General features: G+C 32.1%; 2 protein-coding genes and 1 pseudogene across 2 annotated transcripts; 1 reads left to right on the top strand and 2 right to left on the bottom strand.

Annotated features, from left to right (window-relative positions):
- Window positions 1-2007: 2007 nt before the first annotated feature.
- LOC130446665 (endoplasmic reticulum metallopeptidase 1-like) lies at window positions 2008-34290 on the bottom strand. The gene is made up of 11 exons (XM_056783040.1): window positions 34045-34290; window positions 21973-22501; window positions 21436-21605; window positions 17934-18144; window positions 14028-14336; window positions 13744-13973; window positions 11870-12053; window positions 8903-9243; window positions 7161-7479; window positions 6883-7058; window positions 2008-5121 (listed from the first exon to the last, which is right to left on the bottom strand). Exons 1-11 carry the CDS (start codon window positions 34051-34053, stop codon window positions 4957-4959), a joined length of 2643 nt encoding a protein of 880 aa, XP_056639018.1. The 5' UTR covers window positions 34054-34290; the 3' UTR covers window positions 2008-4956.
- A 17501-nt stretch (window positions 34291-51791) lies between these two features.
- On the bottom strand, window positions 51792-121343 carry LOC130446675 (uncharacterized). Its single transcript, XM_056783055.1, has 3 exons — window positions 121161-121343; window positions 60212-60597; window positions 51792-59645 (listed from the first exon to the last, which is right to left on the bottom strand). The coding sequence occupies exons 1-3, from the start codon at window positions 121176-121178 to the stop codon at window positions 58997-58999; spliced, it is 1053 nt and encodes a 350-aa protein (XP_056639033.1). The 5' UTR covers window positions 121179-121343; the 3' UTR covers window positions 51792-58996.
- Window positions 121344-125133: 3790 nt separating this feature from the next.
- LOC130446880 (cullin-4A-like) lies at window positions 125134-134635 on the top strand (annotated as a pseudogene).
- Window positions 134636-144179: the final 9544 nt, after the last annotated feature.

The following is a 144179-nucleotide window of genomic DNA, read 5'->3' on the forward strand; positions in this document are numbered from 1 at the left end:
CATGTGAAGAGCGTCCGAAATGCTAATAATTAGTTATTTTACTATTCAGACACATATTTAATGAAGATTTGAATCATGACTTTTCTGATTTTTTTTTATAAAATTGTCATTCTGTAAAATAGCAACGTCTTGAATTTGAAGAAAATTAATGTAAATGTAACAATTGACGTGCTTAAATGGACCTGTCGAATTAATCGAGAAGTTGAATTCGTAGATTTGTCGTTATTAGAATAACAAAAAAAAATAATTTTTTTAAACCCTTATATCTTTTTCAAAAATTATACCTCTGTATAAAATACCCAACCCTTGCTACTTTACATGTGGTTTTAAAGTAAAACAATAAAATTTCTATCCGTCCTATATAAAATAATACAATATTGAAAGAAAATAAACTACCAATAATTTAAAATAAAATTTTTTTATCAATAAAAAGATTTGATAAATTTTTAATTGGATCGATTATTTTGTCGGTAAGTATGTAAAGTATTATTTTTTTTCCTACAAATGAAATCCAAAATATTTCCTTAACTAATTTCTTGAGTGGGGTAACTTTGCAAAATTGAAAAATCACAGAATAAGATGTATACAAATCTAATTGTTATACTATAGATAAATACTTATTACAATATGTTGACTCTTCATTAGTTCTAAGGCACAAATAATAAAATATATCAAAGATTAAAAATTGCGAAATAAAAAAATTAAAGGACAAAAAAAATTATTTTAAAATATCTAAGATTTCTAGAAGCGAAAGATAAAAAAGTATAGCTTGTCTTGTTGACATCTACGGTTAAAAAAGGGCATATAAATAGGGTCTAATAATAATAAATGTGTTTCAATATAGTTTCATAATTATTTAAATGAGAGAAAAATATTTATATATAAGCGTTTTCGTAGTGGGATTGTGGCAAAATTGATCACCAAAGTGTTCTAATTTTAATATATTTCCGAGCTGTCGAATATTGTACTCATTAATTAATAAGTTAAGAATTACGATGTAATGTATTTTTAAAAAAACATCACATTAATCAACATAAAAATTCAATATTCAAATTGTCGCTTGATAGAAATATTTCTATTGATATAAATAGTAATATTTCTATCATACATAAATATTCGAAAACTCGGATATACATTAAAATTAGTACACTTAGTAGTGTTTTGTTTGTCCAAATTTCCTCCATTTATTCCTATATGAGCTAGATGCTTCGCTTCTTTCCAATTTATTCCTTTTCATTCAATATTCCTGTTTTAACTTTTTCCCTCGATTTTCTTTGTATATCTCACTTTTTTTAAATTTTCGTTTTTTCAAATAAAATAAAAACAATTTAATAAATAGTTCAAATAGCATATTAACCCCTATTTTGTAAAGGTAAGGGTTGAACTGTAAATTGCCTCTTTTTGTTGTTGATTATTTCATTCAAAACCATCTTTCGAAACTTTTGGTTCTTATCATTACAAATAGTTTTTAAAAACTTTATTTATGGATTTCTAACCAATTTAAACGATCACTAAAAACGACATTAATTATTATTAGATCAAATTCCTTTAATTTTTTTTAATGTGAAAATTAAGAGTTTCAAGTTTGACTGATTTGAACAAACACTGTTTTCCTATCAAGATTGTTCTCAATAGATAAAAATACTATAGTATCATGTTTTTACCTAATCCTAATAAATACAGTGTGTCACATTTGAGATTAAAACACTATTGATTTTTAAATTTTCACACGGTCATTTTAAACTATACGAGGCAAATGAAATTTATTTTCAATTTATTCTTATTTTATATTGAATCAACTATATTCAACAAAAAAATGTATCAATAAAGAACGTATACATGCGTACGAATACTACACACAAACTGTAAATTCTGTTTATATCACCACTACACTAACATTAATAATCAAACTATCTGACACGATAACTTGTATCTGAAGATGATAATTTCGTTATCGAAACTAGTATCAGACAGTGTAGCTGTGAGTGTTGGTGTAGTGGTAGTGTGTATTCGGTATTAATATCACCGATAAGAAATCCCAGGTGACTTATACACAAAAATTGATATCCAGGAAGTGCTTCTTGAAACATGAATGGAAATAACTAACTACCGAGGTAAATTTTAAGGTGAAGGTGAAAATTTTCTTCTGGAGTTGAAACACCATGACCACTACTCCAACATTCATAATTAAACTATCTGACACGATAACTTGTCTATGAAAATAACTTGGTTATCGAAACGAGTATCGGACAGTGTAAGTGTGAGTGTTAATGCAGTGGTACTTTAAACAGTGTATTCGGTATTAATATCACCGATAAGAAATCTCAGGTAACTTATACACAAAAATTGATAACCAGGGAGAGCTTCTTGAAAACATGAAAGAAAATAACTAACTAACTACTGAGGTATATGTCAGTGTGAAGTCTTGGAAAGCTGAAAATTTTCTTCGGAATGTTGAAAAACACTCTACCAACAGAACATGATAAAAAAAGGATTAATTGATAGGTTGAGATTAGGAGCTTGAAAACATCTTCAATGCAGATGAAACAATGATAAATATCTTGGTGGAAAGCAAAGGTACGTTTAACAATTTTACTCGCTGGAAACACATGACAGGTACAGAAAAACTCTTTCACTTATCAAAGAAACCTCGCTGTTTCTCAAAAAGTAAATCGCTGACATTAAAATATGAAGCGAATAATAAAGCATGAATGACTTCTGGAAACTACCAAACTGACCCATAAGAAAGTGACTAAAGAAATATCTTATTATTCATTTATAATTGAGCATTGGGAAATATCGGACATCCTAATCTATAATCCCATGTTCGACGCTGGTATTACTGAAATTCTTAAATATATAACACTATTAAATTGTTGTTAAAAAGAAATAATTTCCTTTATATATCCAAATAACCCTATATGATTGCGTAAAAATCTCCATATTAAATGCGACACACTGTATAAACGAAATACTTGTTCCTTAATATTAGTACAATCAGTATTGAACTTTCAAGGGATGCGTACCACAAAACTCAATTACAAGCTTAATGATCAACATAAACATGCCGTAACGAAGTTAGATACATTATCCAATTGGTTAAGTTGTTATTCTTTTCCCCCTAACTTTACCAATATATTTGCGCAGGTATCGAATATCCTGAAGTATTCTATAAATGTTCTTGAATAGAATTATGGGAGTTAAACGACAAGTTCTATTATATCTTTGATTTCTGTGAGATTATTGTATGTTTTATTTTTTTATACACTTGCTGTATAATTTACTAACCGTGATAAATAAAAAAAAAGGAAAAAATTAATGTAAACTATTTTATTTAAGTGAAGATGTACTATCTTCACTTGCCTTCCAATTCTAGATATCTTTCCTGATTTTAATCAGGCTAGATTCTCACTCATATAAAGTTTTGTGTACAAAAAATTTTTTCCGGGGTATTCTAGGTCTAGGTGAGTCAAAGTTTCATACTGCTCTCCCTAGAATCCACATCTAATCCTTAACAAATGCTTCCTGAGCAGATGTAGCAGTTTCACAGTTCCAAAACAACATTTTGAGTGATCTAGAATGGAAAGGCGCCAGTACTTCTCCATTAGTTTCTTTTACATGAAAATTTTCTTAATTCATTCCTACTGCACAATCTATCGACTGAAATAAATTACAGGTAAGAAATAGAAGTTACCAGAACAAGTTCTAATCAATTACCTGGTCTGAGTTATAAAAGCTGTTGTATAATAAAGATAGAAAAATAATTAAAAGGCAATGAAAAATATATGAATAATATATAAAATTTTTTTATGAAAAAATTTAAATTTATTGAACTTTTTAGAAGCAAATAACTCGATAACCGATTGAATTACACGAATCAAAGAAGAGTAACTTTTTTTTGTAGAATTTAACGCTTTTTAATATTTTATTATTATTTTAATTGTAAGTTTAGCCCAAAAAAAGTTTACTTTCATTTAATTAACACAAACAAGTGTAGCTAGCGCCCTCTATTAGCAATGTTGAATTAGAGTGCAAATTATGATTCCTTATGCCAAAAAACGTAAAATTGCCAATTTTCAAAGAGAAATCATGAAAACAAAAAATTATTGCGAAAATCAAAATTTAAACTTTGAACACCTCGTATCTCGGAAACTAGCAATATTTGCATAAGGCATGTTGAGCAGAATCATCATATTTTGGGGTCTAGAATGTACAGTTCAGAGATTGGACATTTTTAATGAATCACCCTGTATAAGTTTTTATTATAGCAGGCAATTTATTTACATTTTTTATTTTGAATAATTTCTAGGAAGGTCTATTCATTCATTTGTTTTGTTTCTTTGTTTTTAAAATTCTTTTGGGATATATAAGGAGCTGTGTAGTGCAGTTCAGTTAGTTTATAATAAAAAGTCGTTGTGAACAGACCGAAATTGAAAGTAAACTAAGAATTTAAATTAGTTAAGTAATAGTGATAAGTGAATTATATAAGTGTAAAGTATTTACATAAATTAAGAACGTAAGAGAGTGTTTATTAATTCACCCCAGTAATAGAAATCGTATAAATAAAAAAGAAAATAAAGATAATTGTTTCTATTTAAAAAAAAATCCGTAAAAATGACAACAAACAAAAAAAATTGGCATCTGTATCAATGCTATAGATCTCCTTCGAGAGGTGGAATATTTATTGCCTTTGGATAATTATTATTCACTATACACTGGTTTGATTTATATCTGGGATGATTTTCATGGTACAATCAAAACATTCACTAAAGTGTCATGTTGTCGAACACTTTTTAACCAAAAAATACTGCAAATATGAATTAATTAATAGCGGCAGTGTTGTAATTAATTGCAATATACAGATTGATGTTGCATAATAGTCAAAACAAGATCATAGTCGAACAGAATCGATAAAATTGAGGTTCCATACTGATTGTTAATATACATAATTTATTTCTAAACTATCCACGATTCGTACGACGCCGTCCAATAATTAATTGCCGTCCACGACGGAAATTGATTAATGAGTTGTTTAAATTCCTTTGAGGCCTTACCCGGACCGAACAAGTAGTGGGAAGTTATAGCCAAATCCATTATAGGCTCTTTATGATTTTTCGGAGTCTAAAAAAGATAATAGTTTAGAATAAATCTACTCTATTAGCATTGTTAATCGTTTTATGTAAACATGTATCACACTAAAGCAGGAGATCCCAAACTTTTCTCCCTCATAAACCTCTTTCGAAATACTTATAATCAGTTTTAGTTGATACGTTTACACCACATTACTAACCCGTCAAAAAGTCAGATCTAACAAGGGGGCGCACATGAACCACATTGGGAATCACTGCACTAAAGCTATTGTAATCAAAAGATTTTGTTATGATATCAAAATTCTTGCTACTTTTATTGATACCGATGGCATAAGAAATGATATTGTTACGAACTCGTCCACGATGTGGGCCGTGAAGTCGGTCCTGTTTGATGATGGACGTATCATAATAGAATTCAGTGTAGACGAACTTTGTGGAGTAATTAATTTTAAAGATATTGATATATTGCAAGATTTGCATATTTCATGAATTTTAAATTACTATTTGCAGATCTACTTAGGATATCCAAGTTTTAAATAAGTAAGAAATATATTAAAATATCAAAGTCTATTGGGGGTTCATAAGAAAAGAAAACGTTAATTGGAAGGTTTATTATTATATAACAGTTGTCACAAATATTTATGCGCCAGGTACAAATTTCGTGCAAATGAAGGGGAAACTTTTAATATTTTCATATTGTTTTTATAGAATCAATTTCTAGGAAGGTCTTTTTATTTATTTGTTTACTTTCTTGTACCGAATTATCGAGAAATTCTTTTTGTATAAATAGTCGCTTGTTTATCAGCGGAGGAGTCAGTGTGTTTAAATATATAAATATGATAAGAATTAGATAAGTGTAATGTTAAATCTTAGTGTATAATCTTGTCAACAGTATAGTTAAGTGTACTTAGAGTAAGCATATAAATAAATTAACTAAGTAAGTAAGAAATAGTGTGTATAAGTCCACCCCATCATATAAACATCTTTTGAATAAATTATTGTTGTTTGTCGATATGATAAGTATATTAATATGAAAATTAAGGATTCTAATTTTCACCAATTTTTGTTATCATTTTCACAATACTATGACGAAAAAAGATTGATTGGTTAGTTTCACAATTTCTGGTAAGATATCCAGGTATCCTTCAACATTCTAAACAAACTTTTTGAGTGCCACAGCTGTTGGTTATATATATGGATGTACTAGAACAATTAAACAAGAAAACTTGGGTAAAACAAGTAACACAAAACGGAGGAAGGAAAGGAAAAATAATACAACAAAATAATGAAGTGGCAAAGAAGGACCGGAAAAAAAAATTTATAAAATGGAAATTGAAAACTAAAACCCCAATAACCTGACGCTAGAAAGAACACAAAGAGTTCTAGAGTCGAAGAAAAAGTCTTCAATAATTCCCATAGTACCGTTTCGTATTTTTTCATTTGAACACTCCTCGTCGTTCGATGTACAAGGCACGATTCCAAAAAGGCTCTAATTTTCGAAATTCGTTTTTTGTTATCATTTTTGGAATACTTTTCATAAAACAAAAGCATTATTTGCTTAGTTCCACAATATATTTAACAAGTATCCTTAAACAGACCAACCAACCACAGCTGGTAGTTAAGTATATTTAAAAAGGATGCACTGGAACAATAAAAATTTATTTTAATCCTTAATTTTGTTATATTTTTTCAAATATCTAGAAAAAAAACTATATTTAGTACTTTAGATCATCATTAAGTGACTGTTTCTGTTATTTTACTAATTTAATATTGTTGAAACGAATTATCTTACTTTGAAATTTATTGAAAATACCAACGGAACAGGTTCCAAACCATAGGCGTAATAAATAAAATATGTTTTCCTTCCATTCCACAATGGACCGGCTAATGGTTCGTTTGTAGGTAAACTCCAACTTTCAATTTCCACCCCGGACACCGGAGATATCATAACACCAATATGTGTAGGACCTAAATTCAAAAATGACTCTAATGTATCGTACTTTCTGGCACACATGGAAATAGAAAATGTGGTAACATGCATATCCTCAACTTTCGAATGTAATAACTTACCATCTACCTTCATGGTAATTTTCTCTCCGACGGTGGTGATCGTTCTATTCAAAATTTTCATAGAAACTGGTTTCAAAATAACTGGAGGCGGACCGGGTAGCCAATGAGTTTTCCATATCATTGTTAATACTGGTACGAGGTATGGTAACCCGCAATATAGGTAACTTTCACAATCTTTGTTAACTAATTCTGCATTTTTCATATCCGGAACGTGTCTATCAACTGAATGCGGACTATTAGGGTCCATATCCGCGAACCAATAGCCAGTTGATTCGTTCACAACTTTTCCTGATATGTCATGGAATGTTCTATGCGTGTGCTGAAAAACTATTAATTAATTTTGTGTCTAATTTCATGGAAAACTTTCGAGATATAAAAAAATGGATTTGATGCTAACACTGTAACACTTCATGGGTTAGAATTTGAGGAAATTGTCAATAGAAGTAGGAAATAAGCGAAAAAGAATACAATAGATACAGAAGAAAGGGAAAATATGAGATTCATTATATAAGAAGATAAAAAATTAGAGTAAATACACGAAAGAAGGACAGCAAAACAGTTTTTAAAACAAAAATAGAATTAAAGCACAAGTTTATAAAAAAGTAGATAGTAGATATGTCCAAGAAGAGCTTAGAGAAACGCGAGGAGTAGATGTGAATAGCTGGACGGTCAGAAGAATAACCTTGATTTAAAATGGCCACCTACTGGCCCCATATTAACCGCAGTCCACCGACCTGGAGACACAGATTCACGTAATGTTATATAAAAAAAAACTTGGATGGTTTGGGTGGGTCCATTGAAATGGAAGCAAAAAACGTGTTGGTTTTTATTGAAACTGGCGGGATTATGAACCGATTATGAACCGATACATAGAAGAAATTTTAGGGGATCACGTCGTTCCCTACGCCAGTTTCATCGTCGAAAATTACATCCTAATGCAGGACACAAACTATAGGTTTCGTATGGCAGTTTTTGCAGGCTATGGGGGGTTATGGCCAGCATAGACTTAAACCCTATTTATGGGAGGATCTTAAGATAAAAGTTTGAGCTAGAAATCCTACATCAATCACGAAATCGGACCTCAAAACGGAGCTCACCGTAAAATGGGATAGTATCAAAACAGAAAATTATTTGATCCATGAAAAAGCGATTGGAAGCTGTTATTAGAGCTAGGGGATTATTTTTCACTGTTAATCACAACCCTTTTTATTTGATATTTTTTATACCAAAACAAAAATAGCTCAATAACAACATAGACTCATCATAAAGCTAAGACTAATGGCTTTGAGATGATTAAATGAGATCTACAAATTTTTTGCTAGAGATTTTTCACCGTGAGCGTGTGAATTGAGTCGTTTTTTTTTCTCACAAATGTTTAATTATACGCGACCAGAAAGTTGCTCTAGCGTGAGGGAAATCCAATTTTCTGACTTTGAGTCATAATATGTTATTCAAAAGTAGAATTCATTTAATTAAAACCCGATTTATCACAGTAAATGTCAAAAATGAAATTTTAAGATTAATAAAAATGAAGGGGTAAAACAGGAACACAACATGAATCAGCTACGAAAAGGATGTAACTGGTAAAAAGGGCGCATGAAACGAATCTATCATTAGGGTCTTTAATCATAAACTGTATAGTGGTATTTTTGAGATAATTCAGAAATACAACCAATCAAAACATGAAAAATGAAATCAAACAAAATAAAAAAGCGTTAATTGTAAATTTAAAATATCATTACCGCTATCATAAATCTCTGTGGAGCCAACGCTCCAGTTTCTCCCGAATACGGAAATCCCAAGGGAGTCAATATTATAATAGCCAGAGATAGAAGAAACAGTCCTGTCAACAGGCTAAAAATTCTTTCGATACCTCTAACTAATATCGCCAATGGTACGACGAAAGTAAATAAATTCGCAAATATTGAAGTGACGAAAATCGAAAGGAGAAATTCGGCGTGACTACCGGATCCTGCTCGACCCATTATCGGTATGAAGAGGTAGAGGGCTCCTATGATTAAGTAGAAGCATTGCACGAAAGGCAATCCGAATACGGATATGTGAAGGAGAAGCCACTTTGAATCTGCAAAAAATAAATGATAATATAAAATTTGAATAAAAAAAATTCACAGTAAGCAGAAAAATATAACAGACAATTAAAAAAATTAAGGAAACAAAAATACTTTAAAGAAAATATTAACGAAATAGGAAAAATTAGAAATCTTATGAATAGTGGTAGGAAGAGACATTGGAGGTTGTAAATAGGAAATAGATTTGGAAAAGTTCAAAGTGGGACAGTGGAAAATCAATACTAAAAAATATAAAATTAATTTTTTCAATTTTTTTTATTATTTAGTTTCTTCATATTATCTAAAATTAAAATCAGAAACATGGAAAAAATTCAAAATACAAAGTAAAGAAAAGTAATTTCTAAGAAAAATAGAGAATAAAGCAGGAAACTACAAAAGCGAAGAAATAGTCCAGTCATCATTGGCCAAATTGAGTGAATCTCTGGAAAAATCGACATACTGAGTATATTACAACGTAAAAACTTTTTATCATGGGTCAAGTGTCACAAAAATCGATTTTCTTACATTTTTTTCTAAATATCTCGTTTTCTATAGTTTTACGCTATTTGTATGAAAAAAAAAAGTTGCAGAAGCTTAATTTAGATGGTTATGGTTACTAAATTTTTTATAACTTAAAATGTACGTTACTAACATATTATATGAGTAGGGCCCTCCAAAAGAGTTTTTGTCCTTATTCCGCACAGTTACATGTACTGAGAATTTTTCGATTCTTTCCAGCTAAAGTGAAGTGGAGAAATATCTATTAGGACTAACATCAACCAATAGGGACTTTCGATTGGCTATTAGGGAATTAACTTTTTTCAAAAATCGATTCCATTTTTTGCACTCCTATTCTCCTATCATTTCTAATTATTATTTTAGGAAACAAAAACTTTTTGGAGTCATTAAAAGCAGCCAAAAGAATATAGAACATTGCATAGACATGCAAGAACATTTTGACATTAGTCCTTTTTATTTTCTCACTTCCTCCGCCAAAATAACAGTCCATCTATGGTCTAATGTTCTACAGGCTCTTCAACAGTGGCAGACTGAATGGGGATTAGAAAAGATATTTCAAGGAGCTAAATATAACAAGATTAGGAGAGGCATAATGGATAACTTTCAAATGTTCTGACTTCGATTACCTCAGCAGTAAAACCACAAAAGTCGAGGTAAAATGACGAAGTTTCCGTTCAATACGAGTAAAAAAGCAAGAAGAGTCGACCACTGAGTAAGAAGAGGATCGATTCTTCTTCTTTTCGGAACATAATACAAACAATACAATAACTATAATATTGTTGGAAAAATCTTCACAATAAATAAATTTTAGCACTTGTAATGAATATAACTAAAAGCAGTTTAACACTGGATTTAGTACCCAGAAAATAGAGAAGGGCTAAAATCACCTTCATACCAAAAGTAGGTAAGAAAAATGTAACCAAACCCTGTTCCTCCAGACTTGACAAGTTCAGCTTTGTTCTTGCTTAGAACCATAAAAACAATAGTAAGTAAGAATCGTCCAGAGCTTTATTAATAGCAAAGAAATCGTAAGGTGTATCAACACAAAAAGTAAGGCTATTTTACAAATATTTAACAAGTACATCTCATCATTGCTTCTGTCCAATAATGAAATGATCAAGAAAATAAACATGATAAAGGTTTCCCCCATGGTGTTAAGTAGAAGAAATATTGGTAAAGGGGATCTACCACCCAAAGTTTCAAAGAAAATAACATCAAATGATATACAGATGATTAACACACCATACGAGGGGCTGTTATTACAAGATTGACATCAACTGCTACCTTTTCAAATGAAAATACTTTTCACTAAAAAATGTGTGGAAATTAACCTCAAAGAATCGTACCACTATAAAAGTTGAAATGAAAGTATTGAGATAACATGTAATCCGTTCTAACCTCATCATGAAATACAGTTGGTTACAATTCTTGGGAATCAAGGTAAACGGATCAGTAAAGCTTTTAACTATCTCAAAACCTTTATATGATATAGGAAAATACTTAAATAATCAAGAGTATAAGGTAAAACAAGATTCTGAAAAAGGATTACTCCGGCTGATTGAAAAAAAATTCATTCTTGAACTTTGATACTGCAAAATTTAATATTGAAAGTACCTGATGAGGATTAGGATTGACGAGTGCAAGTTCTATGGGGAGGAGAATGAAACTAACAGAAAATGCTTAGAATGAGAAAATTGTAGGGGTGATATTGTAACCTTGAACCCGTTGAACCTGATATTGGAATTTATTAGAACTAGGGAACTAGAAAGCGAGCTTAGATTATTCATATGAAAGAACAGTTTTTATTGGAGGTCAAATAAACCCTATTGGTGGAACTATTTTTTTAGCTCTCACTGTTTTATAGGGAATAGAGTTTATGTAGAGATTATGTTTGTTATTTCGAATAAGTTTCACTATGTAAACTACAAGTCCGTAGAAAACAATTCGTAATCAGCTTAAAAAATTATTTTTAGTCCCTGGCACTTTCGGTTAAAAAAACTTTACAGTAAATACGCCTCTCTGAATTTGCTAGTGTATATTCTTTTCTATTTTTTTGAAAATATGTATTCTCTCTTAGCTTCTCTTTTGTTTTGCAAATTTGATATTTATTGAGTTACTTACCTCTCCATTTACCGAATAATGTAGACTTTAATACATTTCCTAATGCGGCGGAGAAAACCCAAAGAAGTGGTATGAAACTTGAACGTAATCTTAAAACTACTCCTAATAATAATACTATAGTCCAAAGTAGTTGATATGCATCGTAATATAATTGAAATAATGTCCAGGGTGAAGTTTCAATATCCTGAAATAAATTAATTTCTAACAGACATTTATTTTAAAGAACAAAATATTCAGAATCTATTAATCAAACACTGGCCTGAATATATTTCACTAAAACCTTAAAAATATGCCCAAATGCTGCACTAGAAAAAATTATAAGTCTTCCACCTCTCAATAAATTATTGGAAAATATGGAGGGATAAGCCTCTCTCAGAATGTTCAAAAAGAAGTCACCAAGGATAAATCGGAACCTCTCTCAAAAAATGATCAAATCTGGTACTGAAAAAATTCAGCTTTGAGAAAAAATTAACCTCAAAACTACGTTGTAGAAATACCAAAACAGCATACGAGAAATGAAAAGAAATGGTATACAGACAACCCCCAAATAAGTTATAAAAATAGTATTTGTACAAATGTGTAAAATTTTTAATTTATCTAATCAATTAGCTGACTAATGAAATCGAGTCAAACGGATCTCTTCTCGCGATCCTGTCAAGGATTCTTATCTTAACAATCGAGCCTGGGTCTTTGCTGCATTAAATTCAATCAGATTACTTCCACCCCACTCGAGAATGTTGATTATGGTGATCTGTTGCTGCTTACGAATTTGGTTAGTAACAGATTTTATTGAGGCGGTTGATTTGAACGACGACACTAGTACAGGAGATAAAGAGTAAGAGTAATGTCGCCTCGATGGACATCTCAAGATGCTAAACTTAACAGATAATGAGACGTGTAGACTTTGTTCCTCAGAGGACGACATACATATTTCAAATATATTTATAGTGTAATTTCTATTTAAAAATATCCTTGATCATTGTATATTGAGAAGTAGGGAAAGTAACATCGTTTCTGTACTTGTCGATATTTTATTATCATTCTTCGGCTCATTGTGTATATCTAAGTTGTGTCAAAGATGTTCCAATGTTATTACGGCTTGTTCATTTCTTAATATTTCTATTGATCAGGAAGACCAACAACATTAGATATGCCAAATTCAAAAGTCAAACAATCTGCAATCGTCAAATTGGTATAATAAGAATAACAAATGTATAGATCTCACTCTCTCTCTCTCGTAGTGTGACACACTACAGATTTCCATAGCACTACACCTACATTGTGGACTGTCTAAAAGTAATGGGATTAACAGGTCAGCTGTAAACACTGGATTCCCTAGAAAGGGGGATACAATAGATCCTTTGGATCACAGTGTATATGACACCCCAATATGTACATACATAAACGTCTTCTTCACTTTATCACTCGAATCTTCTTAGTAGTCATCTCCATCTCCATATGATCATAGTATGCAGTAGGGATACAAGAAGGGTGAAACATTTTTTGACAGTCATTACATAGTAGATCATCATTTTTTATAATGTTTGAACATTTTTTACATAGATCTGTTCCGTTTTATTTATTTTTCGCATGTACTCGCTGAAAAAACTGCCCCGCTTTCTCAATTAAACAGATTTGTAAAAAAACATGTGTCCAATAACTATTTAGTGTCCAATTACCATGCAGTTTACCCCAAATTAAAAATTTTTTGTCGTAACTAAGGCTAACTGAAACAATATCGATTTTAATCAGCTGAAAACTTTCGATTTTGAAAAAAGATGATGGAAACTATATCGAAATTTGTACTATTTTTTATATATGGAGAAAAGTCAATATCGAAGCTGTCAATTATATTCAAGAGATAGCACACATACCTTGTTAAACATTTTGGCGTGCAGAAGTAAAGTTAGCATGGATATGACTAGAGTAGGTATCACATATAGAAAGAAAATCCATAAAGGTCGGGCGTACCAGCTCATAGTACGACCTAAACAAGTCAATAGTGCTGCTATACCAAGTGTCGATATAACTGATATTATCCAAGCCATAAAAACAATTATCATACAACCTACAAGCTTTCTTGAATACCGTTCGTTGTTTAAACCTAAAAATAATCGAAATTAATGATTGTTATCTAAATTGTTACATAGATTAGTACCGTCGGTAATTTTAGCACTCTTGAAGTTTCCGTACAAAGAATATAAAGAAAATATCACAGACGATAGATTAACAATGTCGGCTATTAACATAGGCCATCGGATAACGAAAGCCCCCAAGAAATCGAAAAATACCAAATGTCCCGGTTGATATTTTTCGATGTCGGAAATTTGATGACCCTGTGACATGCCTTTAGCTAAAGCTAGGATGTTATCTCCCGTTCTTTGAAGCGATCCGAGCGGTACTTGTTCCACTGAATCGAATTTAGTGTGGTATACATATCCATTCGCCGACCAAGCGAAATCTAATCCTGAAAAGACATTATAAAATAACTATGATATAAAAACCGTATGACATTGCAAGAAGCAATAAATTGTTATCAAGATTGATTCATACAAGAATTATGGTACGTATTGTGTAGACAAAATTTGAAATGAAAATGTTTGTTTTAGAAAAAATCGAGCTTTTAAAAATACGAGCTAGCTTGAAATTCTTGAAACTTGATCTATTTATGAGAGCTGACAATGTTTGTCATCGATTATTTTGGTTTTTGAGTACAGTACGAGTAGAAGAGGTCACTAGTACTGGGAATGGAACGTGTGTTATCTACTTGAAGTAAAAGTCCAAAATAATTAGAAATATCACTAATAATTCTTATAAAACAGAAAGGACACCAAAAACAGTGGAAGAAACAGACAGGAATCTTGAATATTGGAAATATATGAGCAAATTATAAATTAAAATGTCAGAATCACATAATTGATTTAAATCAAGAAGTTGTATTGAAGATCATATCTTCATGATACAAAAACTAGAAGAAAAGAGACATCTGGAAAATAAAATTAAACATCTAGATCTTGGAAAAATATTTGTTCTAGTTCATAGAAAAATAGTATGGAAAGAATTGAGAAATAAAGTAGTAAAGAATAAAACTATAAAAAATATAGAAGAATTAATCGAATAACCTGAAATCAGAAAGACTTCAAACCACTACAATATTATGAAAAGAAGGGGGTCTCACCACAATATTGATCAAGGTATATATAGACAAGAAAATAAAAAAAAAGTGAATTGATAATAAAAAGAATGTTTGTTTGACATCTGATTGTTTCAAATTGAATTTTTGGTTTTGGACTAGATGCAATAAAATGTTATGATTATAAAGAGTCTCTCACTAGCACTGGGAATGGAACATGTCTTATCTACTTAAAGTAAAATTTCAGAATAATGAAAAATGGCACTAACAATCCCTATAAAATAGGATGGAGATCAAAAACAGTGGTAAAAATCATGAAATGTGAAAATATATGAGCAAATTTTAAATTAAAATGTCAGGTGCACACAAAGAACTGGAAGATGAAGTAATTGGGGATAAAATTGAAATTATACAAAATATAGAAGAATTAATCGAATAACCAGAAATTCAAACCACCATAATATTATAAAAAAGAGGAAGTCTAAACACAACAGTGTTCAACATACATATGAACAAAAAAATCAATAAAAGTGAATAAAAAATAAAAAGATTGTTTGTTTTGGACATAAAATTGTTTCAATTTGAATTTTTTGGTTTTGGACTATATGCAATTGAATGTTATGATTATAAGAAATCTCTTTCTAGCACTGGAAATAGAATATGTGTTGTCTAGGTAAGGTAAAATCCCACAATAATTAGAAATAGCACTAATAATTCTTATAAAATAAAAAGGAGACAAAAACAGTGCGAGAATTAGAGAGGAATCTTTAATAGTGAAAATATTTTAGCAAATTATAAATTAAAATTTCAGATGCACACAATAGATTTAAATGAAGAAGTAGTACTCAAGATTAAATCTTCACGATACAATAACTAGAAGAACCATCTGGAAAATAAAATTAAACATCTAGATCTTGAAATAATCTTAGAAATAAATTACAAGAAGAAATGGAACATGAAGTAATGGGATTTAAAATAATTGAAATTATACAAAATATAGAAGAATTAATCGAATAACCTGAAATAAAAAAAGACTTCATACCACTATATTATTATGAAAAGGAGGAGGAGTAAACACAACATTGTTTAACATACATATGGACAACAAAATCAAGAAAAGTGAATAGAAAATATAAAGAATGTATATGTTGGATATAAGATTGTTTCGATTTGAATTTTTTGATTTTGCAATTGAATATTATGATTATAAGGAGTCTCTTACTAGCAGTGGAAACGAAATATATGTTGTCTAGCTAAGGTAAAATTCCAAAATAATTAGAAATAGAACTAATAATTCTTATAAAACAGAAAGGAGACCAAAACAGTGCGAGTAATAGACAGGAATCTTGAAAAGTGAAAATATATGAGCAAATTATAAATTAAAATTTCAGATGCACACAATTGATTCAAATCAAGAAGTTGCACTCAAGATCAAATCTTCATGATACTAGAGGAAAGAGACATCTGGAACATAAAATTAAACATCTAAATATTGAAAAAAAATTTTGAGAAATAAATTACAAAAAGGATTGAAAATTGAATTAATGGGGATTGAAATAATTGAAATTAAACAATATATAGAAGAATTAATCGAATAAACTGAAATCAAAAAGACTTCAAACCACTATAATATTATGAAAAGGAGGAGGAGTAAACACAAAATTTGTTTAACATACATATGGACAACAAAATCAAGAAAAGTGAATAGAAAATATAAAGAATGTTTATTGTATATAAAAAATTTAGAAATAGCACTAAGCTGGTACAACAACAACAAATTATCTAGAAAAGTGAATAGATAATTAAAAATAATGCTTGATATCTAGAAATAAAAATAACACTAATAATCCTTATAAAATAGAATGGAAACCAAAAAGAGTACCAGAGGATTGGTTTTTCTTGGTGATGTGTCCGAATTTTTGAGATGCCAAAAGAGAAAAGAGTTTTTCATTGCAATTATATCTAGCAACAGAATTTAAATAGAGGCTACGTATGACGAGGCAACCAGAGAGAATAAATTTTGCCAGAGAAGTCGTTCCATAGTAAGGAGGAATAGTAAAGTTTAGCTTATGCGATTTCAAGTAATACAACAGTGGATAGACATGTTGAAACATTATGAAACCCATTCTTTATCCTTTCCCAAATTAAATGAGGGCCAATTGCAATTTCATGGATGACAATGCACTAGAAGGGTCCAAAATACACCAGAGATGAAGAACACCCAAAGATTACCACGCCAGCAAATTCATCAGATTTGAATCCCAATGAGCTAACGAGGGATTTGTGTTGGTGGATTTATAAACCAATTTTTTCGTATAAACAGGTACATGAATAGGTTAATTAACTATCATAGGTGTGGAACCACTTTTTTCCGAAATTAAAATGAAAAATTTGCTATGGTACTTTTTAATACGGTTTATACAAAAGGATTGGAAGGAATTTTAAACAAAGTGCAATACATTAAAAACATTTTTTGGATATTCCTAAGGTTTAAATACCAAATTTGGAAGCAAGTATGTCGGGCACACTAAGAGGTCCGTTAATATCTGGTTTAAAGTATTGTAAAGTATAAAGTATTGCCGATCACGGCGCCAGTCGTAATCATGGAATTGTATACTGAAAGAACAGTTTAAATAGGGACGAAGAGTCTATTTCTTACAACTCCATAGTTTATTAGTTGATGAATGAAAATTTCCTACCGAAAAGGTTTCCCAAAGGAATTGTTTTTCCCTAGAGAGAGTTTATTAGTGGAAAAATTTAACAGTTAGGTCAAGTTGATAGGTTTTAGTTTACCTGCAGTCTCTGAAGATGATAATTTTGTTATCGAAACGCGTGTCAGATAGTGTAATGGCGAATATTGGTGTAGTGATAGTTTAAACAGTGTATTCAGTACGAATTTCCAGAAATTCCAATTTAGTCGCGTGAATTTACCTGAGAGATTTCCAAAATCTCGAAAAATTCTGTAATCGGTATCACCTGGAATAATACCACTCTGAAAAATTTCTTGAGCTAAAGATGAAGCGTAAGGATAAGGTACTTCTTCGGAATAAGTTTCCAAGATCCACGGATGATTTGGACCTGCTTGGAACAGTACTTCTCTACCTCCCGCTCCGCATGCTTCCAAATTAATAAATGCACGAACCTAAATGAAAATCATATATTGTACTGTACAATGTACAATTTGTACAACTAGCCCGGAGAATGGAATTTATACGAGATTTGCTACTCAAGTTTTGAGTGTGAATATGTCAAATCTGACATTGCATACGAGTGATATTTGAGTTGTTTACAAATAATTGAAACATTAATCTTGGTAAAAAATGTATTTAAATCGCGAACATTTTCGTGCGATGATTTTCTATAACTTTCGACGTGGATTAAACCAACAGCAGGGGTGACGATCAACTCGCTTTGACTTTTGGTGATAAAGCACCATCTAGATCCACCGTGTTTCGCTGGTGTTCCGAATTCAATTGGGGTCGCACTTCGTTACAAATGAATTTCGTGAACTTCTACCAGTTATCACTAAGGCCTTCAAAGTGCCTTGGCCTCGTCTACCATATTCCTCCAGTTGTCACGGTCCAACGCTCTGTATCTCTACCCCCTCATACCTAGCTCCCGAAGATCTTCGTTATCATCCAGCCATCGTTTGCGCAGTCGCCCAGGCAGTCCATGGCTCTCGGGCTTCTGCCGGTTCGCTTTGCGCAGCTCCCGCTCCTCAGACATACGCTCCAAGTGGCCTAGCCATCTGAGTCTGGCCTTCTCGACGTCTGTCACCAGGCTGGGGTCTTCATAGCGCCGGTAGAGCTCGATGTTTGTACGGCTGCGCAACACGCTCTGCTCGCACGATGGTCCATATATTCGGCGTAAGATCTTTCGCTCCCACACAAATGGCAACCGGGCGGAGAATTGTGCGATAGATCCGCTTTTTCGTCGTCAAATTAAGTAGACGTGACTTTAGTAGTTGTTGGGGACTGAAGTATGATCTATTCATCGCTTCCACACGTTCTTCCATCAAGTACATTTTGGAACTTATACCGGCCTACTTCGAAAGCCTCTAGGGGTGATATTATATGCCTTAACATAACCATGTATTTTGTTTTGGACTCGTTAATGGTGAGCACCGTTCTACAGGATTCCTCCTGCAGCTGCTCAAAGTTCTCCTTTAGATCACGCTCCCTTCGACTGAGTAGATCAATATCATCAGCGTAGGCCAGAGCAAAGAAATGCTCAAAAAATTCAATCGCAGTGCTTCAAAAGACAAAGCACTTCGAAGCAAACGGTTGCTGTTTTTTGGAATAAGTAGACATGTCGCCATCGTTCCATTAAAGCAACATAGAATGGTCAATTCTGAATGGTACACTAGCATTTGTTTGCCAGAAATGTTCGAAAGTAATTGCGAGGTGAATGTTTTTCTACACCTGAAGGAGCAGTTGATGCGTTAGAATCACATGTTTGGGAGGTACCTCAATCGAAATGGAAAAATGGTTCAAATGCATACAAAAATGTATTGGTCTTAATGGAGAATATTTTGAAAAACAAAAAAGCCGTATCTATTTATATGTTTTTTTTTTTTAATTATCTATCTCAAAACTTAAATAGCAAGCATCGTATTAACCCGAAGTGTAAAACTAATAAAATAATTTGTGGCAGCTCTTCAAAATGTCACAAAAAGGGAGGCAAAATTTTTTCTTGAAAATTCAAAAATGTGATTGTAAAATTGAGGATTTCAATTTCTTTGTCAAGTAGCTATAATTTTAGATTATTACCTCAGTTGATGTGAAATTTTTTTCCATATATACATTTTTAATATTCAGACAGGAGACAAACTTTTTTAATTGAAAATTTCGAAAAACGTTTTTTGGTTTACCGTTTTTCTAACAAATGACAATTAACTAAGTGTTTAGTTTGGTACCCTTGTGAAAAAAACTAAAATATTTGTTTATTTTAATGTGTATCAATTCATTTATGTATGAGAATTTTTTTGAATATTTTCATGACTTTTGTGCACATTTCGACTAAATGATTTACATATTTATGCGCGTAATTTCATTTTTCCATTTATATATTTCCCAACAACAAACAATTCGGTTTAAGAAGTCACATCGTTTTCAAATCGAGCACAGATCGAACGCGATGCTTCTACCTTTGCACACTTTTGGTCGATAATCAAACATTTGGGGATCCATTTTTCAGCAATTTTTCTCATGTCCAAATTGACGTGAACTATATGATGAACGCGTTCGTATGAAATATTCAGTGCTTCAGATATCCGTATCTGATAAAATCATGTCATGAACTGCATCGATATTTTCGGGGACACAGAAACTGACCTTTCTGATCGGTCATCATCTTCAATGGAAAATTTACCTCTTTTGAAGCTTCCAGTCCAATTTTTCACGGTCAAATGAGAAGGACATTCATCACCAAGGGTATTAAGCATATCTTCGTAAATCTGCTTACCTCTTAACCCTTTTAAATACAGGTGGTGGACGTATTTTTTCTTTTAATTTACTGCGTAACTCTGGTTTACTTTTTTGACGTCAAACCTTACACTTCTAATAAGTTATTGTTCGTTGCTATGGTAACGCAATATTTTGTTTATGCATGGAACTGGTAGCTATTTAACGGTATTCCCTTTCTGATGTAACTCTGGAGCGACCCGTAACCGGTCTTCGCGTTTCACCATTTCGCCAATATTCGCTTCACCAAAGTTCGTGAGATATTCAGACAAAGGGCAATGTGGTGATTAGACAAACCTTATTGATTCTTGCTCGACAAACTCAGGAATCATATTACCCGGTACTTTTAAAAAAATTTGAATGAACTGCCAAGTTAAATCGTTAAATCTGATGGGCTCTATACATAGGCAAACTTAAGGGTTTACAAGGTAGGCCAGAACTTTTGGATTTATTTGTATATTTTCACTGTATGTGATAAGAAAAATTGTCATATCACCAAAAAGCTTTGATACGTGCTCAACTCTAGTAATGAAGTTCAACGCTTTTAAGATTTTAGTAATTTTATAGTCAGTAATATTTATCTCATTCTGAAACCTGTTTTCTATTTATTTAATTTGTGCTCTAAGGTATCGATATTAACTTGCATGCATAGAAATCGGCCCACTGTAAACTTTTGACTTTTTTTTCAAATTATTCATTTTTATCAAAAAAAGAAATATGCTGTTTGAAAGACAATTTAATATGCTTTGATGTGAGTAGACTGTTTAGTTTAGAAAATTAACCACGAGTAAAGAATATTAAAAAATGTCTAGAGAAAAAGGGGTAGGTTAGAAAAAATTGTTGAAGTTTTGTAATTAATGATTTAGTGATCATTTTAGTTTTCATTTATAGAAAAAGAGGAAAACTTCTTATAAATATAACAATGTAATAACAAAGTTGGTGATGTTACTACAAAAAAATAATCAACTCACTTCTTTAGCCCACTTATGTTGCGTAATAAACCCATGCGAGGCCGGCATAAAGTTTTCTTCTCCTCCATTAAACAGAAATATTATATTATGTCTCAACATTTTAGTGGATTTTGATAAAACTCTTAAGATCTCGAGCATAACCGCACAACTGGCTCCATCGTCGCTGGCGCCTAAAACATTTAGTATTTTATCAATGGCGGAGCTAGACCACACGTGAACGTCGGCGAGATCAAGTTTGTCAGACCTCTTCTGTTGAAAAAAATTTTTCGCGTCCTGTAGCGGCGAAAATATCCGTTATTCAGAAAAAAGTTTCGGACAAAAGTTGTCGGAAATTTTGTATACCATAACTTAGCTATTTACTACTTTCCCCGGAAAAGCATAGTTTTCCAGAAAATGCAAGAAATGAGTTTTGACATCTTCTGCGCGCCATCTAGCGACTTATGCTTACCATAATAAATTATTTCGTTTTTTAACGCAGCGTCTTGTCCTAATTTACGATGCAGTGAATACCATGAGGTGTATGGTTATCAAACTTACCTGGACTATCAACAACCGAATCGAAATGACAATTGATGAGCAGACTGTGCGGTGAATTTATTCTAGATCCTATTTTGACAATTACGTTTTGTACATCTTGATAAACGTTGGTCATACCGTCGAGAAATTCCAAATTGAAAGCGCCAGATGCTTTTTGAATGTCTAATTGTATCACATGATTTTCATTGGCATCTTTCATTATATTATCTATTTCGCTTTTGAGAACCTGAACGGCGTATACTTCGTTTTCGTAACTACCGGCTATTCGAGGACCGATTTTAGTTAAATTTTTTAATACGTTGTACGCCCTTTCCGCTATAAACGTTTCGGGGTGTTTGTTTTCGTCTTCGATCTTAAGAGCAACTGGTAATTGTTTTTCTATGAAAATTACTAATGAAAATACGATAAGGATTAAGCAGAGTAAACCTAAAAAATGGACGTGAGGCATGGGTCTATGAAATTTTGATTTTTCGTATTTGTCGTCTTTGAAAAGATCCCATCCATTTTCTGTCCTCCTTTTAAACGAATTCTGAAAATGAAAAAACCAAATTTAATGCATTATATGAGAAAATCGTATCTGAAATACAGAATTCAGACGAGAAAGTCCTAAAATCTAATTTCTAATGCAAGACACAATAATCTAAATCAGAGGTTCCCAAACTTTTTTAACTTTCGGCTCCTTTTTAGTACAAACTTGGCTTGGCAGCGCACCTAGAATAATTTACCTGTTTTGCATTGAATTACATTATATTTTTAATTTCTTTCATACTTAATTGTCAATATATTCTTAAAATAAGATTTTACTATTTTTATAACAACAGACAATTCTGGATTCTAAGCTTTTCTCACAGATTGTACAGTTGCTGAGAAAGTTTACCAGGTTTACCTTGTTCTTGTTCAACAGTAGTATAGTTCTTCCATTATCAATTGCAGAAGACAGTTATATGAGGAACAATCAATATTTCATAAATACGCAATAATGTTTACTCCCCGTATAAAATTCGGTAAACATCGAACAAACCGTCAGTCCACGTGGACTCATTATCTCCTCTGCTTACCAATGAAAACATCGAATCGTAAACATAAATGCATTTCTTTTGGCCGAAGTTGTCGGAAGGCGTATATACACAAGTTCTTCGAAATATTCCTGCCAGAAAGACTGCGATAAGCATTGGCGTGGCTTGGTGAGATTGATTTAATTCTGACTACCATGATTATTTATAAAGATATTTTGGAACTGAAATGTTTTTTTCTTTTGTTTTATTTGCAAACAATTTAATTTCCTTCATGGTTTTTGCTTTGAAATTGGAAATATAAAGGAGTTTGTTTATTGGAGTTAGTTTAGTTTATAATTAAAAGTCATAATGAAGGAAACGACATAGAAAAGTAACCAGTGAAATGAAATAAATAAATCTAGTGTAAATAAATTAAATAAGTAAGAGGCAGTGTTTAGAAATTCACCCTACCGATAGAAATAAGTTGAACATAAATCCGGACTAAAACGCGGAATATCTAAAATCGTTCGTATCATAATTTTTAGCTTCTGTATTTGACACTAGATGTCGACATCATACAAAACGATAACATGAAGAATATGTTTATAAAGTATTTAATATTTTTATTATTGTTATACAAATGTGGTTTTATGCAGTATTAAACGCGATTTTATTATATTTTACGCATACCCCTCCTCTCTGTTTACATTATTATGTAATGCGATATTATTTCTCGTTAGCGCGATAGAAGGCGCCACCGTTCGTATGACCTAAAATACGGAAAACACAAAATCCAAGGCGAATCCTTATTCCAGATTTACGATTTTGTACTGTAGTATAAAGGAATATAGAAAACCTTACAATGTCAAAATCGATCGTACTGATTTATTTGTTGTGAATAAAATAAACGATAGGATGGGCAAAAACATTTGACCGGTAGTATATATAGGAAAAATGTATTAACCTTAATCTATATTATATTGTAAAATAAAAATGTTTATACGTCAGTGGAAGAACAAAGGGATTCGCCCTCGTAAGAGGGCGATCATTAATTACGTGAGGCGTTTTTAGACATTTTTTTTAAATATTGAAATATTAAATGAATGTATCAATTTTCATTAATGTATGAGTTGCTAGGACGTCGCCAAGGGAGGGCAGAAGACAGTTGCCCCATCCTCTAGAGATCAAATGTAGTTTTAGCCGCAAAGCGACCAAAGTCCTAAGGCCATGCGAGCAATTGACTTCCTAACCTATTAATAAATTCCGCATCGCAATTAAAGTTTAATGTATATTGTAGAAAGTATTGAAATACTCGGAATAACTTTAAGATTTTGACATCCGTTTTTAATTAATTTCACTAGTATTTACGTTAGTTTTGTATAATTTGGGTGTGGCATACATAAAGTAGATGTTATTTTTACGAATATACCATTTTAATTGGTTTCGTGGACAATGTCATCTGTAAGTGTTCATAAGAAACACCTATAGACAGTTAAATGAATCTGAATATAAATAAATGCGTTGGTTTTGGTTTTGATGGTTGTTCTGGTCAATGTCAGGAAAAGACGGAAGGGTACAAGAGATTTTACGCAAAAAGTACACCAAAGCCCTCTACTGAATCTAGTTATCAATTATTTTCTGAAACTAGAAATGCCATGGGAACCACCAAAGATACTATAAACTTTTTTCGGCAATCAGTTTTGAGGAGCAAATTGATACCTAATATTTCCAGCCTTTGCCTTACAAACATTATCTCAGGAAGGAAATAGTGCAACTCGGAAAAGTGCCTTCCAACTGCATGCGGCATACTTCAAGAATTTCTTTAATTCTCGGGATTATATTGGTAACCAAATACTCGGCTTTGATGGAACCCGTTGTCAACGTACTCCTGTAGCTTTGGACGTGGTCAAAGCCTCGGAAACCGTTAAAAGGATTTTACTTTTAATGAAAATTATAAAGAAAGCTGCTATTGTTGCTGAGAAAGTCGCACCGAAAGTCATAGAAGCAATCATCTAGCAGAAAGCCCTTCAAAATAGTCTTTAGTAATTGGATTCAATTATCACCTCCTTTGAAATACATTTTGCTGAAGAAAACACGCATTATCTAAGTTACACACGGCGCAGATGCAAAAGATGATAACTTTTTTACTGAACATAAAGAGTGAACTTTGGCAGCAATTGTAGTACGATAGTTTTGATCTAACAAATCTAAAAGTTGTTGTTCTGTAAGAAATAAATTCCTTCTTTTCCGAAACGGAAAAAACATTAAAAATTTTGATCGCTTTACCATGCACGACCTGTACAGTAGAGCGATTCTTTAGCAGTCTCAGAAGACTAAAAAAATGGCTAAAAAGCACCATGGCAGAAGGTCGCCTTAATGGTCTGGCCATGATGAGTGTACACAGAGCTATGATAAATAAAAACCTAAATAATTTTTATGATAAAGTGGTCGCAAAAATCCCCACAGGTTAATTTTACTAAAATAAATAATTATTACCATGTTTAAAAGTTTGAAATCGAAATCGAAGTCTGATATCGAAAATTCCATGTTGAAATTAAAACAGAAACTATAAAAATAAAGCTTTAAATTCACACACAAAAATTCAAAATTCAAATCTACAACAGTACGCGTACAGTATCCGTAGAGAACTGACTTTAGTACAGGGATGGGTAGTAAACGCTTGGGATTAATGATTATAATGTATTATAATGAAGAGGATATTGGTTTTTCGGGTAGTACGATTTCCGTGGCGCCACGATTTGGCTTAATTAGGCGAAAATAAATCGAAAATGAAGAATGAAATTTTTGATATCTCGCTTCGTTTTCAAGATATCGATACTTAAAGTTATAATCAAACGTTAGTTCAAAATTCGTTTTATTGAAAGATGGCGTTCAATACTTCGTTTCAAATGAATATTTTATCACTTCAAATTCAATATGAATCTTGTAATTCAATAAACAAAAGATTTTTTATTTATTTTTTATATTATTCACCCTGATACTCCAAAATTATATTGAAAAAAACAGATTTTTATAGCAAAATAATTTCTGATTACTTTCATCACTCTGTGATGAATATAACTTAACATACGATAATTACATGAATTAATACATGAATACATGAATAATTTGATGTTTTTCATAAAAAATTGTCGGTTTTTTTTCATTATTTATAAAATAAAAAACAATATTTAATGATAGTTTGAAGGTTTAATTAGTAATTTAATGTAAAAAAATCCTCTTTCGAGCTAGTACGTTATGAATGCTTTCAAAAGTTGTTTATTTTCATTTGTATTATAATTGAATAGCCAGACTAGTGTATTATTTCTCAATTATCCTGAAAAAGTTCTCTAGCAATTATTTTTGCATCATTCATCCTATTTTTAACGACAAAATCAAAAAAATAAGAAAAATGACGGTAAAAAATCGTTCCAAATCTACCCACTCCGAATTTATCTGCCCTCAACTCCCCTCTTCAAACTCACCCGTTCCTCACGGCCTGTGGCTTTTGGGCAGACCAGGGTCCGGGGTGCAGAGGCGGAGCCCCCATAAGAAAAAAGAATAATAATAAAATAAAACTAAAATATTCCTCACGCGAAGAAAAAATTTTTTAGACAATTTTGGCTGTAAAAAATTCACTTTTTACACTCAAAGTACACCACGAGAAGGTTAGGTTAGGTTGATATATACAAATATTAAATAAAAATAAATTTTTCCAACTTCAAGTATCGATATCTCGAAAACGAAGCGAGATATCAAAAAATTTTATTCTTCATTTTCGACTTATTTTGGTTAGGTTAGTCTTTCTTGCCTAATTTTTTGTCGATTTATTGCCAGGTATAAGACCTTTCTGCCATAGTGTGCGACGCCCTTATTATTATTATTCAAAAAAAAACTATTGAGTTTAAGAGAGAAAAAAAACAGCACTTAACCATAAGTTCGTCGTCTTTCGAAGGTTATAAAGTTTCAGGATGTACAGTTTCAAAGTCAATAAGATGGTAATAACCTCAATCCGCCGTTATAAAATCTTTCATCTAACTGATATTTGGTAAAGTTCAATTTAAACTTTTATTTCAGAACTATATAAAATCGTGTCACTTCACTTAAATGTTTCTTATTAGTAATTTCACGTTTAGTTGTACGGTGACGAGATTTGCCAGCGCTAACTGGAGCGTTACGCGGCGAACAGCCAGTATAGCGTGTTCCGAATAGCTTAGTTCATTTGATAAATCAACTCATTTAACACTATGAGATATTAAGGTGATTTATCCGCAATTGAGATGCCAAGAAAATGCACGCATTATCTCTGAATCTTAAACACGTGCCATATAAATGAGAATAAACACGAAATACGTGTTCAAAAATTTGAGTTTGTTTATAATGAAAAAAAAATTATTCATAATACAATCTACAATGCGGTCCATACGTATGGAATGAATTCAATTTTACCGTTATTATATATTATAAAAAAAACTGAAACAAGTCGATTTTTATTTAAAATTGACAATTTACTGTATTAATATCGTCCGCTGAATTATAAGTCGTGTGGCACCTTATTGGAAAGGGATTTTAGAAGATTTTGGAATTATCGTACACCATTTTGTATGACCTCGGGGGTTATTTTGTTAATTTCTTCCGTTATCCTATCAAGTATTTTCGTATCAGGAAAAAACCTTTGAAGATACTAGTCAAATAAACAATTGATATGAATCTAGTAGGCTGCTAAAGTTACTAAAAGATGACAGTATATTTGTGCGCGTATTAAATTTAATTATGGCTCATCCCATGTAGGAGCCCCCAGTCTTGAACGACGGGGCTTAGCTTCGACCAACTCTGGGAAACCCGGCCTTGGCAAATCAATAACGGCCCAAGCCTGGTTGAGGTCTGGGTAATTTAGCCCCGACCAATCTATAGTCTGCCAAGCCCTGCTGAACACTATGTAACCTTACCTCGGCCGTTCCATATTCACCCAAGCCTGGCTGAACTCTGGGTAACCCAACTTCAGCCATCCTATAGTCAACCAGGTTTGGCAGAATTCTGACTAACCCGACCTCGGCCATCCTATAGTCACCCAAACCTGGCTGAACTCTGGGTAACCTGACCTCGGCCATCCCCTAGTCCATATATCCTATAAACTTGGCGGAACACTGAATAACTATATAAAGTTATGTCCATAATAAATATCTTAGCATTAAAAATAATTATTGTTTATAAATATCATTCTTTTATGCATAAAAGACAATAAAAAATAGAATAATAAAAAATATTATCATTTCTTTATATATTTAATACTTTAACTAATATTTTAATGTTCATTAATTAATTAATCATTATTAATAGAAATTTGGCATAAAACTAATTTTATCAACAATATATTAAAAATCTATTTTTATAAGCAACAAGTTTGGCCCAGAGTCGCAGACTAGTCTTGGATTTATCTAGGCAACCAGACCTGGTCCTGGCTTGCAAAACAAGTCTGGGCTAATACGGATTCAAGCTAGGGCCAGAGTCGTACATACTTGTCCCAAGTCTAGGCCTATACTGGGCCCATCGTAAAATCCTAAATGAGATTTGATATTGGATAAGTTTCGCGAAACTGGACATGTAAAAAATATTGAAGAACTAGGTAGAAATATTCAATTTACTGATGAAAAAATTTGGATGTACTTTTAGATATTGAGGAAAATCCACATAAGACAACTCAAGAACTTACCGCCGACAATTATGTAAATGAATAATCTATTTTGAGAGTTTTGCATAAAGAAAAATACCATCCTTATAAAGTTCAGTTGGTTCAAGAGTTTAATAAAGATGATCCTGATAGAAGTCAAGAATTCTGTGAATCGATAGTGGACAGAATGAACGCAGATTTGCAATTTATAAGAAAATATTTTTTCTTATGAAGCGACTTTTCATTTAAATAGGACGGTTAACAAACAGAACTGTAGATCTTGGAGCAGAGGAAATCCTCACTCGATGTGTGAGGCCCACATTCGATATCATAAAAAAATGAACGTTTGCGCTGGTATCATTAACAATAAAATTATTGGCCCTTATTTTTTTTAGGGCACAGTTAAAGATGAGGTTTATCTACATTTTTTGATTAACTTCTTAGTGCCAGAGACTTTTTCCTGATATTAATCAACCAAATGAGATAGATCAATCTGTTTACTACCAACAAATCCACCGCATTTTGCACGTACAGTTAGAAATTATTTAAACGAGGTTTTTCCCAATAGGTGGATTGGAAGACGTGGAACGATCGAATGGCCGACTGGATCCCCCGATTTGACTCCTCTCGATCATTTCTTATGGGATTATTCAAAATCTAAACTATATTTTAATAGACCAGACAATATTTCTGATTTGAAACTTAGGATAACGGAAGAAATTAAAAAAATAGAAATACGAAATGTTCTACGAAAATTCCAAAATCACCTCGGTTATCGTCAAGAAGTGAATGGTGGTTATTTTGAACATTTAATTGTAAAGTAAAATTTTGTGATAGAGACATCATCAAAATTTTACATCTTAAAAATTAATTTTCTCAGTTATGATTGCACCAAATTATATTGCTGAATGAACCCCTAGTTAAAATTTTCGCATAATTAAGAGGGGGTGCTGTAGGGGGATAATATTTTCACACTGTAAATTGTCAATTTAAGAATATAAATCGACCTTTTCAGATTTTTAATAACGCTAAAATTGATTTTATTCCGTACATATGGACCCAGCATTGTATGTTTTTTATTTACGTATAATATTGTTGTTTAATTAAAAATTACTGATATATCGTAATGTTTTTCCTCGCAATAGGGATGTTGACACAAGTTACAAATTCATCTAAAGTTATGTTCATATAGTATAAAATTTTATTTTTTATTAGAATTTCTAAAATTTTTTTTGATGAAATTTTTGAACTAATTGACAATATCAGTAAATGAGTCATCGAGTCTAATAATATCTAGTAATATTATGCGTCAAGATAGCATTCAGCGGGCGTATAGTCCAGGAGCTATCGATCTAAAAAGTGCCCTCATACCGATTTTTTTTATGAAAATTGATAGTTCAAAACTATGGGAACTGAAAAATGGTTTGCCTGAAGTGTATTCCATAGAAAATTTCATTCTCTTTCAGAAAAAATTTACGCGAACCAATTTCGCTGGGAGAGTCGGGCAAGCCAAGTGTGGGTTGAAGGAGGAAATTTCTCTCTCATTACGTAACATATTTTTTTACTTTGTTCGTTTTATCATTATGTGATACAATACTTTTATTAGCTCAACCAATATAAAAGCTGAACTAGATTCTACTTTGGGCGAGACTTCTCCTTCATTATCAACAGTAAAATATTGACTATCAAAGTTTCGACGAGACCGTACAATCTGCGAAGACCAGAATCGCAGTGGTTGATCAAATGAGGTGACGACTCCAGAAATGTTGAAGAAAATCCACAAAGCGCTGCTGAATGATCGTCGACTGAAAGTGCGCCAAATAGCAGACATAGTAAGCATTTCAAAAAGTGTGGTCCATCACATATTAACTTCACTTTACACCCAAAACAAAGAACAATCAAAACAATGGACTCAAAAGGGAGAACTGACTCCAAAGAAGGCAAAGACTGTTCCATGTGCGGGCAAAGTCAAGGCGACAGTTTTTTGGGATGCGCGATCGATAATTTTCATTGATAATCTTGAAAAAGGAAAAACTATTAACGGTAAGTAATATGCAAACTTATTGCAATGTTTGAGCTAAGAGATAAAGCAAAAAAATGTGTTTTTTCGCTCACACATCTGTTATTGCAATGGCCAAAATTAATGAATCAAAGTTTGAATTGCTAACTCATTTGCCAGATTTAGCTTTCTCGAATGATTTGTAGACTCTGGTCAAAGATCAAGGATTTTCCAACAGTGAAGAAATCAGTTAATGGCTATTTTGAGGAGCATGACGATTCTTATTATAAAAAGTGTATCGCACTTATTGAACATCGCTGGAAAAGTGTCTAGAATTAAGAAGAGATATATTTTGTGTTTTCTTTATTGGGACAGGTACATCTGGAATCATCCTCGTATTAGTACAAGGTTTGTGTGTTAGCTTAGGAAGTCGTTAATCTTTGAGTGATCATATCTTTGTTAATAATAAAAATGATTTTTATGAATCTTTGGTGATAGTTATTTGGAAGCATTCTGAATCCAGTTTATAAACAATTTGTTCATAATAATTCGATATTTTCGATGACAAAAAAGTGCTTGTGATACTTTTATTCTTCTTCTCATCACATCTTTTGAAAAGAACGATTTTAACGTAATTTTTTACAAAGACAATTCTCAACAACTGTATAAAAACATAATTATAAGATAAATACAAGATTGTTTACAGTTACCGTTTGTTTACAAACAATTTACATTTTTTGTAAACATCCAACACTAAACTATGATGTAAATAAGCAAATATTTATGCAACTTACAACTAATACAATTTTGTTTATGGTAGATTTACACTATAATATAAATATTAGTATTGAAACATCATTCTATTTTTTACTACAGCACACCTAGGTGAATCCTCATTTTTCTCGTGTACTCGACTATAAATTTTTACCTTATTGCAATTTACATGCTGTTGTCTAATGACAAAACATATCGATATGGGTACAGCAGCCAACACCAATATTTAGTGGTGTAATTTAGATAAAATGATACAAATTTTATTTTTCCGAAAAATTTTTAATCCATTTCAGAGCCATACTTTTGCTACGCCTCTATTGGAGATGTTTGAATAACATTGCTAGAATAATGATTTGTCAATCTTAATATGCTGTGCAAAAATTCCAGGACAAATGCCCAAAATACAAAAAAGCCCAGAAATTTATGTATTTTAGAGAAAATATTGATTTATTATCAAACAAGCAGTCATTAATGATACTTATTGACAAATCTGGTTTAATGACCACCATTGATCAAATTTTCTGTAAAATCTTTGCATATTTGGTCTAATGAACTAATTTTTTTATATGTCTATTTTAATCTTGTGTGATGTCTGAAACTTTATTGAGGTAGATGTAGATATTTGACAGTTAAAACTTTCAATAAAACACCAATAATGCAAAAAACCAAACAAATTATCAATTGTTTTGGATTGATTTAAAAAAATATGCAATGCTTTTTCAAAATATTTTCGTTTTGGTATAGATAACAAATATTAGGCCAGATCCCTGACCATCTGGATGAATGAATGAATTTGTTACAAAGCTTCATTCACTTTCATTGTTATCCTCACAGAGGAGTCAAGTGGCTCAGATTCAGATTCATCCGATTCTGATTCCTCAAACACTGAGATTTCTTCATCATCATAATTTTCTGCACCTATCTATTCTGCTTCATTTTTTTGTTGAGAGTTTTGTGCATTAATTTCCAATTTTAAGATAGAGAAGTTAGTTATGCTGCCCTGTCGCATGTTATCAAATTTCTTTTTTTATTGTAAACCCAGCAAAATGTGTTAAATGTTCTCTCAGTGGCAGCAGATGTTACTAGTGCCCCAAAAATTTTTATTGCAATTTCCTCTAATTCACAAATTCCTGTTAATCCTCGCCACCAAAGGAAAGGATTTATATGATTATGTCTTTCCAGTATTTCCCACACAAACTGTCTGGACCAAATTCCTTATTTGTCTCTGAAATCAGCCAAGATTTCTTTCACTTGAAGTACATCTAAACTTGGGTACTAAGCTGTTTCACACATGAAGCTGCTTATTGCCTCAAGCATCTCAACAGAATTTAATTCACAACCTTGTACTTCTGGATCAAGATTAGCTGCTAAGTGAATTGATGCCATGCCAAATTCCTTTCTACTGTTGTATTTCGTTAGAATTATCGTCTCTTGTGCAGTTTTCAGTGCTAGAGGAAGGAAGCTTCACAATGAAAATTGCTTCCAGGTCATTGAACTTTGTGGTTATTGTATGAATTTGTGGCTCATTAAACCACCCAGAAAACATTATCATTGAGAATCCTCTTATTTATTTCTTGCTTAAGGTGTTATTGAGCTTACTTAAGATAGAAAAACATTTTTTTTTATAATTGAATGCCTAAATATTGGGTGCTTACAACAGCTTGGAGCATAGTCTTGGTATTTGGTCATTTTATAAGTGTCAAGCCCATTGGGCATTTGCCCAGCCCACATCACTACTATATTACTATTAAGTCACGAGATAATGGTTTTAAATATATAGCTCATTTTTTTTTTCATGTTTATTTTATTCATAAAAGTGAAATCTGATATCATTTCATAATAATTTTTTAATTCGCATACCTTAAACCTATCAATTGAATAAAATATCAATCTCGATCTTGTTTATTTATTGCTAAAATTGTTTTTTTCAAACATTCACCTTACTTTCTATGCCATAGAACCAAAAACTGTTAAATTTAATAAATTTTTTTTTTCGATTTTGAAAAATTTTCCTTAAAAATACAGAATACCTTCACATTTTAAAAAGTTTCATTAATTCAAGATTATTTTCAGCAGAAATAATCCACAGTTAAGATATGTCATTCTTCGGCATATCTCAATTCAAATAATTAAAATCTAACATTGATGAAACTATAATAACAGTTAAAAAATGATCATGCATTTATATATTTGAAATATTCAACATTTTTATAAAATTTCAAATATATAGCTATTTTTTGCATATTTCTATTTTATTCATATAATAAAATTTTCTATAAATTGTATACTTCTAATGATTCATAATTGTATTATCTAAATGGGGAAACAAAGAAACTAACTATCTAATAATGCTGTGTCTATTTCGTTGATAAGCCAAAAAAACAACCATATTATATTTAAAAAATAAAACCATTTCATTGTTTGGATAACAATAACAATGACAATAGATTTTATAAAAAATATAAGTATAATTGTGTTGCTTTGTTAGATTGAAATTAATTTTATACAAACAACAGCTAAACAACAATAAATAGCAAACATAAAATCAAGGACTTTATAGAAAAACATATATGAAATTGTTGTAATACAACATTCCTATATATCATTCAATATTAAAAAAATTACAGACTTACTCTGGACATTTTGTAACTCTAAACTGTACACTAAAAATTTTATAATTTCTGAATGAACTTTATCACTTATCTTGATAACATTATAATTTAACTTCCTTTTATAGTTAAATAATTGGTTGCAAACAACACATTTATCTATCAAATCTCAATATACACTTATAAACATTTTTATTATCAGATTTTGACTGCATTAAACTTGCTACTTGAACAATGACATTTACCCTCGAAAATATATCGGCGCAAAACATATGATTCGCTAACTTAGTAGCGGAACCGAGTTTAGTTCTGTGTCAGTCACAAAACAATTTATAAGAATGGTAAAGTTAGTTTTATAACTAGTAGCGTTGAAAACAATTGGAGTAACATTGTTATCAATCAAATTTCGATATATTCATAAATATTCTCACAATAATATTTGGATTGCATTAAATTGCGTCCTGAATATGTCAATTGACAACAAAAATATCATAACAACACAAAACAAATAATTCCCTCAATCTGTAGCGGAACAAGTTTTGTTCTGTGAGTCACAAAACAAATTGTAACAAGGTTAAAGCTGGTTTTATAACTAGTAGATTTGAAAATGTGGGATAACATTTATCCATAAAATTTCGATATATTCATAAATATTTCCACAATAATAGTTGGATTGCATTAAATTGCGTCTTATGTAATGCCAATTGGAAACAAAAATATCATATCGATATATGATTCGCTCACTTAGACGCAATACTCGTACTTAGGGTAGGAGATTAAACTGAAGCTTAAGCCATAGATGAAACTCGAGATAAGACCGCTAATTAGCAACGGTGTTTTATTTTACAGTGCACAGTCGAACTCATATTTTTTTGTCAGTTGTCATCCTCACGAAAATATAACCCAACCTTTCCGAGAAAAAAAAATCCGCTTAGTAAGTTCCAAATTTTAATTTAGTATGAATTAAAAACAAAACAACTTCTGTGACGATGAGGTACTGCTATTTGTCAACATCTCGACGAGTCATCAAACTTGAGGTTATATCGAAAATACAAGAAAAATTTGAAAATGCTAGGCTGGAATTATCAATTTCATGTTTAACTAGAGCTTAAGCTACGTGTATAGTCGTTAACTGTGGTATAAACTGACGTTTGAGGTTTAAATTTTACTTGTAAAATTGTGCGTTAATAAAGGAAACAGGTTTTGTTCTGTGTCAGTCACAAAACAAATTATACGAATGATAAAGTTGGTATTATAACTAGTAGATTTAAAAAGAATGTGCTAATATATTTATTTACCAAATCTCAATATAAATTAGTTACAAAAATATTGGGTGAAACCATATAATTTGCGCATTTAATAACAGAAACTTTTATTCGTCAATTCGGATCAATGGTAAAGTTGGTTGTATAACTAATAGACATGAAAGTAAGTGTGATACTTTGGGAATTTTTATTTTAATATTACACTCTTTGGCTTAACTTTCTGACATCTAATGTGAATAAAGTCTAAATAAATGTCTTGTACCCCGACAGTTGTCACAATGTAAAATCATACAATGTTATTTAAATAACCTCCAATGAATCCCTAAACAGATATGCCCTATAGGCGGCATTCCCAAAAGGCCACCATATCAAGTATGGGAACTTCGTTAGTTGTAGGAGCAATTTTAGTAATAGCAGGAACAGTCGATTGGAAAACGATAATTTTAGAAGAAGTTTTGGCAGTTACTAAACAGTGGTTTCAAATTTTAGGAATATTCATGTTAATCGCAAATATAGTTGGTCTAGTTTCGGTCAAATTCATTAACAAAGCTTTACTTTGGACTTTTTTAGCTAGTACGTTAATAATTGCAATTGTCTTAATTTCACATGCATATTATGACCTAGTAAATCTTGACAACACTGTAGAAAGAACGGACAAGATATTGAGAGAAAGTTACATACATTATAATACAAATTCGTTCAAAACTAAAATTGATAATTTTCAAAATCTACGAAGATGTTGTGGTTATAACGGAACGAGTGACGTCCATGTACAAACACCAGATGGACTAATTAAGAGTTGTTGCCATAAAAAAGTTAAAAAGTGTACAGTTAAATCTGCTTATAAAGAAAGTTGTTCGGCTAAAAAGATTTACATATACAAATTAACAATAATGTGCGCGGTTTTAGGACTCGTAGCAGCCACAACGGAACTTTTAAGTATATGTTTTATTGCATACGGATGGATCAAGCATTTGATGGAAGTAGCTAAAGAACAAACCAGGAGGATGTCACATCCAATAAGATCTAGAGCTTCGTCACACACGTCCCATATAACAACATCGACGCGTATATCCTACGATCTGAGTACAGTAACGTTACACTGATAAACGACTAGGTAAAATACTAAATTTTCATTCAAATAATGGAGACTAGATTTAGTAAATGGAACTATGATTTAATTTTGTAATAAAAATATTTATTTATTTAACTGTTATTATTTCCAAGAAGTTGCTCTGGGTGGAGCTTTTGTAGTACTGATTTCTGCCACGCGGGCCGTTGACCTGCCACGTTCTGTTCGTCATTAGTGACCGTTTTCGCTAGTGCTGTTTTACTGCTGCTTCGTTTTTTTATGATGGCAAATTTAAGTAAACAACGTGCCGATGTGAAATTTTGTTTTCTACTCGGTAAAAACGCTGCTGAAACTGTTTTAATGTTGAAAACTGCTTACAAAGATGATGCTATGGGGAAACCTTAAGTGTATGAGTGGTTTTCTCGATTTAAAAATGGCGTCATGTCGATTGATAACAAACACTCGCTCTGGACGTCCATCAACTGCCCGAATCGATGAAAATGTTGAAAGAATTCGAGAGAACTTGTGCGCACAGACCGTCGACAGACATTAGCACAAACACCTATCTTCAAATCATACATTTCAAGGTTATACAAGGATCGTTTCAGAAGATATGATGAGAATCGTCAAGCTCCTCCAAATAGCCATTAACTACCGAAATCACCTCTTCATTGTTAGAAAACCTTTGACCACCGAGCCATTTCTCTCAAATCTGGGAAAATAATCCCAAGGGGCTATATCTGGCGAATTTGTTTCATGATGTAGCAATTCGAATTTTGATTCATTAACACTTTACACATATATGTGAGGCATAGTTTTTCTCGGAAAGTACAGTCACATATGTGTGCCATAGACTTTATTGCGTTTGGATGCACATTATTTCCTGACGGTCCAGAGGCGAGGGACGTGATTTGTGTCACACGGTTTCGGAATCGGACGGACCATAACCTTTAAAATAAACGTGGCGGTTATTGTTGATATTGACTAACAGAAAAGGAAATCAATCCTCCAACAGTTGTATCTACAAAACTAAAGAAGAGTAATCTTATCTGGAAAAGAAAGGGACAAATAAAAGTTTTAAAATGGCACGATAAGCAAGATGTTCTTATGATTTCAAGTAAACATAAGTCAGAGATGACAAAAGTTACTTTACAAAATGGAGTAAGGAAATTTAAACGTATAAATGGTAGCTGAGTATAACAGGTATATGTCCGGTGTTGACACAGTACACCAAATGACTTTGTACTACTGCACACTAAGAAAAAGTATTAAATGGTACATGAAAGTGTTCTTTTGCACATAAAGAAGGAAAGAGAAAAAGGTGTAGATTATGAAGCTAAAAAAGAAAAAGAAACATGACCTGGTATTCCTATTTGGCATGTAAGGACTATAAAAATAGTCCTATAGGATTATGTCCGACTCCATGCTTTGGAATATGGAACAAAGATGTAAAATAGGATCTATTGAAAAAATCAATGTTCTATTCGTTCTCTTATGTTTCTAGTTTTTTATTTGAGTACTTCTCCAAAGTTATGAGCTTTTTTAATATACATTCAAAAAACATATGTTGTCTAATAACACCAAAAACTAAACAAACCAAAAATATTTGTGTCTAATGTTATTTTACACGAGAAAAAAATAGTTGGTTTATAGCATCGCCAAATTGTGGAACAGCGGTCTTGAACGTGTTAATTTTAGCCATTTCAATAACGTATGTGTGAGCTGGTACATTGTCTTGATGAAACAACACATTCTTCTTAGCCAAATGCAGTCGTTTTTGCTCGATTTCATCGCTCAAACATTGAAATAAGTTCGCCGTTGAATGTTTCTCCTTTTTCCTGATAATCAATGAACATTATCCCACGCTCATACCAAAAAACAGACAACATGATCTTACCTGCAGATAGGACGGTATTTGCCTTTTTTCGAGCCGATTTTCCTATGTGAGTCCATTGTTTTGATTGTTCTTTTGAGGCGGGTGTGAAGTGATGGACCTACGTTTCATCTATGGTTATTAAACGGTGCAAATATTAGTATTTATTTTTGGAAAACATTGTCAAATACTAGATGGAAACATCTTCACCATGCTGTTTTAGTTCCATCATCATCATCCACCATCATTTCTCGAGTCGTCGCCTCATTTGATCGACTGACTCTTTTAAACTCTACTACCCAATATTTCAGTGTTGATAACGAAGGAGCAGAGTAGATCTAGTTTACCTTTTATATTGGTTGGATCTTTTAAGTAAAAGTATTATACATAACGATGATCAATCTTTTCTATGTTTACAAATTCACTGAAAACGTTCACTATTGATGACAAATACTAAACAACGTGGCGTCTCCAAACTACAGTGGTATTTTTCAAACAACTACAGCCATCTCTAGTTCAGAATATGGATATGGATAAATGGAAACCAACTAATTAGAAAATGCAATTTGATTAGTTATATTTTATTTTCGTTACATACATCCAAAACAAACTTAGAAGTCATTAGGAAACTCGAAACTATCCTCAATTTGCTCCAATATGTGATAATTGTTTTGTTTTAAGGTCTGAACCTTATAACAAAGATAAATTTCCCATATTTGTAAAATGGTCTATCATAAACTTTCCTGGTAAATCAAGATTATCTTCATATATTTGTTAAATTCTTCTAAAACCAAAAGAATGTCTTGTTACTTATGATAGCAGAGACAATAGTGTAATACCTATAACGATCATTATTGTTTCTGCTGTGCTTTTGAACACAAAATTACCTGAATTATAGGTTAGAATTTGTTTAATTAAAGATTAAATCAGCTCAATTTCCCGACTTTGAGTGTTTTGTTTAATTATAGTTTAACAATTATACAGTTATATTAGAATCATTTAGTTAATATCAAAGATAGATATTTTGATTGCATATTCAATATAAACTCCCTGCATAAGAAAACATTCAAAAGGGAGTGAAGAGAAATAGAGAATAGTAAACCGATGCTCTTCGGCTCTCTTCTAATAGTACAATTCCGCTCTATCTTTCTTTAATATTAACTCTATGATTAGGGCTAATCTCAACTAGTGAGGATTTTCTGTTCCTGTTCTGTTCCTGAAATCGGCAATTTAGGAAATAATAGATCTGATTCTTCGAAAATAAATAAATTTTTGTCAATTTTTGTAAAAGAATCGAAAACCATTTTCGAACCATAAATCGCTTTTTTAGACGACGCCATCTGGAAGCTTTTCATTCTGTATTCATTTACATACCGAAAGTTGCGTTTTGAGTGTTCCATGTAGTGAAAGTGACAGTTCCGGACTGCAAAACACTTTCAGGGCGCTCAGGAGTAGAAACTTTAACTTCCTTAAATGTGACTCTAGCCACTTCAATGTTGACAGTTGACAGTTTCACTTCGATCTACAAATTGTATCGAAATCACAGACAAATCTACAGAGATTCCATCAACATCTAGCAAATATATACATATTCCATCTGCATCCAATCCAATAAATATTAATAATTGTCCTGGAAGTATAATCAACATTCCTTTTTGTAAATAATTAATAAATTGATATTGACATTGCAAGTACCATTAAGTACATTATATTGTTCTATAAATAAAATGTTTATAATTCTCTATTATTAATTTTTTTTCTCTGTAATTGAAAAAGTTTTGGACCTTATGCGTCGTCTAAAAAATGTTGTGTACGCCGCGGTTGAAATACTACTTTGTTGGACTACTCTGTAGCTCGCCACGCTTCGCTGGTCTCGCAATTTTCAGACTCGTCCAACAAAGTAGCACTTTCAATACATGGCATAGAAATAACTATTAGATTTTTTTTGGTGTCTTTGAAAGCAGCTAAAGTTGCAATTCTATGTCAAAACCAAACAATTTTCAACTTTTTTAATCGGATATTAAAGCAAAAAACCTTAACCTGTATTATCAGCTGTTTAATAGTGTGCAAAAGAAGTGCAAAGAACAACGAGGTAAAAATTTCATAGAATGTAATGCGTTCATTAATATTTAATAACCGACAATTTATGTTTGACAGAAATGATGAAATTGTGTTTTGTCCAGGATTTTGAAGCTTCACGTTCTTAATTGACATTGCAATATACCACGTGACTTCATTTGATGCTCCAAGCCAACGTCGGAGGTCAACCTGAAATTGCACTTTAAGAGTACAGTAGAAATTAAGCCGTAAGCAACACGCTACGCCACCCCACGCTATCCGACATCGGTTCACGTGGTACATTGTTGTGTACATATTTGTAAGACGTCACGTGACGACACGCTCATTTCATTCTATAATTTTAAACAGAAATATTTTCTGTAGCTTTGAGTACGTTATGGAAAGCACTAGTAGTTCGTCTAGTGACCTAGAGTTTTATAAGAATGTGCTGCTGAGGTTGTGGCAAGATAAAAGTAGATTTTGGGTCCATAAAAGCAATAAAAATCGTGAGACATTCACATGAACACGCGTCGGTTACATCTAAGAATTTTGAATCGTCCCACGTGGGATGGCGTGACGTGTGATGGGCTGATTGTGTACACAGACAATTGAATTAAATAAAAAAACATATGCACACATATTCGACACTAGGTGTGGGGTGGCGCGACGTGTATTCCTTACTAAAATTGATTTGTTTTGGAACCTCGCTTTCTACGTCAGACTCATTCATAGAGTCAATATCAAGTTTAGAGAGGGCAGCAAATGGAATTGTACAATTAGAAGATATAAAAAGAGCATCAACGTACCACTATCTCTCTCTACTTGCTATTCATCTTTGTTATGGAGATTCTATCAGAACAAAGTAGAGAGAGATCGTGGTATACTGATATTCTTTCTCTCTCTAACAACAGTTCGGACCCTCTTCTTTGATGTTAACTCTATTAGCTCAGCCTAACACTGTGGAACGTAATGAATTTCATTTTTGCAAATATTTCTTAAAAATTCACGGTGAAGTTACAGTTTTAAAAGTATATTTTCGGCAAAAATAATCCACAACATTAATCAATTTAGCTATAGTTAAAATTTAATATTAATAATACTTGTTTAAACGTGTTAATTGATATATAAATAAATTAAACTATAAATTATACTACCGATTAGATATATTTAAAAATATCTCGACCCGTGTTGATAAAACAGTAAAGATTATTTTTAGGCCGTTCGTTTTGGGCTCACACCGTGTTTTTGGAAACTTATTTCAGTATAACGTTAAAAATAAATTTCTTCAAAGCTACCGAACGATTTTGTTCCAATATACGAGATTTAAGACAGACATCATCTAACTTTAACATATATATAATGGGTATGATAAAGGAAGTCGTTTTTATTTTTAATTCTAAGTTAGAAACCAAAAAAAAACTATTCGCAGGAACGTTAACTTTCTCAGAAAAACATTGTGTAGAGGAGTTCAGAAATATTAACGTAATGTACACAATTCATTGAGGAAGCAATCTATACTGAGAAAAATAAATATTCTCTTATTTAAATTATGTGATTATATATTGTTTAGACGAAATCAAAATGTCGTATCCCTTTGGTTAGTAGCTCTCTCGTAATTTATTCCACTCAGAAATATAATTAGATTTATAAATTGTCATGTTAAATAACTAGAAGCTATAATATCATCTATCTACGACCACCATTAAAATTAACCATTTAAAAACTATAAATACGTAAAATTACTCATTGTACAAACGTTTATTTAAATACTATACTTCTTCCGTTACTTTTCTTTCATTACGTTCACTATGATTATTTATTATAAACTTAACTAAATTGCGCTAAACTAACTCGTTTATATATACAAACGAAGTTTTCAAAAATTCTAGAAAATATAAAAAACAAATAAATAAACCTTCCTAGCAATTAGTTCAAAAGAAACAATATAAATAGCAAGTCGCTTGCTATGATAAAAAACAAACATCAAACGAATTCCGGGTATATCAAACATGCCGCGCCTTCGCCGGATTTTAGAATACCGGACAGGACCGGCTCCAAGACCCACATCGCGGACCTGTTCGTAACAATACTTTTTAAATGGGATAATTGTTGTAACATTTTTTTTTCATGTGCATATTTATTAAGTTACCTTACATAATTTTATGTTGTGTATTCTGTCGAAGGTTCTGTAATTATAATAACTTTGTACTGTTATTAACAAGTGTTAAATGTCGTTATCATTTTGTAAATATTTTTCAAATTTTTATCGATAGAACACTGATTGTTAATCATATGGCGTTCTTTTCACTACAACTATTTATTTAAAACTAACTTACTGCGCTAAATAAACTTGTTTATATACCACAAATAAAATTCTACAAAGTTCTAGAACAAAAAGGAATAAATAAATAGACATTCCTAGAAATTATTTTCTATAATAAAAAAAGTTCATCAAATGCACGTCCGCCATTTATAAAAAAACAAATCAAAGGTGCCGAGCGAATTCGCCGAATTTTAAAATTTCATTCTAGCTGGACTTGGCCGGCTTAAGGACCCATTCCGCGAGCTTATTCGTAACAATGACTTGGCAACTAAGTTAATGTTACCTAAAATGTTCTTATATCTTTTCAATAAATATCTTTGCAACTATATCACGTTTTCAATCCAAAATTAGTTTTCTTATGCTAGTTTTAATAACAGCTCGATGTCACAACTAACTGAAAATCAAATATATCAGAGGTAAGTTCTAGTTTTAACAAATGCCTTAAGTAAAAACTATTTTTTACTAGAGAAATCGAGTTCTAACCAAAAATGCGTTTTAACTGTAACATATATATTGTAATGTTTAGGTATGTTTTTAATTAGAAAAACGGTGGGATGAATTTATACAAGGTGTACATGTACAATGTACAATTATGTAAGTTAATTATATTTATGGACACACTAATTTACAGTAAACTTGTCACTATCTCAATGTATGCACTAAATCAAATTATTAACTGACTCCCGGCTGCTAGACTATCGCATTATATATACAAAAACATATTCTAGAGAGACTTCTGGAAACCTTAGGTTTGCCGTAAATAAACAAAAAAGGTCTTATTACAAATTGTCTTTATATAAATACTCATCATGCTTATTAGGAACACAATACTAATATCAATCAAAGATTAGACCTATTGTAAGAAAATTACAGTTTTTTTTCATTATTTATTAGCACAAATTTGAGGGATGTAACTTATATCCTCCAAGAAGTTGCTCATCAGCTGATCTAACCATAAACAAAAGAAAAACAACAAATAACATTTTATAAATATATTTTAACAGGTAAATATCTAAAATAATTATAAGTCTTTTAATTTATTTAATATTCCTCATCCTTAATTCGTGCAAAAGAAAAGCTTTCATATTAGGATCGTTTACTCTTTTATCAATTTCTTCTAAAGCTTTTACACCACCATCGTCAAAGTATTTCTTTAAATTCTCTGCAAATTCAATCCAAACACAATTTGCACAGCCTGACATACAACAAGTTGTGGGTTCTTCGGGATACTGCTTTACTTTACACTTTTCATTTATAGATACAGCTTTGGAAGTATTACTTTCAATTTTACTTATGTTTGAATAAAAAAATATGTTTTTTATTATACTATTGTGTCTCAAAAATTTAGTTGTATTTATTACCATTTTCTGCAAAATATATAATTGTATGTAATAAGTTGTACAAAGAAATTTAGGATAATAATTCCACAAAAAACCCAATTCGACTTTAATAGTTATTAAAAGAAAATGTTGAATATTTGTGTGATGTGGAAATAGTCTTAAAAATATTATAATAAAATAATGTTTGTATGTTTTAATAAATAAGTCACTACCGTTTCCCCACAATATTAAAATGTAAGTTATTTCATTAAGTAATCAAGTAATTTATAAAGATTGAATTGAAATGTTGTTTTTCATATTTATTCTTTCAAAAAACAATTTACAATAACATGCAATTTACTCGCACAAATTCTATTTTACTTACGCATTCATTTCAAAAATTGTTAGCATAAACAATATACTCCTACAAATAATTTATTAATTACATAATACCTATATTAATTCGTCCTAAAAATATATTCTACAAAAACCATTTCATATTTGTTAAAAACGTACAATAGGAATATAAACTCATTATTGTTACAAATATATCAGACAAAAAATAAAAATATATTTTTGCCTGAAGTTCAGTTTTCATAAATAAAGTGTAGATTAAGGTTATGTTTTGCTCTAGTTCTGCGCTATGTCCACAGCTGTAACATAGTTTTAGATTTGAAACATTTATACTGCGTGAATTTTTATGAAGATTCGACCATTGTTATTCTAGATATAAAAAGTAGGAGAATGGAGGATAAGAAATTACAGAAAATATCAAAAAAGAACAAATACAATATTACTTAAAAGTTGTGTTTGGTTTTAATGTAATTTTGGTTGCCTATACTTCTGAATACATACACAATATGGGTGCATTCCACTAAGCGCTTACTACGCCTAAGATACTCTTGTTCGTTCCACATAGCTACTGCGATCGTTGTGGTCGCGGCGAGAACGTCACTCACGACGTCATGACTAACATTCTCGGAAGACGTGTAAATATGTTGTCGGAAAACTCGGACTCGGCTTCAGCGAAAACGTCTGCCATAGCTTTTACGCTACTGTTGATGACCTAAGAAAGAAATAGAAAAAAGAATCGCGTGTACTTTATGTAATTTTCGGAGACTTAAGGACAGAAAAAACGTCTGCCAATGGTGTGCCGCTGATACTTTCGACTGAAATAACATTAAGAGGAAAGAATCTTGTGTATTCTTTATTTTTTTATTTCTTTCTTTATTTAAAAAAAGGCCGTGAACACTTGAATGGCCGATGAATTTTTTGGAGCAAGTTTGACCTTTGTAATCCACTGTCTTAACAGTTATTTCGTTTCAAGAGTATATTGGTGGAGATAGGTTTTACCTAGAGTTATGAATCGATGCAAAAAATTCGGCGCTTTTTGCTTAAACCGAGTCAATAAGGCCTGGGAAATATTTATTCGAATGCACTTTTAATCCAAAGCGAGCAAACCAACACGCGGACAGTTTGGGCTTTCATTATTCTTCAATCAGTAAATGGAAAATTTCGTTTTTTTGATACGCCAACAGCCTCTTCTATCTCTCTAACCTCAATCCGACAGGTGTTCAATAACATTTGATGAACTTTTTCGATGATATCGCTGTTTGTCGCAGTTTTTGATCGTCCAGAACGCTTGTTGTTAGTCAAACTGATATTTGAATTGAGCTACCCAAAATTTTACGGTCATAAATAATGGTACAGAGTCTCCATTCAATGTTTAACTACTCTTTCATTTACGCAGACTTATTAACTTTCAAAAACAAATATTTAATGACAGCTCGATACACAAACTCTTCCATTTTCAGAAAAGGCTTCTCAACTACTTATCCGATTATCGAATAGGAGCTAAGCGTTTAAAATGGCGCTTTAAAAAGCGTTTTCATGGAGTCTCTCAACGCATGCGCAAATATATTTCTCAGCTTTATTGATATATACTAACATCTTTAGAATGAAATTGGAAACTTTTCAGACATCTCTCGTATATTGGAATAGCTTGTAAACATTTTTGATGTTTTCCTTGTATTTAATTTTAGGAAGTGGAAGAAGAGGTAATTATAAATTAAATACCAGTATCTTTACTCATTTCATTATATTAAAACATAAAAATATAAAACAATAAATGAGGTAATATGTATATATACCGATTTATTTTTAACACTAACATATTACATGATATCACATGTTACTTGCACACATTTAAGTGTTGTACGTAAAATTTATTGACATTACGTCGATGTGGGACGACATGAATTCTACTATAAGACCCTTGAAATGTGGTAACTACATCAGTTATAATTTTTGTTACCTAATTCGTTCTTAACGTAAAGAAATTTCTTTAACGTTCTGCTACGTATCCTGCATGTTAAATTTAATATATTTTGAAATAAATGGCAGAAATCATCGAAAATACAAATTATATTTTAATGTAAAAAACTAAAAATGAAATTAATCAGCTACTTTATCTTTCAATAGAAAAAGTACACCAGTTTCCATGGATTGAATAAAATATTTTAAAGAGTTTTGTTTTTAGTTTGAAATATTTTTTGGGTCAATCTCAGGTTAGAGGAGGGGGGATCCAGGCAAACCTCACTAAATTTCACCCAAAGGGGGGGGAGTCTAAACTGATCGAAAATAGAAAATAAACTATTTCCATCAAATTGTAAATTTACACAAAATAAAAAAAAAATTATTATTTATATAATAATTCACGACATATGGTTGGAAAGTATTCGTTAGAGGTTTTCAAACACCAACTAAAGACAGGAACTTGTAGTACCTCATATAAAGCATAGTTTACACGAGGCCATCGCTGGTTACGAATCTCACCGGCAGCTTTGTGCTTGCTTGGTTTTTCTTTGTGTAAACACTTCTTCAAGCCAAGCCAGCGCATGCTGACCTCCGCCTGCACGCTTCTATATCCGCCATACCTCGTTGCGGACGCGTTTAGATGGCATGACGCCAGTCACTGACGAATGTCCGTACGGTATGTGTGTCTTTGTTCGTGTTTGGAATTATTGCGACAAAATGCCGAGAAAATTCAACGAAGAGGATACTTGGAAATTCGTACAACTTTATAGAGAGTACGAAAGCTTGTAGGATAAGCATTGTGTTGAATACAGATATAAAGTCATGCGCGCTTCGGCACTAGAAACTCTATCGCCTAACTATTTTCTGATCCAAAGTTGTTTCTTTTAAATATATTAATGAAGTCTTCTCTTAATAGTGCCAAGATGTTCTTTACACATTTCCTTTTCAACAGAATTGCAGCGAAGGCATTATTTTTTAACTTCAAACGTGTGCACACCCGAAGAAATCTAAGTCTAAACAACAACAGCACTATTGCCTTCGTATAAAGTCTGCTTAAGATACCTGCTGAGGTGCAAATAATCAAAAAGCCGAAACGCAACAATGGCTACGTGCGCTACAATGTGATATTTAAAAAAAGTAGACTTGGAGCGTTTGCTACGTACTGCAAAATATGGAATTGCCTAATTATCATGAAATAATACTATAAACAAAATTCTAAAAGAGAAAAGTTGCATGAGGGACTTAAATTTTGCAGTGAATACGATGATTAAATCAAATATTGTTCGTGAATCTAAGAAAACAGGTGTTTAAATGCGATTTCTGGAGTTTCTAAATTTCTGATATAATTGTTCGAAATAAATCTGTGAAGAATTTTTGGATTATCCCCCGGGTAGGAATGGAGAAATTCAGTTTTTTTTGTAATTTTAGAAAAACGATAATGGAAAAGAGAACTATGTCGTTTAATTTAAACTTGATGGATGAGAAACAATTGTATATATTACAAAAATTTTAATTGGTGACTTTTTGTCACCAATTTTTGTCTAAAATACGCTATAAACTGCTTTAAAACAATAGAAATTTTCTTTTACCTGTTAGTTCTAAGATTTTTTTTTGTATAATTTAGAAAACGGTAGAAAAACATTTGTCTATTCATCACAGTGGTTAAAAATAATATTTTATATAGTTATAAACAAAAAAAAAATTGTCTCTAACAGAAATTAGTAATTTGCATCAGTTTTTTTTGAAAAATCTCAATTTTTTTACGAATTATGTTTTTTTAAAGTAATAATTCTCACCCCCTAAGCTATAGTCACCCTATCTCTATCAATTTCAGTGATAGGGTGAAACTTAGAATTACCTTTTTTTTGTAAAATTGAGAAATCTACAATTTTGATCTAAACTTTTCTTATTTTACTATCGCCGTTTTCCCAAAATGCAAAAAAAGCATTTGTATTTAATTTTTTCACTCCTACTTAAAGAATAATTTCAAAAAATTCACGACAAATCTATTTCGGACACTTTGAAAATGACATATTAAAAGTTCATGACCTTACCACAGATGCTAAATCTTATAGTCTGAATTACTGTACCAGATAAATTTTATATTTTTCAAATATCAAATTTAGTAGTGCTCTATAAACAAAAAAAATATTATAAATAATTTAATTCCATTGCCAACAGGAGTTTGAATGTTTTTTTTTGCCGATGGTGTAGATGACTAATTTCATTTTTAGTTTGTTAGACTATAGATTTAAAAAATACCAATTTCAAGAGTCTTTGTTTATTTATTCCGTTTATATTATTGCAACTTTTACCAAAATATTTAAAATTTCTGTGCACATATTTTTTTATTTAGAATTAGACACAGCTATTTTATGTATTATATAAAAACAGTAAAATATTGATTGCCTTATGATTCTCATAAAATTCAACTATTTGGTGGAATAAACTTAATATCTGTACCACAACAATCTTATTTAGTAAATTTTCTATAACATTTTTTTATTTGTGCCCTTTACATTGCATTTACCATAAACATAACTTTTAAATACAAATAAAACTTATGTTTATAGTACATCATAACGTCTTTGCCTTAAAATCTTATTCATACGAAATTAAAAAATCCATTCTTTGAACGCAACTTAAACTACAAAAGTGCAAAGACGTGATAATACAACTTTAATTATTAAAAATACGCACAGAATGTATTGAAATGTTTAAAACATATATGTAATACTCCTATATGAACAGTTTCTATAAGTGGAAGCTATTCCGACTAACGAAGACAAAATGACAACGATTTTTCTATCCTCCGAGGTTCCAACTCGCTTCTGCGCATTATCAAGCATGCGCAATATAGATCAAGTGTCTTGAACGAGAGAGAAAATATTATATCGTCGGCACCCGTTTAAACTGTCAATATAGGAGTATTACATGTATGGTTTAAAATAATTATGTCATGGCAAGAAACTGACAGATGAAATGATTTTAATAAAATAGAAAATCATAGTTTTTAACAGAAAAAACTTATTGGACAAAATTTTATATGAACGACTATAAAATGGTGTAATTTAAAAAATCAATTCATTTTATCGTTTCTGTTTTGATTAATAAAATAACTTCACGATAATTTAATCAATTAAATAGACCAAAAACGGAAGAAGAGATTAGCTAAAAAACATAGTAAACGCAATGGAAGATAATAAAATGAAACTCATATATGTAATATTCCTATAAGGACAGTTCCTATAAGTGGAAGGTGTTCCGACGAAGTGAAACAAATATTGTATCGTTCTTTCTCTCCTCCTAGCGTTCAATTAGTTCTGCGCGTCTTATACACGCATGAAGCATGCGCAGTATAGATAAAGTGTCTCAAACGAGAAAGAAAATGAATATTGTCGGCACCGTAACGTTTTTTCCCATACCAACTGTCCTTATAGGAGTATTACATATATGATGAAACTACATAAATCGGTTATGAAAAGTTGAAAAATAAATATCGATCAAGACTAAATAACGTTTATTAAATTGTACAATACTGTAACTGAATGATTAGGATAGAATCTAACTCAAACCAAGTGACAACAAAATTTTATCCATTATTTTCTGAAGATCTACATGAAATAATTATTGTTTTAACCTATGAATTAGGTTATTTAGAAAATATAGTGTACAACACGTTTGTATCAAACTCATATAGTTGCTCAATATATTATTCTTGATAACAGATAGATCTTAAGGACCGATGTAAACCATCAAAATGTTGTTTGGATCATATTACTATATGTTAAATCTTGGATATTGAAGGCTGGTGTCTTGAAAATAATCGAATCGTGTAAAATGATGTTATATAAAAGGATATTTAAAAGATGTCCATAAAAATAGAAATTTCTTTCTACGGTAAATAAAACAAAAAGATGCTTAGAGAAAAAAAGCTGTGTTGGTTAAAAAACCTAAGAATAGAGAAGCATTAGAGATGGTTGAGTTAAAATTTTAAAAACTTTTATGATATTCGCCATTACACCAACAATTACAGTTAATGTGACAAGCGTTTCGATCATCTTAAAGTACCGAAGCTTGTCAAATTCTGCAATAAGGGCTTTTATTACATGATCAACAGTTAACGCTATTGATGAAAGAGTCTTTGAACTATACTCAACGAATTTTTGGGACCGTTGGTGATATTCTACTGAACACACTACGCCAACAATCACAATTACACTGTCTGAGAAGCGTTTCGATAACCAACTTATCGTCTTCATTGTCAGTGTCGATAACTTGGTTATCGAAACGCTCCTCAGATAGTGTAATTGTGATTGTTGGTATAGTGGTAGTATAAACAGTGTGTTCAGTATGAAATATACTTGTCAAAATTAGCTTAAAAAATAAATATAAAGCTTCATTTTGTTTGAAAAAAAGACAAAATTCTCTGAAAGCTCTGGATAGTAGTATTGGAGGTTTAGGTTAAAGTAAAATGCGTTTACAAAAGTCTTTAGTTGGTTCAAATTGAGCGTTCTAAGACATAATATATCTCACACATACACTACAGCGTTCCTGAAAATCACAGAGAACGACCAAGGTTCCCGTTAGTTATAGGGGAAAACGTTTAGAGGTAAAGTGACTACTTGAACCATACGGTCTCATGGAATGCTACTTTGATTGAAAAAATAGCAAAATATTTAAAAGGACTAAAGTCAAAACGGTATTGCGCGATTATACATCTTCTTATGATGTTTTCAATGGTTCCAAAAAGAATCTAAAGTCGTTTTTATACTTTTCGATTATTTTACAAGAGCTGACAACACTTTTAATTGTTATAAAAGATTATTTTATTAAAAAATTTTATTATTATAAATTTTATCGGAGAGAATAGGAGCAGTAACTGTTTGGTTTAAGAGTCACCGGTAACCTGTAGGTTAAGGTTATCAACAATTTTTTTTGTTTGATATTATTATTGATGTGAAATAAACAGAATTTCAATGTATACATCAAATAGAGGCCTAATAATTGGTAGGGAGCGCCCTAATAGTTCAATTCAGTATTTTCTTATAAGTCTACAAGAATAAGAAGAAAGTTCAATTAAGGACTTACTTAAAACGGAAAGTTAAAACAGTTTAAGAAGGTTGAGATTAAAACAAATACTATAATTTCAACATACAGTGATTTAAAAGGGGACCTATACCGCTATCAGGGTGATTCATGTTTTTTCGGTGCTAAAGCAAAATATTAATCTAAATATAGGAAAAAATTCTCACCAAGTTTGAGTTTTTAATATCAATTTTAAGTACTTTTAATTTAAATAAAAAGATTTATCATTTTTTTACAATAATACAAATCAGTTTGATGGACCTTGTGGGGAAATTTATGCTCTTCGAAAATCCTAAAGCGTTTTTGAAGAGCATAAAATTCCCCACAAGGTCCATCAAACTGATTTGTATTATTGTAAAAAAATGATAAATCTTTTTATTTAAATTAAAAGTACTTAAAATTGATATTAAAAACTCAAACTTGGCGATAATTTTTTTTCTTTATGTAGAATCATATTTTGCTTGTGCAAAAAAAACTAATCACCCTAACCCTTATACAACATCTTTTCAACCCTGGTACTAAAGCCACTAACCAGCTGACATTTGACATCCTATTTGGGTGACCTTACTTTACACCAGAGGGGTATCCGTTATTGGGATTGTTGGTGTAATGGTGGTAAACAGTGTGATCAATTTGGTAAAGGGATGGCATGAAAATAGATAAGCATTTCACTTACTTTTTTACCGGTAAATATAGGAAAATATTTTAAAAAATAAAATAAATTTATGTATAAATACGGTTTAATTTGTTAATTTACAAATAATAACAAAAAATTTGATACTTTAAAGAATATATGGGTATAGCAAAAAATTTTTTTGTTAAAAAGAATTGTTTCAATTGCAAACCGCATAAACCGGGCGCTACTTCATTTAAGACAACAAATACACCACTTAATCCATATTTTGTGGAAATTTAAGTACACTTTTAAAAAATTATTCTATTTCGGACTATGCCAATAGCGTAATTCTTCTTCTGTTAAAATCTATAGATTCTGATAGTAGGCCAACAAACATTAGAAGTTTGAATCAGGCTTCAATTAACTATATAAATAACATGGTATACATCTAAGGATAATTTTTTTTTCATATTTGCCATTGTTCAAGAAGTTTTTGAGGACGGTTTTTCGAAAGATGTTTTAAATAAATTTCAACTAATTTCAAAATTATTTCCAATTCTGCTAATACTGGCTTTTACTTTCTTGAATAATGGCCGAGTAAACGACTAGAATTCCACTTCCGAGCTTCAGTGATTCGTGATAATTGGAAAAAAAATGCAGAAAAATAAAATTTTGTTTCGAATTATCAAGTAGTTTCTAATATTTTATAAACAGTAGCGTAATTGGGGGGTGGGAACTTGCATTTAAAGAATGATTAATAAAATTATAAAAGTATTTTGGAAAATAAAGAAGAGGACCTCGTTGATACAGCCTCGTCCACGACCTTTATTAATAAATCGAAAGGAAAGAGGAAAAAATGGATGCAAGAAGAACTAGAACCCTTTTGCGATACCTGAAATAAAATAAAAAGAGAAGAAGAAGAATAAAAAAATCTACTTATATATATTATTAAATACAAATAGATATTTAAGAAATTTCAGAAGAAATTAAAATTACAAAATTATAACAATGATTTTTGTCACAAAGAAACTTTATTTTGTAACAGAAAAATTTCAGAGTAAACTTTATATTCCGAACAAGAAATTTCTGAAAAATTTTCATTTTCTTATGAAGAAATTTTAGAAAAAACTAATTCCTAACGAAGAAATACAAAATAATTTTCATTTCCTTCAGAGAAAAATTATTTTTCAATGAAGCAATTTCTGAAGAAACTTCATTCATACCTGAGGATGAAATTAAAGGAAAAATTTATTATCTTTTTGTTCTAATGAAGAGATATCAGAAGAAACAGTTTGTAATGAAGAGATATAGAATAATTCTCATTTTCTTTTGAGGATAATAACTTTTTAATGAAAAAATTTCTGAAGAAATTTTATTTCGTTGCTTGAAGTTGAAATTAATGAAAAACTTCATTGTATGAAGAGAAAACTTTATTTTCTAAAGTAGTTTGAGAAGAAGCTTCCTTTTTGAACAAACAAAGAAATTTCTCAAAAAACTTCATTGTCTAAAGAAGACATTTCAGAAGAAATTTCATGTTCTAAAGAAGAAAATTCAGAAAAAAATTTATTTTGTGACAGAAACATCCTACAAAACAACTTTATTTTGGAATGTAAAAAATTCTGAAGAAACTTCATTTCTTTGTATGAGGATGAAATTGAAAAAAAATTGTCTAAAGTCAAAGTTTGAGATTTTTCAAAACATTTCGTTGTCTAAAGAAGATATTTGAGAAGAAACTTTATGTTCTAACGAATAGATGTCAGAAGAAACTCCATTCCTATAAAGAAAAATGAGAAAATTTTATTGTTAATGAATAAATTTCAGAGAAAACTTTTATTCCATTGCCTGAAGATGAAATTAAATAAAAACTTTATTATCTGATAAGCTGCATTTTTCAACAAACAAAGACATTTCTGAAAAAACGTCATTGCCTAAAGAAGACATTTAAGGAGAAACTTAATTTTCTCAAAAAGTATAAAAAAAATTCCTAGTGAAGAAATAATGGATTAAAATTCAATTCCTAAAAAAGTTTGAGAAGAAAATTCATTTCCCAACGAAAAATTTTTGAGGAATCTACATTTTATAAAAAAATTCCTGTACAGAAAAAGAAGAAAATTTATTTGCTAGTGAAAAAATTTCGAAAGAAATTAATTCCTAACGAAAAAATTGCGAAATAATTTTCATTTTCTATAAAGCAAACTTATTTTGTAATGTAAAAAAAATCTGAGGAAACTATTTCTTTGCATGAAGATGAAATTAAGAAAAAATTTTTTTTCTGAAAACGAAGTTTGAGAAGGAGCTTCATTTTCTAACAAATACATGTCTAAAGAAGACATTCAGGAAGTAAATTAATGTTCTAACGAATATATGTCAGAAGAAACATTTTTCTAAAAAAGAAATTTCGAAATAAACTCCATTTTCTATATAAAAAAATAATTTTCTGCTGAAAAAAATTCTCAAGTACCTTTATTTCATATGTTCAAAAGAAATGTTCTGAAAAAGCTCCATTGTGTTAAGAAACTTTCATTTCAGGAGGAATCAAGACATTTTGGAATAAACTTTATTTCCAAACAAAGAAATTTCGGAAAAAACTTCATTTTCTATAAGAAAAGTCTATATTCTAACGCAGACATTTCAGAAGAAACTTCATTTTTCCATGAAGAATTGTCAGCAGAAACTATTTTTTAATAAAAAAACAACCAAAGAGCCTGTTTTTAAATGAAAACATTATTTTCTAGCAATTTCAGAAGAAACTTCACAGTCTAAAGTAAGTCTTGATAAGCAATTTAATGTTCTAAAGAAGAAAATTAGGAAGAAACTTTTCGATTTGTTTGTATAGTGTTTTTATGGTAAATGAGAGGTTCCATTGATAGTTTTTAGAACTTGAGACACATTTCGGAAAAAACTTCCTTTCCAAACAAAGAAATTTCTGAATAAGATTCTATTTTCTAATACAGACATTTTTCAGAAGAAACTTTATTATCTAAAAAAGAAAATTCAGAAGAAACTTCATATTTTAAATAAAAAAATTTAAATCAAACTTTATTTTCCAATGAAAAAAATTCATTTTCCAAAGAAAATTTATTTTCTAACGAAGAAATTTCAGAACAAACACAAGCCCAGCCTTAGAAAGAAAACCAGGAGTGATGATTATCCACCTTTGAAGAAATTATACAAAAATGAACAGTACACAAGATAATCATGAAAGAGAAGAATATATTAGTTGTCTAATTAAATTACAAGTAATATTTTGAATTGATGAAATAAGAACTTTGCCGATAAGAACTTTTCGATGTATTTGTATAGTTTTTTAACATAGATGAGGTAGGATTTTATACCTTAAGACACATTTCGGAGATAACTTGATTTCCAGACAAAGTTATTTCTAAATAAGAAAAATTTTCTATAAAGAAACTATTTTCCAATACAGACATTTCAGAAGAAATTCCATAATCTAAGAAGAAATTTGATAAGAGCATACAGCTCTGAAGAAGAAAATTCAGAAGAAACTTACGTCCAGCCTTAGGAAGAAAACCAGAAGAGGCTACCTGGAAACCTTCCGTAACATGAAAAAACAGTTGATTATCCATCTTTGAAGAAATGATACAAACATCAACAGTACACAAGATAATAATGAATAAGAAGAGTATATTAGTTGCCTCATAAACTTCAATAAGAACTTTTCAATTTGTTTCTATAATGTTTTTAACATAAATGAAAGGTTCCATGGTAGGATTTTAGATCTTAAGAAGGAGAACCATATAGTAAGAGTACTGAAAGCATACTTTCGAATAAGATAAAATTTAATTTCTGCACTTTTTATTGAAAAAAAAAATCTCACAGCATTGAAAATATTCTAAAAAACAAGCTCGGAAGTTAATTTGAATAATGTAGAACCATATTGCCAATTTTTTTCTGGATAAAATTATTTTTACACAATCTTTAAAGTATGTAATAACATATATATTAAGTATTTACAAATATAGACCTAATTAGAATATAATTCCTCTTATGTACAATATGCACAGTTTTGTTCTTTTTTTCACAATTCCAATATTTACAAAGGAATGCCCTTCTACGGGACCGTTTCGTTATAAATAAAAAATAAATCTAAATTTTTTGAGCCCCACAGCATAGTACTTCATCGATTTTAGTCTAATCTAACACATTTTGTTCACTTGATTATTACTTTTTTTAAAAAATATTTTCAATAAAGTTTCTAAATTATGTAACTAATTTAAAAAAAAAGTAGAAGAAAAATTGAAAATTTAGAGGACGATTCAAATATTAGAAACAAGAAGAAATTGATTTAAGAGGAACCGATATCCTCATCCGATTCCTGAAAAATTAAAATTGGCATAAAACGAAAATTTCTATGACCAAATACGAATTTTAAAATAATTTTTTACTTTAAAAAGTCATTTCGTTTCAATATATTTTCTGCCACAAACAAAACCATTTTTTCATATATTTCCATTTTTTTCTTCCTTGGAAAATATTAAATTAGATAATTAATATTCAATACGAATGAGCAAACTAAATAGTAATAAATCATAATACCCCTAGCAAATTATACCGTCTTTAAAAGCGTCCCACCCAGTCCGGGCCTGCTGTTTCGACTATAAGTAGCTGGTTCACAACGGTATCTTTTTGACGGGCAAGTACGCACCTGCTGTTTAGAACTGTTACAAGTAGCTAGCTCACAACGGTATCATTCCTCCGAGCCAGTCCGGGCCTGCTGTTTCGAACTGTTATATGTAGCAGGTTCACAACGTCGTATTTTCTCCGAGTCAGTCCATTGAGAATTAAAACACTTATAATTCCATACAATTTCAGCTTTCAACTCTTTTAAAACCTTAAGGTATTTATTTCATTCGTTTTCAACCTGTTTTCACCTCAATAGAAATAATATCACAAGAAACTTCATTTTTGGAAGAAGAAAGTTGAAAAGAAACTTCATTTTCTAATTGTATATCGACATATCTAGAGTATTTCACTTGAAGAGTGCACTGGACAATGTCACAAAAACGACAGGACCGGAATGGTTAGAATGTTTCTCAGAATAAGGGATAGGATTTTAAATAGAATACACTAAGAAAAATTTTTCTATTAGTATACATGTAAGAATATCATTTCTTCCTTTTTAATGGCATATTTATAAACATCAGGGCCGGATTATAATAAGAACTTTATTTTCTAAAGATATTTTTAATATTTAATGGCATCTTGAAACTTTCAGTGTACGTTACTGGACAATAATCAGGAAGAGACTTACACGGACAATATTTTCACTAGAAAGATGTAAACAAAAGAAAAGTGACAATCTACTGATGAAAAATTTTTTTGGTACCGATGACCCAAAAGAGTACACTAAAAACTGTTTTCTATAGAGATATATGAGAGATAATATGTGAACCTTTATTTTCCAAAGTAGAAAGAAACTTCATATCGGAATTTCTAATGCACGTTATAGCAGGGCCGGACTTGCGCGGATAACTTTTTCATATGGAAGTTGTTTTTAGGGCAATAAAATTTTAAGGAGAGAATTAGTACACGGATACAAATTTTCTATATTTGAAATTTTTAGACTTAAAAAACATCGGACTATCTTATGAAACTTTATTTTCATAAGATTGAGAAATTTTCATTTTTTAATAGCAGTTCGAAATTTGATACTTGACGAACAGCAGGGCCGGACTGGCGCGGATAACATTTTCATACGAAGTTGTTTCCAGGGCAATAAAATTTTATGGAGAGAATGAGTACACTGAGACAAATTTTCAATATATGAAATTTTTATATTATGGCACTTGAGAAACATCAGGGCCGGACTATCTTATGTAACTTTATTTTCCAAAAAAAGAAATTTTAATTTTTTGATTGCATTTTGAAATTTGTTACATGACATGACATGATAAAGAACGAAGAAGCTGAAGAAAACCATGAGGAAAGCACCTAGTGAATAGACTTTGGAAACTGTTGCCAAACCTACAAAATTACAGAGATTTGGACTATTACATAAAATACAAAATGTTAAAGACAGTTCCAATAAAAAATTTAAAAAAAGAAGTCGAAGAAGCCACAGAAAATCACAAGGAAAGCACCTGGTCCTTGGACTTTGGAAATTGTTGCCAAATCTACAAAATTAGAGAGATTTTAACTATCACATGAAATACAAAATGTTAAGACAGTTTCCAAAAAAAAATTAGAAACAAGATGTTGAAGAAGCCACAGAAAATCACAAGAAAAGCACCTGGTGAATGGATATTGGAATTTATTGGCAAATTCACAAAATTACAGAAACTTTGACTCTATCAACTGTTATTAGTTAAAGAAAAGGTTTTTAAGTTTTTTGAAAAAAAAAATTATAGGATATATTAGATGAAATACGAGACATCAAGAAAGATCCCAATTGAAAAATTAGGAAAAAAGAAGTCGAAGAAGCTACAGAAAACCATAAGGAAAGTACCTGGTGATTGGACTTGCAAGAAAATGATTGTAATGAAAATCGCATGCAATCCTGAAATTATAATTTCATTGTTGTTCAAATAATTATCATAATTTAGTTCAAAATTTAATTGAAATAATCAATACACATTCTTCGATAGTTTTCCTATGCTGTGTTTAATAAATTGAGCGTTTTTTTGCATAAATATCAACCAAAAGAAAATAATTTTTATAGCATATCATATTTGTGAGTTTAAGAGAGAAAATAAACTTATATTGTATTCAAAGTGGTCAAAAATAAACTAATATTGGTACTCGTATTTTCTTTTGGTTAATATACTGTTGAAAAGAGATCCGATAAACCAAAAGAAATAAAGATTGTTAAGTATCCTGTTTAATAGGCTTCCGTACTCCTTGTTCGTCCTTTCTATACAATGTAAAATATCATTTTAGCTGCACATTCTCACACGCACCATTCTTCATTTGCTTTCTAACTATTAAAATCACAACCTGAGTAAGGTAGGCCAGTACATGAAAAATATCATTCTGGATTTTTTTTTGGAAAAATCATCTGACCTTTAATACTAAGTAGCTACTTAATGCTACGTACTTCCAACTAAAACATGCATAAATCCGTCCCATTCGGTCTCAGTCCGTACACTTTCTTTCCATTCACTATTTTCACTATTGGTAAGTCCGAGTTCTGCATAAAGTTCATTGTTGTTGAGCGATTCCAAGTCGGTTTGACTTGTTAGACTCAAAACGGATCCCCAATTGATCGGTCTCGTTGTTTCGTCATCTCCTAAACCAGAATCTGTATCTGGCGGGTTAGATGGGAATGGAGTCGCTCTTCCCGAACAGTTCATGTCTCTAAGACTTTGTTCGTAATTTGTTTCCTGTATATTGATAGGAGATAGAGCTGGTAACGATGGATAACTAGGTTCCGGCGGTTCAGACTCCATTTCTCTTTCCAATCTCCTCAAGGTGTTACATATAAGTACCGATCTACGCAGAGACGGATCCGAACATTGTCTATACCTGGCTAATTTGCACATTGAAAGATTTAAAACTGCTAAACGTCTTTGTCGATAACATGGTACGTGACACCACCTCGTCCTACCGTCACAACAACGCGTCCTAGCCGGAGGAGAAGCACCTAACTCAAGATAACTTTTGCCGTTTTCTTCGCACCTTATTGTTTGTTGTTGTGGAGGTTGGTAGTACTGCCAGTAGTCTGTTTGGGTTTGAAACCTGAAAATAGAATAAATAATTAAAACATATTAGATACTTTAAAATAAAATAGTCTATTATTTGTTACGAGGGTTGCTACTTAAGATTCGAGATATGGCAACACTGATGTGGATATGTCAAATCACATGTCTTGGAGGTACCTCAATCGGAAAAAGTGTTTTGAAAATTGGTTCAAACGCATGCAAAAGTGAATTGATATTAATGGAGAATATTTTGAAAAGCTATCTCAAAACTTAAGTAGTAATCCTCATTCTACAGGTGTTTACTAAAATTAAAACGAAATACCTTAGAACCAACGTTACTTCAACTTGAAGATTGACTTTCGAAACATCCTAATCGTTAGTTTAAACAGTTTGGAGTAAAAGTTTGTTCGTTGTTTAGTTAATTTCGGCGAATTAAGTAAAGTGGGAAACTAATTAAAATGCATTGAACTGGAGAAAGATCGTCTTGAACTTTCATATCTTTTATAAAACTTTTGATTGAGTTCTTCAAGTTGTCACATAAAATTTATATAAAATAACAATTTTTTTTTTAATATTTAGTAAAATTTTATTATGGATACTTACCTACTATACTGGTACGGGCTAAATCTGGCTGGTTCAGGCACGGCATTGCTACTTCCACATTTTTCATCGTCCGATAATTCATCGTCGAATTCCTCGTCGTCAAAGTCGTCGTCTAGCGTCGTAGTGACGGCTTCCACGCCAGTCGATGAAGTAGTGAGTAGGGAGGCGGCTAACGAAGGCGTCGGTGTCCTCCAAGCGTCCGCTGTAGGGACCGCCACAGCTTGGAGACGTGCTATACAATCGTCCGCTTCCCAACGTCCTGTCTTTGCCGGAGGCGTCGACGAGTCCGCCGGAGCGGTTGCTGCCTCTAATTTTCTCTTACATCCCGATCCTCCACCGCCTGCTGCTACTCCTGTCGTTGTCTGCAAACCCATCATGGCACAGTTCTAAAAACAAAATTTCGTATTATTTCCATAATTCGACATCAATTTATTTCGAAATTTATCATTATTTTAATTTATATTATCTACACAAATATCAAAAGTAAAATGTATGGTAAATAGTCTTAACTTTCTGACAATAGTGGATTACAATAAAGAACTTTGGTATATATAACTATAATAATCGAAAAATGGAATATTTCGAATTTTTAGCTTATGTTTTCTGACGTCACTTCGAGATCCTAATTATTTTGTTTACTTCACAGTTTCAGTTCGCGCTTTTTATTTTGATTTTCATTGCTTCTTGTCATATTTTTTCGTATTTTTAAATAATTGAATTCGTTTCTTCTAGACTGTCTTATCTGTTAATGAACTTTTTGTCCTCAAACTTGAGAAAAAATAGCTTGTAGGACAACGTCTCAGACAAATGTTTTGAGAAAACTTTTTAGATGGATTGAAATTGTTGGAAAATCTCTGGGATTATGTTGAAAAATCAAAAAAAAATTTTTTACTGTGAAGTTATTCAAACCACCCTCGTATATTTAACTCGTCGAGTCCAATTGATATTATTTTCAACTTGACCCTTTATATTATTGAATTATACAGACGAACGTTTCAGATTCTAATACTATGCAATTTATTCGCAAAAATTTTAACTCAAAGCGAAAGTGGTTGAAAAAAATCTAATTATTTTACAATTTTTAAATGGAAATTGGTAAAAGTAATCTTGTAAAAGTGTTTTTTAATTTTTTTCTATCGAAAATTATTCAACAACGGAATAGGATTCACAGAAATTTCAAAAACATAACCTAAAAATATGAAATTGTTTAACGGTGATTGCGCTTTGTTCATTTTCATTAATCCAAGCTAAAAAATTGAATTTTATTAAACAAAATAGAGTAGCACACTTGCGTATGCTACTCATCGTTCTTCGGTGAGAAGCTGGTTACATATATAGTTGAAATCAAATAACTAAAATTATTTAAATTCTGCATTTAATATAAAACCATTTTTACAAAAACTAAATTTAGCAATTCTAATCAATAACATTTAGAAATAACAACATTTTGACGTAATATCAAAGTCGTTCTGGCAAATGAAAAATAATGAGATAAATATAAACACAATATTTTTTATAGAGAAAGTAACAACCAAATGAAGATTTTGTTTCCACAAAGTGTCTACGTAAGCAACATTAAAGGTTTTTTGTATTACTGACATTACGTAAAATAAAAAGTTCTGTAATGTTTGAAACCTGAAACGTCAATAGTATACGACGTAGGCTACTCATCATTCAACGTTGCAATACTGGTAGCATACATAGTTGAAATCAACTAGAATTATATTTTGTGTCTTAGGAAAACAATTTTTAAAAAAGGAAATTCTGGTGACACAATTAGAAGATGAGGAAAGTTTCGAAATATCAACAATTTGACATCAAATCTGTTACATTTCAAAAATGTTCTAGGAAAGGGAAAAAACTAAGATGATCATCAATTGAATTAACAAAAAGTGAATATTGAAAAACAAGTACCGGGTGAGCAACAAAAAACGACAATCGGTAATTTCTCGGGACCACTTGTTATAATTTTTTCCCCTGAAGATATATTATAATCCGTCTCTTAGTTGCCCACCCGGTACCTTTTATAAGAAGTCTACACGAAAAAAAAGTTATTCTTTACATAATGTTCTGTATTGTGTGTAACCTAAAACTCAGGTGTCAGTAGTATATGAGCCATTTTGAAACTTATGAATTGTACTAAAAAATCTCTATTTCTTATAATATCGAAGATTGCTATCAAGAAAACTTATTTAATATTGTAAAATAGCACCTAATAATCAGTTGATTTAAATTTTCCTACTTACATGTTGATGTTTTAAAATGAATAATTGACACGAAGAAAATGTTAAGTAATGATTATGCAATGTTAACGATAATTACGAAAAAAAAATAGTACGTAATAGCTTTCTTATCAAATTACTAATGGCCCAAAGTACTCACCTAGTCTTTAAAAACAAGTTTTTAGTCCTACAATGAAAATTTTTTCAAAGAAATTTTTAAATAATGTTACATTTTGAGTAATCCTCGTTTGTATATATATTTTATTTTATATAAGCCCAAAATACATAATTTAACCTAGTTGACTTTGGTCAAAAAAGTTTAATTATTTATATATTAAAATAAATACTTCTTTATTTTCAATGTACTGTGATATGTTGCACGTACTACTGGTACTATACAGGTTGTCGTTGTTATATAATGGTGGGTCCTTAAGAAAAAATTGACTTAACAAATTAGATATAAAAATTCCTTACCACTATATTGTAAATTCCAGGAATTTATTTAAAAAGGGATTGTATGTATATTCATAGTTCATATTATAAAAATTTCTAAGCGAAAATCCTATTTTTTTAAGGTGACTCGTATACGATTGAAAAATTTTATTGTTGAAATTTATATTTTTTGTGAGAAATAACTTTTTTTCATAATATTATTAAATAAGAAGACATATTGTATAAAAGGAAGCAGTAGCTATTTGCTACTCATCATACATAGTTGTAATACTGGTTGCCTATACATATTGAATCTAGTTTTCTAAAATTATATCTGTTGAAAAAGTATATAAAAAATTAAGGAATAAGAATAATACTCTTATTATTTTATTACCGTTTTTTTTAATTTTCTTAAAGTAATGAGTATAATTTCTCGACTAGGATCGAAACGAGAATTGGAGAAACTCGCGTTCTTTTATACAAGAAACGGTTACGTCATCAAAGTGAACGGCACATGGTAGATGCATTACCGGGAAGATAAAATAATGTTAATTTACTCTTTATAATAACTGTTTATATACAGGATGGTTTATACAAATCGTTACAGCTAAAGATTACGGTACACCAGGAAGAATATTATGGTTTATGGTTAGAGAAAATGTAAATTGAGGTTGATAAGTTTTATTCAATAATTCACGGGTTAAACGACCTAAACTTCTAAGTTGTTTTCCACAGAATTTCGAGTCGGCGTTCCAGGAAATAATTGATTGTTTGATATGTCCTAACACGCTTTCATTATTCCACTCACTTCATAATAATTTTTAGTTTTTGTTTGTTATTCACTAATATCTTTTTTAGTTTCACCAATTATTATAAAATTTAAAATATTCTGGTAAATAAATTCGGTATAGAAATTTTTTAGCCCATCGTATATACAGATGTTGATCGATAGTTTTGAAAATTAGACAATATTCGTGAACTTACCACGCAAAATAAATAATCATCTATGTTTTAGTTTTTCATATGTAGAGTGTTCATTTCGTAACGATTTCGATATAAAACAAGTGTCATATGTTTTTAAATACCTTGTATAATTTGACAAAATTATACATTGTGAGAATAAGAATTGCATAAGAAATGTAAATACCAGGGAAATATACAGGATGCCGTATTTAAAATAAGATATAGGTTTCGTTCTGAAAAGATGAATCGATTTTGCCAAGGGTTGTCTTTGATTAAAGAAGATATTCATTAAAAGTATTTTCACCGGCAAAACTTCGTTTTCCCCTCAACTCCCTCCAAAGTTATAATAATTTTACTAAATATCTCCGCAAATATTAATTTTAGGGAGAAAATTTTGAAACGAAATCAAACTGTCATTAGTCTTTAACGACTGTATTTTACAAAAAAAAGCCATTAATTGTATTTAGAGACGGTCTTTTACAAAAATGAAACCGTCTATTGTCTTCAAAGGCTGTCTTGTAAAAAAGCCAAGCCGTTAATTGTGGCTACAGACTATCGGTTACAAAAATAAACTGTCATTTGTCTTTACCGAATGTCTTTTACAAAAACCAAACCATTAATTGTCTTTAGAGACAGTCTTTTACAGAAACGAAGACGTCTATTGTCTTTACAGACTGTCTTTTATAAAACCCAAGCCATTAATTGTCTTAAGAAACTGTGTTTCACAAAAATAAACCGACTATTATTATACTCAGATTGTTTCTTACAAAATAAAAGCGTCAATGTCGTTAGAGACTATCGTTTACAAGAACAAACTGTCATTTGTCTTTACCGACTGTCTTTTACAAACACCAAATCATTAATTGACTTTAGAGACAGTCTTTTACAAAAACGAAGAAGTCTATTGTCTTTAAAGACTGTCTTTTACCAAACCCAAACCATTAATTGTCTTTAGAAACTATCTTTCACAAAAACAAACCGTCTGTTGTCTTCAGAGACAGTCATTTGAAAAATCCAAACCGTTAATTTTCATTACAGACTATCTGTCAAATAAACAAACTGTCATTTGTTTTTAACGACTGTCTTTTACAAAAACCATATCATTAATTGTCTTTAGAGACAATCTTTCAAATAAATAAGCCGGCTATTATTTCTTTAGACACTTTTTTAACAAAAAACAGTAATTGTCTTTAAGATTGTTTTTTACAAAATAAAAGCGTCAATGACATTAGAGAGTATCGGTTACAAGAACAAATTGTCATTTGTCTTTAAAAACTGTGTTTCACAAAAGCCAAGCCATTAATTGTCTTTAGAGACAGTCTTTTAGAAAAAAGGAACCGTCTATTTTCTTTAGAGACAATCTTTTACAGAAACGAAGACGTCTATTGTCTTTAAAGACTATCTTTTACAAAAATAAACCGTCTATTATCTCTTTGACACTTTTTTGACAAAAACAAAACGTTAATTGTCTTTTAAATATTGTCTTTTACAAAATAAAAGCGTCAATGTCGTTAGAGACTGTCGGTTACAATAACAAACTGTCATTGGTCTTTAACGACTGTCTTTTACAAAAACCAAACCATTAATTGTCTTTAGAGACAGTCTTTTACAGAAACGAAGACGTCTATTGTCTTTAAAGACTATCTTTTATAAAAATAAACCGTCTATTATCTCTTTGAGACTTTTTTGACAAAAACAAAACATTAATTGTCTTTAAAGATTATCTTTTACAAAGTAAAAGCGCCAATTGTCCTTGGAGACTATAGGTAACAAAAACAAACAACAAACTGTCGTTTATCTTGAACAACTAAATGCCTTTTACAAAAACCAAATCATCAATTGTCTTTAGAGATAGTCTTTTACAAAAAAAAACCGCTAATTATCTTTAGAAACTGTCTTAAAAATAAAAGTTGGTATGTGTTTGTAAAAGACAGCTTTGTAAGACATATAATAGTTTATGGTTTTACACCTTCTTATTTTAGCAACATTCGCACTGGATCTAATGTTAATTGAAAATTAAATTAAAAAAATTACATCGTTCATCTGTTTAATTGTTTACTTTGCTTCTTCATCTGTTTGTTTGAGAGTTAATCCGCAATCTCACGAGACAATTTCGATTTGAAACGTTTTCAAACTCAAAATACTCAAACTAGATGTATTTATTGTTCCTGACATTCAATAGCCACAATAACTAATTAAAATAATCATTAATTAAAGTTTTTTCATGCTGTCAGTTTCTGCTGTAAATGTAAATATTATCGAATCATTATTATTAAATTCAGTTTTTCTATTTTGTAGCCATAACATAGTACGATACGTGAATGGGTGTCGTACTGAGCTCCAGTACGATACGCAAAATTTGAAGTTTTAGTGTTGGCAATGACTATTATTTATTTATTTAAACACAAACGGACATGAAACTTATATATCTCATTTCTAACCTTAAAGCTAATCTACACGCGGAAGCCCCCGCCACTTGTCACATTGTTTTCTTCATTTTTATTAGTATGTTATTTTAGCGACTTTCACAACAATGACGACTTGTCACTGTTAAATGCCAAACCCAAAAGATCGAGGTTTGAAAGAAATAATCGATAGAGTAAACTTCCATTGCGACGCTATAAAGGAAAATCTTGGAATGATTTTCTAAGTTCAAAGAAATATCCTCCGTAAACTCTTGAAGTGTGTAAAAGTGCAAGATGCGAACTTCGAACATCTATTATAGTTTTTATTTGATAAGTTGTAGGGTAAATAATTACAATTTATGATAATTTTTTCTAGAATGTCTCATTATGGCGAACGGCTTCCTTGGCATGTACAACGATCTAAAAATCTACATATCTGCCAAACCATAAATTTGATCGAGGTAAACTCCAGTACTTTTTGTTAAAAAATCGATTGGAAAATTCATTTTCGCTATGTTTAGATCGTATAGGTTGTCTCTGTAAAAGTTACGGATTGTTTGCTATTGCACATAAGCCGCCCCTGGCCTTCAGATAGTGGTGTCACAATATATGGACATACGTAATCATCCATTAAAAATTCATAATGTTCGAATGTAAAATTTAGAAAATATACTTAAATATAAGTTCTAATTTCGCAACTTTGAAGGCCTATAATTCAGAAATGAGGGGTCGTATGAGAAAAATTCATGTACTCATTCCTAAATTTTTTGCAACAAGTCCCTGTATATTGAACAAAAATGTATAAATATTTAGAATTGCATAATTTCAATGCGTCTAACTGGAATATTTATTTTTTCACGGAAGATTAAATATTTTTAAATAAAAGTTTTAATCAATTTTCGTTTTAGTTTACCGTTTTTTTTTCCTCGCGAGGGGATGAAAATCTTTCTTCCGTCTTACACGGTGCAGGTATAGTTAAAATTATACAAAAAAGACCCTTATCATTAGATACCCCTCGTACACGTAAAGATACAGTCAAAAAAACCGATATAAAGGGATCCCGTCTACCTGAAAACATCCCAGACACTTCAACAACTGGTGCTTTGGGTTTCCTGTAAAAATACCTGCGGAGAAGGTAGTTTGGTTAACGATGGTCGCATTTTTCGTCCCTTATATACAGCATTAGATTTAGAAGTGGTGGGGCTAAAATCGATCCGGTGCCCACTGAAGAAAATAAAAAAAAGCTCGAACTTGTACGTAATATATTAGTTTTAAACAAAAATTAAATTATAATACATACAAATATTTCATAAACTATATAAAGTTTCTATTCAAAAAACTTTTTTCTCGATTTAGTTGTGGCAAAATTTTCATTATCTTAAAAAAATTCATATTTTGTAACATTTCCTTTTCAATTCACAGTCGTGATAATAGATTCAATATTGATTTATCATGAGTGATCAAGTTAATCAATTTGCGGGGCCCCTACCTACTTGGGGTTCAGCCCCCATAGACCCGTCCTAAATCCAACGCTGTTTATACAGTGACTGTATTTTTTTAATATAATAGAACATTTAGGATGCGAGATTGGTGGGATTTTATTTAGTAAATTATTTATTTATTTTTAAAAGATAATTTTAAAGAAAAATTTAATGAAACTTGAAACTTATTTGCCATAATTAAGGGGCGTAATTTACTGCGACCATCTTTCAAAAATTTATCGCTCTAAAGCCCCAATCAAAAACCCCTAAAATCTCCACAATTACTACGGATTCCCCCTAAAAGTTTTTTTTAAAATGATACATATAGACATTGAATAATTCACCACTCCGTTGCAGTATGGATCGAACCATAATCATATTTTTTAATATTTCAATCGATATTTTGTACCGCAACTTACTTATAATAATTCCTAAAAATATCCCTAAACATATAACGCCCCTAAAAACATCCAATCCCACATTTTTCTGCCTAAGTTTGGAGGGGAAATCCCTGAGTTGGGAACTGAAACTTATTTGGAAACCTAGCGCTGCGTACAGTTTCGGGGACTCCACGAGTTGAAATAAAATAATGCCAAACTCCAACAGCTTTAAGCGGGGTTTTACTATATACAAACCAGCTGACCCTGCAAACGTTGTTTTCATGAAATATGCCCTTCTCCGAGATGAGCAACACATCTTAACGGTATAATATCCAGCATCAGGCTCATACTTGAATGCTAGTCGAAGAATTAAATATAATTCACGTATTTTTCTAAAAATTCTACGCCCTTATTTTTTCTCATTTACGGCTTGTCACCGTCTACCATACAGGGTGTCCCACGACGAGTTAAAACTATCTGTATATGGCAAAATACTTATAGTAAAATCATGAAAATTTCTACGTTTGGGACACGATCTTTTTAACTAAAATATTTTCAAAGATGGACTGTAACTTTGTTATTTTAAATGGAACACCCTGTATATTAAAACATTTTTTAATTTTATGTAAAATTTTAGTACACTTTTGTTTGAAAACTTTTTTAGAAAAATGCATACTTTTTGAGTTATTAATTTGTTTGTAGAAAATTTGACTGTTGCAGACCCCCATAAATTATTTTTTTACGAGAATACCTTTAAAAATATGAAAATTGTTACTGTTCGGTTGCTTTAAGCAAGGTTAGACGTATTTGAATCTATGTTGAAAAATGTTTCATTTTATACAGGGTGTGTATGAAAAATGTTTAAAATTTAACGTCATAAATATCAAATTTCTTTATTTTTTTAAAAGAACCACCCGGTTTTTCCTATTTTAATGCATTCAGTGGTAAAAAAAAGAGTTAAATTCACGTATACTTTCCTATACCTAAACTTTACCGTTATCCAGATATTAAATGTTTTCTATACATTTTTAGAGATGCAGGTGTGGTCTAAATTTTATTTTGACCCGTTGATACAAACACTTAGAAATAAAAAAGTATTTTTCTTTATCTTGTCAGGGTCTGTAAAATAAATCAAGTCAAATGGAACAAAAACAGTGTTATGAAGACAATGCACCAGTTCACAAATCCGTTATTGCAATGGCCAAAATTAATGAATTTAAGTTTGAATTGCTAACTCATCCATCCTATCCGCCACATTTAGCCCCTGGCTATTTTGATGAGCTTGACGATTCTCGATTCTTATTATAAAAAGGGTATCGAACTTATTGAACATCGCTGGAGCTAAAAGGAGATTACGTTGAAGAATAAATATATTTTTTTCCAAAATTTTTTATTGGTACTTCTGGAACCATTCTCGTACTCTACCAATCTATCCAATTTGAAGAAAAATAATGAAATTTATTCCAGGTGCTCTATTTTGTGGTTATGTGAACTTACTACGTGTCAACGAAATATAGTTTTGATTAGGACTAACAATTTGAACTTTCATTTTTTTAAATTTCGTTTTACGCTTTAAAAGTTTTTCGTATTGACTAAAATTGTTAAAAATAAACTTCTGTGTAAATAAATCTCGTCCGGTTTGTGTAAGCTGCTAAGGTATAAGCAATACAATCAAATCGAGAAAACATGAAGGCCGATTACTACTAGTTTATGTCATGAGAAACTACACGACTCAAGGCTGTTTGGTTTTCGTCGCTCGTACAGACATCACTTATTACAAATATTATAACATTCAAATTAAATAAAACAACGTTGGGGTTCCAATTCATGTAGACAAATAACGAAAGAAAACAATATTTGAAATATTCCAAAAATAGGTTACGGAATGATGAAAAAAATCAGATATAGAAGAATCATAACAAAGTATAAAGGAATTTGACATATTTATCGAAAACATCAAATCATTTATTTTTTAGTGGTAGTCTTTAGCAATTGCGGATTTACTCATTTGTTCACAATTATCTAAATTACATTTTTTATCAATAAAATTTCAAATGACCAACTTAACTCTCAATCTACACGCATGTCATAAGATCCAAGATCGATTACGGATCCATTGCTTATGGCTACGTTAAAAAAACTGATACTGAAATGTATAGTTACCATAATCAAACATTACGCGTAATTATTGGTGCTTACAGAACATCTCCTATCGAAAGTTTACAAGTAGAACTAGAAGAGCCGTCACTAGCTAAAAGAAGACAATACTTAACATTCCATCATATTCCAGTACTATACTGTGCAGCCATGTTTTAATATCTTTAACAAGACAGATACGCCAGCTTCCGTAATATATCAGAACTTTCACTCGAAATTCTAACTTCTATCCAACTGATGCATCCAAAACCCCAAATGTTGGTTGGGGCTGTTGTCATCACTTCTCATAAACCTCCTTATCCGTATATATAGCATAAATATATACAATTTTACAAGCTTTGATCGAAATTCAATCATCAAACCTACAGAAAACTGTAATTATAACAGACTCTTTAAATACCTGGAGTTTCTTACAAAATATCTATACAAACAACCCTCTTCAACTACAAATCACGTTTCAATTGCATCTACTACGAAACAACTTAGATGTAAGATTTTTGTGGGTGCCTTTTCATCAAGGAATACAAGTACTGGGACTAGTGTTCTGAAAATTTGCTTGCATGGATTTTCCGAAATGTTCGTTTCAGTTAAAATAATTTCAGTTTTCTAGTTATACCAGAAGTGGACCCAAACGTTGTATTAAACGGAATAGTTTTGATTAAATTTGATTAAATTTTTGGAATCCCCGCGAAATTTCAATATAATTTTATATAAAGCATAGTATGCCTAAAGTCCACCAATTTTTAATTATTTAACATTTTCGAAATTATTGGACATTCTTTAAAAAAATTATAATTCTAAGTTTAAGTGAGTCAGGTCTAATATTTTTGGGATTTGGACAAATAGCACTTACAGCTTTTAAAATCTGTGATAACCTTGACAAAAATTTATATAGGGTGTTCAGAAAATGGTGCCGAATTTCGCTATCTTCGAAAACTTAATTGTTTCGAATGGCAACCCCCATTTTTCTTTTTACCAATGGATTCTAGGCTTCAAATTAAGGGAGCATCGTTAGTAAATTCATATATCCCAAATTAAAGGCTTAAAAATACCGAAATTATCAACGTTTTTAATTATCACCTGCTGATGGCGAATAACAAATATTAAAATACTTTAGTCAATGAAAAATTATTTAAAAACACTACACTAAGTGGAGAAATACAAAACTAAAAATTAAATTAAAGTAAATTGAAAACCATGAAGATTTCAGTTTTGTCAAGTTTCTATAAAAACCGTTAATTTTAGATATATGAATTTACTAATAAAACCCCCTTTATTTAAAGTGTAGAAACCAATGGTAAAGAGAAAAATGGTGGTTGCCACTTGAAAAAATCAAGTTTTCGAAGTTTTTACATAGTGAAATTCGGCACCATTTTCTAAACACCCTATATAAATTTTTGTCAAAGTTTTCACAGTTTTCTAAAGCTGAAAGTGTTATTTGTCCAAATCCCAAAAATATTAGACCCGACTCACTTAAACTTAGAAATATAATTTTTTTAATGGATGGCTGCATGTTTCCAAAAAAGTCGAAAATGTGAAATAATTAAAAAATGGTGGACTTTAGGCATACTATGCCATATATAAAGTTATATTGAAATTTCGCGGGGATTCCAAAAATTGAATTAAAACCATAGAATTCCGTTTAATATAACGAAGTTTGGGTCTACTTCTGGTATAACTAGAAAACTGAAATTATTTCAACTGAAATGAACATTTCGGAAAACCTATGCAAGCAAATTTTCAGAGCACTAATCCTAGTACTTTCCCATATACATATAGATTCAGCTCGTCGTGAAGGACGTAACTAGACTAAAGCCGGTACTACACGCTGCATCTGACGTTTGCGCTAACATTTATCTTCCAACGTTAGCTAAACACTGGAAGAAAGCTGGAACCTTACCTAAACTTTCCTAAAGAAATAAAAACGTGGCAACTTTGGTTTTTCATACAAAACACACGCAATAGAATAAGAAGTATGTGTAGTTGTACCAAAAGTGTTGTTTCCTTTTACGCGGTTCAAAAAAACCAATATTCCATGGCCAACGTTGGAAACAAAACATTTAACGAATGACATGTTCGCTACGAATCATACCAAGCATTGGACGTATCGTGTGGTACCGGTTTAAGATTGGGTCATACTTAAATTAATCACGAATATTTACTATATAGAAGTAACAAACCAAAGTGTCTAAAATGTAACTAAGAACTTACTATAAGAAATATACTTATAGAATGTACAAAAACTACAATGTGATTTTCCAAATGACATGTAGACCCTAGTAGGAAAGAATTGAGACGTGAATAATATCTATAAGTATCTGAAAATACGTGTTCAATTCTATAGTTGTTCCAATATAAATTACTCCCCGTATAAAATTCGGTAAACATCTAACAAAACGTCAGTCCACGTGGACTCATCATCTCCAATGAAAATATCGAATCGGAAGCATAAATTCATTTCTATTGGTCGAAGCTGTCGGAAGACGTATGTACACAAGTTCTTCGAAATATTCCTGTAGAAAGTCTGCGATAAGCATTGGCGTGGCTTGGTGAGATTAATTTAATTCATAACTTTTTTTAAATAAATAGAAATATGACGTTCTTTAGAGCAGGGCTTCTTAAACTGTGGGTCGGGACCCCCAGGGAGGTCGCGAGAGAACTGATTTGGATATACAAACACAGTAAGTTATTTTAAATATATTCGAAAGTTTAAAAAAAGGAAATATTCAGCAATTTGATAATGAAATCATGATAAAAATTGCTGAATTAACTAGAATAAATAAATTTTCCATTTATCGATTAGTCGCGGGAGGGGTTGCTGTGGATCAATCACAGAAGCGAAAAGCATGTAAAGAAAAACTGAAATCAGTTGACAAAGCTACTCAAGATTTTATACTAGTGGCTATTACACATCGATTGTATCGGTATCGAGAATCGACTTTTTAGGTATCGGTATCGAGAATCGAACAATTTTGGTATCGACACATCTGTTCAAAAAAGTGAATAAACGGATAGCAATAACCGAACCGTCAGGGATCGTTCGTTGGCGACAAGATTATTTGCGTCAAATAAAAGACTACCGTAGTTCTAATAGACGAATGGAGACAAAAAGGGATCAGTTCACGTCTGATATCCTGTTTAAACCAAACTCCCTTTCAGGCAGGTACATTTTACTCGTCTATTTACATTTTATAATTTAATATTTACTAAGTTCCAAGCTTATTTGGCAACAAGATTTCGCGTAAGATTATTTTCACGGCAAAGAATTCTATGAATGGATAACTTTTAACACTATTGAAGACATAAATAATATGATTGAAAAGAGATAAAGCGTTTAGCTTTTCTCAACTTAAAGTCGATCTTTTCAAACAAGAAAACTTCTCTCATAAAACCAATTAGTTGCTGATGTATACACAGCAAAATGAAATGGTTTATCAAAACTTGGAATTTTTTTTAAATTCTGTTTCCGTAGAAATGAAGAGAGGCCATTAGTTTTTGTAAAAATTTCAACACTCGTTCTCCCTGTGTAAAACACATCAATTTCAAAAATAGGACTGCCAAAATTGAGGTGTCTGGGGGGACTGCCCCTTAAGTATTATCCCTATCGTCGACCATTGGTTAGGTCTTTTACACCACCCTGTATTAGCATGAGTAGTGTGTTAATTTGTATAATTGCACAGTTGGAAAGCGTTCGAATGAATGAAAAGGAAAATCATCATCTGAACAGATTGTCGGTAGTAGATGATGCAAATAAACGACTACAGTAGTTACACAATTTATTCATCAAACGGTTATCTGATCTTCGTTGCAGCGTTTGAAGTGTGCGATATCGACTTCGAGGCATCACCAATTGAATAATTCGTATTTCCAACACCTAATCGAATGAATCGGTATCGAGATGAATGAAAAGGTAACTCAAGTTAATCGTTCAAATACATTCCACTCCATTTACCAATTAATCAATTGTAATCGTTGTTAAATAGAATCTATAATTATTAAAATCTATTAAATAATCATCTAAGGATAATGTTTTATTATTATGTAAGTTTTATCGGAGAATACGTAATTAAAAAAAATTATTATAGAGGTTATTGAACTTTTAGTGGTATCCTCGCCTTCCGGAATTTGTTTATGTAGATTTTATTATGAAGAAGTGTATAGGATTGAGGAAACGTAATATCAACATCAAACTAATGAATTTATATTTTATATTGGAAGATTTATTATTAAAAAAAATTTTAAACACGTTTTATCCAAATTTTTGTAGTAAATTTGAGATGCTGATGATGACATATCTAGGAAAATATATTGCGAACATATAAGTGGAGAAATATAAATGAACTACGAGGGTAGTTCAAATATAAACCAGAATTTTGTTATAAAAATTTCATCATCAAGTTACAGAGCTGAAATTATACAAACTTTTGGCACCTCTCCAGAAGCTTTCGCATACTTTTTTCGTAAAAGTAACCATTCGCACAAGAAAAATTCTGCTTTCGAATCACAGACCACCAAGTGCCTCTTTCAATGGACCAAATAAATACTAGTCGCTTGGCAACAAATCGGGACTATAAGGGGGGTGTTTCAGTGTTTCCCAACCCAATTCGATCAACGTTCCCATCTTGAGCCAAGTTGTATGCGTTGTCTAGATACGGAGTGGAATATCGCGTCGTTTTGATCTGTAGATAGGTTTCACCATGTTTTTTAGGAGGTTCCTAAGGACGTCATTGTCATTTACGTACTTTATTTATTTAAACACACTATAATTTTTCATTAAAAACTAACTCTAGCTGCTAAGCAGACTAGTTTATACACCCAAAACGAATTTCACAAAAATTCTAGAAAATAAACAAACAACAAGACCTTCCTAGAAGTTGGATCTAAAACTAAGTTGGATGTAAACAACTCATCGCTGTAATAAAAACTTGTAAACATGGCAATATCAATGACGCCGCTGCTACGAACCAGCATTTTTCGCCAAATTTAATATTTTCATCATGACCGAACAGGACCTGCTTCGCGGTCTATGTCGTGGACGAGTTCGTAACACTTTAATGCTGCGCAATCAAAGTTCGTTATTCGGCGAGAGAATCAACTGCAATTACTCCTCTCGAGTTCCAAAACACTCTGACAGTGTAACCTTCGATTTAACTAGCTTTCGTCTAGTCTGTGGTAAAATAGTCGGTGGAATGGCCGATAATGGTCAATTTTTCAGCTATAACGCGTACAGAACTGCGCAGGTCTTTCGAAATATGTTTTTCTACAGAGTTGACGTCGCGCATATGCCACTACTTCTAAGAATTTCCAGAAAGCGGAACGCCATTCATACACTTCAGTCTTTCTTTCTTTCTTTCAATTAATTTCCAAGGATTTCACATTATCTTGGATCAAAAAACGAATAATGATGCTTTGCGCAATAGACATTGGTACATCCTTTTGTTCATGGCTATAAGTACACTAAAAGTGAGGTTAGGCGGTCCTAACTGTTCTCTGCGCTTCGTTACAGACCAGTCTAACATCCAGTCCAATCAACTTTAACGATACCAAAGTTTTTTACGCGTTTATTCAAAAACTCAGGTTTGAACCACCATCGTATTACTTTTTAATAATTGGTTAAAAAATCCTCTATCGAGCTAAGTTGAAATTCAATGTCGTTTAAAGTGAAGATGATTGAATGAGGTGAGGATGAATTTGAAAAGAATGGGGGTGAGAAATGGCTATGGATAAGCAAAAAAGAAAAGGCTAGTAAACAAGCTGAAGAAGTAAGAAGATAAAGTCTAAGACTTCGTTGGTAAATGGCTCAATAAAGAGGGCAACTCTTATTTGCGTGAAGTTACAGCATCGCTGGAACAAGTTAAAAGAATAAGAGAAATGTTTTGTTTCTTTTTTAGATAGGATACTTCAGCCGACCCTTGTATACTAACTTTGTGGACGTCTTTCATCCTCAAAAACAGTTAAATTGTTTATTAAACTATATGATTGGAATAATGGCGTACATTTCTTCTGTACATGCGAGGAGAGGTCTCTACCAGTGTTTCTGAAACTCCCCTCCTTCCATAGTACTTTTTGATAGTTCACGGGGTGGGGAGATGTTGGAGTATCGACGCAATAGAGACTTTTAATTAGTTTGCTTCAAACTATCGTTGTTCCAAGCTTCAGACAACTGGTTAAAACCAATTTCCTTTCTTCCAGGGTACCTTCAAATACTTCAGGAGTAGTTTTGACAAGGTTTGGGGATTTCGTGTCCATTGAGACTTTTAATCATCTTGCTTCAAACGATAATTGCACCGAGTTTCAGCAAAATTGGCCTGAACCGAATTATCGTAAGGATCGAGTGGCTTTGTTTGTTCTAAATTCATTTTTTGCCAAAACAAATATAGGCTTCTAATGATTCACATTTTTGTTGTAATAAATATTTTTCAGGTTAAAGGTGACTTTGAAAGTGTACGCATTCCTGAACTAAGTCTGCTTATAAATCGTTAGGGTACATTTTTTCCAGGAAACTAAATTTTCCGTTAGAACTAATTCATTCAATTTTGTGAATTTCTCGCTAAAACTGTTGAGTCTCTTTATGACAACGAGAAACGTGTTAACTCTGAAGTTAGCCATTCCAATATCTTCATCAGGTGTCAAATCTTTTTTTTTTAAATTTTTTTACGTTAATTCCATTCTTTGAAATTCTCTATTAAGAAAAACTTACGGAGTAATTCATAAAGATTAGCAACGGTGATAAAATCTCATCAAAACTCTTCTTCTCAAAATTAAAAATTTGCCGCCTCTTTAAATCTGCCGCACTAGGGTACAGCCTCCGCAATCTGCTGCTAAATCCACCACTGCTAATACCAATAGAAACAAAACTTACATTTTGTGTGTACCTCGTATATCGAAGGTGATGGATGTCTAACCTAAAAATTTTATTATTCTTTTTGATGTGTGTAATCCTTTTTGTTTTGAGGATGTTTTTGTGTTTTTGTTCGTAATCTAGTATTAATGAACGATATTATGGGAAATAAGAGTTTTTTCCATTGAGATTCAACTTTGAATGGTCTTATCCATGTTCTTAATTTTGTAACAAACGTCAATTACAAACCGGAAGTTTATGAAACGGCTATTAGTTGAAACACAATCACTCATAGCATTAATTTTGTACAAGAATTTTACATCAACACCATTTATTGTGTAGATTAGTGTAGAGTGTACGGATATAAGCTATCGCAACGATTTTTTTTCCAAAAATTGAAAAACAGCTTCGAAAAATTTGTTAAACTTATAAAATCCTCTTGACTCTCTTAATATACACTTTGGGTATTTATCTTCTATTTTCTCAAAATGTCGAACGTCTAATTTACATCTATATCGTTGTAATCCTATTATTCCTTATCTTTCCCCCAAAGTGACAAGAATCCTTCCTCTCCCACGCACCTAGAGGCACGGGATCGACAAAAAAAACCTCCGCTCCTCTCCCACATTAATCCCTCGGGAGAGAAATGATTCAAACGCAATGACGTCACTTGCAAAAGGAGATTACGTCAGTGAAAATTTTTCAATAAAAAGATATGATTTTATTAATTTGTCACTAAAAGAAAAACCAAAATTTTCAAATTTTTAAAACTATAAAACATTTTTTGAAAAATGTGTTCAATTTTTGTCAGTACTTCCCTGTAGATTATATCCAAAGAACTAGTAAGGAATAAATCATAAACTTTGAGGTTAGATTAAGTGAGAGGAAGCAAAGTTATACAGGGTAATTCATAAATAAAAAGCCCAATTGGTAACTAAAAATTTAAATGGAAAAAATAACAAATGGTTCAAGAGTGTTTCTTAGTGAGTTATAACACACACCCAGCAAATACTAAATTATTATATGGGATGCATGTTTTTTTAGTTTTATCATTTCTTTTATATGTTTTTGTTGCTAAGTTGTCTTGATATCAGGTTTTTTCTAATTGAAAATTAATTATTAAAACGGGAAAAATATTGACGCTTCGACCTATTTTGGTATTTACCAAACTAGATCAAAAATTAATTTTCAATCAGAAGAGACCTAATATTGAGACAATTTAGTAACAAAAATATATAAAACGGTCTAAGAAATAAGAAACTAAAAAAATTTGTATAAAAATATTACCACTATAAATGTATTATATACAAGGGGACTTAACCGACGCTCGATTTGTAATACGAGCGTTTGTACGGTACGTGGAACCCCTCTGACGATGATTTCGCACAGGGAACGCGGACCCTCTCTAACATTACGCTGCTATGTGGGAAGGAATAGGGGCACAACTATAGAAGCTCTACAACCATTGGCGTAGCTAAAATATAAAAATTTAACGAACTTTTATTTTGTTTTGAGATTCAGCAACTGCTTTAACTGTTTTTGTCCATCCATCCATCAGCAGAAGCATGGATCAGTATCCATATGGCTCCACTATTCCAAAGTAGCTCTATTAACTTGTTTATTCTATTTAGTAGTTCATTCCTCCCGTATTTTACCATCTCATTGACGATCTCATCATCTTTCTCAATCATTTTCTTCCAATATGTTTTTAAAGTTTTCCCCACGCTCTGTAGCTTTTTTCCTAGTGTGATATTTAATGTATTGGTATATTTTTGTGTTGTTTCTCTTGGTTTCTTCTAATTTTTCCATTATTTTGATCCACACTTCTCTCTTGCCTTTATTTAACTTTAGCTTCTGTTCCTCTTTCTTTTATATTTTTCAATATCACTTATAGCTATTTCGCAATCTTCATCAAACCCTTGGTTTTTCTTTCTTTAGCTGTTTTTAACTTGTAGTGTGCAATTTGCTATATCCAAATTATATTGCAAGTTCCTCCGGAGTTTTTCTTTAAAAGTCTATTATCCACCTTATTGGTGAATTACTATGGACTACTTTCGGTTTTTCTATGTTCCATATTTTCCTATTTGGTCTGATTTTTTTTATTGTTGTTACGATTTCATTTTAGTTATATCCAGAAAGTAGACTGAATCGTTATTTGCTCCTCGAAATGAACGTATTAGTTTCTCTTTTTGATGTTAAAACGTGGTCTGTTTGATTTCCTCTAGTTTGTCGTGGGATCATCCTTATACGACGCTTTGTGTTTGAACTATCTGCATATTCAATTCCATGTCCATTTTTGTTATATTGGCATTCAATTTTGCACATATTTCTTCGTTGAGTAGGGCATTCTGATTTCAAATATAAGGCTCGACAGGCACTTCTGAAACTTGGAAAAGTGTTTACCTTTTACGATTAAAATTCATTCAAATGCTACGTCTGGTCGGTGCTTCTCTACGGCATGGAAGGTTGGACATTGAAGACTGATGGAATTAACGAATTAGAGGCTTTCGAAATGTAGATATATCACAGAACCTTTGAAGTACCCTTGACAGCTAAACTAACAAATACTAAGACATGTTAACAAACAGGAGAGCTCATGGAAATTGTTAAGAAAAGGAAAACGGCATACTTGGAGCATATAATTCGAAATACGAAATATCAATTCCTGTAACTGGCAATTGAGGGCAAGATCGAAGGTCGTAGAGGAAAGGGAAGAATGAAAATGTCTTGGATGCGAAATATCAGACAATGGACAGGCCTACATGATATGGAGTCGTTAAAACACGGCAGAAGGAGCAGTAGTTTCAATTTTGGATTATCACTTGGATCTGGAGAAAGCTTAGTAACTATGGAAAAAGGCGTCACGAGACTCTGGAAATCTGATCGGGCTAAATCCGAGCGAAAGAAGGACCATGTCAGGATAAACGAGTTTAATATGGAGAGTTTTAGAACTTTGCACCTCCATAAAATGAATATGAAGGTAGTTAGATACGATTGGAGGTCAAAATATGGTTTTTGCGTTAAAATCCTCACTAACTAAACTTATTCGATCGGTTCAATGAGTAGGTTTTTGGCAAGAGAACCAATTTGGTCAAGAAAAAATTTCTTACGTATTAGAATAATCTAAATGTAGACGAAAAATCCATGAATTAAGCTCCCAATCCATAGAAAAAGTTGGAACATAGAAAAACCGAAAAATAGTTCACAACAATTCACCAATAAGGTGGATAATAGACTTTTAAAGATAAACTCCGGAGGAACTTGCAATATAATTTGCATATAACAAAATCGCACACTACAAGTTAAAATCAGCTAAAGAAAGAAAAACCAAGGGTTTGATGAAGATTGCGAAATAGCTATAAGTGAAAAGAAAATGGAAGATATAAAAGAAGGAGGAACAGAAGCCAAAGTTAAATAAATGCAAGAGAGAAGTGTGGATCAATAAAATAATGGAAGAATTAGAAGAAACCAAGAGAAACAACACAAAAATATACCAATACATTAAATATCACACTAGGAAAAAAGCTACAGAGCGTGGGGAAAACTTTAAAAACATATTGGAAGAAAATGATTGAGAAAGATGATGAGATCGTCAATGAGATGGTAAAATACGGGAGGAATGAACTACTAAATAGAATAAACCAGTTAATAGAGCTTCTTTGGAAAAACCATCAAATTCCATAAGAATGGAATAGTGCAGCCATATGTCCCATATTCAAAAACGGGAACCCAAAAATGTGCTCTAATTATAGACTTGTCACCTGAAACTACTCTTGAATAATGTCGATATGGATTTAGACCTGGGAGATATGGAAAATATCGATAGAGCTTTCCAGAACGATGATGAGAAAATGTAAATCACATGTAATGATCGTGGAGTCGGACAGGATGAAGGACTACCAGGACAAGAACAATTATTACTAATTTACTGGCGATAATAACGAAAAGAGTGAGAGCCTAAAGGAAACATTGAAGATCGAGCGGGAAATTAGTAAAAGGGGACTAGAGTTTAACAATTTTAAACTCTTGGGAGAACAGTTGGCAACCATAATGAACGAGAAAAGGAAATTACTAAAACGATCCAAAAAAGCTATCGAGCATAACATAAAGTCGAATTTCAATAATATGCTAAAAAATTCAGTAGACTTACTAAAATGAAAATCTCCTCCTATGGAGGAGAAACTATGAATCTAACAAAAACTGATGATAAAAAAACTTAACACTTTCGATAGAAATGTGAGCCAAAAAGTTAGTTGACGGACAATAAAGAATTTGGAAGCCTTTGAAATGTGGATATTAAGAAGAGAACACATAGAGAATAATTGACTGCCATAGTTCATGGGCGTAAGCGGCCGTTGAAGCCTTTGCGCACAGAGCTTCAGATAAGCCCGTCGTACTCCACTTGAGGTTACTAAAGTCCGATATCCTTTGAGAAGCCGATCAGGCGCTTTGGCTTGAACCCTTTGATGTCGTTAGACAGATTGTGGGGTTTGTCCAAGTGTTTAAACCGTGCAGTGCACTCACAGATGCACTCCGGATCATCCGTAATGCTAATGGTGTGAAGATGCCGTCTTAGATGGAAGTATCCGGTTAGATCTACGGACTGATTTCGCACCTATTTAGCTGGCGAATTTTGATGAGAGATGAACGGGGCCTTCGATTGTCTCATGCCAGGCGTCTCCATCCATCTCTGCCGAGCCCGCCTTGCGAGAAGGCTGTTGAGAGACGTCATCACTCACCAGACTTACCTATTGACTACCATAAAACCACTCAAGTTAGAGTATTCAGTCATGTAATGAAGGGAATACGAATTCCAGAGATTGATTATGCAGGGAAAGTTAGAGAGGAAAGAGAGGTATAGGACGACGAATAATATTACGGCTGCGAAACTTAAGGGAGTGCTTGAACTGCACATCAATCCAATTATTTAGAACAACTGTGAATAAAATACAAATAGTCATGGTCGCCAACTTTCGTTCGAAGAAGATGAAGGCTGAAATTAGAGAAATCTTGAATGAAGAGACAATCGCCAGACTTATAAACCTAAAACTTAAGAAACTGACCCAGAGGAAGAATAAACAGCCAACGAAAAAGTCAAGTAACAAGTAATTTGAACCTAATGGAAACCCGCGGATGGATCGAAAGCCAAAACATACAACGAACTTTGGATTTAAAAAAAAAATGGTTACAAAATTTATTGACTTAACGCAAAGATATAAGTCAAAGAGCTCTTGATTGAGGGTTTGGAATGTAAAGCCGATTATATATAAGTTTAATTCTTTATTTTTCGAAAAAAAAATAGACAACTCCAAAGAAAGTAACTTTCTTATAGGTAGTCAAGTCTTTCAATGAAATTAGTTATTTTCTAATAGAAATAAAAAGTAATTTATTTACTATTTCATAAAATTAAATATCTATAATATATAATGCTTCCACGTCTTTTGATGTGACAGTTTAAAAATATGAGAGTTTTAAATTTTCCCTCCAACAAAGTCTGCGTCGTTTCTGTTCCGCCATTAATAACTTTAGCCATTTAGTTTGCCAGGAAAGAAACTCGAAATGACCCAAAAATATATATATATATATATATAACTCTCTACGTTTTCTCTCTTTCTATCCTCCCCGTTAGACAAAAACCGATGTAAAAACTCACCCCTGAGCTAAAATGAGAACGAAGGCAAACAGGCGCGACTTGCGAAGGTTTTAAAATAAAATCCAGCCGGATCTCTAGTTTCTCCGAGCTCTCTCGCTGCTCGCATTTCGTTTTTGCCGGTTTTCTGGGGGAGAGTGGGAACGTTGGCCCGTTGCCATGGTAACGAACCAATAGGAACTCGAGCTACCGTCCCCACCAACAGCGACCTCTCTTGTTCCGTCGCTTTCGAATATAGCATAGCGCTCATGTTAAATGTTTATTGTATATCTAATATACAGGGTGTGTCACGAAGTTTTATATCAATGAATCATTATAAATCCATTTTTCTTTATATAATTATTGCTGTATATAGTTTGGTAGCACAAAAAATTTATCAAAAACAAAAAGTTTTTGACGTGGTATTATTTCAGCCTTCAAAGTTGTTTAAAACAATTTTATATGCAAAATAATGTTAATGAAATATTCTTTCCTTTACTCGAATAACAAAGGCGATTAATTCTCTACCATTAAAGATTTAAAGACGAAATACCTTCATCAAAATTTTCTACACGTGGCTTTAAATAATCGTGTAACGATAAAACATTCATTCACGTGGTCGAGTAAATACCTCAACCAGCAAATCTTCAGATACTTTGCAAGACATTTCATCAACAGTATGAGTGACATGGCAACGTGTAGGTACCACATATAAAAATATTCACATTTAACAACATTGCCACACTTTTAAAATAATATGGAGAATCAGGAAATGTAAAACGAGTTTATCACATATAGATGTTATTTAATTATCAGGTTTATTCAAATTTGCTTTGTAAGATCACATAGATATGATGTGAAAGTTATATTTTTTATAAAATATTTTTGCTGGAACAAGATATTTTTGTAAATGAGTATTCCTTTATGTGTACACCTTGTAGCGAACAATTCTCATTAGTTAGTTTTACCCTACCCTAAAGAATAAACTTTTCTGAAAAAAAAATTCTGCCTATGTGGTGGCGAAGGGTAAAAGACGGAGCTTTTGCGCAGGAAAGGCGGGGTCTAAAAATATCTGATATCAATACTAAATCTACCCCCACTTTTCGGCGCCAACTTAAAAAAACACGTGGGTTTACCACGAGGAACTACCCTACTTCCAAAATTGTTATCCAAATAAATCTAAATAAAAATGATGAGATTTTTATTTTTTCTGATATAAAATCTTTTACCCTGTATTTTTTACCATGACTATTGCTTAATAATTTCTGCCTACCATATGAAATTTAATTCTAAGATACCAACTGTCAGATGTCATCATTTAAATACACACAATTTTTTTTTTTTTAGTTATTCTGTGGTCAACGACGCTATGTTGCCAAGTTCATAAGTTGAAGGTTAATATGTATAATTTGTTATATTTTGTCAATAGGAATAATGATTTGATAAAAGTTTTTCCTTTTATTAGAAAGTAGAAAACTGTTCGATTATTTCAATACAAATTTATACACATACTTTCTACTGCATTTTTATTAACACACTGTATATTTCTACATCAATTAATAAGCAAAATTAATCGTAATAGTATCAATATTCATCTCTCTAACGAAATTACATATCATTGATAACAATTGGTGTGAAAAAATATTTTTATTTAATAGAATTATTCTTAACTGTTTCGATATACAGACGCCACTGTTTGAAAAATTCCAAAACATTACGTCTTGTCAGATAAGAGTCTTGGCCTTGTGTCGTTTTCTACCGTACGTGGCAACACTGCGAGAGCTTGCTTCACGCTAACGTTGGGGAAAAGTTCACAAGCACATCAAGTTGGCCTCTTTTTCAGGGTACCAACGAACCGCGTATATTGCGTTCGAATATGTTCGTCGCCGATCGTGCGGATCCGGCTTCGTTCCGAATGCCAGAGTCATCACTACGGTCGGCGTGTTTTATCGCTAGAAGGGGCCCAGGCAGGGGAGAAATTTTAGGTCGAGTATCGCCTGTATGAACGTTTACCGGACCGTTGAATGTCGACCTTATCGACTTATAAAATAAACAACCAGACTTTCTTGGTCGTAACTGTTGAAATACAACGCTGGCTTGGCTCTGTTTTTACGTAGAAATGTTTTTCGACCACTTGTTTATCTGTGTTTTTGAATATGCCGCGTTTATTTGCGTTTTTAAACATTCAAATATATATTTTTGATACACGCGTTTTAACGGTATCGATTAGAACACGTTTTGCAAGATATTGTTAAGCAAATTTGTCTTTATAATCTATTAAATTAATCGATTTGAACTATTCACTATATAGATATCGATAATATACAATTTATTACTGTTTGAAATATATTCAATAGTTTATCAAAAATATAATAATATAATTCATTTGAATGTGCAAATTTTACAATAAATAAAATATAAATGTTTACTATAAAAGTTTATATTTAATATAAAAGACATTCTACGAGGCGAATGAGATATTTATTTATCGATCCTTAGGATAGATATGCAAAGGTTAATCATTTTTTATATTTGAAGTTATTTAAATAATTTTAACCTCAAATTCTACGAGGAGCATATATTTTAATCTTACCAGTAACGTACATTACATTTTTAGATATTTTAGGGCTATAAAGACGTTAAAACTAATAAAATAAACAGTTTTAAAAAAACCTGAAAAATTTAGAAAGAGAAGTTGGAGTTGAAATGAAAATATTGGAGACGAAAAAATAAAAAATTTCGATATTCATAAAAAACTAGAGTTGAAAGTCTAAAAAATGTCGGTATTGATGTAAAAATTGGAGACGAAAATTTTGATATTTATAAAAAATAAGACACGATGTTTCACTGTTAACCATACATATATTGCGAAATAGTATGATAAATTCTCAAGTCCAGACAGATCCATAATTTGCCGGACAAGGATAAATCCTTTGCTCTGAACAATTTATTTTCAAATCTTTGAAGGACTGCCTTTTAGGAACTGCTGACTTGTATGGCAGATGAGTGGATTTCAGACCAATAAACCTTAATTGAATACAAAGTTGTGCACACTTGGTGGGTTTTCTCTTTTCTCACATTAAGCGTTTTTCTATATGGATTCTAAGGTTAATTATTGTTTACCGTTTAGTATGAATGACTAGTTTAGATCATAAGACACCCTTCACCCTATTGTTGTTGTCTGATACGGGAGTAGAGATCGGCATATTGTTCAAAGATAATAATGGTAATAATAATTAGGTACAGTTTTATAAATTATCCAAACTGAATTTATAATAACAAGACATCGGCATCTATGGAAAAACACTTAATATTTTAATTAAAATTGTGGATGACTTTTTTGTTTGAAGTATTTTTCAATTAATTCCACTTTATTGTCTTATATAAGTGAATATTTAAAATAAAATGAAGCAAGCAAATTGGGATATGACTGAAAAGTATATTTCTAGATAATATCATTACGAAAAAGATTTTTACAAACTACAAGGCATGTTGGCGGTTTTTAAATTAAAAAAAAACATACATAAAATCAATTATATATAGAAATAACTGCAGGGAGGTTAAAAAACTATATATTGCACTTTGAAAAGTTTGAAATAATATGCTCATATAAAACTGTTTGTATACATACGCCATTTTGTGAACATTTTGACAGGTTGTTATTTGAAGTTGACGTAGATCATCGGTGTAGTCGACCGAAGAAAAAAAAAGTACTAAAGCAATACTGTAGAATTTCGAATTGGTGATTTATTACGTACATCAACGTTTTTATTGGTTGAAAATATTTATAAACACAAAAATTCACCGTTTAAGTAATTCTATGTGTGTACTTATTAATAAATTGTTCATTACTCCTTTTTAGTATACTGAAATACATGAAAAATATAAATAGGTGTAAAAATTAAAAAATATATATAAAATAATTCAAGAGAATTAAAAGTCACATTGATATTTTGATATTATCTACCACTAAAGATAGTTTTGTAATCGATATCAATTAAAAAAATATAAATAAATATATAATAAAGTATTGAAATATGGTGATTGTAATGGAACGCCACTGGCTTGAGTTTTTAGAAGTCTGACTGGCGTTCCTACGTAGCATTTATATATTCAAGTTGGTTCGTTTCGTTGGAACTAGCTTTCGTATGGTTAGAAATTAGAAGGTCGACCTTATTATATTGAAACTGGCAAGAGGCAGCACGAACACGCGGTGTGTGTATATTGCTGGTTTGAAAATATCGAGAAGCTATTCTAGGTTATGATTTAACTTTTTGTATTATCCGCTGCTGTCATTTCTACAGGGTGTGTTGATGTTCGATTACAATAATCAACAAATATTACGTTTTTGGGAAATTGATGTTTCTTTTTAAATATTTATTTCGTGTAGAATGAAATTTATTAAATGTGAAGTCTATACTATGAATACAGAAATAAACATGGATGTATTAAATATGCTGTTGATAATATGTGATGTTATTAAAGCAAATTATAAAATGGTAAAAATGACAGAAACAAGATATTTTAGAATGACAGTTATCAGAAGAGATGAAAATGATTTCTTTTCAATAGAAAGTGATTATTATAGTTTGCCTTTATCTCTCTTTAACTTCCAGGAATCCAATAAGTGATATCTTCTGAATCTTCATTAGATTTGAATATGATATGAACAATTCGGAAAATACATCATAAAATTGAGCTAACTCTAAGATATGAAACATTAATTCTTTACGTAAGTGACTATTATATATGGTTTGTAAGATATTAATAGAAAAATATTTGTGTAATTACTTCTTTTGAACCAGTAATTAATGTAAATATAAAGTTATTTCCGATGAGAATCCTCATATTTATCAATTTCTTCCAATAGAAATAATAACTGGTTCTAACGTTTCCTCTATTAACATATCAGATTTTCGCTTCCTCTGTTTTGATATATGTAATAACGTTTCGCTAATTATTGTCCGGTTCAATTTTGTATACAGTCACAAAAAAGTTTAAATGTTGTATCGGTTTTCGCGATAAATCACCTCATTTAAGCTTAGATTCGTTCAACGAAGTCAAGTCCATAATAATAATGTTGTTCATATAATATCACCGCCACGTGCACTCCTCTCAATGGATTGAAAGATTAATTCAATCCTCTCCAATATACACGTTTAAGGAAAAACCAACATAACTACTTTCCCTACTGTTTCAAGACACCCCCTCCTATTTTACAGAACAACATCGAATATCAATCGCAGAAAACTGTTTGGAACAGGCAGATTGAAAAATTGGAAAAAATGAGTATTGAATATTTATTTTTGAAAGCAAATTAACGAGGAGTTAAACACTATGAATCGCATCATCGTTTAGGACCGTAAAATTTTGCGGAATTATAACGCCAGGGAGCGTTCGGGACAGCCAAAACCCGCGACAAGGAGTTATATCATAGATAAAATTCGCTCAATACCTAGAACTGGATTTAAGTTTGAGATATGGAAGAAGCTACTGTCTGAAGAATGCATTTGTTCACTTTGAACCGAAAGCATATTCATCAAATTTTTCCAGTTTTCTAACCTCAAATTTCAACTAGCTGTAGAGGTTCATGTAATTTACTATGATTAATTTATTTTTCACTTAAAAAAATACAAATTCAATTAGGTATTCATCAGTTAATTATATATTCTCGTTATATTGTTATAGTAATTTGTAAATAAAAGTAATTGCTGCTTTTAAAATAAGTTATATCCATAAATTAGCAACAATGCATTCAGGTATCGGCAGTTAACAAAAACTAGAAATTAAATTTGTATTGAATAATTATCCAGATAAGCATATTATGTTAATAATTTGTTATTATATATGTTTACGAGACATTGACCCCGTTTAAGGATCTGATTATAAAATTGATGTAATTTTCACTAATGTACCTTTAAATATGATCAAATTTCATTTTCGAACATAGTTCTATCTCGTTTAGTATATTATCAAGTTTGCTTCAAGATAAGATAACGTTCAATTTTATTCGTAAATCGATAATTTCAGACGTTGAATTTAAAATTTATTATTTTAAATTCGCTACTCGTTCGCTAGATGGCGAGCAATACGATAATTAAAAATTGTAATGCACTGAATTGTTATCAACTGACCTTAATTATCAACCAATATCTTATATGTATTTAATTTATCCAATATTGTTCTAAAATGATTACATATAATTGGAAATTTTGAAAATTATCAACAATAACTTATAATTATAGCATATACGGAATCATATTTGTATCTAGGAGTTAAGCCCTAATATAAAATTATTAATCAGTGTCGATTTTTATGTACGAGATAGTAATAGATATCAAATTTCTAACGTATGGTCATTTTAAATATTATTAGAGAATAATCTAAATACTTCCTTAAAATTTCCTGAGCTAATTCGAGTTTTTTTCGATCTTTTATGACCATAAACTGTACAGAACAATAGAAAAATGTTTGAACAGTCCAAAAGCCCTATGAATTAAAGATTACATAGCCGTATCGTAAGATTTATTTAATTAAGTACCTATATGCCAAATTTTATTTTATTTCAATTCCGAAAATCTCTTCTCGACAAGTTTCACCGGAAATACGTCAAAAATCAGTTAATGACACAATGGAATTAGTTAGTAGTACGCTTCATGGTTCATAGTAGCGTTCTGAGCGGCCAAGGGTCGTTAAGCCCATAAGCGTTATGGCTTAAACCTTTTGATGTCATTAGACATTGTTTGAAGTTGCTTCCTCCTCCATGCACTAACGGCACTCCGGATCATCCATGATGCCAATGTCCTTGGAGACGCCGATCAGGCGTTTTGGCTTCATCCTTTCGATGTTATTAGACGTTGCTTGCAGTTTCATCCTCCTCCATGCACCAACGACACTCCGGATCGTCCATGATACCGATGTCCTTTAAGAAGCCGATACCATGTCGTAGATGGCTGTATCCAGTTAAAAAGTCCGAGTACTAGTCGGATTTTTCGTCTATCTAATTTAATCAGTTGTTTGGTAAGAAAGACAGAAATCCTTTTTCGTGTGCCTTTGCTCGTCTCATGCCAGGTGTCTCTATCCATTTCCGTCGAACTCACCTCGTAAGTAGACCGTTGAGAGACACTAGGGTTCTGTGCTTATTGGTGAGCTCGCCGATCCCTTATAGTGAGAGAGTCCGCTTCATTGTTGGACTTGTTGCCCAGGTTACCGGGCATCTAAACGAGCTGGATCTTGCTGCCAACTCTCACCAGTAGGACTTTCTTTGACTAACCTAGATCATACCCTTCAGTAGTACGCTTGGTGTTGGGAAATCTACCATTAGTTGGATTATAAAAGAACAGACATTCGGCAAGAACGACACCAAGAAAACCAAAATGCATGCGATCTTTTTTAAAAGAATTTTCGATCAGTTTCAGATGATAAGGATTACTCTGACATGAGTTGCTGGTAGAAGCATTTCAGAAAGATTATTTCAATAGAAAGAAGAGATACTGTTGAATGTTGAACATGTTTAGTTATTAAGTGATACCTTCTATCTTCTTGAAATCTAGTTTCCACACGAAACCAAAACTACAAGTTCTATATAGCTGAAATTTCGACAGTATTCTCCCCTCTTATAGTTCTGGCATCTTTCGGCGATGAGGTTAAGTTCTTTTTGTACTGCCTTCGTTTCTCAATTACGGAGGGTAAAAATCTAGTACCACAATTTATCTTGGTGATACTTGCATTGATATTGACACAAATTTATTGTAATATCATCGATAAAAAAATCGTGTTAATGATTAAAAATGAAAAATCACAGCTTTCTCACTGAAGCGAGTATTTTTTTAAGATTATCGAATAACCAGTAGTCACTGGGGGTTAGATCTAGACTATACGGTGGATGAGGTAGCAATTCGAAATGTAATTCGTTCAATTTAACCATTGTTGGCATCGACTTGTGAATCGGTGCATTTTCCTGGTAAAACAGTGGTTTTTTCTTTGGAAAATGAAGTCATTTTTCCTTGATTTTTACATTCACAATATCCTCATGTGATACCGTGAGATTGAGGCATATATTGTTGCAAAGAAATGCTGAAAAAATTCAATCAAGATGGTTCAAAAGACGTATCGTGTATCTATGCATATGAACCCGAAACTAGGGTCTTTCAAGAATGGCCAGATTCAACAAAAGTTGTTTGCGCACTTAGGACTTCCTAGCAGTCGTCTGTTTTTCCGGAATAACTGGACAGGGACAGGGAAACCAGTCGCAGAAGACGAATCATTCTCCACCACGACAACGCGAGCTCTCACACATCAATTCAAAACGTTTTTGAACAGTCGAATCATAAATTGATGGGTCATTCGGCGTACAGTCCTTATTTGACAACCAATGACTTCTTATTTTCGCGAGTTAACGTTTTTCTACACTTAAAAGAAGCGATTGATGCGTTCAAATCAGATGTTTTGGATGTACCTTTTGAAAAACATCAGAGCCATATCCAATTATAAATATTTGTTTCTATTTGTCGATCTCAAAACTTATATAGCAGCCCTCGTATAAATAAAAGATAATTTTGACACCGAACAAATCTGTTCTAAAAAGTATATGGAAAACGAAACAATGTCCATTGCCGAAAGTATAAAATGTAATGAAAATGAAAGAGGCGTCAGGTTTCCTTTTAAAGAGAAAACACTTGCACAATCAGTATTAACCTGCTTCGATATTTCATGACTGACAGACAGTGAGGGAAGAGAAGTAAAGGAATTTAGTGGTTAACACGGAACGCACGTTAAAGACGACCGATAATGCAATAAAAACGTCATATGGGCGGAACTATGGGCTTACACCCAATCGGGTTTTCCGAACCATTATCGGAAGTTGAATGTGATGTACCTGTTCATTCACTACTTGATACGGTAGGTCAGTGTCAGGGAAGAGGGCCCCCTCGATGATTGATGACTGATTTGTTTGCGTTTTTGTTTCGGTTCTCGGTTTATTTCAATAATGAGTAGACGCGCTGTTGCCGATTACATCAAATTTTATCCGAACGTGAATATTTTCTCGTTAAGATTATTCTTATTTCAACATATTGATCCCAAGAATACAAAACCTAATTTGTAATGTAATAATTCTATTCTATTTTTGTCAGAACACTAAAATTTTTTTTCATTAAGAATTTAAAACAGTCCTTCGGCTTATAACATAAATACTTAATATTCTGCTATGAGCAGTGCATTAGAGACTGGTCTGAAGTGGCACAAATTAGAGCGAGTGAGACCCGAAAAAATTAATAAAAGCCTTGGAACGAAAAAATCTTTATATAAGGGATATACAAATAATAACGAAACTACCCGAATCCAGCTGTGTCTGTTCGAATTTAGTTCAAACTGACGATTGCAGTAGAAATATGGCGAGGAGTCAGACAGGGGTGGGTTCTTTCTCCACCACTTTTCACTGTCTACTCAGAAGAAATCTCTCTCGAAAATAATATCAGCGGAATAAAAGTTAACGGCAAGATTTCCAAAATGTGTTGAATATCGTTCCGAATACCAAAACTGAAGCGCCCAATGCCAACCGTCGAGAGAAACGACTAGCTGGATCCAAGTGTTGATTGCTCTATTCATTACTGTTTAAAAATAGGGATTCAAACAGAGAAAGCCTGTGTATCGTTTAAGAAGATCAAGAAATTTCTGTGTAGTCGCGATCAGATCTTGTAGCTGAGAGCAAGGATGCCATGGAAACTTTATATGTTGACCTTCGCAATTTCTCCTACCACTTTGACCCCAGTCAGTTAACACGTTGACTGCCAACTACGAAATAACTCATATTTTATCCCACTGAAGATATTTTTTTCAAATAATACAACTAAAAAATAAAACTTTTTTCAAAAACCTTTATTTTCTATACCTTTCAGTAGTAAATTTGTATCTAAGTTAGTATTTTTAATGATATAATGCGATTAAATAAATATGTGATAATTACCTTGGTAGTCAACGTGTTAATAAAGACAGATGACAGTCTATCTCAATCCCAAAGCCTTTCAATCACTTGCATCAGGATGATCGTTGATTGTGACAAGTGACAAATAATCTCAGATGACAATTATTCTCATTTCAAGTCTTTCTTTTGAATCTCTTGGGTGTTTGTTGAGGCTTTGTTTTTAATATTGTTTATTCGTCGCTGTTTTGATTTTAACTTAGTTTTTAGGTTCTTCCTATATTTATAAGTTTAATTAAATGGGCCGTTAGTTAGTTTAGATTTAGTTATTTTATTGGTTTAATGTAGGAAAAAGCTAAAAAAAATAATTTTTCAACAGTTGCAAGCTCCAAAAATGGACCCAATCAAGGTCAAACACAGTTAACAAAGTTTTAAAAACAAATACATAAAAATTGATAATAAATAATAATTTAAGAATCCTTACACGACATCCCCTCAAACAAAAAAAGAATTTGTTGGTCATTTGGTGGTTAAAGTTGTATGCCAATTGATGGTATTTCTTAGGAAAGTTTTGAAGTGCTTCCAATCGTGGTAAGATTCTCTCTATACGTATTTTGATCGTACACCATGGAAAGAAAACAATAAAACCAGATGCTTCCCGGTTAAAGCCACTTCAACAATTACCTCCCTCTACTGATACCACCAAATTTTCTGAGATTTATCCACTCATCCAATTCAAACACTTTCCATTAACTAGTGAGCAAACAAAAGCATTTGAGCAGCTCAAAAGTGCCATTTATCGTATATGTTTGATGAAGCTACTTTTAGAGTACAAACTGATGCATTTGAGTAAGCAATTGCTGCTCAACTATCTCAATGTGGAAGACCTGTCGCTTTTTTTCGAAAACTCACAAAATCTGTAGAAAAGGAGGCATATGCCATAGCAGAGGCTCTTCGAAAATAGAGACATTTTCTGATTGATCGTGCACGATGCACCAGCTCCAAAGAAGAATGTCTTGTTTCTGACCCAAAATACCTTAAAAACCTGTCCGCTAGCCAAGATTGCCTCAGTTCGCGTTTGGTACATTACGCAACTAACTATGTCGCCTGAATTAACTCACACTGCTTGCTCTAGTAGTGCCTTTCTCCCTCACTTTGTTTTTATTATTCGCAAAATTTCGTTTTTGCGAGCTGAAACCTAATTTTACTTAGGACTAACCTATCTGCAGATCTCTTCTTCGTTCTGCGACAATGTCGCACTATCGTTCGTTGTTCTGGTTTGGGGTGCACCAGCAAAGCCACATCTACAGCAAGAGCAAGAATTTCTGCGTTCAAAACTCAATCTTGATTACGACCCCATATTTTGCTGTCTGTGGTGATTTCGATGTTAATATGATAATTTTCAAATCAACTTTCAATGTTTTAAAAAACGCAATCCTGTGTTTCTATAAAAAAGGAGAAATATAAAGGGCGAAACGTTTCCAAATAGGAAGCTTATATAGGTATAAAAACATCAAAATACGGGATTCTAAAAACGATCCGACAACAACGCTCAATATCATCAATATAAATATTAAAAGTCTGCCGTGATTTTATAATTTCACGACCCGATCTAGTTAGTTATGGATGGAGGTCACGGTTGTGAGATTATCTCTATTTAGTCGTCCCCCATGCAGACGATTTATCTATTGTTTTACTGTCTCGTTTGTCTCTCTCTCTCCATCGCACAATGCAATGCTAATTGCACTCAGTAAACTACAAACAGGTGTCAGAGGAATCTTTTTACCTTTCTCTCTCTCTTTCGCTAAGGTCGTCGAAATAACAATCAAGTGAGGCACGTGCGTAATTTAATCTCAAATTACCTTCTACCGTGATGTTTTGGCAAACCGCGAGAATGTCCTAAGACATTATTATCGCTCTGGGACGGCTTTCGGACTTTCTACAATGTTTGTCTTCGAGTAAAGGCGGGTAAATACATGCATTGAAATTAATACGTGTATTTAAACGATTATTTTATCTCCATTGTTAATAGTTTAAACTAAATTTTACTGATAATATCATCAATAGTTACACTCGTATCTCTCTGATGAAGAATCTTTAAAACTAAATTATAGGATGAATCAGTTTATTACAGGGTAAATATTTAGTCATTAGTGATAATTTTAAGTTATTTGTAATTGTCGACTGTGTGTTAGAACATCGTCTCATTTGTCATTAATACGAGGGTGGTTTGAAAAATTTTCGATTTATGATATGACATCTGTAGGTACGCCGTTTGCATTAATGCCTGAGTCAACACCCTTAAGCTTCTTATTTTCAAACAAATATCAGTAAAATTTCGATTTAAAGGGGGAACTGAAATATTATTCTTAACGCTTCATTCTTAAATACTCAAACTCAAGGTATGTTAGCTTGTTGTGGAAGGATGGTTTTATTTTCACCATCGTCTCATTTGTCATTAATACGAGGGTGGTTTGAAAAATTTTCGATTTATGATATGACATCTGTAGGTACGCCGTTTGCATTAATGCCTGAGTCAACACCCTTAAGCTTCTTATTTTCAAACAAATATCAGTAAAATTTCGATTTAAAGGGGGAACTGAAATATTATTCTTAACGCTTCATTCTTAAATACTCAAACTCAAGGTATGTTAGCTTGTTGTGGAAGAATGGTTTTATTTTCAACATCGTCTCATTTGTCATTAATACGAGGGTGGTTTGAAAAATTTTCGATTTATGATATGACATCTGTAGGTACGCCGTTTGCATTAATGCCTGAGTCAACACCCCTAAGCTTCTTATTTTCAAACAAACATCGGTAAAATTTCGATTAAAGGGGGGAACTGAAATATTATTCTTAACGCTTCATTCTTAAATACTCAAACTCAAGGTATGTTAGCTTGTTGTGGAAGAATGGTTTTATTTTCAACATCGTCTCATTTGTCATTAATACGAGGGTGGTTTGAAAAATTTACGATTTATGATATGACATCTGTAGGTACGCCGTTTGCATTAATGCCTGAGTCAACACCCTTAAGCTTCTTATTTTCAAACAAATATCAGTAAAATTTCGATTTAAGGGGGGGAGATTTCAATTTTTGTTTCAAAGATTTAAACTGTAATATTATTCTTAACGCTTCATTCTTATATACTCAAACTCAAGGTGTTGTGGAAGAATGGTTTTATTTTCAACATCGTCTCATTTGTCATTAATACGAGGGTGGTTTGAAAAATTTACGATTTATGATATGACATCTGTAGGTACGCCGTTTGCATTAATGCCTGAGTCAACACCCTTAAGCTTCTTATTTTCAAACAAACATCGGTAAAATTTCGATTAAAGGGGGGAACTGAAATATTATTCTTAACGCTTCATTCTTAAATACTCAAACTCAAGGTATGTTAGCTTGTTGTGGAAGAATGGTTTTATTTTCAACATCGTCTCATTTGTCATTAATACGAGGGTGGTTTGAAAAATTTTCGATTTATGATATGACATCTGTAGGTACGCCGTTTGCATTAATGCCTGAGTCAACACCCCTAAGCTTCTTATTTTCAAACAAACATCGGTAAAATTTCGATTAAAGGGGGGAACTGAAATATTATTCTTAACGCTTCATTCTTAAATACTCAAACTCAAGGTATGTTAGCTTGTTGTGGAAGGATGGTTTTATTTTCACCATCGTCTCATTTGTCATTAATACGAGGGTGGTTTGAAAAATTTTCGATTTATGATATGACATCTGTAGGTACGCCGTTTGCATTAATGCCTGAGTCAACACCCCTAAGCTTCTTATTTTCAAACAAATATCAGTAAAATTTCGATTTAAGGGGGGGAGATTTCAATTTTTGTTTCAAAGATTTAAACTGTAATATTATTCTTAACGCTTCATTCTTATATACTCAAACTCAAGGTGTTGTGGAAGAATGGTTTTATTTTCAACATCGTCTCATTTGTCATTAATACGAGGGTGGTTTGAAAAATTTACGATTTATGATATGACATCTGTAGGTACGCCGTTTGCATTAATGCCTGAGTCAACACCCTTAAGCTTCTTATTTTCAAACAAACATCGGTAAAATTTCGATTAAAGGGGGGAACTGAAATATTATTCTTAACGCTTCATTCTTAAATACTCAAACTCAAGGTATGTTAGCTTGTTGTGGAAGAATGGTTTTATTTTCAACATCGTCTCATTTGTCATTAATACGAGGGTGGTTTGAAAAATTTTCGATTTATGATATGACATCTGTAGGTACGCCGTTTGCATTAATGCCTGAGTCAACACCCCTAAGCTTCTTATTTTCAAACAAACATCGGTAAAATTTCGATTAAAGGGGGGAACTGAAATATTATTCTTAACGCTTCATTCTTAAATACTCAAACTCAAGGTATGTTAGCTTGTTGTGGAAGAATGGTTTTATTTTCAACATCGTCTCATTTGTCATTAATACGAGGGTGGTTTGAAAAATTCTCGTTTTATGATATGACATCTGTAGGTACGCCGTTTGCATTAATGCCTGAGTCAACACCCTTAAGCTTCTTATTTTCAAACAAATATCAGTAAAATTTCGATTTAAGGGGGGGAGATTTCAATTTTTGTTTCAAAGATTTAAACTGTAATATTATTCTTAACGCTTCATTCTTATATACTCAAACTCAAGGTGTTGTGGAAGAATGGTTTTATTTTCAACATCGTCTCATTTGTCATTAATACGAGGGTGGTTTGAAAAATTTACGATTTATGATATGACATCTGTAGGTACGCCGTTTGCATTAATGCCTGAGTCAACACCCTTAAGCTTCTTATTTTCAAACAAACATCGGTAAAATTTCGATTAAAGGGGGGAACTGAAATATTATTCTTAACGCTTCATTCTTAAATACTCAAACTCAAGGTATGTTAGCTTGTTGTGGAAGAATGGTTTTATTTTCAACATCGTCTCATTTGTCATTAATACGAGGGTGGTTTGAAAAATTTTCGATTTATGATATGACATCTGTAGGTACGCCGTTTGCATTAATGCCTGAGTCAACACCCCTAAGCTTCTTATTTTCAAACAAACATCGGTAAAATTTCGATTAAAGGGGGGAACTGAAATATTATTCTTAACGCTTCATTCTTAAATACTCAAACTCAAGGTATGTTAGCTTGTTGTGGAAGAATGGTTTTATTTTCAACATCGTCTCATTTGTCATTAATACGAGGGTGGTTTGAAAAATTCTCGTTTTATGATATGACATCTGTAGGTACGCCGTTTGCATTAATGCCTGAGTCAACACCCTTAAGCTTCTTATTTTCAAACAAATATCAGTAAAATTTCGATTTAAGGGGGGGAGATTTCAATTTTTGTTTCAAAGATTTAAACTGTAATATTATTCTTAACGCTTCATTCTTATATACTCAAACTCAAGGTGTTGTGGAAGAATGGTTTTATTTTCAACATCGTCTCATTTGTCATTAATACGAGGGTGGTTTGAAAAATTTACGATTTATGATATGACATCTGTAGGTACGCCGTTTGCATTAATGCCTGAGTCAACACCCTTAAGCTTCTTATTTTCAAACAAATATCAGTAAAATTTCGATTTAAAGGGGGAACTGAAATATTATTCTTAACGCTTCATTCTTAAATACTCAAACTCAAGGTATGTTAGCTTGTTGTGGAAGGATGGTTTTATTTTCAACATCGTCTCATTTGTCATTAATACGAGGGTGGTTTGAAAAATTTTCGATTTATGATATGACATCTGTAGGTACGCCGTTTGCATTAATGCCTGAGTCAACACCCCTAAGCTTCTTATTTTCAAACAAACATCGGTAAAATTTCGATTAAAGGGGGGAACTGAAATATTATTCTTAACGCTTCATTCTTAAATACTCAAACTCAAGGTATGTTAGCTTGTTGTGGAAGAATGGTTTTATTTTCAACATCGTCTCATTTGTCATTAATACGAGGGTGGTTTGAAAAATTTTCGATTTATGATATGACATCTGTAGGTACGCCGTTTGCATTAATGCCTGAGTCAACACCCTTAAGCTTCTTATTTTCAAACAAACATCGGTAAAATTTCGATTAAAGGGGGGAACTGAAATATTATTCTTAACGCTTCATTCTTAAATACTCAAACTCAAGGTATGTTAGCTTGTTGTGGAAGGATGGTTTTATTTTCACCATCTCCTCATTTGTCATTAATACGAGGGTGGTTTGAAAAATTTTCGATTTTAAGGTTTCGAATTTTTTTGTAGATAGCAGTAGCTACGCCGTTTGGATTAATGCTTGAGTCAACACCACTTAAGCTTTTCAAACAAAAATCAGTAAAATTTCGATATAAGGGTGTGAGTATTCAATTTCACCATGGCCAGCGTCGGATTTAGGGAAGGTCTAGGGGGTATGAAGCCCCGGGCTCCGAGCAGGTAGAGGCTCCACAAAATTATTAATTTCATCATTTAGTTTTAAAAATATATTGGATTCGGTGTAAAGTTTGCATTGTTTTTCAAAATTTGTTTAGAAATTCAAATAAAATGTACGGTCTTTAAAATTAAAGCGAGATTAGATTTTGATTAATTTTTACTTCGAACTGATTTTGATATCTTCAGTGGGCGATTTTTGCCTTGGGCCTCACTACTTCTTAATCCAACACTGACTGTAGCAGTGTCGAAAGTAGAGAGACGTTTATTTTAAACGTGCTACAGGTATATCGGACAGGATTAGGTTAATTGAAGAGATTATAAAAGAGGTTGTTCTGTGAAAAGGCCGAAAATATCGTGAATACGCACTTATAAAGCGAACGTTTACCAGCACCTGCTCAAAATGAGGAACAGCAGCCTGTCTATACCCAAACACAGCCGGTGAACTGCAAAGGACGATGCACCAGCATAGCCTCAACAACAGCAAGAATTTCTGTGTTCGAAGCGTACAAAGTCGGGTTTTTGTGAACAAACTCACTCTTTCACACGTACTCACATATACGCATGCACGCTCACATAAACAAACTCAATTACGTAACTTCAACATTCGAATGTGGGGTTATGTGAACTTATTCTTTAGCATCTAATTCAGAGGAACTTGCTTATGTGGTATGACAATTCGGTAAAAATCTAACATACCGAAGTATTGACGCAGTTGCTTAACTGCTTGCAGCTGTGGGTGACCGATTTGGCCTCAACATTTTCGGATTTCTTCGTTGTCAATGGCGTAACCGAGAAACCGTTGACGCCATTGGTGATGGTCTCTGCATGGGCTTTTTGCCAATATATGTAGCGTTGCGACCCAACTGTTGGATAATCTTGCTGTGCTCAGATAGATCATCGCATCGAATTCTCTTTAGGCGGTTTACGAATTTTTCCGAGGCCAGCCGACGAGATTTGCTTATTGTCGGTTGTTCCAGTGTAATTTTGATTCCGTTATAAATCGATGTAAAAAATCAGACTCATTTCACTTAAACCGGGTCAATAAGATTTGAAAAATGTTCATTCGAAGTCCTTAAGGTCCTAAGTGAGCAAATGCGAAACTTCAGTCAATGATTTCTTCCATTTGCCTGACTTATTTCCTTCCAGAAACAAATAGTTAATTGTCAAACGTAACCAAGTGCCCAAATTGGCTGGAAATTTTGTCTTTCATCGCATGCGCAAATATATGTGCTGACATCTTCAGGTTGAAATCGGAAACTTTTCCAACAATCTTCGTATGTTTACTATACACAGTCAATTTTAATTGTATCTAATCAACACAGTCGGCAACTTTTTTAATCTAGTCATAAGTATCTAAAAATATAAACCAGTAACGCCGGGCGCCTCCTATTCAATATACTTTCATAATTATGTCAGCACCACGTGTCAAAGCTTTCCAATAATATTAAATCACGACCGAAAAGTCGACAGGTGTCGTGAGCCCTTTCAAACAAGGTCGAATGAGAATACAAAGTTTTTTTTTTTCGAACAAAAGATGCACTTGTCATCTCACACTTCAAATATACGACACAAAACGTACACACATCTACCTACTGACCTAGTCAAACAAGTGTCGAGCGACGACTTCCTCTTTATTATTTGGCTTTTTGGCGCTAATTGCGATTATTGCTCCACCCTCTTTTATGTCCAATTAAATAATAGGAGGTCTGGCAATTTAGCACTTGATTGTCGTCGACCGAAGCGGTGTCTATGTAATTTCGACTCTTTTTTTTTTATTAGATTATTTACTGTCGACTCGTGCCAATCTCAACCAACAGGTTGGCATTTTCGACACGGGATAATAATTCGATCAGATGTTATTAGAAGTGGAGCTGATAAAAGCGGCGCCTAAGTTATTCATACAAATACTGACTTTCAAAGCATTTTCCTTCTTTATTTTGTGGAGTATTTCGCTTTGTTAAACAAGTTCCGGAATTATTTGGTTTTGTTTGTTTCTGTTTAGAAACGTATTTAATAGAGAAACCGCGTAGTCTTTCTAAAGTCAACGTGAAAAGATATTTTTAATGCCATTGATGACAAACGTCGTTTAATACGTTTTCCATGGAATTTTAAATGCATTTGGTTCAAAAAAATGACAATGAGGCATAAATATGAAATTTGTTGATTTTGGTTGCCATTCAATTGTTTTTTTAAATCGAAATCCGTCCAATTACAGGTTATATTAATTTAGATGTGAAATTTTGATAGGTTATGTAGTTACGAATGTCGTTTTCACAAAATTTGTTTTTTCAAAATCTAGAAGAAATGCATAGATCAGTATATTTATTAATACAATGATCATTTTCATCAATATACGTTGTTTCTAAAAACAGGCGTTTTTGTAGTTATATATCTAATGACCTGCATATAAAACATGTTCAGCAAGCGAGCATATGTCAGGGTACCATTGTTATAGGTTCTTCGGTTGGTGTGTGCCTTCGTAGACTGATCAATCAATATATTTTCTATCACAATACAAACAAGGAAATCCATACTAACTATGTTAGGGATGTTAGGGATTATACGCATTTTAGCAAATAGTCAACTCATTAAACCGTACAGGCATACAGCCCGACAACACACTCATGAATTGGACAGGTTGACATTCTAAGTCAACTGCTTTTCAACTTTGCTTAAGACCACATAATGACCTGACGTTTTTCAGATTCAACCAAATGGCAGAACTGTTCAATATGAAGATAACTATCCGCAAGGAAAAGTCCATGACGAAAAATTGGCGATAGACGATAAAATTATAGAACAAGTTCTGAACTTTAGCTTTATAAGAACTGTAACTTAGAGCAATAAAAACATCTATGTGGAACAAATTCATGACCACCTCAAGCAAGGTGCGGGTATACAAAACAGTTGAACGTCCCATATTAACCTACGCAGCGGATGCAAACAAGACAAAACTTCTCCGAACAACAGAGATGAAAACCATTACATATTTAGACAGATTAAAATTCAAAATCAGCAAGTTTGTAATAATCTCTGAATGTATGAATTGTAAATATTAAAGTAGTACAGAAAAATTAGGCCATTTTGTGCTAAAACCTTAAATTAACTTGGGCGGTTTTGATTCTTTATATAGAATAGCTCGAAAACTATGACGTATTCGAAAAAAACTGCTGTTACAAATAATGTAGAGTACAAATTTCTCTACAAAAAAATGTGCCAGATATTTGTTCCTAACCTCAAAATTTTCACCTTAAAATGGGTTCATACACTCACAAAGATTTGGAATCGCGTATAACTCGAAATCTACGAGAAATTCGAAACAAAGTACTGGAGCAAAAAATGTACAGCACAAAATTCTCTACAGATTGGTCTGTACGCATTTTTTCTTTACCTCAAAATTTTTACCCAAAAATGGGTTCATGTACACAAAAATGTTTTGAATTGCGGATAACTCGAAAACTATGACGAATTCGAAACAAAGTACTGGAGCAAAAAATGTACAGCACAAAATTATCTACAGATTGATCTGAACGCATTTTTCTTTACCTCAAAATTTTTACCCTAAAATGGGTTCATGTACACAAAAACGTTTTGAATTGCGGATAACTCGAAAACTATGACGAATTCGAAACAAAGTACTGGAGCAAAAAATGTACAGCACAAAATTCTCTACAGATTGGTCTGTACGCATTTTTTCTTTACCTCAAAATTTTTACCCTAAAATGGGTTCATGTACACAAAAACGTTTTGAATTGCGGATAACTCGAAAACTATGACGAATTCGAAACAAAGTACTGGAGCAAAAAATGTACAGCACAAAATTCTCTACAGATTGGTCTGTACGCATTTTTTCTTTACCTCAAAATTTTTACCCTAAAATGGGTTCATGTACACAAAAACGTTTTGAATTGCGGATAACTCGAAAACTATGACGAATTCGAAACAAAGTACTGGAGCAAAAAATGTACAGCACAAAATTATCTACAGATTGATCTGAACGCATTTTTCTTTACCTCAAAATTTTTACCCTAAAATGGGTTCATGTACACAAAAACGTTTTGAATTGCGGATAACTCGAAAACTATGACGAATTCGAAACAAAGTACTGGAGCAAAAAATGTACAGCACAAAATTCTCTACAGATTGGTCTGTACGCATTTTTTCTTTACCTCAAAATTTTTACCCTAAAATGGGTTCATGTACACAAAAACGTTTTGAATTGCGGATAACTCGAAAACTATGACGAATTCGAAACAAAGTACTGGAGCAAAAAATGTACAGCACAAAATTCTCTACAGATTGGTCTGTACGCATTTTTTCTTTACCTCAAAATTTTTACCCTAAAATGGGTTCATGTACACAAAAACGTTTTGAATTGCGGATAACTCGAAAACTATGACGAATTCGAAACAAAGTACTGGAGCAAAAAATGTACAGCACAAAATTCTCTACAGATTGGTCTGTACGCATTTTTTCTTTACCTCAAAATTTTTACCCTAAAATGGGTTCATGTACACAAAAACGTTTTGAATTGCGGATAACTCGAAAACTATGACGAATTCGAAACAAAGTACTGGAGCAAAAAATGTACAGCACAAAATTCTCTACAGATTGGTCTGTACGCATTTTTTCTTTACCTCAAAATTTTTACCCTAAAATGGGTTCATGTACACAAAAACGTTTTGAATTGCGGATAACTCGAAAACTATGACGAATTCGAAACAAAGTACTGGAGCAAAAAATGTACAGCACAAAATTATCTACAGATTGATCTGAACGCATTTTTCTTTACCTCAAAATTTTTACCCTAAAATGGGTTCATGTACACAAAAACGTTTTGAATTGCGGATAACTCGAAAACTATGACGAATTCGAAACAAAGTACTGGAGCAAAAAATGTACAGCACAAAATTCTCTACAGATTGGTCTGTACGCATTTTTTCTTTACCTCAAAATTTTTACCCTAAAATGGGTTCATGTACACAAAAACGTTTTGAATTGCGGATAACTCGAAAACTATGACGAATTCGAAACAAAGTACTGGAGCAAAAAATGTACAGCACAAAATTCTCTACAGATTGGTCTGTACGCATTTTTTCTTTACCTCAAAATTTTTACCCTAAAATGGGTTCATGTACACAAAAACGTTTTGAATTGCGGATAACTCGAAAACTATGACGAATTCGAAACAAAGTACTGGAGCAAAAAATGTACAGCACAAAATTCTCTACAGATTGGTCTGTACGCATTTTTTCTTTACCTCAAAATTTTTACCCTAAAATGGCTTCATGTACACAAAAACGTTTTGAATTGCGGATAACTCGAAAACTATGACGAATTCGAAACAAAGTACTAGAGCAAAAAATGTACAGCACAAAATTCTCTACAGATTGGTCTGTACGCATTGGTTCCTAACCTCAAAATTTTCACCTTAAAATGGGTTTATACACTCAAAAAGATTTGGAATCACGAATAACTCGAAAACTATGAGGAATTCGAAACAAACTGCCGGAATAAAAAATGTGGAGCACAACATTCTGTACAAAAAAGGTTTCAATGTTTTCATAACCTCAAAATTTCCATTATGAAATGGATTTGAACGCTCAAAAAACTCAAAAGATGGATTTCATGTGTTATATACATGAAAATATTATTAATCGCAGTTTTCATGTGCTACTAGAACGTAAATTGGTTTGAATTCGCGCTGGCGGGAATTCGCAAACGGATTCACCGGCTTTCGGCGTCGAGGGAGATTTACTCAGAAATAGTGGCTCCAACGAAAAAATAACGACAGACCATTTTATAGCAAATTTTGTGCTCTACATTTTTTGTTCGGTTTTTTTCGAATTCCTCTTAGTTGTCGAGTTATTCGCGTTTCAACATTTTTTTGAGTTACAAGTTCCAAAATTTCGAAAACCCGTACCCTTAATTTTTTAAGAGTTGTTAGGCTTATTCAGTATACCTCTGAGAATCTAGAAAATCAGAAGCGCCCAATTTAATTTCGGGTTTAATCTTATTTTACCTGTACTAAAGTAAAAAGTGTCGTACTAAAAAAAATAGATTTCTGCCTATAGAAACTTAATCAAATTCATTTGAATTATAATTAAAAATTGTTCAACATTCTCTTTTATACCGAACACAATACTAAACGTGTTCAAACTAGTCACAACTTGTCTCAAAAGACATATAATATGAAATTATTGAACGCGCTTCGTGTATCATCTAGGATTTATTATAATCGTTTCGGTCACCCAGATTTTCTCTATCTTTCTCACTCTCTCTTCCACCAAATTTATCCGAAACTCGGATTCCTTTGATAACGTAATGGAAAGTGAAGTTCATTCATGACAGTCTACTCAGTGTATTCCTCTTCCAACAACCCGATTCATATTAAGCTCCATGTTGCTTGTCGACATGTGACATGACTGTGCTACGATTCATGTCTATTTGGGTCATGGACCTTTCTGATAAAACTTATGACATGGCACACTTTGTCTCCGGCATACGTAAATGAAGTCACTCTCGACGACTCGGCTACCCTTGAGAATCGTGTGTGGAATTCCTGCAATGAAAATGAACAATAGCCGTAACGTACGACGTGAACATTTTAAGGCCGTTTCGAATATCTTATAAAATTCTGTAAGTCGCTGCGTGGCTTTTCTATTGCATCCGCCATCGATTATTCTCAATCGCAAGTTTTAGTTCACCCGTCAAAAACGATGCGCGCGTGTATTTAAAAATGTAATTTTGAACTAACAGCACATCATTCGAATTATCGTTTTTAAAAACTAAAAAACAAATTAGTTCAGCACTGTAATGATTCCAAACTATTTAGCTCGATTCTTTTCAAAAGAAAATGGAATTTTCCTCTTTTAGAACGCAATTTACGAGAATCAACTGACAACAAAGAAACAAAACTTTTTTATCTATTTAAACCTCAAAATAGACGTTTACGTAAGTGCCAACTTCCTCGTTTGTTGAAAATCTTTCTCCTGGATGTGAAACTTTGATGTTTAGGGTTAGAAAACAGCAAAAAGTCGCGGGCGGTCAGATCTGGTGCATACTGTGGTAAAGATTTTGGTCCAAAGTGGGCCAACGCGGCACTCAACGCGCGGATTGCTACATGACAAATTCGTTCTTTACATATGACGATAGCCTCTTCTATCTACGACCACATTTGAATTCAGCTGCTGGTCGTGAATGATGGTGCAGAGTCTTCGTATACATCGTCTAATTCATCTTTTATTTGCCAAAGCGTCTGTCTTCCAAAAATGAATATTTAATGACAGCACTGAGCTCAATTTTGCTTATTTTGAGAAAAAATTTCAATTATACGATTATCAAACAGAAATGTATTGTACAGGGTGACATTCTAAGTCCAATACCTTTCAATCAAATGGCAGAATTGTTTAATATGAAGATATCTATCCACAAGTCAAAGTCTATGACAATAAGAAAAGATCCTTTCTGTATTATTTTTAGTAAATCAAATTTAACTTTTTATATGATATGCTACAAGGTGAGACAGAGGAGTATCCATACTTTTAAACAAGGCGTTGTGAGTAATAGAAACGTGAATACTCCCTCACAATTTTGTCTTGAGTTTCGTAGTGTAGAGTTGGGGCTCGGAGAACCGTCCAATTTGCAGACAACATTTGGTACTATCTAATTGTACTGTGTGATATCGTTCATTTCTAACCTTTTAGGATAGTCATTGTTTTAGAACTCGAAAAATTGTCATTAGTGGACTGTCTTATGATGCAAATGTTTTGTCTAGAGACATATCCACATTTCTGGAGTGAAACATGGATTACTGGAGTGTTTGGTTCATAAAAGGAATCTAGATAGTGACAGTTTGGTGTTCAAATCTCAAGCTTGATTAATTTTAATGAAATATGTATCTGTCGATCTTTTTGGTTCTTGGTTCAGTTGAAACCCCAATAAGCTTTAAAATCAAGTTTTGAACGTCTAAAATGTCGGTACTCTAAATATTAACAGAAGACTGCAAAATGAAAGCCAAAACAACTTTGAAACCTAAACTTGTGTGCGAATTCACTATAAAATGTTAGAAAATTACTGCAAGAGGTCGAGCTTATCAGAAATGTACAAGAAAAAATCAAATTTTTCAGAAATTTTCTCAAAAAAATCTAGTTTCTATAAGATATTGTTTGAATTTACCTCAATTATCCAAAAATTTACAAGAATGTAAAGAAATTATTGAAAATTTTCGAAAAAATCTATATCATTTTACGCTATATCGAGGAGGGTCCCAAAAGTACTTGGCGCAACAAAGAAAATACAAACATTTTGGAAAAAAATCATTTTTTCTTTTCAACATGATCTCCTTTTAGCTCTATATACTTTTCCCAGCGATGTTCAATGAGTTCGATACCCTTTTTATAATAAGAATCGCCAAGCTCCTCAAAACAGCCATTAACTGCCGTCACCTCTTCATTTGGAAGATCATTGACCATCGAGCCATTTCTTCAAGTCTGAGAACAGAAAATAATCCAATGGGGCTAAATATGACGAATAGGGTGCATGACGTAGCAATTCAAATTTTAATTCATTGATTTTGGCCTTTGCAATGTGTAACCTGGTGCATTGTCCTGATGAAACATCTTCTTAGCCAAATGCGGCCGTTTTTGCTTGATTTCTTCGCTCAAACGTAACGATAAGTTCGCATAATATTCGCCGTTAATAGTTTTTCCCTTTTAAAGATAGTTAATATAAATTAACCCACACGAATCCCAAAAAACCAACGCCACGTCCTTGCCTGCAGATGGAACGGTCTTTACCTTCTTTGGAGCCGGTTCTCCCTTTTCAATCAATTGCTTTGATGGTTCTCTTGCTTCGGGTGTGAAATGATATCATCCATGGTTATGAAGGCGTAGAAATTCGGCTGTATTACCAAACACTCGATGGAAAACATCTTCACGAAGCTATTTTTGTTCCATTGTGAGAAAACGCTACACTAATCTTGCGCATAGCCTTCTCATTTCCAAATTTCCAGTTTATATGCGAAGTACCGCACTTTTTAAAATGCCTACTATGTCTGCTAGATCGCGCACTTCCAGTCGAAGATCATGCAGTACCGCTTTGTGGATTTTCTTCAACATTTCTGGTCTTCGCAGATCGTACAGCCTCGTTTCTAGGTCAGACCAAGTACTTCTGGGACCATCCTCGTAGTAAAATATAGTAAAGACCTCATTAAAGACTTAATGTAATACATAGTCAATCAAATTTTTCTTGTGTAGTATTCAATGATACATAATGTCACTACGAGTGCCGATAAACCCAGAAATTTAACTTAAAGACCTTCTATACAGTAACTAGAAACACATAAATGTTTTAACCACCATCCACCACTGGCTTCGTAAATGTGTCAAAAAAAAAGATTTCCTTATGTTACTTTAACATCATTCTACACGTGGAACAACAAAAATAAAAAGTTACGTAAATATTATAATAAAATTTCTTCATCCCATGGAGTGATTTAAGTGTCAATTTCACTAACTTCGTCAACCACCCTCGTAGATCGCGGAAAATCTAAATAATTCACGTGTATTATTGGATATAAAATACACCAACTGCTGTACTCTCTTTTTATGAATAAAAATTTGATTTCTCCGTCTCATGAATGAAAGCGAAACAAGAAAAAAAAAAATAAAAACAAAACTTCTTCGCATTTGAAATTCCGTTCCTGAAAGTTTCAAAGTCGATGTATGTGTACCATATACGAGCATGAGATACTTCTAAGCGAGATTATTCATGAATGAAACGAGAACTTACTCACTTTCGATTGCTATACACCTCGGTAACTCAAAAGGGATTTGATGTAGCATAAGAGAAACGAGTAATAATGCAAGGATGTGACTACAGAGAAAACAACTTACTTGCCCATTCATACACCGTCTTCGCTCTTGTCTGGCCCTTTACACCGCCAGACTGGAACTGACCTTCTTTAGAAGGGTCCTGACGGATGGATTTCCTTTTAAAGTTTTCGAATAATGATGACGCGCGCTCTGCTAGACGTTCGAAATGTCTTCTTATTGGAATTTTTATTCCGATTTCTTTTAGTATTTATTCGTTCCAATTTTTATGCATATCTTTTTTTTTTCTTTTTATTCAACAAGTGTTTGCTCTAAATTCTCTTTTCAATTAAATTTCGACATACGATAAGAAATATTTAAACTTGAAATTATAGTAGGAGAAATGTTTATATTTCAAATTAGTGCCCGGAAAATTATATAAAATTATATAATTATAGTAACGAATTGTTTGGATTTTTATGTGCCTGGAAAATCATGGAAGAGAAAACATATAAATTTCAAAATGGTACCTGGAAAATGAAGGAAAACTTGGAATTATCGTATTTTTTGGAACTTTTGCAGTGGTATATAATAAGGGAAAGAAAAATTGTCAAAATTTTCAAATTATATTGGAAAATTATAGTAAGGATGGAATTTGTCGTATTTTGGATGATTACTTTACAATGGAAACTGTATTGTATATGTAAGTTTGTCTGGAAGATAAAGAAAAACTTCAAATTTGCCCATTTTTTAGGACCTTCCTAGTAACGTATTGAAATATCTCAATTTTCGAAGTAGTTTTTGAAAAATTATGGAATGGAAGCAATTTTTTGTATTTTGGGGTCTCTTTAGTCGTATTTTGAAGGATTTCTTCACAATGGAAACTATAATTTGCAGAAAATTGAAGGAAAAATGTCTGAATTTAAAAACTGTGCCTGGAAAATGAAGGAAAACTTGTAATTTGTCGATTTTTTCGCATCTTTCAAATCATGGAAAGAAAAATATATCAATTTTCGAAATAATTTCTGGAAAATTTTGGAAAGGACAAAATGTATCGTATTTTGGACCATTCCTTCACAATAGAAATTGTATTTTGCATAAGGGGGAATTGTAACTATATTTTCAAGTAATGGAACGATAAACCTAATGGGAAATTATTATACAATTGAAATTTTTGGATTTACTAGCAAAATTTTTTTCATGTAACGGAAAGTAAAATTTTCCAAATGTTGCGAACTTATGAAAAAAATGAAATTTGTCGAATGTCGAATTTATGAAAAAGATAAAATTCTTCGTATTTTAGGGACTGTCAGAAAATGTCAGAATTTCAAAAAAGGTGCCCGAAATATGAAAAAAAAATTAACTTTTATGCAAGGAAACTGTGGTTACAAATAAGGGAAGAAAGGAAGGTCTTAATTGTGGAAATAGTATCTGAATATCAAGTATATTAAATAAAGTAGTTGAGGTATGGGAGAAGTTGAACAATGGCAAAATTACGATCAGACAGTAAATTAGGCAAGTAGTAGATAGTAAAAGGGGGATCAATGAGTCACATGAAAAATCATCTTTTTCAATAAAAGTCTTTTTCAGGCTTCATACATTTCTCCAAGGTAGTTACAACTCCCAATAATATTTGTCGTGTTCATCCAACGTCGTATTTGTTTGTAATTAAGTACCCGACATCTTTTTTCCATCACCATATCTTGTATTTTTCCATTGTTCCCATTGTAGAGACTTTGATTGCACGTTTGACATCTTCAATGCTTGTACGACTACATCGAAATTTAGCAATTTACCATGGATATAGCAAAACTTACCGAGCACACTAAATCCACTTTTTTTCGTTTTCTCCTCAATTCGCGATGTAGTAGACACGAATGAAATGACAGAAATGTTGACAGGAGCGTTGTTCTCTTTCAACTGAAAGACGAAAAATGGAAGTACCCTCGTAAAATCGTTTAACTGAACCGACTCCCTCAACATGTAAAAGTTTATTATTGTATAATAAAATAATTATAGTAAATAGATTTGAAAAAGTGAAAAGAGAAAGTAATAAAAAACAAAATATGATATTTTTCACGTTAAACTCCGATTAAAGGGATGCGAGAAAGCCGTTAATCCGACGACAAGACTAACAGTTTGTCATTATCCTATTAAAGTCTCGGGATTCTTTTTTCTGTCAAAATCTGCTGGAGTCTTTTGACAGTGTGCTGTTAAAAGGTCAGGGAGATTAACTAAATTGACTCATATTGAGTGTATACTGTTTATTTTGCTCAGAAATCTATTTGAACGTCTGTCAGTTTTAATAACTAACAAACGATTATTCGAAATTAATACCGTGGGACACGAAAAAGTTTGTATTGAAAATAATTGCTCGAGACCAAGGTAAATCTGATCAGGCCCTCATCAGTTTTTGAAAACTTTTTTGTTGAAAGTAGAAGCGATTTGGACTTTTCCAAAAGTTTAAAGACTACCCTTTCGGGTATGTAAATTATCCGTACTGGCAAAAAAATTTTTACTGTTAGAGCTTTCATTGTTAATCATAAATATTCAAATCAATGTAAAAAACTCCGTTTCTTTTTGCATATAGTCTATTCAGTTATAAAAATAGAGTTCACTTTACGGTCTTTCAAAGTTTATCCCAAAAATTTGCTCTAAATTGCTCCCCTTACCGTAAAAAGTCATAGATTAAGGGCAACCCAAAATAAGATATGAGCATTCTTAATATTATTCAGGGATAAAGAAGTAATTTTTCGAAAATTTGATATCAAATCCATAATCAGCGACCCCGAATACCTTAGAAGTGATATGTAACTTCATTGCTTTATTGAGTATGAATTGGAATACAAGGGGTTGGCTATAAGGGGTGAGTTTTTGAGAATTTGACATTAAATTCGTAATCAGAGCCCCGAATACCTAGGAAATTAGTGTAAACATTAATACTCTGTCAGCTGCGTACGATCAATATTTCTCTATCAGCTGCGTGCGATCAATATTTTTCTCTCAGCTGCGTGCGATCAATATTTCTCCATCAGCTGCGTGCAATCAATATTTTTCTCTCAGCTACGTGCGATTAATATTTCTCCATCAGCTGCGTGCAATCAATATTTTTCTCTCAGCTGCGTGCGATTAATATTTCTCTATCAGCTGCGTGCGATCAATATTTCTCTATCAGCTGCGTGCGATCAATATTTTTCTCTCAGCTGCGTACGATCAATATTTCTATGTCAGCTAAGTGCGATCAATATTTCTCTATCAGCTGCGTGCAATCAATATTTTTCTCTCAGCTGCGTGCGATTAATATTTCTCTTTCAGCTGCGTGCGATCAATATTTTTCTCTCAGCTGCGTGCGATCAATATTTTTCTCTCAGCTGCGTACGATCAATATTTCTCTATCAGCTGCGTGCGATCAATATTTTTCTCTCAGCTGCGTACGATCAATATTTTTATGTCAGCTAAGTGCGATCAATATTTCTCTATCAGCTGCGTGCAATCAATATTTTTCTCTCAGCTGCGTGCGATTAATATTTCTCTTTCAGCTGCGTGCGATCAATATTTCTCTATCAGCTGCGTGCGATCAATATTTTTCTCTCAGCTGCGTGCAATCAATATTTTTCTCTCAGCTGCGTGCAATCAATATTTCTCCCTTCAAATTAATAATGGTCACAGTTGTACTTTTAATATTACTATTACAAAATAAAAATTGATGTAAGTTTTGTCGAATGTTTTCAAGTCTACGGACCTAGGAAAGATTTTGTATGAAACGCGTGAGTAAATATACTTTTTTCACTCGTAGGAATTGTCGCAAGACTCGTGAAAAAAAGTATTACTTAACTCACTTGTTGCATAAATAACTATAAGTGAACAAAGCGTGTTTTAATTCAACGTAATAAAATTATCCACTAGTTATTTTTATCGACTATCGATTTGGCATCATCGTAAAGTAGATAATTACATTTTTATCGATCGTACATTTCATTCATAAAATCAAGTTTTTATTACATTACAATTAATTATTAAAAGTAAAACCTGTCAATAAATCAGTATGTGTCGCTCTTTCAACTGGCACGCGTCTGTTCGCTTTGTTTACATTTGTTTTATGCAGGTTTGTAGACACAAACACACACACACATACATACACACAGATGATTCAAAGTTTCGGAATATTTTGCTGTGGGGATTCCTTCATTCGATGTTTTTATTTATGAGCATTCGGAAGTAGTTTTATTTACTTCTAGATCAAGAGGTTTGTGAAACAGGTGTCGATCGTTTTTGTACGTATTTCGATTACGTAAACTGATAAATTAGTTTATTATAACATTGGGAATCGTTAATAATTGGATCGTGAATAATTACAGATTTTATAATCAATCAGAAGTGGAGAGAAGTTATAGAAAATTTAATGTTAATGCTTCTAATTTTTTATTTTAAGTCTCTTCTGTTTTAAAATTAGTTTTTTTTTAAATTATTTTTATAAAAATTATTAAAAAAACCCAACGCCAATGTGTGGCTAGGGGTGAGTTCCACCCCAACTAGGGGGTCAAAAATTTTATGTTGAAAACAACCGCGGAATTTGATAGAGGACCAAATTTATAGCAAAAAATGTATTTTTAACAAAATAAAATAATTTTAGATATGCGCGATCGAAAATTTAAATTTTTTTGAAGAAAACCACGTTTTTAATTAATTTTTCATGAATACTTTTCATTTTATCAAAAAAATTTACTTTAGACATAATATAAACCGAGCTATGATTTATTGAAAGTTGAATTTTTTATCGATCGAAAATTTTTTAAAATTCAACGTCGAATAACCTAAAAACGGTCAACTTTTCGAAATAAGTGCATATAAGCTTTTTCAAAGTACTTTTAAAAAGCTTTAAAACTAGATTTAATTGAACTCTCTAGCATAAAAACTAAGAAAGTTATAGTCGAAATTAAATCGATTTATATTTTTATTACAGAAAAAAACCTCAACCTCAAAAAATCTCAATTTCACCGTTATTAATAGTATCCAAATATATTATCCAAAGATGATTATCTATGTATTAATAATAATTTCTGGATGTTTGAACGATTTAAAATGCATAATCATTTACGAAATAAAAACTATAAGATATAAATAAAAATTGATAACGAACAAAAAGTTAGTATTTTTTTTTAACAAATATTTTTCTTTTTTTAAATTTTCTGTTATTGATGAAATAATTGAGATATGAAGTTACAAATAATACCTTAACTTATGACCGATACCATTTTCGAGTCCTTGCCGTTTTGAAAAATAAAAGCCTAAATAATTTATATATAATTTAAAACATATGGTAATAAAATTCCTTACGTTTTGAACTAATTTGCTTGAAAATTAACGGATATATGATCAAAAAACTAAATACAATCTAATTTTCCTTTTCAATTTAACAAATTTCCAGTGTAATTAAAATTTTTTCTACATAACATAAATTTTAAGGGACGTATAAGTATGAAATTGTACAAATCTTGTAAATAATATTTTTACCATAAGAGATAATTTATAAGTGTATTTTAAATACATAATATTCAGGTTAAAAGATATAAAAAAAATGTTAATTTGAAATAAATATATCAAATAATTGTATAAGTAGGTCCGTAAATATGTTTTTCCGAAATGGGGGATGATTTATGAGCGTTGAAAATTATAAGTACAAAATATTTAAGTCGAAACATATAAAAAGATGTCCATTTAAAAGAAATAAATCATCAAAAAGAATAAATACGTCTATAAATTTTTTTTCCAATTTTTTTCGAAATAAGGGATGATTTGTAAGGGTTGCAGATTTCGGATGCAAAATATTTGAGTTGAACATAAACAGAAATAATCAATTTATAAGTATATATAAGCTACCACAGAGCAATTAAATACTTTTTTTTAAAACTAAATTAACTGGGGGGTTCTTTATAAGGGATGAAATATATCAAGCAGCATTTCACTAGCTTAAAGTTAAAAACTCCCAAAACTCATACGATTTGGAAGGTTAGGTTATAATAATTGTTATGTTCATATAGGTCAAACATCGCTAAATTTTAAAAATAGATTGAAAGTACAATAAAACAATAGGGTAAAAAAATTGTTCAATAAAATCACTCCCAACACATAAAGGAAAGTACCACAAAGTAATAAAACAGGTGTTTCATTAGTATTGAGGAATTTCTTAAATACCAGATGATAATTCTCATATTTTTATGTAAATAAACATAACAATCAATTAAAGCTCGCTGCCAATTCGAAAAGACCTTCTAACGACTCGTTAATACAAACATAAACATTGTTATAGAGCAGCAATAAACATAAGAAAAATAAAGAAGCGTGCCAACCGAAACGAGATGATTTATAACAGGCCAACATAAAAAATTCGTCTCCGAAATATGACAACTAATTTTAAATATATTTTCAATTTAGTGTACTGAAAAATTTCACTAAATCTCTCTTATCAACAGTACAAAATAGAAATTTCCTATTCGAAATATATACCTGGATTTATACCTGAATCGGACCAGGTTAACCGGTTCTGCTCAATCCTATGCTTTAAATTAGTTATTATATTCTTGGTATTACTCATATCTTTTTTCTTGTGTACCTGCTTCATTCCCATTGATTTTGAAGTCAGGTATTCTCACAACAACCTCTAAATGTATGTTTAGGACTTCTCCAAGCTACTCGAGTTGCTGTCTCTCTTTTTTCCGTGTCCACAGGCAAAAGAACCTTCCAATTTTCGACCATGCATCAGATCTCTCTTTAGACGAATATAATTGACAGATTTACTTGGTTTGATCTAAACCAGTGGTCCAGGTGCACCTCCAGGAGTCCACGGGGAGTGTACTGAATTTCGATAGTCGGAACTGATTTTTTTACGAATTGATTAAATAGTGTAAATTTTAATAATATGGTGTAAAGTAGTGTAGTAAAGTGTAGTAAAGTAAACCCGAGCAGTAGCTAATACTTGCACTAGCTGACGAGGAAGAAATAGATTTTGATGAACTACTTTTAGATAATTAAGGTACGTAGATGTAGATCTGATGGATAAGGAGGCTACCAGTAATGAATAAAGTGGAAAAAGCTGGGTTCCCATAAACACATATACTCGATGATAAAACAAAATCTGAAAGGCAAGACTCTATAATCGTCAAGATTAATTATTGTCCTTATAGAGATTAGAATATGATTGTTCAATCCGTTTTTCACCCCTAAGAAGTTGCCTCACTTTGAAAAGAAATTTTCAATGTTTGATTGTTCCAGAACATATTGAGAATAAAACTTTTAGAGAAAACCAAAAATGAAACGATTTCTTAGGTACGCACTCTTAAGATTTCGTATAATTTAACACCACAATAAAAATGTTTCTAATAACAACTAGGAAGGAAAACCTTTTTTCAATTCCATATGCTAGAACAACCGTTAAAATCTAGAGATATAGTGGGTGAAAAATATTTTAATTTCCTCTAAAATTTGTATTCTCAGCGTTATATCGGAACAACTAAGCTGGAACAACCGTAACAATCTAGAAAACAGCTAAAATAATTCGGAGCAAACCATTTAAAAGCGATGTTTCGAAATTGTGCAGGCGGCGGATTATTGGATAAATAATATAATAATTTTTTTTTCAATTTCTTGAAAAAGTTTCAGTCTCAGCTTTATGCCGTTTTGGAACAAACGCTAAAATCTAGAAAAGAATCTAGAACAACTCGGTATAAACCATATAATAACGATTTCTAGGGAATTGAAGTGGCAGTGAGTAATTAAACCTTTTTCGAATTACAAAGTAGAACAAACCTAGAACAACCGGTAAAACCTGGACAAAAAAACTATAACAACTCGGAACAAACCATTTAATAGTGATTTATCGAAATTTGGGCGGCGATGGGAGATTGCATAAAATATAATCACCTGTTTTGAATTTCCTCTTAGAGATTCATTCTCAGCTCTTCGCCGTTTTGGAACAAAGTAGAAGAAATCTAAATCAACCTGGAACAGCCTTAAAAATTCTTGAGGGTGTTTTGGCAACCATGTTATCAGTCTTTAGAAATTGTAGTTAAGCTTTTAAGATAAGGAAGTACACAGCTGTCATTGATAAAATATAGAAAACACGCATACAAAAGTTATTCCTTATTAATTATCCAAATTTGGACTTTTACCGTTTTTTCCTGAGACAGCAAGTGGTTGACTGAATTTTAGGGTAGTACTTACTTTTGAAAATAAAGTCACACTCCAAAAAAAGTACGAAAATAAGTAAATTTAAACATCTTAATTGGAATTTAACCAAAGGCTCAAAAAATAATCGTACTTAAGTTTTGAAATAAACAAATAAAAACAAATATTTATTATTTTTCAAAATATTTTTATTGATTATATCATAATCAAAAAAAGCAGTGGGTCCCAAAGTGTGCGCGATTAGTAATCAGGGGAGCCCAGCAACTCCCTGTATATTATCTATTTTTTGGATTCTTCGAAAATTCTAGATAAGATTTATGTACAATGTCCTATAATTATTATCAACCGTTTCGGAAATATTTAAGTGTTTCCAGAATTCTTAGAGAAATTAGCACTAAAAAACGAAAATACGAGGGTTGCTACTAAAGTTTTGAGATAGACAAATAAAAAAAAGTGGATTATTTTTCAAAATAATCTCCATCAATATCAATACACGTTTTTATGAGTTTGAACCAATTGTCGAGGCATTTTTTCCAAATAATTGGATGCCAAACAAGGACTGTACGGCGGATAACCCATCAACTCGATGTTTTTTTAACTGTTGAAAAACTTTTTTGTTTGAATCGATGATTGCGAACTAGCATTGTAGATGTGAAGAATGATTCGTCTTTCCCGATTCTTCTAGCAAAGAAATGTTGGTGTACCATTCAGAATTGACTCTTAGAAAATGGTGGCGACATCTCCGGTTATTCCGATAAAACCACCATTGAATTTGGAAAACCAACAAAACACGGTGGCTAGAGATGATGCTTCATCACAAAAAGTAGAAGCGAGTTGATTCGCACACTGCTATTGGTTTAATCCAAGTCGAAAGTCATGGAAAATCCACGCACGAAAATTTAATTTGATTCCATTTTTTGACCAATATGAATGTTTCAAGTATCTGTAAACAACTCGAATAGCACTCGTATAACAACACGTTCTGAATACGATCACCGATAAAAACGTCAAGCTTTATAACCACAATGACAATTTTGACATATATAACATCAGTGTTGCCATCAGCCTTCGTTCATTGAGGTTAAAACGTTGTAAACGTCATTTCCGATTATTTTTAGTTTTTAAATTTCATCATTTTTCTTCATATAAATATAATTTTGAAATAAATCGTTAAGGTGGCATATTTTAAAAAGTAAATCTGAGGATTATTTCGCATTGTTGATACAAAAATTAATCAGAAACAGTCAAGTAATCGTTGGCACCGAAACGTCTGTTGATCTGTATAATTTACTAGATCGTAATAAATTATCAATTCCTGTCAGACAGTTTGTGACGTGACGTAATATTACATATTCAATTTACATGAATGAAACGTTTAAAATCAAAATGTAATCGCTCTCTATTAAGATGTCATATTATCAACAATTATTACGTTACGATAGGTCAACTACACCAATTAATTATAACATAGTTTTTATGTAAATAGTAGGAGATAAACATTTTCATTGTTATGTTTATATTTTTAACGAGCGTATTGAATAATAAATTTCACCATTCAATAGAGTAAACGCGTTTGTGATATTTAATGGATTCGAGTCAATTAAATTTATTCAGTTTCTGTTTATTATTTGACGAGATATTATCCAAAGTTTCACTTTCTTCAGTTAACTAGTTAAAACGATCGATTTACAATTAATGGACCATAATTATTCGTTTAAACTTTTTTTTTTTTAAATAAATAAACACCAAACTAATAAACAGATCATTAATAAATAAGTATAGATATTGAAATGTGACATACGACTCCTAGTTTCTGAATTATAAGCGTTTAAAGTTGCGAAATCAGAACTTATATTAAGTATTTGCTAAAATACGAGGTCTGGTTATTAAATAACGAGACTGCGCGCATAGAGGGCGCTCTAGACGTGCGGGATAAAAAACGCAAATTGAAAAAGTGCTATAAATTGTTGCAAGAGGTCTATGGGGACAATTCTCTATCTCGTGTACGTGTTTTTGAGTGGTATAAGCGCTTTAGTTAGGGCCGAGACAGCACTGAAAATGACCAGCGCCCAGGTCCCCCTGTGACTGTTTCACCTCAACTCAACAGTTACCAAAATCGACCAAATTGTGTGTGCAGGTTGTCGAATGAGTATCCGGATGATTGCCGAAACTGTAAACGCCGATATAGAAACAGTTTAAAAAATTCTATACGAAGAAGGAAGTTGGTGCCAAAAAATCTGACTCATGACCAAAAGCTCTTGCGTCAATGGATCTGCTTCGAAAGGGACCCGATTTGGATCGATGAAACATCTTTAAATTGAAGAGTAGGAACTTTCTCATATGGAAACAGTCATTAATTATGAGACATCCCTCTATTTACGCTAGAACCTGTCAGATGTTGAAGCGTGCCTCGGTATTCGAAACAGTCACGTTTTAATATCAAAGTTTATAATCTGAACAAAAATCAGAAAAAGAGAAATTATTGCAAAACGGAACCAAAATGAAGTGTTATGGCAGAACGTGCATATGAATAGAAAGAATTAAGTAGACCATAGAGAGGGTTTTGAGTACAAAACTACCATAAATTTAATGATATGTCAGATGAAATGGCTAATTCCTACTAAAGGCTATGAGACTCAAAGTTCTGTCAAACGGAAAAGATTTTCCAACACAGACATGTATTCAAGAAGAAAAGCTTGGAAAAAACATTGTTATAAAAATATTCATACTACAAAAGAAAAAGAGAAAGTTTACTCATACCTACATGCAGAGATTGGAATGAAAACATTTTAATGTGCATAAAAGTTTTTTTTAAATTGATTTAAATGTGGTTAATTTTAAATTTCTTTTATGTATTACGTGGCCACCGCTTTTAGTACATAACTTAGAAGGGGATGAATCATGGATGTTATAAAAGAGACATGGCAGTTAACGTGTTGAAACTTAAATTACAAAAAATGAAGAGAATCTTCATACGCCTACTTAAAACAGATCGTATTGTACGACCTGGGTACAATTTATAAAAGTTTATCGTTTTGCTTATTATAATATATCAAAATTTCAATTTCATAAATTCAGATGGAACATCTCAGCAAAACAGTTTATTACGTATCCATATATGATAAGATTAATGCTTTTAAATCAAATAATAAAAAATTAGTCTAGCACTCCGTTTAAAAGATGATACAGATTCTAATTTTTGATATCCACAAGTGATTTTTGAGTCAATAATATCATTATTGCTCTTCACTTTAATATTTAATAATATTGGATTGAACTACTAAATGGCATCGTATAATAACTAATGAAAGGTTATGTCTAGCCCTAAAATAAATTTCAAAATTCTAAGACCAATCACAAATTTTTATAACGCTTCAAGTTAAGATCGAATCTTCTAGTAAACTTAAAAATAGACCCACGAGTCTCTTAAAAAACGTCCATTTTCAATTCTAAAATACGATGTACTTAAACTGTCAGTTCGAAAACAAAATTAAACGTAATATTTTTTTTATTGAAAATATAAAACAAAACCTTAAAAAATATCACTTTCATATACTAAACTATTTGTTATACCTTAATAAGTAATGTTTTTAAAATTCCCTATATGAAGAAAACTAGAAAGAAGCGTCATAAACATCTTGTCAATCACCAAAAACGTTGGCGCCGGCCACTCTGCGATCCGTCTTTAGATGTAAAGAGTATGAAATAGTCGACCAGTTTAGTGGTCGCTTATACAAACATAGTAAGTTAATCCACGACTTTTCTGGACGATTGCGCATAAAATCATTTCAATGCATACTGCGATCCCGCTCGTTTCAAAACAAAACACATGCGGAGATAGCATAGGTAACTAGATCGTATTTGACAGTTGTCACGTGGAATTTGAAAAAAGCGATTTTTCACTGAAAATTTACAGTGATCAACTTGATTCTTAATGGAAATCGTTAAGCACATATATATCGATCAGAAACAGTATTAATAATATGTTTCGATACAAGCTATCTGTTGAAAAACTACCTTTTTGTAAAGTCAATATTTTCGTGAAAATCGCTATTTTATAAAATTTATATAATTTTCGGTATAATAAACGATATATAGTACTTACTTGAGTTTCAAACCACATTTTTAATGAGGACTAAAAGTTGACATTGCTGCCTGCTGCAACATTTTTACGAAAAATTCAAACGAGCACAAAAATACACACGATTCTCGTAGATCGACGACACACACAGAACAAAGTAACAAAGTCCTACGTAGCACCTTCTGTTACTGGATCGCGCACGAAAATACAGTACATACTCAAGACCGGTCTAAATCTATCGGTCGAACTCGGTAGTGAACGGCAGTGTTCGGCCCACCTGCATAACAGGCCCGCTGCGAAAGGTTATGTTTAACCAGCGTTGTCAGCTCGTTGTAGTTGATACCTAGATCTGAAGATTATTGATGATTGTACATATAGTATATTACATTCCAACAAAGCAAGACTTTTAATAATATCACAGCTTGGCATCGCTGTAATTGAATGAAAAATATATCTCTCTGGTATCGAGCTTGGAGTTGTTTGTTATAAAGCGTACTTTCCCAAAAGTTGCTTAATGAATAATATTCTGTTGACTATTTCGAAAATTAGTTTTCATATTATAATGTAAAATGAAGAACACATTTTTTTTTAAATACATATATATACAAAGTAAAATTTATTTTAACGAAGAATGAGTAAACTTTAAAAAATACTAAATACTTCTGACACTTCTCATTATTTACTACATGTTCGATGTGGTTTTACCACATGTGTTGGACTTTTTGCGATTGCGAAGATAGGATGCAATGCAATAATTATATCCGGAGTGATTTTTGAAATAAACTGCTTTACGGATTTGATTCTACAGAGATGGAATTAGCCCGAAAGTAATTTTTTACTAGTTATGAATGAAATTTTTTAAAAACGCTTCAGGCATGATAATGGAATGTCGTTTATTGGTTTGATAATTTCTGGATTTTCTAAAAAGTACGATTTGCATATGCATAAAGATCGTAAAGATGATTCTAAGTATGTTTCTGTTAAACGTAGAAATTTAAAGTTATGCATAAATTAGTTTAAAATATGGTATAAATACTTTTTTGTTGATAAATTTTGTTTTTCGGTTTAATAGAATATTTGTTGTTACTTAAAATATAAGAAAGAATATTTATGAATGGATTTTCGAAAAAAAAACTCTTCACTCTTATATCTCGAGTATATTTTTATAAATATGATTATATGGGTGTACACTTATTTTAAAAGAATTATTTTTTCCTGAAACTTTTTATTTGTATTCAAATATGTATTCGTAGACGTAGAATTCATTAGCTTTTTTGGAACGTCTACGATAGCCAAGGTAATAATTTTCTGGTAGATTAAGTCTATTTTTTCAAGAATAAAAACTCATGGAAACATATCATTTATAATTTAGTTTGTACTACGAAGAAATCTATGGCTATTAGATGTTATGTTTTCTTAGATCTATTGGAAAACATAGAGCTCTTTAGCTTTTTTATATTACAAAATAGTGACAAGATTCTTTAAGATCTATCTTTATATACACCAAAACAGCTGTAAAAATACTCGATTCTATAATTATTAAGTATAGGATTGTGTTAAATATTCCAGATGACCGTATTGACGTCATGGTGAAGTAGGTATAGGGGCACTAGGGGCATAAGGCCAAAGAAACGAGAGAAAAAAGCAATGCCAGTGTTGAGAAATCGAAACTTAAAGAAGTTGGAATTGAATTCTACGTTATGGTGAAGAAATTCACCAGATTAAGGATAGATTAAATAGTTTATATTAGAAAAATCGCTATAATAATTATTATCACTCATTATCTGTGCTCATACCAGTTCAATCGGGTTTAATTCGCAATGGAATGGTGGAGATCTATCTCCTTTCTCAATCTTCTTTCAACCCCTTGGCTGTGAGCAATTTTGACTCGTAATTTTAATACCCGCCATCAAATTCTAGCTTTTGTTATGATGTGCCGACTCGTGATCGTGGTTGTCATGAAGATTAGACCACTCGTGACGGAAGATTACGCAGCTCGGGATTTTAATTATGAAACGAAAAGTAAAAATTAAATTATATTTACTGCGTATTTCAATAAAAGATATTCAATATTCTAAACACATGAAAAAATGAAATGAGTCACATGGATTGGTCGTAAGTGACATATCACTGGAATTGGATGCCAATAAGTGTGGAGGGAACACTACTATGTAATTTTTTACCAAATAATCGGCCATTTATGAATAAGTTAAAGTATTGGGCATATCTACATTGAAATAATCCACAAAACATTGACTTACTTTGTCAGAATAGAGATGAGGTAACCCAAAGCGGGGGCAGGCAAGCCCATCATGGGACCAGAACCCTTCCTATGGTATCAACTACAGAACAATGAAAAAGGAGGTAGATAGGAGGAAAACCAATTATTAGGGCAACCAGCTGAGATTGAGACAGTCAAAGACTCTTCTGGAAAACTACAAACAGATAATATCTCCTGAATTTATCAACCTACGAATACTAACAGGAGTTCTATTGGGGCACTGTCAAATCCCTGAAGACGATTTTGTTGCACAGAGGACGAAACTGCTAACCACATTTTCTCGAATTGCATTCTAGACCATTACACCTGGGAGTTCTTGGAATAGAAGATGAAGATCTCTGGCAATCCCACATTCTAGACTTTTCAAAAGTAGTGGGATTGATGAATCAGCTGTAAAAATTGGGCTCTCCAGTATCGCAGCAAAAAAGGAGGACACGTTAGATCCTTTGGGTCGCAGTGTATACAAGACCCCAAATCTTTATTACATACAAGGTAACCCAAATATATATTGCAGCCATTTGCCTTGAGAATCAGTTTTTAGGCTTTTTTGGGATGTTTCCGGTAATATTAAAACGATTTCCGAATTGCCGAATTTCCGAATGTGTAACCTTTGTATGGCTTTCGCGTATGTCTGTAGTTGCTTTGCGTTTACATGCATTACTAAAAGCTTCTCTACCTAGTTTTTGCACATTTTCCAAATTATTATGATCTAGATCTTCCAAAAAATCAGCAAATAAAAGCAAACTAATAAAAACATAGAACATGGAAAGTTATAAACGAACTTAACTCCATCGGTATGGCACTTCAATAAGCAGCAACAAAGAAATCTACCACTTTTTGTAATCACTGTTTTTCTAATTTAAAATCATCAATTACAAGCAATTTATGCTGACCTACCGTAAAATCTACTACGAATGCCATTTCTAACTTGTCAAAAACACGTTATCTGTTGCAGGTGTGCATTCAGAAATTCTAGGTTTTAATTTCTGGATTCTATTTACAAGTGGATTAGGTAATACTCTTAATGAATTCGTCACGAGTTGTGTGTACTCGGACTACCTTTTCGTTTACCTGAAATATCTCCGTTCCGAGTTGTTAGTTGAGTTATCTCAATGGATTAAAAATCGTCACGAGTTGCAGCGCAAGATTCAAAAATTAATAAACTACCTTTAACAAAATAGTTTGCATTGTCGATGTGTACTATTATCAGTCTGCACCCCTTTCCTGATGGTAGATTTCAACCAGTGAATAAATAATTTGAAAAATTTTTTCTTTAATTTGTAACAGTTTCATCTTGCCAAAATTTATTAGAGTGTATCCATGTTTCATGTAAATAAAATGTATTTTTTCTTTGATTTCTCATTTCTTTCTATTAATTTGTTTCACCAGCAAAAACCTATTTCTTTCAGAAATTTCCATTGTGTGCTTCGACTCTTCTCAGGGTAAATCTTATCATCTTGAACTGTGGCAAAAGCTTTGTCTACCGTCGGATACTCTTTTCAAAAGAAGAACGCATGTACTTTCCTTCCAAGTCTTTCTTTCATATGATTTTATATTTGAAATTTTGGTTTTTCTGGAGCTCTACTCGAAACTCGCTACATTTCTTTTCCTCAATAACTTCGTAGATTTCCCAGTACCAAGCGTCCTACTCAATAACAATTTTACATAAATTATTGTTTGTAAATGATTTGAAACGATTAAATATAAATGTGTTAAATGACCGATTTTCCGGCTTGTACGTGGCCGTTCTGGGTTTTCCATAATAACACTAGAATTCACAATAGATTGCAAGTTGCTTCAATTCACACCATTCACGTGGACCTGGGAGTGCCCACTGTACAAGAAATTATCCAGGAGAGGATCATCAAACACCATAAAACTATAGAAATCTACCCATATCCACTACCAGTGTGGTTAGCACCAAGAAACGTGAAAATACTGAAAAAAAGTTAGCCAATAGACCTAATATGAGGTATAAGAGGTTGCATCACTAGATGTAAGCCTCACCAAGACATTATAGATGTTAGGTTATCTAATACTCTTTAGCAAATTAACCCATAGAACGTAAAAAATACCCCGATTGTTAATCAAAACTTGTAACTCTCTCTGCATTTTTTTTCTTCTCCCTTTTGTTCGGTCCAGGAGTCTCTATTGAGAGCATAGCCTCCAACAGATTCCCAGGAGCTATTCCTCCTCCAAGTGCAGCTTTCAAGGTGCTGCGAAGCATGCCGAAACGCGGATATATAAGAATATTCATTGGTTCCTGTTTTGTTACCCACTCCAGGAAAGTCTCCGTGGTATTCTCTAAAACATTCATATCCAGAGAGTATCTGGATCAAGAAGTAATTTACCTCTGTTGGGAGTGGATAAACCATTCAAGGAATAAGTTGCTGTTTATCCGTTCAAATATCCTCAACTCAGCTTTGATCAGTGTGTTCTATCTTTTTGACGGTAGAGGAATATTATGCGCTGGAAACGAGATAAGATGTTCCTCCCTTTGGAGGCATTTACACTCTGGACGTTTAATTGAACCTATAGATTTTCTTGAGAGCCCCATCGAACGTGAAGTAGTGAATTTTTATATTCAAATTGAGCGGACTTTTTATCGATATTCAGTTAGTTTTGTGAAGTACCAACTAGTTCTGGTTTACGCAAACTGAACATGTATTGCAATATTGTAATAAATATTCAATATATGTTTGAAATATTTTCTTATAGTTAATATTTTGAGGGCCCGTGGAACTGGCCAGTCAGGACCTGTTTGTTACCTTTTCTTTCGGGATATTTATTACTAGACTAAAAGTATTATTTTTTAAAATAATTAATTTAGTTTTAAACAAAATCATTGTTTGATTTGCTAACCTCTTTAATATAATTAAAACAGTCAAGAACTTTATTGGTACAACTGGCAATATAAATTTTAGTTTCTGTTAATACTTATAACTAGGCTACCAATACCAATTTTAAGCAATAAGTGTATTTTTGTACCTTTTATATCCAATTATAAAATACTATTTATTGATATTCAGTTAGTTTTGTAAAGTACCAACTATTTCTGGTTTACGGAAATCGAACATTTATTGCAATATTGTAATAAATATTCAATACATGTTTGAAATATTTTCTTATAGTTGATATTTTGATAAAACTGTTTTAAATAACATTTTTTCATTAAGTTGACAATCCAACTGTTTTTTAAATATTCCTGGATTGTGTTGACGGGAAATCGTACTCTCGTTCAACAACTACCAGCGGAAGTGGTTATCATAACAGTGGATATAATCGCAGTGATTGGGAGTCGGTATATATTGCAATTTGTGCCGTTTGGTATATTAAATATAAACTCCTGTGGTTCTTGACAAAAAAAAATGAGGAACGTTATGTGAAAGAATATTTGGCGATGTGTACTTTACGTTGTATATTTATGTTGTTAATTAAATTTATAATGAACTAGCTGATCCGGCAAACATCGTACTGTCTCAATCGATAAATAAAATATCTAAGCTTTTGTATAAAATAAACTTTAAACAAACAAAAGAAATCTTTTTTTATGAAAACAAATAAAAAAATGCTCGGTATTAATGAAGATTTATTATTATTTTCGATTAATTACTCATGATGTTGCTTACAAAACAGAGTTTTTCTCTGTTTATGAGGTTCCAATTTGATATATATATATATATATATATATATATATATATATATATATATATATATATTTATGTCTTTATCAAAATATAAAATATAAAAGACTTAAAGGAAAGTTGAAACGTCAAATTTTTGCCTATCTTTTAAAAATTATTAAAAAAACTAATTTTGAAACAGAAGAGACCTAAAATCAAGAACATTTAGAAACATCAACATATCAAAAGGTCTAAGAAATAAGAAATTAAAGAAATTCTTCTTCTATGAAAAAGCCTTATATTTGCTCTATCACTTAATACAACTTGTCTCGAACTGAAATATTACTCCAAAATTACACAAAATACCTACTAATAACACAAAAACTTTTTTTGTACGGGGCTTTCCACGATCGTGGACCTGCGTAACTGGCCAGTCCGGACCTGTTTGTCTCCTTCTTCTTTCAGGATATTTAATATTAGATTAAAAGTATTATTTTCTCAAACAATTGATTTACTTTTAAACAAAATCATTCATTGATTTGGGTAACCTCTTTAATATAAGTAAAACAGTCAAGAACTATATTGGTGCAACTGGCAATATAAATTTTAGTTTCTTGTCAATACATATAATTAGGCTACCGCTTAAGATTTTAAATTCTGGTGGTTGCGCATATTCTGATAAAAATTCGCATTCGATGTATCTCTACAGTTTGTTTTTCAATCTCGAAAGGCGTAGGTCAGGGTAAATGTCAGCTGCAAAACAATGCATTCGAGTAATCGTTCTAGATTAGCAATCTTATTGGAAGCTACAGCGAAACACCTGTAAATAATTGGATGTAGTCGAGATTTCAAAATTGATTATAAAAAAATATATTAAATAATTAAATATAAAACGTGCGATTGGGGAAAAATATGAATAAATTATATGAAAATTATAAAACTACACAATTATTCTTGACAAATAAAACCAGGACCGACTTTAGAAATATTTCAGAAATAAATGATAATGTCTATATATAGTCGAGGAAATAAAGCACAACAATTTTTGAGCATTAAGACGAATCAAGATGCAAACAAAACAAAGCAAAAATTATGGATAAGAAATCAAAATTATTTATATTTTTTCAGGGGAAAGATGCATCTTGAAAATTTAAATTTATAACTGGAAAAACATCACCGGAAGTCAGTTCAATTTTACTACTCAGTGGTTTTCGAGGTCGCTGATCACTAATATCACGACAGATAAAGTCTTCGAAGTACCTGGTGCCCAGGATGGCCGAGATTGGTCTTTGCCAGCTACATTATTAGATTATAAGCGTTTTCGTAGTGGGATTGTGGCAAAGTGTACTAACTCTACCAGGTACCTTAAGCCCCACATGGCCGACATCTTCGTCGCTTTTATATATATAAATATCATGACAGCGATGACCTACAAGGTGCCTGGTGTCCGTGGTGGATGGTTTATACGTCCTCTCTTGGAGACTACTAATTGGGGAGAAGATCTAAAACAACAGGAATAGTCCCCATCAAAATGACACAATTGCCCGGCCCACCGAACATCATGAATATAATATTTTGCGGATGCAAAAACAATTGTGTTTTGAAAATATTGTCATGCAGATTCTTAATCATTTTGCGAGTACAGGGGAACTAAAAAGTATTAACATTAAATAAAAACTTCATCATTCAAAGACAGGCTAGCTGGAGTCTCTTTTATTAAAGGCAGCAACGGATCCATGAGGCAACCGGGTTCAAATTTACTCTTTCTACTTCAATAAGAATATTCATTAAGTATTAAGTCATACCGAAACTCAAAGAGAAATATAGTGTAGTTAAATATACGAGGTATATCCACAAATAAGTTTGGTTATTGTACAAAAATCTACAATTGTTCACTAATTTTTTACATAGCTTCCAAAATTTGGTAATTATCTAGATTAGGTTACACCACTCCGATTTCGTTAAAATTTTAGTATGTTATGGAAAAAATTATTAGTTTGTCCACGTAAGTTGGCGGCATATAGGAAACTTTTTTATTATTAATTTTAAGAAATAAATTTATTCTGTATAAAAAGTTCTGGATGGTCTAAAACCTAAAATTCAATCATCAGATGCTAAATTTTTTCAGTCGTATACGAGGTTTGTCAAAAAATGTGATTTTTGCTCTAGAGTGAAGTACCTTTCTTTTTGACAATATCGAAAATTGTTATAAAGAGAAGATATTTAGAATTAAAAATAGGTTTAAAATATTCGACATTGTTTATTTACATTACAAAAATTTTTTTCTACATTTTCTCTGCAATTACGTTGGAAATTTTATATTTGCACATTAATGCATAAGGATGCAGTGGCATTTTTTAAATCTGATAATTAAAGTAGGCTTTGCAAACTATCTAAATATCGAACATTCGAAAAAAACGTCAACAATCGTGTTTAAAAAAGTGCCACGGTATTTAAACCCTTTTTTTAGGCAGTCTAACAGTGTTTTTCATAGTTTTTAGAGGTCCGTATTGTACAGTTTTATGTTTGACAAACGTATTTGTTTATGATAAGCTAGACATGCCACCAACATTAAGTCTGGAAGAGAATATTGATATTGTGCTAGTAGTGGGTGATAAGTATAAAACATTTCGAGAAGCAGCAGACATTTTTAATTCCCGACATCCAGTTAAAAATATTCACAATTTCACAATTTTTAATTCTAAACATCTTTTCTTTATAACAATTTTCGATATTGTCAAAAAGAAAGGTACTTTACTCTAGAGCAAAATCAAATTTTTTGACAAACCTCGTATACGACAGAAAAAATTTAACATCTGATGATTGAATTTTAGGTTTTGGACCATGCAGAACTTTTCATAAAGAATAATTTTTTTTCGTAAAATTAATAATAAAAAAGTTTCCCATATGAAGCCAACTTACGTGGACACACTGTATGTAGGGCGCGGAAATCATCCGTTCACATAGTTCTTCAACTTTGAAGTTCCAGAAAAAGAAAAATAATTGATACATCATAGTTTAGCTTTGCATGTTAGATTAGGTTAGCTTAGGTTAGGCTAGACATGCGAAACTAAACTATGATGTATAAATTATTTTTCTTTTTCTGGAACTTCAAAGTTGAAGAACTATGTGAAAGGATGATTTTCGCGCCCCACATATATATATATATATATATATATCAAATTTCTCAGCATAATTTTCTCTATAACATACTAAAATTTTAACGAAATCGGAGGGTTGTAACCTAATCTAGATAATTTCCCAAAATTTTATAGGCACGAGATTTTCGAGACAAATAAAAACAAATATTTTAAATGATTATGGGTTTATTGTTTTTCAAAATACTGTTCATTTAGATTAATACACTTTTGAGAGGGTTTGAATCAATTGTTGAAGCATTTTTCCCATTCCGATTGAGGTACCTCCAAAACAAGTAATTGGAACTCCTCAACTGCTTCTTTAGGTACAGAAAAACGTCGACCCATCAATTCGTTGTTTAAACTGTTCAAAAAAAGGTTTTGTTTGAATTGATGTGTGTCGTGGTGGTGAATGATTTGTCTTCCGCGATTGGTTTCCCTGATTTTTTCGAACCCTTCGGGTTAACAAATGCTTGTGTACCATTCAGAATTGACCAATCTACGTTGCTCCAATAGAACGATGGCGACACGTCGAGTTATTTCGAAATAACCATTTGCTTCGAAGTGCTTCGTACGCGAATAACTTTTGTTGGATTTGGCTCCACTTGGAAGACACATACAGACACGATTGTTGCTTAGTTTCGGATTCATATGCATAGATCCATGATTCATCGTCTTTCATTAACTCATATACGTCTTTTGAAAGAGCGCCGATTGAATTTTTTCATCATTTATTTGCACCAATTGACAAGATCTGTTTTTTTGAGCGATTGTCGAATTATCTAAAGCGAACAAATCTTTTTTACAGCCAAATATTTACATCTTTGTGGCCATATCCAAGCGCGAATCCAGGAAGTTGCCCCCTAATCCCTAATTAATTAATTTGGTTTTTTGTTTCAAAGTCGATGAGGAATTGGGGTTTAAAGTGGAAATTGCGTAAAATTCGTCATTATGTTGTCAAAAACAACGTAATTAACTTATATTTTGTGGATAAAAGGCTTAAAATGTCATTTCTTTGGGGGAGGACTCGTCCTAATACTAATGATCCCCCTTTGTCAAGAGCCTGGATCTGCCCTCGGCCATATCTCACAGCTTGAGTATCAACTCTCATAGTGTGACACAAGTTTATGTATGCCTAACAGCTCGTTATCATCTTTGAAGTGTTAACCCCAAAGGATTTTAGGTGTATGAAGAGAACAAAGTCGCTAAGAGTTAGCTCCGGGCTGTTCGTCTCAGCCAAATTCCTGTAGAAGTTTTTTTATCACGTTCCAATTGTAACGTTGGATAGTATCGTGGAAAAACAACACCTTTTGAGAGTAATCCCCGGCGCTTGATCTGTATTGCGTGCCGCCATTTCAATTGTTTGACCTCGTGGTAAAAAATCAATCAGTAAAAAGCCTTTTTGTCCCAAAAAACGGTGCACATGGCTGATCGAGGTCTCAAAAATTCCCTAGGTTTAACTTGTAGCCTTCCAAAAACTGTGCATTCTCGATCGTTTGTATGTTGTGGTTTTCAGTAAGAATTTCTGGTACCCAACGTGAGCAAAGTTTTCGAAATTTCAGTTTTTCATTAACAATTTCATGAAATAGTGATCGTGGGGTTTGAAATTTCATAACAAGAACACTAATTGTGAACTTACAGTTTTACTTCTCGTCAATCGCGTGAAACAATTAATCAGTACGAAAAGACGGGAAATCAAATCATTCTTCATCGTGCACTGGATCACATCCTTCTAATAATTGAATTACTCATAACATTTTATCCATAAAGCTCGCAGATTTACCGATAAATTTCAATTGGCTTAACTTTTGCATTTTAAATTAAGGCTGACATCATAAAATAGCACTATAAACATCAAGTAGGTAGCAGCGACTGAAATGGGGTATATTTCGTTGAATCAGGACTGCCAATCATACTCGGAACTTCAATCTCAGCGCTACCGCTGATGGAAATAGAAAGGGACTAACATTGTCGACATACCTCGTATTTTATCGTGTTCTTTAACCGTTTAACCCTCGTATATGTGCTATTTTAGTATAGTAGTATAGAGAAGATTCTTCTTCTCCTATCCTGTCCTCCGAACTATAATTGTAACTATAAACTTAGAGTTAAGAAACTTCTTAAAACTGTTTGTTTCTCACTCTTAAACTGTTTCCTCCAGTTTTGAAAAGAAAACTCATATTAGATCATAGTCTAGGTACATTATATAAAAGATATTTAGCTAATAAAAACCAAATAAATCAAATTTATTGACAATCTATATTAGTACAGTAAACAACGGTAAAAATATGATTAATTTTGTACTTTCGCGGTCCCCTCGTTTTTTGGCTCTAGAAAATTGAAAAAATCATCCGATTTCGACGAATGTTTTTTAAATCTTCGTTTTAACGGCTGATTTATGAAAAAAAATATGGAATTAAAAAAAATTAAAACTTATATTGGTTAGGTTAGTAATATACCATTTTTTTAATGATGAAAATTTTCAATTTTTCAAAGTTAACTTTTAATATCGTGTACTTGATTACAATAAGGGATTTTAAGAATGTTTCTGTTCATATAATTTTAATGATTACTTAATTAAAAAGGTACAAACGATTATATGTGAGGAAAGCCAATTTTAAGAGAAATTGTTATTATTTTTAAATGTAAAAATATGATAAACCAACATTTTCGTATAATTTTTTTTTCAATTTTTTCGTCTTTTTTATGTAAATTATGAAAAAAACTTTATTTGATTATTTGGAACAAAGTTATCAACAATTATACGTGAATGAGTGCATTTTCATGAACATTTAAAGCCCTAAAGCCAATATAAGCTTTCATTTTTTATTCCCATATTTTTTTTTCGTAAATCCGCAGTACAAACGAAGATTTTGAAAAAAAATTCATCGAAATCGGATGATTTTTCGATTTTCTAGAGCCAAAAAACGAGGGGACCGCGAAAATATGGTATTTCTTAGAATTTGCGTGAAATTTTGGAATTAAGTTCTATTTATCCTACCCTATGTCAATTGTGCAAATTGTTGTAAGGGGTGAAAACTACCCGTTATTGTCAAAATTCAATAAAATAAAATCCAAAGCATTTATAGAAAGTTAAAAATACATTTGTAGGATTAAAATAAAGATCACATGAAGTTTTACGATACTATTTATGTTTTCAATACTCAATCAATGTGTTTCAACCCTTAAAAACGAACCCCTCTTATGATAAAATTAAAACAAAAAACAATTATAGTACTGTCTTACTTTATTTATTTTCAAAATATTCTTTTTATTGTTTTCAACTCAAATGCTCCTTTATCTCAAATTTCCAACCCTTAAAAATCATCCCTTGTTGCATAAAATTTGAAAAAAAACATTTATGATCCTATTTATAGATTTGAAAATATGACTTATGTTAAATTGATATTTTATGCAGTGATTGATTTGTAAATGATAATTTTGCATATTTTCATCCCTTAAAAACAACCCATCACGTAAAAAACATTGAAAATTGTAACGATTGTAGTTTGGAAATAATTATATAACATATAATTATAAGAAAATTAACAAATTAATGTACAAAATAAATAAAAGCTAACAATCATCATTAGCACTGTCTGTATTCTCGTCTTCGTCCTCTTCTTCACCACTTTTAAGACAATTTTCACCAGAACATCCATTGCAAGTTGAGATATAAAAATGTTCAGTTTTCGGGCAGCCAATCGATGCACGCCATCGTTTTTTGAAATTTCAAAATACCATTTGCAAGAGTTCTTCAGTTGGATTAATATTTTATATTAAGATCAACTAATAGCCTGTAGTCACTGGGGGCCAGATCTGGACTATACGATGGATGAGGAAGCATCGTTGCCATCGAATTCATTTTTTTTTAACGAAATTAGTAGATTATTAGTTGCGTGCTGGGAATAAAGAAGCAGCTGAAGAAAAATTAGAAAGACTAGATAAAATCATGACGCTTTTCGTTTTATTCATGGCATAGATGTATTTGAAGTCTTTTATAAGTGAAAAAACTCGTTGTAGGAAAATCCACGAGTGTGGATGTCGAAAAAAGGATGCTTAGTAAACTGAAACAAGAATGTGGTGGAGGATTCACTCCAAATTGGAAGGAATGTTTAAAGATATAGAACTTAGCAAAGATATAAACATTTAAATGTTAATACTCGAATTCTAGCCTATGATATGACTGTCAGCATTCCCACAGTGGGCTATTGGCCGATTTATCAGGCTTTGGTTGTCGCCCTTTCTGATCAGATGGTAAGATTTCAGGACATTTTTAAGGATGTCTATCTTAGTGTAAAAAAAATCCAGTGGCAACCCACATTTTGATTGAGAGCTACATTGACCAAAGGACCAAAGGAATTAGTTGTTCCTTATTTCAAACTTTGGTTATTTTGTTTTCTAATTGATATTACTTCAAAATGGTCTGTGATAATTAAAATAAAAATTTCATCATAAACAATATGGATTTACGTCCAAGCAACTAAAGTTGCTTCTGGTGACTTGAAGAGTCACCTCAGTTTAAAAAATTTAGTGTGTTATCAGGATTTAAATTAGAAAAATGAGACTAAACATTTTTTGAAATTATTTTTATCAATCAAAAATGTAACTGCAGAGTTATTAATCTATAATATTTCACCTAATTTTTCTCTAAACGTCAACAATTTATATTTTATGGTTGATGGTACTAAAACAAACATTCCGAGTGGAAACAAACATTGCATTTCTTACATGAGTGAATTGTTCGATTTTTGCATCTAACCAATCCGAATGAAGCTTATATTTTCCTGTACGAGTTGGGCGTGGTCCACGACCAGATGATTTTGTACCATAATGCTGCAGAATGTCATCCTTGGATCATCCAAGCAGTTATGGTCAAAAACACATTAAGCCACCAACATCTTTGTTACAATCCTATATGTGGATATGAATTGGCATTATTTATACTTTTTGGAAAACCGATTCGCGGATTTTGGGTCACTTCGAACACCATTTGTCAAAACTGTAATTATTATCATTCCATCGGACCAAATTCATTTCCCCCATTGGATATTATTTGACACTTATTCCCTACTTCTCGAAAAAATCCCTGCAGGATTTCATAATTTACATTCTTTTCACGTGATATCCCTGTTCCCAAAGAACGTTTTCGGTTAAGTTTCCTCACAAGTTTTTTAGAAGTGATAAAATTGTCAAAAAAAATTTTGCTTCCTCTCTTGAATTCAGATTTTTCAGCCCCTTGTCCGAGACCGTGTGGTGTCTAATTCAGTATGGGCACCAACGTTGAAGAATTAAAAAAATTGATTCACTCAAGTGCCAAATTTTGTAGTTCAATTCCATTTTTTCACCATAAAATACAAAATGGAAATAATAGCACTGTTAAAAAGAAAATAACTTACCTCTTTTCTCAATTAAATCAACCAGGTAACTGGCAGTAAATGGAGTTACCCAAAACGACCTGTTTTAACCATAGTTTTGTCAACCAAACCACCTGCCCATTATCTACCCATTTTAATATTAAAAGTATCTCTAATGGCCAAAACTTGGATCTTATATTCCAAAAAAATATTTATTAGTCAAGCAACTTTAGTTGGGGATGTTCACCAATGGGTTAAAGCAGCTACTAATATAGAAGATTCAGTCCTTAGCCTATGGTAAAGCTAGAGTTCTCTATAAACTACCCAAAGGAATATATATTGATGAAAATTAATCTAATTCAAATGAATTCTCAATTCAAACAATAGTATCAAGCTTTATAATTTAATGATTTTAATTTTATAAATAACAAATCATCAATCACACTAAATCGTTTGTCTGTTAGTGATTCAAATATTTCCTAACCTCACTACCTCATAAATTAACTATTTATTCAGATCCTCGGTGAAATTTTTGAATGGGAAAATATTTGCATCCAAAATATGGTTTTACTAAGATCTCAGAGAGCTTAAAATCATAGAATACGATGGGATATCCTTCTAATATTAAAGTTTTCTTTTTGTATAATTATTTAGTAAACATTGGCAACCGATATTATCATGATACACCCTATATACTTTAGTTCTATTAAAATCGGCGTAGTTCTACTCTGCGTTTTCGTAAAAATAAAGTCGTACATGGAAAAATTCTGTTAGCACGGGATCCATTCGATATTTAATTTCGTGACGTAATTTTCGACAAACATCATGAACAATAAACATGTTTTGCAGCAGCAAAATGCGAACATAACAAGCGAACGCTCGAAAAACAGATAGCAAACGTGATACGTAGGTAGGTTATACGGTGTATAATATAAACGAATAATAAAACGCTGATGACAACGAAAACTCATATTTATTTTCCTCTATCGCTAATTTTTAATCGCGTAAGGCAACTTGAGCTCACCGACAAAACAGAAAACTGTAATGTGGACTCCATCATCGAATGAGAGAGAACCCGAACGTAGCAGCAAAGAGCAATGTCTAAGTTATTATCAATTACTGTGACTCAGCCGTTTGCCGGCCCGTCCGGCGATCACACCCATGCATAAAACATAGTCTGTCTTTGTCTATTCCGGCATTCGGATCGATCGGCGGACGGGCTGGAGTATGGTTAGGTTGGGTCGCCCGTGCTCCCTACTCTAATAAGTTTCTTGTGACGCTATCTCTCTCTGGTACACGGTTTATACTCGTGTGCTTCTTTTTCCTTGACGTCAGTGTTTCACTGGTATCCATAGACGGAGAAAACGGATAGTGATTCACATGGAAAATCATCGTTTGATTTTAAATTTACAAATAATGGAATGCCGGATTAGTAACCATCTAGAACGATGATTCAAGAAAAATTCTTATGGAAGCTACTTTAATTGTAGCGATAAATTTTTTTAAAAAACTATATTTTTTTACAACTGTCATAAAAGTGACATTAATGACAGCCAACAGAGCTAGAAACATTGTTTACGTGGAAGGGTATTAAATATATTGGTAATTATCTAAAATTGAGCCCCCAAACACTATCGATTTGGGTTTGTGGGGGGTGATAAAGAAAAGTATACTGAACACAAAAAAATTATTCCAGTCGTCGGTCACGCCTTGTTAAAAAAATAGAGAGGGTTAAAGAATAAAAATTTGACATTTTCGGAATTACGTGTGTTAACAAATTATAAATTTTATTTGAAAAAATCTAAACAAAAAATACAGCTAAATAGTGTTAGTGTTAACAGTGTTATAGTTGTTAATTGACGTAACCATAAGTAATCATTATTTTATCATAGAAAAATACATATGGAAAAATTGAAAATTCAATAACTATTTTTTTATGATAAAAAAAGATCAAGGGGTGTAGCGGGGGGAGGGGGTGTTAAAAGAGCACGCAAGATATTCTATATGAATAGTGTTCTTGAGTAGCAGCTAACCTAACCTAATTTAACCTAACCTAACTTAAAAACAATGACATAGGGGATGGAGGATGATCAATATTTAACAATTATTACTCATGAACCTTAAGATCGTGGTAAAACTAGAATAATTGCTAATAATAATGTCTTGCAACGTTAGGGAGCTTCCCAACACATTACCAGAATCCCCAGTAAGATCATAACAAGTAGAAGTCGTATTGTTAGAGGTTAGGAAAATGTTTTCCGCAATAGCATTTCTATTAGCAATGGAATTAACAACTTAGCACTCGGCTACGCTCGAAGACTTCTATCCACCATGTTGTTTTATCTTCTTTACATTTGCTTCTGAATCTGCCAGCAAAGAACGGGGGATATACGAAAATAGTGGCCTGTCTATTGCTTGGTTTGTGGCAGTTTGAGAAATTCGGCGACAATAGAGGTTATTTACCCCAAATGTATTCATACCAACTGGATTGGCAGTGCATTTTCTATTTATATATTGCAGATAAAAAACTACGACTGACTTTCGGTTTTGTGTTTGGAAGTTGATGATTTACTTGTTATTTCGATACCTTCCACTGGTCAATTACACATTTTTTCCCACCGATAGGCTCGACATAAACAGAAAATAGTTGTAACCTTAATTATCAGGTATTTTTCATCTGGTATCATGTTTATAAACTTCTTAACTTGTTCATGTGTGAGAATTTTTGATTTTTTTGAACGGTATACTTCACTTTTCTGTTTTAAATATAATTTTAACAGGATCGCTTGACTAGATCATTGAAAATTTGTTTCACAAAGTTGATGAGCTCCATATTCTTCATTTTTCTTGTAAGTATGCTAAGAAAACAGACTCATTGAAGTTTCTTTCTACTTTGTTCAATTTATACCATGCCAGGAGATTGGTATATTCAATATCGTACTGCCGAGTTGATTTTTTAGGTAGGTGTTGCAAAGTTGCTCTTTAATATCCACAGGAACAATCAAATCCACACTTTTATTAACCATTAAACATTAATTTTGTGATTATTTGTGTAATAAAATGCATTTTAAGTCATTCCACATTATTATCAAAATAGGGTAGTTTTCCAGAAAACATTGGATGACAAATTGGTGTCAAAAGTGACTTAATTTTGCTCAATTCGCTGCGATCATTTCACAAATTTCTTCAGTCACAAAAAAACATCACTTTTAACAATAACAAACTCTTAACTAGGGAGGTAATTTTTATAAGCATAGTATATTTAAAGCTGGTGTCGATTTTTTTGTTGTTTTATTATTTATTATTCATTTATTAAATGAATTCATTCAAATAAAACAAAACAGTTTGCTTACTCAATAGATTTAACTCATATACAAAATTTCAAAATCTTTAAATAACTTTTCACTTTTTGATATTTTTCGGTAAAACCACTAAAAAGTAATAGAATATTAAAAACGACGAAATATGTCATGTCAATTAAAAAAAAAAGAATCCAAAGAATAAGCATATTTCAATGAAATACAGAAGTCAACATAAGTCAGGCAAGGGTCTCGAAAAATCGACAGGTATCCATAAGGGAGGTCTCGTACTTTTGAGGATCACGTGACAGGTCAAAGTTATCTAAAAATGCTGGAAGATAATCATTAATTAATTTTTGAGAATGTATGGGCAGCCGAGGATTTGCTGAGTGGCCCGCACGTTTATGTAACCTGGCACCCTGTGATTTCATCCTCTGGGCCTTCTTAAAGACACTGATTAGATGTCTTCATATTGTTTCTAACTTATGTCCCAATAGGTTAGGTACAACCATTTTTGTAAAATATATTTTTTATAAATTTTTCTTATTTGTCATAATTAACGGCTTAGTAACTTACAAAGTTGATAATATCTAAATGGAGGGATCAAAACATTACGCTTATTTGAGGATATAAGCGCTTTTTTCGATAATTTTTGGCGCCTTAATAAGTCATAGTAATTAACCACGTTCACGGTTGTAATTGATACTTTAAAGTCAATCAAAAGTCCTAAAATATTGTGGCCATAAATTTTTTGGTATTTCATTACTTTTGGCACGAGTTCTCTTTTCCGAAGCCACTCTTTTGGATGTCGGATTATATCTTTTGGTCTTCACGGCAACGCTTTAAAAATCGCTTTCAGCATTCTACTGCTTTTGTACTGTACTCAATTGCTTTTTAAACGCACTTAGAAGACTTTTTTCCAGTAATTTAATATTTTCTGGAGTAGTCACAGAACCTTCCGCAGCACATCGGTAATCTTTTAATGATTCACGTCCACAAACTTTGACCAATTTTTGATTTTTTGAAAATCATGGACACAAGTCACCGTCAACTGCCTTTATTCTGTTTTTGATTTGTTTCTGTGTTAATTTGATTGAACTTGACTGAATGATTCAATCAGCACATTTGAAGTTTGTGTGAAGCTTGTTTGGAAAGTGAAGACATGGCATTTGAAGTTTCAAGTAACATGAAAACGATTTGTCTGATGTTAAGAAAACTGAATATTCTGAAACTGGATATTCTGAAGGAGATTTGTCACATCAAACGAATAAAATTAAAACGATAAATGTTCTGCACATTTTTTGGTACTTTTCGTGACTTTTGCGTTTTTTGGCACGCTCACAGCATTCTACTGCTTTTGTCCTATACTACAATTTCTTTTTTTCTTTTTAAACGCACTTAGAAGAATTTTTTCCAGTAATTTAATGTTTTCTTGAGTAGTCATAGGACTTTCCGCAGCACGTGGATGATCTTCTAATGATTCTCGTCCACAAACTTGAACCAATTTTTAAATTGTAGAAAAATAATGGACACAAGTCACCGTCAACTGATTTTATTCTGTTTTTGATTTGTTTTGGTGTTAATTTAATAAAAAAATTTTTCAAAACATATTGACTGAGTGATTGTTCGAGCTGTACGATAATAAATTATCGAAGCAGCACGATTGAACTTTGAGTGAAACTTGTTTGGGAAGTGAAGACATGGCATTTCTAGCTTAAAAAGATTTGTCCAACTGATGTCAAGAAAACCACTTCCTTAAGTATATTATGAAGGAGATTTGTCACATCAAATGAATAAAATTAAAACGTCAAATGTAGTGCACGTTTTTGGAACATAAGTAGATCACAAAGCTGCTCTGAACATTTTCTTGTTCTTTGATTAGATGAGTAATTTGAACATTGTTGGACCCCAACTTTGTTGTAATGCATGATATCTGGTATAAAATGATGATGAGTTCGCGAGATGAGGATAATAGAACTAAAGTCGTGTCTCTTGTGAAACCAAATACTCTAAATCCCAGTCCTTTGGCGATAAGCTCCTTTTAGAAGCCTTCTAGGCTTCCAAACTAGATTCATTTGGCCCCACATCACCAGTTAAGGGCTTAGAAGACAATAATGATATTTTCAGTAATACGATTAACCATAGACAAAGTAATATCATCCTACGTTTTCAATGAATGTCTAGTTCTAGTATCAGAATGAGATACAACGAAAATTTCAAGTGTCAAGTGTTCCATCTCCCTCATCTCATTTATCTATGCGATTAACGCTTAATAAACAGGAAAATTAAGTCTAGAAAGTTGGCTACACTTCAGGATGTTGTCAAATCAACACCATCAAAACACTTGTTAACATATCAGCAGTGTAAACATTAAAATCGGTAGGTATACAAACACGACTGTCATCGCCCGATGTCGCCCGAAAATGGCCGGTCAACCGTCGAATCCAACATTAATTAATTAGTTGCGTCCATAATAGACAAACCCTGTAAGAAAACATTCGAAAAACTGTTAAAGGATGAGGTTGCAACGGAAATAGATACAGCGGTTCAAACATAAAGAAAAGGAGCAGTTTAAGGAACCAAGTATGTAAAGAATATAACAAAAGCAATGTAACTAGTAGATCCTGCGCTGCAGCGGATCACGAATTTCCAAACACCCCTGAACCATAGAGTTAATATTTAAGATAGATAAAGCAGCATGTCAATTTACCACATTCTTTACCAGCATTTAAAATCAAAACTTGTATATTTCCTCATTTGCCATTCCCATTACTCTAAACTTCGATCAAACTAGAGAGAGATGGATAGAAGTATACCATTGTTCTTTCCCTGTATATCTGCAGTTCGGGTCCACCTGAAGACGCTCCCAAACATCGCTCTTTCGATCTATAATATTAACTTTATGAACTGGACTCACCAGCGAAGAAACTGAAGATGGGATGAATCTATTTTTCTGCGTATTCATCTGAATCACAGCCACATATAGTACCCTCAACTTTATGATGATGCAGGTCTTGTCGTCGCTGATATACATCACCAATAGTTTGTATTTTGATTTGTTATTAATGCATTTAAACGATATTTAAGTCTCCTAAAACACATTCTAAAATATTGGAAGACCTTAATGTAAAAACAAATTACCTTAGTCCAAATGCAGCGATCTACGAAACATAGTCAAATTGGGTCGAATGTTGTACCCAGAATTGGAGTTGGAGCCGGAGCACGATCAAACAGCTCAACACATTGGAAAGATTCGTGGAATAGGGAAATGGGATTTGATAGAGATGTGCACCCAATAATATATTCAAAGTATAGTCCATCGTATTTTATGATCTTAACCTAACATTCAGCAAGTTAATGGAGACCTTGGTAAACGATTTCTTTGCGCTTATCGTCGTGCTTCATTTTCAACATCTCTTTAGATTCAAATTTTTTCACGGTGCAAGGTCCGCGTAATTTTCACAGTATGTGATTTAGCATTGTCCGCTTTCGGGTTCCTAAGCCTGTCATCTCATCAATGATTTTGAAGTAAACTAACCCTTCATAATTCCCCAAGCCATACAACAAGATTTTCCGATCGAATTGATCTCTCTTTGCGAAGGGTTCTAGTAGGTGTCTAACAACTGATTTTACTTGTTCAGGTTGTTTAGATGACATCAAGCGAGTAACAACGCGTCTAATAAAACGTTCACCTTTCAGCAGGGCAAGAAGCTGTTGTATTTAGAGACTAGTCTTAATTCATCCCCCAAGCACCCTTTGCTCCATAAGAAGTAGACAAATTACTCTGTCCAACCCTCTACAACATGATTTCAAGGTCTCACTCTGTATAATATTGTTATTATAAACTAGGATATTTGAAGGATTCATTAGCCCAAAGCATTATTGGTTAATGTATATCTTCTTTTTTGTCTTCAGCACCATTTTTTGCATCAGCATATATTTTATTATAATTAATAATCGAATCAATCTGGACAACACTTATCAAGAAGCTCACTAGGAGGTGGTCGTTAAGAACAGTTAGACCTCCAAATAAAGTATAATCACACGATAAAACTGCGCAAACGAACTGCACAGTTCATTTGCGCAGTTTATCGGACGTTTATGCTGGAAGAGGATGAAACGCTTGCCTGGCTTGTTTTGTACAAAAAAAAAATCACGTAGGTATTTCTTCATCAAATTCATCAAGTCGAAGTACCACAAACGAGAAACATAAACTTCATCGGTTCCGGATCCAAATTTTAAAGGCTTTCTTATAAGAAGTCTGCAGGTTATTTATTTTCTCTACTACTGTCTCCCAAACTTGAACGAAAATTCTTATTCATATCACTCTAATTATCTAGAATAAATTCGAACCAAACCTTCTCCATATTTAGGGCCATGCCCGTATCCAATTGTCTTTGTAGACTAATCTTTTAGAAAAGTAATAATAAATAGAATAAATTATTTCATATAATACTTTTTCAAACATTTATTTGTGAATAATATTTTACAAATAAACATAAAAAATGTTTTTTTATTTAAAAATTAGAACTTGACGTATTTTAATAACGTCCTTCAATTACTTAATCATTAAATATTTTTATTTCAGACATTTAAATACGAATAAATTGAAATATTTTACAACGTACTGGTTTATTTAATTAATTATCGTAAAAAATGATTTATAAAACCCCGTTTGGGTACGCCTATGTCCGCTATACAGTTCTGCTTTCACGGAAAGCTACAACACAGCCGACCCTCCAGTCTATTTCTCTCTACAATCGCCCAGACAAATATCGGTCGGAACTGTCCGACAAACAAAGCCGAAATCAGCGATTGTTTCCACGGCCGACGCCACTAGTTACATATAACCGTGGAATGGATAATTTCGAAACTTCTACTCTGTATTTCAAGCATAATAATGGAAATAAGATAATCAAAATTTGCGCGTACTGTATGAAGAGCCTGTGCAAAAATCTGTTGTCCATCCTTACTTTTTCAAGTGGTTTTTGTAGGTACGCTCAAAGGGTAAAAAAATTGGATAATTGATCAAAGGGCACCTATTTGTGTATGAGGAACTTTTATTATTCCCGTGCTGGATGCAATTAAGGAACTAAGTGATAGATTTTAACTGAAAGAAAATCAGAATAATTGACAAACGACAAACATAGTGGATAAAATGTCTTCCATTGTTTATAGAATATCTTGGAAATTATATAGTAGTTTCAAAAAGTATGGATCAAGCTGGTTAATCGAATCCTACCTTTTACATGAGGTATGAAATACGTAAAACGATACAGGGTGATACGTTAATATTTCCATATAGAGAAACGCGACGTAATTAAATTCTAAAAATTGAATATACGG

The sequence above is a fragment of the Diorhabda sublineata genome, chromosome 7, assembly GCF_026230105.1.
Source record: "Diorhabda sublineata isolate icDioSubl1.1 chromosome 7, icDioSubl1.1, whole genome shotgun sequence".
Lineage (NCBI taxonomy): Eukaryota > Metazoa > Arthropoda > Insecta > Coleoptera > Chrysomelidae > Diorhabda > Diorhabda sublineata.

What these genes read in the sequence shown, in the direction of transcription:
- LOC130446665 (XM_056783040.1), bottom strand. An exon ending in AACATAAGTGGGCTAAAGAA is followed by an intron (nt 18,145 to 21,435) that starts GTGAGTTGATTA and finishes ATTTTCATTTAG; the next exon opens with GTTCGTGCATTTATTAATTT. An exon ending in ATTATTCGGTAAATGGAGAG is followed by an intron (nt 9,244 to 11,869) that starts GTAAGTAACTCA and finishes TATTTTTTGCAG; the next exon opens with ATTCAAAGTGGCTTCTCCTT.
- LOC130446675 (XM_056783055.1), bottom strand. An exon ending in AGCCCGTACCAGTATAGTAG is followed by an intron (nt 59,646 to 60,211) that starts GTAAGTATCCAT and finishes TTCTATTTTCAG; the next exon opens with GTTTCAAACCCAAACAGACT.